At 38.1% G+C, this 144179-nt stretch overlaps 2 protein-coding genes and 1 pseudogene across 5 annotated transcripts; all 3 read left to right on the forward strand.

Annotated features, from left to right (window-relative positions):
- The first annotated feature begins 3912 nt into the window (after positions 1–3912).
- Positions 3913–4392, forward strand: LOC134362185 (adenylate kinase isoenzyme 6-like; annotated as a pseudogene).
- A 10818-nt stretch (positions 4393–15210) lies between these two features.
- ME2 (malic enzyme 2) lies at positions 15211–89525 on the forward strand. Of its 4 annotated transcripts, none has more exons than XM_063076799.1 (16): positions 15211–15269; positions 36945–37064; positions 45219–45352; positions 49014–49163; positions 51601–51676; positions 52928–53089; positions 53352–53455; positions 55679–55788; positions 55883–55980; positions 56304–56417; positions 61117–61231; positions 63008–63150; positions 69708–69810; positions 82997–83067; positions 83921–84019; positions 88717–89525. In XM_063076799.1, exons 2-16 carry the CDS (start codon positions 36957–36959, stop codon positions 88882–88884), a joined length of 1755 nt encoding a protein of 584 aa, XP_062932869.1. In that variant the 5' UTR covers positions 15211–15269; positions 36945–36956; the 3' UTR covers positions 88885–89525. The 4 variants fall into 4 exon arrangements, 3 of the variants coding, with proteins under 3 accessions (XP_062932869.1, XP_062932868.1, XP_062932870.1); XM_063076798.1 differs by lacking the exon at positions 15211–15269 and adding an exon at positions 15578–15751; XR_010021479.1 differs by lacking the exons at positions 15211–15269; positions 82997–83067 and adding an exon at positions 15578–15751 and having other exon boundaries at positions 88717–88805.
- A 22694-nt stretch (positions 89526–112219) lies between these two features.
- ELAC1 (elaC ribonuclease Z 1) lies at positions 112220–126979 on the forward strand. The gene is made up of 4 exons (XM_063077319.1): positions 112220–112292; positions 117873–118037; positions 124036–124503; positions 125951–126979. Exons 2-4 carry the CDS (start codon positions 117881–117883, stop codon positions 126415–126417), a joined length of 1092 nt encoding a protein of 363 aa, XP_062933389.1. The 5' UTR covers positions 112220–112292; positions 117873–117880; the 3' UTR covers positions 126418–126979.
- Positions 126980–144179: the final 17200 nt, after the last annotated feature.

Genomic DNA, 144179 nt, shown 5'->3' on the forward strand with positions numbered 1-144179 from the left:
ACTTCCAAATCCCTGATCTCTAACCTTGGCTGAGCACTTAGTACTCTTCAATTTTCTTCCTTGCACAGGGCCTCTCTCTCATTGCCTCCTGTTTCATGGAGAAACCCCTAAGATCTTTATGCATGCACTCCTGTCACCCTCCTGCCTGTAAATGTTGCAAGATCCACGTTCTTCCGTACTGCTTTTCATCCCATAACAGAAAAGCAGACGTCCCCTCTGCCCAAGGCCAGGCCCCTTCCTGCTCTGCCTCCCCCAGGACTCTGCTCCTTCACACCACTGTCTGGCATCTCTCTTCCTCCACTGGCTTCTTTCATTCAGCTTCTAAACATGCTCCCACCTCTCCTCCTTGACCTCCCTGGGCCCCCCAGTCCTCTTAGTCCCTGCCCAACTTCTCCTCCCTTGTTTATCCAAACTTCTCAAAAGACAATCAGCCTTGACTCCTCACCTACACTTGCTTCTCAACCTGCTGCAGCCTGGCTTTCACTTCCAATTAGCTTTTGAACTATGCCCCCAAGATGTTAAATGCCCTCCTAATTGATGCATCTGATTTTTATCTCCTGGACCTCTTTACTCCTTTTTAAATTTTTTAATTGTGGGAAAATACACATAATATAAAATTTACCACCTACATCATTTTTAAGTGTACAATTCAGTAGTATTGAGTACATTAACAATGTTGTGCAACCATCTTGCAAAACTGAAACACCGTACCCATTCCCCCCCCCCACTCCTTGCCCCTGTCAACCACCATTCTACTTTCTGCCTCTATCAGTTTGACTACTCTAGGGACTTCATATAAGTGGAATCATACAGTATTTTTGTTTTTGTGACTATCTATTTCACTTAGTATGATGTTCACAAGGTTCATCCATGTTGTGGCATTTGTCAGAATTTCCTTCCTTCTTAAGCTGAATAATATTTCGTTATATGGATAGACCATATTTTGTCTATTCATTTATTTACTAATGGACATTTGGGTTGCTTCCACCTGTTGGCTATTGTGAAGAATGCTGCTAGGAACATGGGTGTGCGAACATTTCTTCAAGACCCTTCTTTCTATTCTTTCGGATATATACCCAGAAGAGGTATTACTGGGTTATAATGTCTGCTCCATTTTTTAACATCCATCGTTTTCTCCTTCCTGAAGCCCTCTGCTACACTGTCTCCATGAGATCGAGTCCTCATTCTCACTCCCTGTTCTCTTGGTCTCCTTTTCACCCTTCCTCTTCTGTCTTCCTTGTAAGCTGTCCCTCTGCCTGCCCCAGAGGTGTGCATCAGTCAGGGTCCAATCAGAAAAACAGAAGCTGCCTCGAAAAGAGAAGGTATTCAATATGGGGAACTGACTATACAGACAACGGAAAGCTGAAAGAATACACAGGGTAGTATTGAGGTAGCCCAGATCAATAACTGCAGGAAGTCGTTCCCACCTTTAGAGCTGCAGAACAAAGAGGTGAGGGTCATCCCCACCTCTAAGTGGGGACTAGAAATTCTCAGAGAGCCCCTCCTCCTGTACACCTGGTGTTTGGACCCTTGGATTCATCAGGGTTCTCCAGAAAAACAGAACCAATAGGATATATAGATATAGATATAAATATATGAGGGGATTTATTGGCTCACACAATTATGGAGGCAGAGAAGTCCCACAATACACCATCTGCAAGCTGGAGAACCAGGAAAATGGGTGGTGTAATTCAGTCCAAGGCCAAAAGCCAGAGGGGGTGGCAGGGGTGGAGGTGGGGGCTGGTATACATCCCAGAGTCTGAAGGCCCAAGATTCAGTAGCTCCAGTGTCTGAGAGCAGAAGATGGATGTCTGAAGGCAAAGGAAGATGAATGTCCTGGCTCAAGGAGAGAGCAAATTTGCCCCCCTCTGCCTTTTTGTTCTATTCGGGCCCTCAACATATTGGATAATGCCCACCCACATTGGTGAGAGCAGATCTTTGTTACTGAGTCTACTGATTCAAATGTTAATCTCTTTCAGAAACATCCTCACAGACATCCCCAGGAATAATGTTTTACCAGCTATCTGGGCACCCCTTAGCTCAATCAAGTTGACACCTAAAATTAACCATCACAGCCCTCAACTGTGGTCTCAGCTGGTTGATGCTGATACCTAGGAGGAAGCACCTCAGCTGTTGCTGGGAGTGAATAACGAAGCTTGAGATTGGAGCTGTGGCCATCTTCAGTACTAGAGTGACAATGCCAGAGATTAGAAGCAGGAGGAAAGTCCATTCTGCCCACATCATGCCTCCCATCTTCTTTTAGTGGCTCTCATTGACAGTACCCACCATGAATCAAGCTTGCGAGGGAGATTAGGGAAAAACGGTTTGCAAACTTCAGCCATAGCCTCAAAGAGCAGAGTCTAGAAGGGTGGATTTGGAGCTTCAACACAATAGATAGATGAGCAGCTTTGGACTCTATCCTGGGTCCATTATTCTTCTCACTAAATTCATTTTTGGGAGTTGTCTCAGTTTTTTAGGAGTAAAATCTCATGATTCCAACCACTATCTATGTGACCATGGCATCCAAACGCCCCTGTCCAATGTAGACCTCTATACTGAACTCCAGACATGTTTCTGAACTTCAGATGCCTTTTTTCTCCAGTTGTCTGCTAGGAATTATCACCCCGATGGCCTTTTAAGCAGGCTACAAACTGGACTTGTCATCTTTCTGCTCAACCTGCCTCCACTCCTCTGTTCTCTGTCTCAGCAGGTGGCATCATCTATGCCAGTTAGCTAATCCAGAAGCCTGGGCATCCTCCTCAACTTCACTGCCTCCTTTGCCTCCCAAATATCTCTCCATTTCATCACTGCACCACTGTCTCAGTTCAGGCCCTCGTTTGGTTCTGCCTGTGGGTTAGGAGTTCGCATAACCCCCTAAATGTTCTGTTGGACTCTCTTCTTGCTCCTCTTAAATTCACACAGCTGCCCAAGTGATCAGTCCAAAATCCAAAAATAGTCATGCCACTTCTTCACTTAAAATCTTTCGGTAGCTCCCTATTGTCCTCTCATCTGGCCCTCACCTCTTCTCCAGCATCACCTCTTGCCTCCCTATCCTGTCCCCTGCTCCAGCAATTCTGAATTGCTTCAGCTAAACTGTCCTCACATGCTGTCCCCTCTGTCAGGAAAACCTTCCCTCCCCCAAATGCCCCTCAGCTAACCCTACTCATCTTTTAAAACTCAGATCAGATGCTCCCAGGAGATCTTCCCCAACACTCAGACAGAGGATACTAGAGTCATGAGGTGTGACAAGTGGCAAAAAACGCAGTGGTATCTCCAACCCTGCAGACACTAGTCTCCAGGATGTTTCTCAACATGGCCACAGCCCCAGCTGGGCTGGACTCTCTGATAGCACAGTCCTGCTGACTGACCACACACCGCTGCCCCCACCCATGCAACATCCCAGCACTTCCAGACCATTGTTCTCTACCTTCTTATGAAAGCAGCTTTTCCTACGAGGTTTTCTATCTACACTTCTCCCTCACCCCCACCATCCAATCACCAGACCCTATAGTTTCTCCTTCCTATGCATTTCTCAAATCCTCCACTTCTCCCCACTCTATTGCCCTCATCCAAGACCAAGCCCCACCCTTAGCTCTCATCTACAGGATTGCCACAGCTTAGTTCCTCATTGGCTCCTTCCCCCTCTCCAATCCATCATTCCCCTGTAGCCAGACTGATCTGTTCTTTTGTTTCTGTTTTGGGTGTTTTTTTTGGGGGGGGGGGTGGCAGCTGGCTGGTACAGGGATCAAACCCTGGACCTTGGCATCATTGGCACCATGCTCTAACCAACTGAGCTAACTGGCCAGCCCCAGACTGACCTTTTCTGAATGGAAACTTGATCTAGTCAACTACCCATTTGACTAGTGGGATGGCTAGTACACAGGGTACATCGGAGCCATTACACTGAAGACCATGTTGCTTCTGGGCATTCTGCTCACCTGTACACCAAGGGTTGGAAAAAACACACTAGGCAAATAACTTGAGTCAAGATCAGGACTGAAATACATTAATGTGGGTGACTTAGCTCGAGAAGGGCAGTTGTATGATGGCCATGATGAATAACACGATTGTTCCATTTTAGTAGTTGATGAGTTAGATAACCCAATGAGAGAAGGTGGAGTTATTATTGATTACCATGGTTATGATTTCTTCCCTGAACACTGGTTTCATATAGTTTTTATGCTGAAAACAGATAATAGTGTTTTATGCAAAAGACTTGAAACAAGGGGTTACAGTGAGAAGAAACTAAAAGATAATACTCAATATGAGATTTTTCAAGTTCTTTATGAAGAATCCATAGCATTCCACAAGGAAGAAACTGTGCATTGGCTCCCCAGCAATAAGCCAGAAGAGCTAGAAGATAATATAAATCAGATCTTGAAATGGATGTAACAATAGATCAAGTGGATCTTGACATATAAGACTGGACACTTTACGATCACTCTTGTTGATATTTCTCTGCCCACATGTTAGAAATTGTCCAAGTATCAGTAAAACTTTTTAAGTTAAAATTGTGTTGTGGGACTAGCAGGTGGATAGTGTAAAGGTTTATTCCTGGGTTTCTTTTTCTCCATGAGAAAGCTAAGTATTCTCAAATATAATGAATACAATATTATTAAGGATTGAAAGTAAAAGTGTCATTGTCTAATTGCTAAAGAATAAATAAAGCTGACCAAACGGGTGGATATCTTTTAAATTTGTTACAAAAGAAAATGCAGATGATCTCTTAAAATAAAACTAAAGATAAAGAAAAAATTGTAGGATGATTGGCCTCTGTTTTTAAGACAAAGACTAAATTATTTAACCACAAGGCCCTGCAAGTCACCCTCTGCAGCAGGAGGAGCTGGCAAAGGAGGGCTAGAGACTGGGAAGAGCACTGTGCCAGGGAAGCCACAGGAAGCATTTTGAGAAGGAAGGGACGATCAGTTGGACCAAATTTTGCTCATAGATTAAGGAAGTTGAGGACTGAGAAAAGGTTTGAATTTCACCAAAAAGGAGGGGCTTTTGCACACTTTTAATCAAGTCGTGGCAACAGAAGCCAAATTGTCTGAGATGCAGAAGGGACTGATTTCGTAGGCTGTAGGCTGTTTGTTGAAATGGCGAGGCAGTATTGGGCCGAGTCAAGCTCCCCCATTTGGATAGAGTGAAATGAGCTCCAGAATGTTCTCTTTCTCATATTTTCTTCTCACTTCTCCTTTCTGCCCTAATAAGTACAGAATGGGGGTAGTCATGAGGTCTGTGATCAGAGAACAGTTTAATTTCCCTTTTCTCACTGTCGGCATAATGCTTTTTGAATATTATTTTCACAGCTGTCTTGAAATAAAATTTCGTTCCTTTTCCAACCTTACACAAGGATTATTGTTGCTTCCCCTGCCTACTCAGAGACTGCAAATGAAATATGAAAATATAAACAAATAATTATTTACAAAAGAAGTTAAATCTATTTTTCTACCAAGAAAAAGTTTTAAACTGCTTTTAAAAATTCTCTGTGGAAGGTTTCCAAAATGCATTCTACAGCAAGTACTCTAATAGTATGCCAGTAATAAATTACTTCCTTGACATGTCTAACAACGAGTGCCCTGGCACAGGAGAGATGTGAACGAATTTCTGTTAAGGAGGAACAGAAGATAATTAAGACAGTTTCCTAAATTATAAACCTTGGAGGCTGGGAAATTTGCCCAATTTTCAATTTAAAAGCAACCTCTGCAATGTTAATCAGTCAAAACTACATTTGGGTTATAATTCACCCAATAACTGGAAAGCCCAGGTAACACTACCCCACGTTAGAGCTCAATAAATTGAATAGAGTTTACTGAAAGTCAGAAAAGACCTTTTGAAGAGAATGTTTCCACATAACCTTGAAATTGGAGATCTGACAAAAGAAATTGCTACAGGAAAGTTTTCCAGTATCACAAGTTGGACTCATAAATTGCTAACAGGTAAAACAGGGTTCTTAGCTGAATTTAGATAAAAACTGATATCCTAGATCAGTTGGTTAGAACGTGGTGTTATAACAACAAGGTCAAGGATTTTGATCCCTGCACCAGCTAGCCCGATGGGGGAAAAAAAAGGATAGCTTACTACAGAGTTCTTAACCACAGTTAGTGTATGACCTTAGACTGGGAAAAATATATTTATTTTTACTAATTTCTTACTGAAATTTAACATTTTCTTCAATGATGAATATAGGCAACAAACAAATAGGATATTAGGATTACCAGAAATTACAGATTTTTCGTATCACCTTACAGTTGTTGCAGATACTTTGAAATTTCATTATTATTTATTAGACCCATCATTAGATCTTTATTTAATGCATTATAAAGTAACACATATTATTATACCACAAATTTGAGGGTTAAAAATTATTTGGGTAACTTTATTTCATTGTAATTAGACTCTACAGTTACTCTAAATATTTTGTTTTATGCATTTAAGAAACCATTCTGAGGAGTCTGTAGGCTTAACCAGACTGCCAATGGTGTCCATCACACAAAAATGGTCAAAAAACCCTGATCTGGCACTTTATGAATAAAATTTATTGTTCATCACACTTAGTTGCAGGCACAAAGATGTGAACAACAGATTCTATTGCATCATTAGGTGGCCTTAATAAGTTGTAATCTAGAAATACTTTTTGCAAAGTAATGTTATTTAGGAATAATCATTTAGTCCATGTTTTTCTGTGCAATTTAAATATACTTTTGTTTCAAGTGTAAGGAAAGAAAGATATTCTACTTCCGTTTGGATGCCTGTTAGTCCAGAATGCTCCCAGTTAATTGCTGGGGCTGGTGCAGAGCTCAAGATGACCAAGTCCCAATGTAAACCATCGGAATTGAGTCAAACCTCCAGGGAAGTCCTGGGGTCCCCCAGACGTTCCTGAGGTAACCACTAGCCATAGGAAGAACATCTGGAACAATTCCCAGCACAGGATTACAGCTTGGTAAGGGAAGTAATTTGCTTCAGAAAGCATTTCAGAATATAAGCAAGTCTAAAGTCAAAAAGTATTGGGCAGGAAGGCACACCCGGTAAATTTCTTTTGTGGTTAGACCACATCTTCTTGATGTAAAATATATGAAATATTCAACATAACAATGTCAAACCTGTTTTTAGGGTTCTGATATCCCACATACCAAAGAACCCATCATGTGTTGCTTAATAGGAAAAGATATTGGGTAATAAATCTCAATTTATCCATTTTGGTGCCCTTAAATTACTAAATCATTTGTAGTTGCTCTCTTGGCCAGAGGAATCTTGAACACTTTATAGAAAAATGTCCCTGTACTGCCTCCAAGAGATAGAATCTCAGAGGTAGCTTTTCAAACTTACGTAGTCTAAGAAGATTGCAGGTTCTATTTAAAGACGTTTATGTAGAGTTATGTTCAATATACCAGGAACACTATTTGGATGATTAAAAATTCCTTGGTTTTTTTTCCCATACATCATCCAGAGACTTTGCATCCATCCTATTTGGTGCAAATTTTCTACCCGGTGCCTAGTTCATTACTACACATCCAGTGAATGAACAGTAAAATTGTACTGCTCATGGCTTAAGCATAATTCTCAGTATGGGAAGGAAACGAACAACTGCGTGTCTGGGTGCAGGAACATCTTGATGGTCAAGAAAGTATCATGGGCTTCTCATTCTCCCATATCTAGAAATAGAAATCTATTCACAGCAGTGTGAGTTCACAGAATCTAGAACTTCAAAGGTTCTCCATGCTTTGCAAATGTTAATGTGCATGAACCACCTGGGCATGTTGTTACAGCGCAGATTCTGATTCAGTGAATCTGGAGTACGTTTTTCTAACAAGCTCTCTGGTGATGCCAGGGCTGCTGTTCCTGGTGTCCTTTCCTAAGAACTTAGAGATAATGATGGGGCCAGGATGAGGATCTGGAATAAGTAATATCTATTAGCCTATGGCTCAGGAAGATTTTAGGGGAAGCCTGAGCAAGATTGAATCACTTTTATAAAAGAAAGAGGGTATTTCCACAATGCCATGATGCTAGTCAATTTTTGCTTGACTCCCACTAGGTTACCTTAATAAGTTTTAGGACAAAAATCAAGTATAGTACACTATGATCCATAAACAACAAAGTGTTATTTTTCCTTAAGGAATAAACATTCTATTATTGTTAATAAGCCTATAATGTTAACTTCTGTGTTCTTCACAGAAATTTCTAGGACTTACCTTAAAATATTTTGTTAAAGATGATACTGCTTAGTATGGTATCAGTTTACTCTTTAGACAGACTGAAAAGTTATATTTATTCTAATCACATAAAGAATTTTTAGTACTTTTTTAATGGTGGTGGTAATTGCCACCATTAGCACTTCCTTGTATTTTGGGAAAATGTTATTGTTTCTTAATTACAGTACTTACCTACACCAAATGCTTTTATGTCTCACTTCCAGACTAGACTGACAGGAGGTTTGTTTCTGCAGGGTCTAGCATTTGTGTTTACTTCCTCTTGTATTTTCAAAGTATTTGCATTTTTAATGATCCTAATTTACTACAGGGTAATTCCTAGTGGCACAGTAAACATTCATTCTTAGTATTTTCTATTATAAGGCAGATGGAGTTGTGTAAATCTAAAGACGCGATTAGCACAATCTATCTGCTTTTGTTACAGATAATGTGTCAACCTAAAAGTTATGATATTACTTATGTATACTCTCATTACAAAGAGAATGACCTTTCATAATTCTCTGAAACCTCAATAATATTGATTTTTCTCAAGGAGACACATTGTAGTGTTTGGATGAAATAAAGCTGCTCTATTTTCATGGCAAAATGCAAAATTTTTTAAAAGCAACTTTCTTTAATTTTGAGAAAAGCTGGCAAATATGTGCAGATCTTGAGATAACTGGCAAACATACTACTTTACATTCTGTCAAATGAGGAGTCTTACAGCCAGGTCCACACCAGCAGCTTGCACCGTTCATGCTTCTCCTACTTCACAGGTGAACAGTCCAAACTGAAGACAAAACACGAAATATCAGCCTCAACACCAAAGAGTACAGAACTCACACAAACTGATCCACATCCACACCTTCCTTTGTTTAGTGGCCAAACCCTACACCTATTTCCTCCTGGTTTCCCACTGATTTGGGCCTTGGTACCTTGTTTTACCTGATCCTGTCTTGTAATCCATTCTTTTTCCAAGAAGAGCGTATGTCTTCTTTCTGGGCTCAGCATTGTTTGTATTGTCTGCAAGGCTATTTTGGCAACTCTGACAAGGCCTAGTGAGCTACATTCTGGGAAACCAAGAACGTGCCAAGAATGTTCCCCTTCCTTTTTCTTGGAGGTTCCAGGGTAGGACATCGAAAAGAAAACCCATAAAGAAGACACTGGATCCACAACAGAGTACCAGGGGGCACTTACTCCAATGCAAAATGCAAACTGTCAATTTTATGTATTTACTGAAGTATATATAAAATTCCTGCAGTGAGGTGTGTAAAGTACATAAATATCAAGCATGATGAATTTTTACACATGTATACACCTGTGTAGCCATCACCCAGACTGAGATATAGAATGTTTTCAGCCCCCAGACATATCCTTATGTCTCTTTCAGCCAACCCCCCCTGAAAAGATAACCACTGTATTGACTTCTATCATCACAGACATTTTCTTAAAGGCTAAGTTCCTATAACTCATTATATCAGCATTTCTGTGCTCACAGCAACAAATAAAATGCCATAATGGTTGCTTCTCATTCACAATAAATTTAGCTTTTTAAGCATTATAGTAAGCACTACTTAAGTAATAAAGTATCTGCTTCAGCCCAGCAAAATTGAAATCAAGGACTTCACCTGCCTCTTCCTAATTTCTAGTATCATAAGAAGGGTTGTTCCTTTGATCATACAAATGAATGAAGCCTTTGGAGCCAGCTGGGCTCCAGAATTGAGAAACTTTTGGATTCAGGAAAACATTATAAAGGAGCAGATACTGTATGTGATATAACACCCACAGTGAGATCTGGGGCAGGGCCTCGTAAACACATTCGTATTTCTGAAGAGAAATATATGAATATTTACATTATGTTGGGGAAATAAAGACTACAGATAGCCTTATGACAATGTGTGTGTGTGTGTGTGTGTGTGTGTGTGTGTGTGTGTGTGTGTGTGTGTGTGTGTGTGTGTGTGTGTGTGTGTGTGTGTGTGTGTGTGGCTGGTCAGTACTCCTGTGCCCTTGGTGTTATAAGGCTGTGCTCTAACCAACTGAGTCAACCGGCCAGCCCTAAGGAACTTTTCTGCTTAAGTATCACTCTGATGACATGGTCTTCACAAAGTATCCTGAGGTAATTCAAGTTTAAGAAGTGATCGCTTTCTTTGAACTACCACAGCACTTTGAGCTTATTCGTCACATACTGCCTTTTTAAAAAATATTTTTATAATGAAATGTTCAATTAAACATAAAAATAGAAAATGTAGTATAATTAACTCCCACAAAGACGTTATCAAACCTTAACAATCCTATTTCATCTATCCTCATTTTTTTCCTAGAGCAAATACAAGACATCATAATCGTACCACTTACCTGTAAATATTTAAAAACATACTGCTTTTTACTATACTTATATGAGTGTATAGAGTAAGACCAACTTAGCACACGTAACTCCATTTTGATGTTTACAAGTTTAAAGTGTTTACCGGATAGTGCAATTGGGGAATAACCAAACATGCCTGCTTGCTTATGCAAATCAATGAAACAAACAACTTATGGCAAGAAAGATAAGCTACAACCTGCATATATAAAGAGGAACTGCTGGTGTCACAACACACAGCCAACTCTTGTTTGACTCATGGACCTCCACTCTTCTGTACCGATCCACCAAATCTACCTTCCAGACAGACCATGGATCGGCAGGCTAACTACCCCGCTCCCACAGACACTCAGCCTGAGCCCTTGAACATAAGAGGACTCCTCTGCAGACTCTGCCTAGCAAGATGTAAACTATCTGGACCTCCAGCCAAATGACTGGTTTGTTATCCCCTTCCATGGACTGCTGCCTAGCCTTCAATTGACTGAGTTTACTCCCTCTCATTTGCTTTCTTATTACTTGATTTTCCTTTGTTTGAAGTGTATTGATTCCTGTTTTTTGAGATGTCTGTGTGCTCTGCCACATTACTAGGTGAAATGCATAGTACTCAGTAAATAGTTTGCAGTGCACTATGAATTGAGTTCGTGTGATTCAATAAAGCTTGACATTGTGGAAAGACAACTGTGGTCACATCGAGTTAAACATAACCTCAATCCCATGCTCACAAACAGTAAGTAAATGTTTTGTCTCCATATTATAATGTAGACTCCTTGAGGGCAAATATTGTGTCTTTTTCATTCCTGTTTCCCAATCAGCTCTTCTCAGCAGGAAATTTCACACAGAAAAAAAATTACAGTCTGAAGATATCTCGATCAATGCATGGTATCAGACAGTGGTTCTTAAACTTGAGCATATATTCGAATCATGTGGAGGGCTTGTTAAAACGAAGATTACTGGGTCCCAACCCCAGAGTTTCTGACTCAGTTTCACCTGCCCAGATAAACCACATGTTCTTATTTAATCAAGAGTTCATCATATGGGAGGAGTTAAGAGGAATACAGAAAGAAATAATTTTTATAAATCCCTACTCTCACGGAGTTTATAACTATGTAAAATATAAATACATGAAACTATTAGGAAACATGGGTGTTGAAGTCCTGAATCAAAAGATTCTTATTTAATTTGTATAGGGTAGACATCGGTTTTTTTTAAGCTCGCAGATGATTCCAGTGTGCACTTACATACTGTTACACAAGGGCCCACTGAGGAGGTAAGATTAGAACTTGTAGGCTTGTAGGCTGGCTGGTTACTCAGTTGGTTAGTGCGTGGTGCTGATAACACCAAGCACCAAGGTTCAGGATTCAATCCCTGTATCAGCCAACCACACACACACACACACACACACACACAAATCACTCTCATAACTCAAGGACAAATTCTAATCTTGTTGTTGGCTGAAACAAGGATTGAACCCTGGACCTTGGCATTATCAGTACCATGCTCTAACCAACTGAGCTAACCAGACAACCCTAACCACTATATTTAACCCTGGAGTTAAAACCTTCAGTGTGATTCTTACTTGTAGAAAACAGCAGAAGGAAACTTTAGTAGATTTCAGGCATTATGTCTCTGTTAATAATTACTCATATTTTCCAATTATATGTCTTTTTTCCTACTCTTTCATTGTTCAGATCCCCAATATAATATATGTAATACGTTACTGAGTACCTGTTACATGAAAGGAACATGTTAGGTTGCTATGTTAACTTTTCCAGTATGCATGTGTGTGCATCAGAGAAGAGAAAGCCAGGCTCTCCTGTCCCCATGATTCCCTTAGAATGTAGGCTTTTATCCTCTTACTTGTCATCTTATGGCCCAATGATGGTGCCAACCCACCAAATGTTTCTGGCAAGTATAAGTGGGACGGAGCAAAAAAGCCAAAGGCACATGCCAATTGAGTCTGTTCTTTAAAAAAGCCTTTCTGGAAGCCCCACCCAGCAGCTTCCATGTGTGTTATTCTAGCAGGGTTCCCTTAGGCCAGCACTGAAATACAATGCAAGCCACAAATGAGAGCTACATATGTAATTTTAAATTTTCTGTAGCCACATTTAAAAAGTAAAAAGAAAGAGACAAAACTAACTTTAATCATATATTTCATTTGACCCAAAATATTCGAATATTTCTACATGTGATCAACATTTTAAAAATTGAGATATTTTACATTCTTTTTTCACACTGTCCTCAAATCCATTTCAAATGGATTTGTGCATTTCAATTTAAACGAGCCACATTCAAGTGCTCAATAGCCACATATCACCGTATTGGATGGGAAGCCTGTGATATTGTAACGTAAGAAGAAATATATACAGTCTTGGACCGCATAATGTTTCGGTCAACAGTGGAGCACAAATACTAGGGTGGTCCCATAAGATTATAATGGAGCTGAAAAATTCCTATTACCTAATGACATCTTAGCCATCGTAATGTCATAGGGCAACCCATTACTCATGTAGAAGCAAGAGGCTATGCCGTATGGCCCAGGTGTGTAATAGGCTATATCTAAGTTTGTGTAAGTGCACTTAATGATGTTCACACAACCATGAACTCACTTAACAATGTATTCCTGTTGTTAAGTGACGTGACTGTATTTGGTCTCTGCCCAGTGTCTGAGATAGAGCTCCTAAAAACCCTTATGGATAGGAAAGTGAGGAGAATCTTTTATTCTAATATTTGGTCTTCATCACCAGCTCCTGACACAGAATTCCCAAATCCCTTGGAATTTCTTGGGTGATAGGAGCATCTTTTGTTGTAACAAGACAACTCTTGGTGTCCTCTTGGATAGCCTGAGGACAGGGGCTGGTTGTCAAGGAAATCAACCATGTGATTAGAAGGGTGAAACTTGCAGCTCCATCCGACCCCCCCTCACCTCTAGCTGAAGGTTGAATTGATCACCAATGACCAATAATGTAATCAGTCATACCTATGTAACGAAGCCTCCATAAAACCCCAAAAGGATGTGGTTCGGAAAGCTTCCTGGTTGCTGAATGCATGGAGGTACCTGGCGGGTGGCGTGCCCAGACAGGGCATGGACGCTCCACACCTCTTCCCACATACCTTGCCTCATGCATCTCTTCCAGTTGGCTGTTCATCTGTATCCTTTACAACATCGTTTAAAATAAACCAGCGAACGTAAACCAAGTGTGAACCACCCTAGCAAATTAATCAAACTCACGGGAGGGGTGGTGGCAACCTGGCGCTTGCAATTGGTATCTAAACTGGGTGGGGGTGGGGGTGGTCTTGTGAAACTGAACCCTCAACCTGTGGGGTCTGTTGTTATCTCCAGGTAGAGTGTCAGAACTGAGTTAAATTACAGGATTCCCAGTTGGTGTGGAGAATTGGTTGTTGATGGGTAGAAACACACATATTTTGGTGACCAAAGGTGAAGTATTGTATTTTGAAGTAGAAAATCAGTTTGTTTTTTCATCTGAATGACTTTGACCAATAACCAGAAGGGACTAAGGAGAAGCAATCTGTAAGTCAGAGTAGAACAGCCAAACGGCAATGTCTACCTCCTTGACATTAGCAGATATTTCATTTAATAAGGAATGAATTGACCTCAATTTAATCAAAGTAAGTTTCATCCATGAAAACTCTCTACAATCCTTCAACGAGGGAATATTTTAATGTAGAACAAACTGTCATTTCAAAACAAAGAAATTCACCCCTATTAAGCAATCATTTATAAAGACACTTGTGGTTTTTGAAGTTTTCCTCATTTGTCTTGCTGCATCTTGAGAGTTTCTGGCAAGCAGGTTAGGTTAGGTCATGCTTATTTATAGCGTCTCTTTTACTGCAGAGGTTATGGAGTAGCCACACCTATGGGTTATCATAGAACTGCAGCATTCCCTCACGTGCTCCACTGTTCAATGCTCAGAGTGGCATGGTTGCTCCAGATTTTACGTAAATGTCAAAGAGTTTAGTTGGGAACAATGCACTTTTCTCTACTTCTGCTCAATTTTCTCTTTCCTACAAGTCCATCACTTTTAATTTTCTTATTCCACCTGCTTTGTCTTTTTGATTCTTTACCTTTTTAAAATTATTACCATACCTTGTTTTAAGAAAAAAGAAACTCAATTACAGTAAAGAATTTTTGATGATAATATTTTCTGAAATAAGAGTGAAGAAATATCCTCCAATATCATAACCCCGGCTTGGTACAGATGTAAGAAGGTCCCTGCTGCCTTCAAGGGCATGACCATTTAGTGTTCCAGTGCTTTTCTGAGAGAACATTAAACATCTATTTATAGTGATTGTGACGGCAGGGATGATTAGTAAATTCCCTGCGAGCCAATAACTGTGCCAGAGGCCGTGGAGAGTGGCAAAGAGTTTTGCAGAAGAGCGATTCCTATAGCTCAGAAACGTACAGCATCCCTAAAGTGCGGCAACCTCTATTTCCTGGGTCTTCCTTCTTCTTCCTTTCCATTCTCCAGGCCCGCATCCAGCTCTTAAATCTCTCCTCCTTTCTCCCTCTCTGTCCCCCCCCGCCAAGGGTCGCCCAAGATGGACCCAGGCGCCCAACTTCCTCTCCCCTCCGCGGCCTGGGAGAGCGGTACCCGCCGACGCCCCGGCTCCCGCCCGCGCCTGCGCAGAGCCTCTGCCCGGGCGAACCCGCTGCGAAGACCGCCGCCGCCCCAGGGACGGCGGTGGGCGCGGGGTCCGCGGTAAGTCAACCCCGGCTTCTTTCAGGGACCGGTGTATCTCCGAGCTCCCCCACCTCTGCACTCCCTTCTCACTTCCTCGGAATCGGTTCGCACGGCGCGCATCCGGCTTTAAGAAAGTAGCCTCAAGGGACCGGACGGAGGAAGGCGCTGCGGGCGGGAACCCGAGCGCCGGCCGCTAAGCCTGCAGGCGGAGCCCCACCCCTCCGCTGGCTTCCTGGCGCCGATTGGTCCGCGCGTCCGTCCGTCCCCACACGTGGGACCGCGCCGGCCGGCTCCCGGCTCCCGGTCCTCACTGCGCCGCTGTCTGGCTACCTCGGCGCTTGCTGGGCAGCCCCAGCCAGAACGAGCCGGAGGTGGCGCCGACTCCGGCAAGCCGGGAGGTGGGGCGGGCCGCGCGGCGCAGGAGCTGAGCATCGCCCGGGTGGGCGGCAGGGCCGCGGCCTCTGCATCGCAGCACCACCTGTCGCGGGGCGAGACGTCCGGTAAGGCTCGGCGCGGCGCGCAGCTGCGGGAGCCCCGGCACGGCGGGGCCCCGGCGGAGGCTGCGGGAGGCGAGCGGGCGCCGGCCTTCTCCGACCCGGCCACGGCGCCGAGCACGGCCACGCCGCCCGCCTCCGCCTGGCGGATGTGCGCTGGGTGAAGGGAAGGGGCCCGCGGAGTCCGCGGGACCGGTCAGGTCGTGGCGAGCCCTGGCTCCACCGGCCGCGGCTCTCCCCAGTGCACGATTTGGGGCCTCTGCTTCTCCGTTCTCCGCCCCCCCTTCACGTCCACGCGTGGGGGCCCCGTGGCCCCCGAAGCACGAGCATCTCTCTGTTTTTCCTCCCGCGCCCCTTAGAGACGGATTTTTGTGGCTCGAAACCTTTTTGGCAAGTGGATGTCTTTTCTAGCCGAGATGAGTTAGGCTGTGTGTGTGCGCGCCTCATTTTAAAAGAAAGAGTTGCTGCAGACTAGAAAGTTCCAGGATGGATATGGTTCTGCTCATTTCTAGGAAATGGTATCTGTGGCCTTGGATTGGCTTCACGACAGCCATCTCTGCGTGTGATGATAAATTTGTGGTCCTAGATTTGATTTTCTTTTTTGGTTCCAAAGGTAATTTAAGAAAATTTATGTTGCTTGTGGTGAAAAGCATGATCAAAATAACAAACCTCGACACAATTGCTTTATTACAAAACGTTTAATCGTCTCATATGTGGATTTACGTTCCTTATGCTTGGGGCAATCACTTCTAAGCAAAGCAATTAATGGCATTACAATAGTTAATAGTGTTTCAGTTGATGATGTGTTAACAGTAGGAGCACGTATTAATCGTTAGAGATGGGCCGGGCGCTGTTTTCTACATGGATTATCTCAAAATAACCCTTTGAGGTTGGTACTGTTATTATCCCCAGTTTACGAACGAGGAGACTAAGGTTTAGGGAAAGTTAGGTAACTTGCCCAAGGCCACAGTTTTTAAGTGACAAAGTCTGGATTCAATTTCAAACAGTCTAACTTTATACGGGTATACTTCAAAAAGTTCATGGAAAGATTCGTATTATTTTTCAATTCTATCTTTACACGAGCTTTTTAAAGTACCATCGTAGCCTCTCTTCCCCATAACGTGTATGCTCGTTAAGCATTGCTTATGTTATTGAACTAATTGCAGTGTTGTACTTATAAATTTTGATCTCTAGTTTCCAAACATTTTAGAAGTTAGAGAAGAGAGAAGCAGTCATTTTCCAAAAATAAGTAAATAAATAAATAAATAAATAAATAAATAAATAAATGTTTTCTGTGTAACTGCTATAATTACTTGATTATATACTGCCATGTTACGTGGTTTGCAGATATATAGAAAAAACGGTTTGTCTGTTTTCTAATATTAGACCTTTATGTAATCACCTTTTGAACACTGATTGGTAACCTATACCTGACTTTTTTATGGCAGTTATAATAACTTGAAAATTAGGCATAGAGGCCAGAAATGCTGATACAACCTTTATCATGTATTAATGGGAAATGTTGGGCTATGAAGAAGTTCTTCATTTTCTTGAAGATAACATAATCCTGCTTACTAGCTATTCCTGAGAAGAACCACATATGGGTTACACCCTTAGGCGTTTATGTATGTTTTTGTCTTTTGACATATATTTATGAAAACACGTAAAAAATTCATAAAGAAAAACTCATTTACCATTTAAGAATTTCTTTTGTAAATTCAAAACTCCTATGCTGAACATGCATGATTTGTATTTAATTTCATGTAAAAGTGTGTAAAACTGTGTTAAGTTTTATATTAGTTAAACTAAAATTCTAACTTATTTTGGTGAATTTCAAGCTAGCATTTTAAAATGCTAATAACACTAAAATCTATTTTTGTTTACTGAGGATTAATGTTAGAAGACAAAATTCGCATTAAATAAGAATTACGATTGATTTTATAAGAAGGTAACTATTTTATTGAAAGCTCACTATTTTCATTATATGAATGCATATTATACTTCCTTTGATTAGTATATGCAGATTTCAAAAGTAATACAAAAATTATATTGATTCTGTAGATATTGTTTAGGATGACATTTGATGATTCCTAGATGTCTATGCCATATGAATTCTCATTCTTGACCTGGAGATTTAATTTGACATATTTTAAATAAGTGCTAATCATGATTATTCTCCTGGCCTCTTAATATGAATTTCATCATTAAAAGATGTTGGTGGAGAAACCAGTGGGCATTTAGAAGGCACCTTCTGACAACCTTAGTGTTATCAGGGATTATCTCATTTCAGTCTTGAAACAGCCCTGTTTAGTATGTCTTGTTGTTTATCATCTCAATTTGAATGATGCAAAAACTGCAATTTAGAGAAGTTGTTTCTTTTTTAAAAAAAATTGTTTATTTAGTATTATTATTTTACATTCTCAGATGTATTGCAGAGAAGTTGGGAGGAGGGGGAGGGGGAAAGGGGAAGCAGGTGGGGGAGGAGGAGGAAGGATGGGGGCATGATTGAGGCCCATGGCACCACCCTCATTCCCACAGGGGAGCCCATGGGGCTTCCAGCAAAGACTCAGTCATGGCTGGGTTGGATGTGGAATTTGGAGGGAGAGTGGCCGAGGTCCTCGGCCACTCTCTACACTAATTGTGTAGTTATGTGGGTCCATGGGAATCCTGTTAGTGGTCTTGCTGGCCTGGGGGCCACCAGGCTCTTTTTTCCCCTGAAGCCTCCAAGCAACTTCATACAAAGGTCACAGCAGTGGCTTTTGCCAGCTCTCACTCCTTGTGCTCACCAGGGCCAGCTTTGAAGTGGTCAGGGCTATAAATGTGGATGGTCAGAGTGATTCTTTCTTTCTCTCATCTTGACTTTCCCTGCCTTCATGAACTCCATAGGTCTCTCCTCCTCTTCCCCTGAGTTCTAGCGGCCCCAGCTTGGCAGTTGTTGCTTTTTAATAGTAGTAAATCAGTTGATTGTGGGAGAGGGTGATGCTGTGTACCGTCTATTCTGCCATCTTGATTGAAAGTCGGGAAGTTGTTTCTTACTCGGGATCTCAGAGGTAGCAAATGGCAAAGCTAGGATTTAAGTCCAGGAAGTATGACTCCAGAGCTTGCCCTTTGACTATTCTGCTAGCCTGCCTAGGTGTGGGTTTTATTAGATAGACTTTTAAGTCAAGTAGTCAAGCTCTTGATGATGGTGATGATGATAAAGCTGTAAGGGATTAGAACTGTGTGTGTGTGTGTGTGTGTGTGTGTGTGTGTGTGTAATCATTACTACACAGAATTCTGCAAAAGAGTTTCTCCTGTCCTGTTTTATTGGTGAGAAAAGTGAGACTTCTAAGTTGTTGCCAGACTTTTGGACTTCACGGACAAGTTTTTTTTTAAAAGTGTGTATAAGGGGGCAATTGGTACCAGACATAAGATCACCGACTTTTAATTCTGTCAAGGTTAAGGACTTGCTTAAAAAGTGCTACAATCCACTGTTGAAGCCAATGCTCAGTTACCATTTTGCAAATCCTAGGGCCCTTAAGAATTATGCTAAATCTCCTCTGCCTGTGCTCTATAAATGGAAAAATAAAGCCTGGATGACAACACATCTGTTTATAGCATAGTTTACTGAATATTTAAGCCTATTGTTGAGACCTACTATTCAGAAAAAAAGATTCTTTTCAAAATATTATTGCTGATTGACAATGCACATGGCCACTGAAGAGCTCTGATGGAGATGTACAAGGAGATTAATGTTGTTTTCATGCCTGCTAGCACAACACTCATTCTGCAGCCTATGGATCAAGGAGTAATTTTGACTTTTAAGTCTTAATATTTAAGAAGTATATTTTTATAAGGCTGTAGCTTCCATAGACAGTGATTCTTCTGATGTATCTGGACATAGTAAATTGAAAACCTAGAAAAGATTCACCATTCTAAATGCCATTAAGAATATTTGTGATTGGTGGGAGGAGGTCAAAGTATCCACATGAACATGAGTTTGGAAGAAGTTGATTCCAACCTTCATGGATGACTTTGAGGGTTCAGGTCTTCAGTGGAGGAGTAACTGCAGATGTGGTAGAAATCGCAAGAGAACTAGAATTAGAATTGGATTCTGAAGATGTGCTGTAATCTCATGATAAAATTTGAATGGATGAGGAGTCCCTTCTCATGGATGAGCATAGAAAGTGGTTTCTTGAGATGGAATCTACTTGAGATGGTGAAGATGTTGTGAACATTGTTGAAAGACAACAGACATTTACAGTATTACATAAACTCAGTTGATAAAGCAGCAGCAGGGTTTGAGAGGATTGACTGATTGACTCCAATTAGGAAAGAAGTTCTACCGTGGGTAAAATGCTATGAAATGGCATCAGATGCAACAGAGAAGTCTTTCGTGAAAGGAAGAATCGGTCCATATAGCAAATTTCATTGTTGTCTTATTTTAAGAAATTGCCATAACCACCCCATTCTTCAGCAACCATAACCCTGATCAGTCAGCAGCCATCAATATCAAGGCAAGACCCTTCACCAGCAAAAAGATTAGGACTCAGTGAAGGCACAGATGATTGTTCGCAATTTTTAGCAATAAAGTGTTGTTTAATTAAACATTTATACTTTTTTTAGACATAATGCTATTGCACAATGGACTATAGTGTCAACATAACTTTCATATGCACTGGGAAACCAAAAAATTTGTGTGACTTGCTTCATTGCAATATTCACTTTATTGTAGTGGTCTGAAACTGAGCCCACAATATCCCCAAGGTATGCTTGTATTCAATAGATATTTAATTATTGTTAGATTTAGGTAATGAGGATAGTTTATAAACACATACAAGAAGTTATTTAAAAAAAAAAAAAAAAACCTTGGGAGCCCTAACCTTGTACCAGAGGACTTCAAAAAGTTCATGGAAAAATGTAAAGATATGAAAGATAAAAATTTAAAATATAAACTTTATTTCTCAATATAAGTTCAAGACACTTTTGTAAGCAATGATACCAGCCATTTAGTCCATCCCTAAAGAACTAAGGGTCCTGGGAATTTAACCATGTCAATACAGTCTCTTTTACATTGTTAACTGAAGAAAAATGGATGCCCTTTAAAGATTTTTTAAGATTAGGAAACAAAAAGAAGTCAGAAGGAGCCAAATCACAACTGTAAGGTAGATGCCTAGAAATTCATAATTTCCCATTGAAACTCATAAATTTGCCCTTGTTTGGTGAGAGGAATGAGCAGGAGCATTGTCGTGAGGGAGTACTTTCTCATGAAGCTTTTTCAGGCATTTTTCTGCTGAAGCTTTGGCTGACTTTCTCAAAACACTCATAATAAGCAGGTGTTATTGTTCCTTGGGCCTTGAGAAAGTCAACAAACAAAATGCTTTGAGCATCCTCCAAAAATTGTTGCAGTGACCTTTGCTCTTGACTGGTCTACTTTAGCTTTGACCGGACCACTTCTACTTTGACTGGACCACTTCCACCTCCTGGTAGCCATGACTTTGATTGTGCTTTGTTTTCAGGATTGTACTGGTAAAATCACGTTTCATCTTCTGTTACAGTTTTTCAAAGAAATGCTCCAGAATCTCAATCCCACTACTTTAAAATTTTCATTGAAAGCCCTGCTCTTGTCTATAGCTGATCTGGGCACAGGAGTTTTGGCATCCATCGAGTGGAAAGTTTGCTGAACTATAATTCCATCAGAATTGTGTAAGGTGAACCAGTTGAAATGTCTATGGTGTTGGCTGTTTCTGCTGTTAATCATTGGTCTTCCTCAATTAGGGCACAGACAAGATTAATTTTTTCCTTGCAAATTGACGTGGATAGTCTGTTGCTGTGGGCTTGATCTTCAATATCATCTCACCCCTCTTTAAACTGAGTTATCTATTTGTAAAGTGATTTGGGGGGCATTGTCCCCATAAACTTTTTGTAAACCATCAGTGATTTCACCACCATTCTTCCACCTAAGCTTCACTGTAAGTTTGACGTTTGTTCTAGCTTCAATTTCAGCAGAATTTATATTGCTCTGATACGGGCTCTTTTCAAACTGATGCCTTATTCTTCTTAGTGTTTCAAACTAGATCTTGTTCAAACGTGTTATAACAAGTTAATACAATCTCATTTTGGTGCAAGAGAATTTTGCAATCCAAACACAGTTTTTTTCATAGTACACATTTTCCATGAACTTTTTAAACAACCCTCATACGTCTGTCTTTGAATTTAATAACTGAGAACAGGGTGAGTTAGATCTTCCTCTTGATTTTGCCTGTGTTCATAGTTTAAAAAAAGAAAAATTGCAAAGGAGAGCTGTAGGACTTACTGATGATAAAACATTATTAAGAGAGTATTACATGGTGGTAATTTAATAAATGCTGCTGAATGTTTTTGAAAGTTGACTTAAAGAAAGCCAAATCTGGTAGTGTAAGTTTTATAGGGATTAAAAGGACTGGTGTAAACTTAGCAATACTAACTTTAGGTCTCGGCCCTGGCATATGGTAGGTGCTCAGTTGATCACTAAGTATGTAATTAAAACACAGGTTTGAAGTGAAGAATGAATCACATGTTGTAATTTCCCTTTCTTACTCTAAAAACACAAAAATGGTAAATAAAATTGAAACAAATACAGAGCCAAGTTTGAAAGCTTAAAAGGGAAAACCTCTACATGCGTAAATGAAGAACCTATAGCAGTGAGCTGGAGTTAAAGACAAATGTTCCACGGGTAGACAGGGAACAAATAAATTCTACTTGGGGTCTGAAGTATTTATTGCTTGCCAGGAGATGGAAACCAACTTCTCAGGCCCTGTTCAACAGTAGGAACCAAAATTAGACATACTTTGTGAATCTGAGAACTGGGAAAGCACTACCTTCTCTATAAATAGGGACTGGGAAGTCTCTGTCCTCACTGGGGATGAGAAGATAGTTAAGCTACCACACCCTACACCAAAAGTAGAATTCTAAGCGTTCAGCTCACTTGAATTTGGGTTTGGAATTCTACCCCTGAAGTACATAACCAAGTAGCACAGAAGCTAATATAGAAACTGGTTTTAGGCTGTAAACCCTCTTGACCTCATAAAGAGGCAAACTTAAAACTGCCTCCAAGTGTTCGTTTCTATAACACATGACATGAATGGACCACCATCAAAGATTGCTCCTATTTTTTTTAAAAAAAGAAGCTCACAGATAAAAATTATGCCATATCAAAAGGCATAGGTGACAACCTAGTACTTGCAGTTGGTGTCTGAAGTGGGGGCTGTCTTGTGGGACTGAACCCTTAACTTGTGGGATCTGACACTCTAAGTATTGAATTGAATTATAGGATACCCAGTTGGTATCTGCTGGGGAATTGTTTAATGTGTAGAGAAAAACCCATACACATCTTGTTGTAGAAGTGTGCTGTGTTGACAGTATAATAGAGAAACAGACTGTTTTCATAGAACTGGTGTCAAGTATTTTTGAGTAGAGAGAAAAAAACTTTTTTTCTTTACAAATAGATAATTTTATTCATTAGTATTTCTATAGGCAGTAGATCCATTAACTCAAAAAAAATTTTTTGTGTGTTTTCTTTAACATTTTTTAAAAAGCCTAGGGCAAAAAATTGGATACATTGGTTCCTTCTAGAGAAGGGAAGTTGGTAGCTGGCAGCAGGTAAAATGGAAACTTTTCACTGTTCTCTTTTGTATCTTCAGTTTTCAACATGTGACTAAATAATACGAACTCTTAAAAAGTAAATAAAACTTAAATCAGAAAAAAGTAGCCTCCATGATTTTAGGTTCTAAGTTTTGCTTTCCTCAAACAGTGAAGTTATGTATTTTTAAAAATACTCATTTATAGGTAATCTATAAATATATTCTTATTTTTAAAATAATGAATGATACCAAATTAGATTAAGTGATAGCTGAAAGTCACACTTAACTGAGCTTCTCTGTCTTCTCTCTGTCCCCATCTTTGCAGATCTTTGTGTATTCATTTACATATTAATTTGTAAATACTGTGGTTTTTTAAAAGCATAAGTGTAATCTTGCTATATATAACTTGCATTTTACTCTTTTTACTGCATAGTGTCTTAGGGAATCTTGCTGTGTTATTAGCTTATAGATTTCTCTGATTTCTCTCATTTTTTTCCCTCTCAAAGGAAATTATATTAGTATTGAATTTAAAGTATTAGCCTCTGGTTAGAATTGACTCATAAATAGTTCTAGGAGGGGAAAAAAATAAATGAATTAATTTAAAAATAACAGTATTTATGAAAACCATTGCAATTCTCATTCTTTTTAAATTGCTAATGGTATTCCATAATATGGATATAACAATTTATTTAACCTTTCCTTGTTTATGAGCACTATAGATTCTTTCCAATTTTTTATTACACATAATGCTAGTGTGAACATCTTACCTAGTCTTGTGCACATTTGTGAGCATTTCTCTAGGATACATACCCTAGAATTGGTACTGTTGGAGTGGGGGTTTATATGATCAAAATTTATAGACAGGGCCAAATTTCTCTCCAAAAGACTTATCAATTAATATTCTTATTAAAGGTTCTTGTTTTCTATACCCTCACCAATACCGGATATTAACTTTTGAAAGTTTTTTGGCAATTTGGGTAAAAACTAAAATTCCCTTGATGATTTGGAAGATTTCCATGGTTACTACTGAGGTTAATCATTTTAAGTTGTTTATTGTCCATGCGTATTTATTTATAATTTTTAATAATATTTATTTTATTTTATAATTTGTATTGCTATTGTAAATTGAATCTTTTATTCTTTTACATATCTTAATTTATTATTACTGATCTATAATATACCCCCGCCACCTTGCTGAAATCTTATTAGTTCCAGTGTTTTTTTCAATTGATTGTCTCAGATATTCTAGATAGATAATTATATCATCTGCACCTTCAGTTCTGTGGTGTTAATAGGCCAAAAAATGTGCATTTTTATTCTGAGAAAACAATTCAGTGGTCATGAAATGAAAATCAAATATAGTCAAAAATTACCCTTTAAATTCCCTTGAATTGCCCATTAAGTAGAATATACAATTCTCTACATTAATATTGATATATAGAATAATAATAGTGAAGACTGTATGTGTAAAGTGTAATTTTTTAGCACTTTGAATAAAAAACATCAAGATGGTAGCATAAATTAATTTGTAAAAAGGTAACAATAACCTAAACACCTTACCTTTCATCCTGGTTATTTTTGCTACTCTGTTACGACTGATGATAGAAACACAGCAATGAAAAATGGTAAGGGTTATGGTACAGCACCTGCACAATGAATGATAAGGCAATTCAGATGAATACAATACATAACTCTGATAATTCGTATTTCTGTTCCCCTGAAAACACTACAGGAAGTTGTTAGAGCTTGATGCTGTGCCAGGAGATGGTCAATAAGTAGTCTTGGGTGATAAAGGAAGTAATTTGCTTTTGTTTGACTGAAAAGGTTGTTTGTGTAGGATCATCTTCTGGTTACTCTTTCTTCTTCTTGTCTTTTGAGCAGCTCAAATATTTCTTAAGAGTCTCAGATCTCCTAAATGTGATTTTTGAGGTTTCATTCTATTGCTAGAAAGCATATTCAGAAATTAAATCATGTTTGAACAATAAAACTTACGAAAATTTTCTTTTTTTTTTTTTTTTAATTTTATTTTGTCGATATACATTGTGGCTGATTATTGCTCCCCATCACCAAAACCTCCCTCCCTTCTCCCTCCCCCTTTCCCCCCCAATAATGTCCTTTCTGTTTGCTTGTTGTATCAACTTCAAATAATTGTGGTTGTTATATCTTCTCCCCCCCCCGGGTTTTTGTGTGTGTGTGTGTGTGTGTGCATTTGTATATTAATTTTTAGCTCCCACCAATAAGTGAGAACATGTGGTATTTCTCTTTCTGTGCCTGACTTGTTTCACTTAATATAATTCTCTCAAGGTCCGTCCATGTTGTTGCAAATGGCAGTATTTCATTCGTTTTTATAGCTGAGTAGTATTCCATTGTGTAGATGTACCACATTTTCCGTATCCACTCATCTGATGATGGGCATTTGGGCTGGTTCCAACTCTTGGCTATTGTAAAGAGTGCTGCGATAAACATTGGGAAACAGGTATACCTTCGACTTGATGATTTCCATTCCTCTGGGTATATTCCCAACAGTGGGATAGCTGGGTCGTATGGTAGATCTATCTGCAATTGTTTGAGGAACCTCCATACCATTTTCCATAGAGGCTGCACCATTTTGCAGTCCCACCAACAATGTATGAGAGTTCCTTTTTCTCCGCAACCTTGCCAGCATTTATGGTTCAGGGTCTTTTGGATTTTAGCCATCCTAACTGGGGTTAGATGGTATCTCAATGTGGTTTTGATTTGCATTTCCCGGATGCTGAGTGATGTTGAGCATTTTTTCATATGTCTGTTGGCCATTTGGATATCTTCCTTAGAGAAATGCCTACTTAGCTCTTTTCCCCATTTTTTAATTGGGTTGCTTGTTTTTTTCTTGTAAAGTTGTTTGAGTTCCTTATATATTCTGGATATTAATCCTTTGTCAGATATATATTTTGCAAATATTTTCTCCCACTCTGTTGGTTGTCTTTTAACTCTTTTAATTGTTTCTTTTGCTGTGCAGAAGCTTTTTAGTTTGATATAATCCCATTTGTTTATTTTTCCTTTGGTTGCCCGTGCTTTTGGGGTCGTATTCATTAAGTCTGTGCCCAGTCCTATTTCCTGAAGTGTTTCTCCTATGTTTTCTTTAAGAAGTTTTATTGTTTCAGGGTGTATATTTAAATCCTTAATCCATTTTGAGTTGATTTTAGTATACGGTGAGAGGTATGGATCTAGTTTTATTCTCCTGCATATGGATATCCAGTTATCCCAGCACCATTTGCTGAAGAGGCAGTCCCTTCGCCAGTGAATAGGCTTGGTGCCTATGTCAAAGATCAACTGGCAGTAAGTGTGTGGGTTGATTTCTGGATTCTCTATTCTATTCCATTGGTCAGTGTGTCTGTTTTTATGCCAGTACCATACTGTTTTGGTTATTATAGCTTTGTAGTATAGCTTAAAGTCAGGTAGTGTTATGCCTCCAGCTTTACTTTTTTTGCTCAGCATTGCTTTGGCTATGCGTGGTCGTTTATTGTTCCATATAAATGTCTGAATAGTTTTTTCCATTTCTGAGAAAAATGTCTTTGGAATTTTGATGGGGATTGCATTGAATTTGTATATCACTTTGGGTAGTATGGACATTTTCACTATGTTGATTCTTCCAATCCAAGAGCATGGGATATCTTTCCATCTTCTTCTATCCTCTCTAATTTCTCTCAGCAGTGGTTTGTAGTTCTCATTATAGAGATTTTTCACCTCCTTGGTTAACTCAATTCCTAAGTATTTTATTTTTTTGGTGGCTATTGTAAATGGGCAGGCTTTCTTGATTTCTCTTTCTGCATGTTCACTATTGGAGAAAAGAAATGCTACTGATTTTTGTGTGTTGATTTTGTATCCTGCTACTGTGCTGAAATCATTTATCAATTCCAGCAGTTTTTTTGTAGAGGTTTTAGGCTGTTCGATATATAGGATCATGTCATCTGCAAACAGGAACAGTTTGACTTCATCTTTTCCCATCTGGATGCCCTTTATTTCCTTCTCTTCTCTGATTGCTCTGGCTAGTACTTCCAACACTATGTTGAATAGGAGTGGTGAGAGTGGGCATCCTTGTCTAGTTCCTGTTCTTAAAGGAAAAGCTTTCAGCTTTTCCCCATTCAGGATGATATTGGCTGTGGGTTTGGCATATATGGCTTTAATTATGTTGAGATACTTTCCCTCTATACCTAACTTGTAGAGGGTCTTTGTCATGAATGAGTGCTGAACTTTATCAAATGCTTTTTCAGCATCTATAGATATGCTCATATGGTCCTTGTGTTTGAGTTTATTAATATGGTGTATCACATTTATTGATTTGCGTATGTTGAACCAACCTTGCATCCCTGGGATGAATCCCACTTGATCGTGATGAATAATTTTTCATATGTGTTGCTGTATTCTGTTTGCTAGTATTTTAGTGAGGACTTTTGCATCTATATATTCATCAAGGATATTGGCCTGTAGTTTTCTTTTTCGGTTATATCTTTACCTGGTTTTGGTATCAGGATGATGTTTGCTTCATAGAATGAGTTTGGGAGATTTGTGTCCGTTTCAATCTTTTGGAATAGTTTGTAAAGAATCGGTGTCAATTCCTCTTTGAATGTTTGGTAAAATTCTGCTGTGAATCCATCTGGTCCTGGGTTTTTCTTTGTTGGGAGCCTTCTGATAACAGCTTCAATCTCCTTTATTGTTATTGGTCTGTTCAAATTTTCTACGTCTTCACGGTTCAGTTTTGGGAGCTTGTGTGTGTCCAGAAATTTATCCATTTCCTCCAGATTTTCAAATTTGTTGGCGTATAGATGTTTATAGTAGTCTCGAATGATTCCTTGTATTTCAGATGAATCAGTTGTAATATCGCCTTTTTCATTTCTAATTTTTGTTATTTGAGTCTTCTCTCTTCCTTTTTTTGTTAGCCATGCTTAATGGTTTGTCAATTTTATTTATCTTTTCAAAAAACCAACTTTTTGATTCATTGATCTTTTGAATTGTTTTTTGGTTTTCAATTTCATTCAGTTCTGCTCTGATCTTAATGATTTCTTTCCATCTGCTAACTTTAGGTTTGGATTGTTCTTGTATGTCTAGTTCTTTAAGGTGAAGTGTTAGGTTGTTCACTTGCCATCTTTCTATTCTTCTGAAGTGAGCGTTTAATGCAATAAATTTTCCCCTCAATACTGCTTTTGCAGTATCCCACAGGTTTTGGTATGATGTATCATTGTTTTCATTAGTTTCAATAAATTTTTTGATTTCCTGCTTGATTTCTTCTTGGACCCATATGTCATTAAGTAGAATGCAGTTCAATTTCCATGTGTTTGTATAGTTTCCAGAGTTTCGTTTGTTATTAATTTCTAGTTTTAATCCATTGTGGTCTGAGAAAATACATGGGATAATTCCAACTTTTTTGAATTTATTGAGACTTGATTTGTGACCTAATATGTGATCTATCCTGGAGAATGATCCATGTGCTGATGAGAAGAATGAATATTCTGAGGTTGTTGGATGGAATGTTCTGTAGATATCTGCCAATTCCAATTGGTCTAGAGTCTTGTTGAGATCTTGTGTTTCTCTACTGATTCTTTGCCTAGATGATCTGTCTAATATTGACAGTGGGGTGTTCAGGTCCCCTGCTATTATGGTATTAGTGTCTATTTCCTTCTTTAGGTCTAATAGAGTTTGTTTTATAAATCTGGCTGCTCCAACATTGGGTGCGTACATATTTATGATTGTTATGTCTTCTTGATGGATCAGTCCTTTTATCATTAAGTAGTGTCCCTCATTGTCTCATTGTCTCTTTTTATGGTTTTTAGTTTAAAGTCTATTTTGTCAGATATAAGAATAGCTACTCCAGCTCGTTTTTCTTTTCTGTTTGCATGGTAAATCTTTTTCCATCCTTTCATTCTTAGTCTGTGTGAATCTTTATGGGTGAGGTGGGTCTCTTGTAGGCAGCATATAGTTGGGTCCTGCTTCTTGATCCAGTCAGCCAGTCTGTGTCTTTTAGTTGGGGAATTTAAGCCTTTTACATTAAGAGTTGTTATTGAAAGGTGTTGATTTATTCCTAGCATTTTATTGGTTGTTTGGTTGTCTTAGGTGTCTTTTGTTCCTTGCTTTCTGATTTACTGTTTGTTTTCTGTGTTTGTTGGTTCCTTAGGTTGTAGATAGTGTTTTTGTTAGCTTGTTTTCTCTTCATGAATGCCATTTTTATTATACTAGCGAGTTTAGATTTTTCTTGGGTTTTTATGGCAGTGGTAGTTATTTTTCAGGAACCAAACCCAGTACTCCCTTGAGGATTTCTTGTAAGGGTGGTCGTGTGGTAGTGAACTCCCGCAGTTTTTGTTTGTCTGAGAAATATACTATTTGCCCCTCATTTCGGAAGGATAGCCTTGCAGGGTAGAGTATTCTTGGCTGGCAATCTTTGTCTTTTAGTATTTTGAAAATATCATCCCATTCCTTTCTAGCTTTTAGGGTTTGTGATGAAAAGTCTGATGTCAACCTGATTGGGGCTCCCTTATAGGTGATTTGACGCTTCTCTCTTGCAGCTTTTAAGATTCTCTCTTTGTCTCTGAGTTTTGCCAATTTGACTATGACATGTCTTGGAGAAGGTCTTTTTGGGTTGAATACATTTGGAGATCGTTGAGCTTCCTGGATCTGAAGATCTGTGATTTTTCCTTTACCTGGGAAGTTTTCTGCCACTATTTTGTTGAATATGTTTTCAATGGAATCTCCATTTTCCTCCCCTTCTGGAATACCCATGACTCGGATATTTGATCGCTTAAGGTTGTCTGATATCTCTCTCATATTTTCTTCAATGTCCCTGATTCTTTTTTCTTTCTTTTTGTCTGCTTGTGTTATTTCAAACAGCCCATCTTCAAGTTCAGAGGTTCTCTCTTCAACTTCGACAAGCCTGCTGGTTAAACTCTCCGTTGTGTTTTTTATTTCGCTGAATAACTTCTTCAGTTCAGCAAGTTCTGCAACATTTTTTTTCAGGACATTGATTTCCTTGTACATTTCCTCTTTCAGATCCTGTATACTTTTCCTCATTTCATCGTGATGTCCAGCTGTGTTTTCTTGTATCTCATTCAGTTTCCTTAGAATTATCACTCGAAATTCCTTGTCAGTTATTTCAAGGGCTTCTTGTTCTGTAGGATCTAGAGTTTGAGATTTATTAAGTTTTGGTGGTGTACTTTCTTGATTTTTTGTATTTCTGGTATCTTTTTTTTGGTGTTTATTCATTGTGGCAGGGGGTTTCACAGTCCACCGGTTTGAGACTAATGAATAACTAGGATGTTGCTGTGGTTGCCAATTTCGTGTGGCTCCCTCCGTGACTGGTCTGTTGGCCTCTAGTGCCTTGTGTGTGTGGTTGCCTCGGGTCTTGGGCTTCTCCGGGGAGCCACCTTTCTGGTCAGCTTGTACTCTGCTGGGCTGGTGGATCACGTACCACAGGGTGTGTGATCTCTGTTGAGCTTTCACTTCCTGTGCAGGACTTCTCCCTGTTCCGTGTGCTCTGGCCCAGGCTGTTAGATCGTGCAGTGGCGACCCCACTGGGTGTGTGGTTTCTGTCGAGTCTCCGCCTCCCTGGCCGCACGTCTCCCCACTCTGTGCGCACTGTGCTGGGCTGGGGCGTGTCTTCTGCACCCCTCGTCTATCCGCTGGGCCTTCAAGACCCTGCTTGGCACCGCCTCGCCCAGGAAGTCTACCAGGTTTCTGCTAGGCACAGACGACTGGTCTCTCTGGGTGCCTTTGTAGCACTATGTAGATCTTTCTCGGGTCCTGTTCACCTTTGTATCCCCCCAGTATAAACCGAGTCTAGCGCCCACCTGCAGCCTGGTCTCTGGCAGGTTCTAGCGGGCCTGGGAACTCTCCTACCACACTATTCCCAACCAGAAGTTCGTTAGGCTTTTTTCCAAACTGGTGGCCGCAGAGATGGTATCTGCCTCCCAGTAACAGGGAGTTTACCTGGGGCCAGAGTCCAGGGTGTGGTGGAGTGACAGTCGGCCCGCCCGTACTTCCTTGCCCTCCCGACACTGGCTGGGGACGCCGCCCGCCACCAGCCCCGCCAGAGAACCGCAGAGGGAGTGGGAGGGGAGGCCGGTCCGCAGGCTCCAGAAAGCCCCGCACCAGGCCAAGCAAGTGGGAAGGCTAAGTGATGGCCGAGCCGGGCGGGGCTGCCCGCACCTGGGAAAATGGAGGCAGCACCGGGGCGGTGAGTTACCTGGTGGTGCAGGCGGGAGCCAGGTGGGCATCCACCCCCCGAACAGAGCTGTGCCAGGGGCCACTCACAGTGCTGTGCCAGGTCGGGCACTCACTCTGTCTCTGGTTTGTTGCCTTCCCAGTTCTCGGCCGCTGCCGCTTCGGGCTGTTCAGTCACGGTGTGGCTCGGGTGCTCCCAGGAATCTTCTTTAATGCCGGCCTGAAACCTCGAATCCTGAATAGGGCAGCTGGCCGCCTTCAGCGCGGCCCCGGCCTCCGGGATCCTGGCTGCATCCACAGCAGCCCTGGCGCCGTGTTCCCTGATTTGAGACTCGCTTTTGCAGCTAAGAAACAGTTCTTTTCCTGCTCCACACTTCAAAGCTGTTGCCTGTAAATGAGGCAGCCTTTCCTGCCGGGGATAAAGTGGCGGTCACCCCCCACGACCGGCCAGCAGCAGCGGTCCTCCCTTAAGAGATGGCAAGAGAAAGGTCCACAAGTTTCCCGGCTGCCTGAGGCCCAGTGGCCACCTTTTCCACCTCAGCTACTCCGCGCCAGCCGCCGCAGCCGCCGCCATCTTGAAAAACCTCCTTACGAAAATTTTCAATTGCTTTTCCTCTTAGACATCATCTTGCTGTTCTTCCCATTTTCTTCTTTGTCAGTGTTTCTTTAAGGCCCACAATTAATTCTTAAATTTCTTCCTTGAAGCTGTGAGCAAAACCATCCCTTAGTATCTTGGCCTGACTACCTGTACAGTGCTTCTTACTTTTTGCGAAAGAGCAGGAAATCTTTCAAATCATTCTTCACACATTCTTTTCATTTTATTCCTTACCTGCTTTGAGTATTTAGAGCTTAATTGCATCCATGATTATTTAATAGGAGTGAAATATTCTTGGCAGCGTTGAAGGATCACATTTAGTATCAGGATCACTATCCACAGATGTATGTGTTGGTGAGACTCAGTGTCATGCAGATGGTCTTGAAACAGTAAATAATCACATCTTACTTCACAGGTTGGTGGATGGAAGTGGTATGGGAGGCAGAAAACAACTCCATGTGGTTATTCGCAAACTGGAGTGTTTCAGTGTCTGGAAATAAACGATCAGCATTTATTGATCATAGTCCTTACTGACCTCTGGATTGAAATATTTGTAGAACTAATCTAGCAATAATGCTACCACCAATCAAACCTCTCTCTCTCTCTCTCTCTGTGTGTGTGTGTGTGTAAAACAGGAGATTTTTCTTATTGCCTTTCAGGTCACAGGGATTTGTAGCCTTTTAGGGATTGGCAAAATTTTTCTGTAAAGGACCAGATAATAAATATTGTAGGCTTTGTGGGACATACGCATCTGTCAAATACTGTTTTTGTTTTTCTATTTTGTAACCTTATAAAAATGTAAAAGCCATTCTTAGCTCAAGGACCTTAGAAAAACAGGCCACAGCCTGTTGCTTTTTAGAAAAGCAAGCCCAGCTTTCAGTGCCCCACTACACTACCATAAAACAATATTGTTTTGCTCATAAAACAATACAGTCTTGAGAAACTTGGAAGTCAGTGGCTCATCTAATGATGAAATCTAAAGTATGGTGGGCATTTTTTCCCCCCTAGAAAAACCCTGTTGCTTCAATGTCTTAAAAACCTATTCCAAACATTAGGGGAAAATGACACTAGGAGAGGGGTGTATGGGAACTCTGTAATACCTTTGCAGCTTTTGTGTAAATGTAAAATTATTGGAAAATAAAAACTTACTTTAAAAATCTTGTTTTAGAAGATAGCTTTTTTTTTTCTTTCTGGGATTTTCTTTAGTTTGCCAAGCTAGATTTTTGTTTCATTTTTATGAATAAATGTAGCCTAACTACCAGTCTACACATTTTTGGCATTGATATAAACTTTTACATTCTCCTTTGATGGTGTTAAATTCCTACTTATCAGAGCCTGCTCCTCTTTGGTAGGAAGTTTGAAAAGAGAAGTGAAACCAAAATTCTTTTCTTGCAACATCAGTAGAACATAGCTAAAAGTCTTATCTTCCAGCCCTACATTTAATGCCATTTCAGTCTTTGCTGAGGTCTTAGGCAATTAGATTGCTACTCTAGCATTTGTTAGCATATATGATGCTACTGTTTGGATATTTGTCTTTTTAAAATTTAGTTTGAGATAATCTCAAAAAGGGTTGCATACATCATACCCCTTTGCCCCTTAATACTTCATTGTGTATATTCAGAACAAGGATATCTTATATATGGTTATCAAATTCAGAAAAATTTAAGTCATGATACTTTTATGTAATCTACAGTATATTTTTTAATTTTGTCAATTGTCCCAATAATGTTCTTTATAGCATTTTTCCCCCAATATTCAATCCAGTTCAGCATCAGGTTTTACATTTAATTATCATGTGTTTAGTTTTCTTTAAATTGCAGTAGTTCCTTAGTCTTTGTCTTTCTTGATGTTAATATATTTTTAAGAAAATGCATCAGTTATTTTGTAGTATGTGACTTTTGATTCTTGATGGAGCCAATGATTATATAGATTTCTTGTTTTTGCGATCATATTTTGGTACCACATTTATATGAAATATCCAGAATAGGTAAATCCATAAAGACAGAAAGCAAATTGGTGGTTGCCAGGTGCTGGGAAGGGGGAGTAGGGAGGAACTACCTAATGGGTATGGTGTTTCCTTCTGGGGTGATGAAAATATTTTGGAACTAGATGGAGGTGGAGGCTATACATTAAGAATTTTTTTTTTAAAAAAAGAATTTTTTAGATACTTCTGAATCGTTCACTTTGATTTATTTTTATTTGCATAAGATGGTTAATTTTATGTGAATTTCACTCAATAAAAATTATTTTTTAAAAACTTCTTACGTAAATGGTTTTGCTGTCTCCGCCCCCTTCCGCCCCCCATATACAGACTATAGATTTCTCAGGAAGTAGAAATTCCATTAAAAAAAACTTACTGCATGATAATAGCAATGATTTGTAAAGGTTAAGGAAATAAGTGGGCATTGCAAGTTCTGATTTTTGTTGGGAGAATTGATAAGCAGAAGAATCTATTATCACTAAATATTTAAGGCTTAATATATATAGTTTTCCATTTTGAAAATTTTCATATGTTTGTGATGGATGCAAAAGGACAGCGGTTACTTCATATGTGTTCTAGCCAATTTACATGATTTTCTAAACATTAAATAGCAGGTTTTCTAAGACAAAATTCTAGGACATTAATTTTATTTTATTTTATTTTATTTTTTTAAATTTTATTATGTCGATATACATTGTAGCTGATTATTGCTCCCCATCACCAAAACCTCCCTCCCTTCTCCCTCCCCCCCTCCCCCCCAACAATGTCCTTTCTGTTTGCTTGTTGTATCAACTTCAAATAATTGTGGTTGTTATATCTTCTTCCCCCCCCCCCGGTTTGTGTGTGTGTGTGTGTGTATGTGTGTGTGTGAATTTATATATTAATTTTTAGCTCCCTCCAATAAGTGAGAACATGTGGTATTTCTCTTTCTGTGCCTGACTTGTTTCACTTAATATAATTCTCTCAAGGTCCATCCATGTTGTTGCAAATGGCAGTATTTCATTCGTTTTTATAGCTGAGTAGTATTCCATTGTGTAGATGTACCACATTTTCCGTATCCACTCATCTGATGGTGGGCATTTGGGCTGGTTCCAACTCTTGGCTATTGTAAAGAGTGCTGCGATGAACATTGGGGAACAGGTATACCTTCGACTTGATGATTTCCATTCCTCTGGGTATATTCCCAACAGTGGGATGGCTGGGTCGTATGGTAGATCTATTTGCAATTGTTTAAGGAACCTCCATACCATTTTCCATAGAGGCTGCACCATTTTGCAGTCCCACCAACAATGTATGAGAGTTCCTTTTTCTCCGCAGCCTCGCCAGCATTTATCGTTCATAGTCTTTTGGATTTTAGCCATCCTAACTGGGGTTAGATGGTATCTCAATGTGGTTTTGATTTGCATTTCCCGGATGCTGAGTGATGTTGAGCATTCTCAAGCTAGACCTAGAATTTTAATGTACTATATTCAATGTTTAAAATTAATGTCATTTTTCTAGGACATTAATTTTAAACATTGAATATAGTACATTTAAAATTCTAGGTCTAGCTTGAGAATTTGGGTAGGTTCTCTTCCTCTGAATGTGGATGTTACAGTCTTTCCTATTAAGATGATCCTTGAACAATCAAGAGTTAGGGACACTGATCTTCTAGAAGTTGACTGCATATAACTTTTGACTTCCCCAAAACTACTGATGACCGGAAGCCTTACCGATAACGTAAACAGTCTAGCTGGAGACTTCAATCTACAGTACATACAAAGCAGTTAAGCTCTCTTATCATTTCTCAGCTTCTTGGGAGCACTTTTAGCCTCACTATGGCACTTCGTATGCGTCCCATGGTGTTGTTCAAGGTTTACAGTATTGCACTAAACACGATGAGAAGTACAAGAGAATTGCTAGAGGACACTTTTCACTGCAATACCCAATTTACTAGAGAGAAGAACACTCACACAAATGATTAGTGTCACACTGGATGCTTGCAGTACTTGAACTCACTGCAACAGCAACAGGAAGTGGCTATGAAATTACTACAGTAGTACGGTTTGTACTACAGTTAATTTTGTACAGTTATTATTTAATGTGCATATTTATCTTTTTCTCTACTGCAAATGATGCCATATACCATATGGTCTGTGTGTGTAAGTTTTGATAAATTTTAGCTTTTTATAATTTGTGTACATTTTGTGGTAGTTAATGACAAAATAGACTAGTAGTCTATTTTATACATTCATGACATACGTAACTTTTTCTTAATTTTTTCAATATTTCTAGGCTACGCAGTTCATCTGTGTTTTCAAATTGTTGCATATCTCCAAAACATTTTCCAATATGTTTATTGAAAAAAATCTGCATGTAAATGGACCCATGCAGTTCAAACACATGTTGTTCAAGGGTCAAATGTATTTACTTTTCCACCTTCAAGCTAAACTCCCATATTTATTAAATGGAATTCACTTGGCTTTTTACTAGATGTGACCTTCGTTCTTAACCTCTCGATTTGTTTCTCTCACAAGTGGGAGATTCATGCCTAGCCACACTTGTGTGGATTAGAAAGAGGTTAAAAGATTAGCACAGTCTGGCATGTAGTGGGTGTAGCAGTGATTATTATCCAAGAAGTTAAGAATGTTATCAGGAAAAGTAAGTCTTCACCTTCCCTTAATTGCATCCTTTACAACGGTTGCAGCCTGTGGAAACAGAAATGTGTTTTGAAAAAGAATTTTCACATGTGGAAAGATAAGCTTTCTAAAACTGCTTTTGAAAACTGGTACCTGATATACATGCAGTTCTATGATATGTTTCTCATCAGCGGTTTATTTGCTTCATTTTTCCCAGGTGAAAGGAAAGATGTTATCCAGGTTAAGAGCAGTTGCCAGGCCTGGCACTTCGGCACGTCGTCATTTGCACATAAAAGAAAAAGGCAAGCCACTTATGTTGAATCCAAGAACAAACAAGGTTAGTAACAATACCAACACGTTTCCTCTCTTCCTGGTAATGGTTTGATGTCTTTTAGACTGAAAAGGTATATTTTTGTATTTTGTAGCTTTATACTGGCTGTTCAGAGGTATTTGCTTTCTCTACGTGAACATTTCTCTCTTCTTCACTTGGCAAGAATCGTGGCTGCTTTATACCTCCTAAATTTCACACTTCGCAACTTCTACTGCCAGGAAAGGATTGACTTTGCATCCTAGTTATAGCTCAAAAAATTTTTTTTCCAAAAATGGCTCTCTGGCTAGCACTTTGGGCCAGATGTGGAATATTTAGGTTTACCCAGCTCAAATCAGGTACTCACCCTGGACCAATCATTTAGGCCCTTGGAGGGTAGAGTCAGAATTGTAAAATGAACCTTTATCTTAAAGTCTACCTCACTCCACCTCCACCCAGCTTTTTGAACACACGTAATTTTTCCCATGATTAGACTACTGCTTCCAAGGAGAGATACTCTTTTTATTATCACTCTTGGGACAGGAGTGATGGGCAGTATTGAGAACCAGTCATGACTTCATCCTTTATCTTATCTGGGTTCAGTGGTCAAGTCCCTCTCTATTTTTTAATGGCAATATTAAATAGTAAATAAACACAAATCTGGAATGAGATTTTTTTTTCAGGAAACTTGCAAGAGAGGATATGTTGAGTTTATTGCAATCTATGAAATTTACATTTTTGAGAAAGGTACGTTCAGATTAAAGGTATGACTTACTTTAAAAAGAACAGCCATCAAAATTTGGCCAACCCCATTTGTTTCTTGTTATCAGGGGAAATAATTAAGTGTATAATATGATACATTTTGAGGGGTTTCAGACCTGCAAAGAGAAATTTGACAAGGGTCACATAGAACACCTCATCTTGCATTCTTGCTACCTGGCACAGAACGAGAATTCTGCATGCAATAAATGAAGCTTAATGAAGGATATTCTAATCTCTTGTTTTTGCCTCACCTCCCGAAATCCTGCTTGCTCTTCAAGATGCAACTTATTTGAAATGGAGTTGTCCCATAGAGACTCCACACCACCATAGACTGGAGTAATTGCTCCCTGCTCTGAAACCCCACAGCAGTTTTTATCTTCTTAGTCCTGTTAAGGTCAGTAAATGTTAAGGGATGCCCCAGCCCTTACTGACCTTAACGGTCCTATGGCTAGTAGTCAGTATGTGTTGCTTTGTGCTTCTTTTCATGTTTTAAGCTGCTATTGAAATCATTGATAATATTCACGTTTTCATGAATTTATATGTTCTTGACTATATTTCAGGTTCCTTTTGGGCAGGGACTATTCACATATTTCTTTGTATCTTTAACAGTGCCATGGGTATAGTAAACATTTGATAAATACATTGGTTTTACTTTTTATCCTTATGGAAATAATTTATTTAAAATATAATCTAGGGACTTAGGGGTTATAAGAAATTTATAAAGCATTTTAATTGGCAAACCAATTTCAAAAAGGGTAGTCTAAAGGCATTACAGTACTTCTGTAGAGAAAATAAAATCTAATCCTTTGTCCTTATGAAATCTCTCAGGTTGGATAGCATCTATATGACTATCATTAAAAGACCGCTTCTGGAAATTCCTTAAGCATCAGGAAGAGTTCGTTGCTATTGTTTAAGAAAGAACATAGACGATAAAGTGGGTTTCTAGCAGAAAGAAAGGAAGAAAAAAAAAGAACAAACATAGACCAGTGTTTTCCAATTCACAGGTTATGGACACCTTTGGGACTTAGCATGTTAAGAAATCAAGTTTGTGCTTCAAACATTATAGACTGAATTATTAATTGTTCACGTATTTATTAATATTGTTTTTAAGACTATGTTGCTGCTGTGCTACAAGGCAGTACTAAATTCTGAATCTTTTAAAATATATGTCTGTAACTACTGTCTGCTTAAAGGTATACCTGTTAGGGTTATAAAACTTTTTAATATGGTAAAGTAAGCAATGTAAATTTTATAATCTTAACTGTTTTTAAAGTGTACAGTTCAGTGACAATTACATTCATTGTTGTGCAACCATGGCCACTTTCAAGTTCCAGAATGTTTCATTATCTCAAATGGAAACCTAGTACCGATTAAGCAGTCGTTCCTCATTTCCCCTCTACCCCCACCCACATCAACCACTAATATGCTTTCTGTCTCTGTGGATTTGCCTGTTCTGGTGTGGATATGAAATTACAAAAATTTTAAATGTTTTTTATGCTTTAAAGAGTTGGACATCATGCAAGGTATAAGCAGGAGTTTAGGTGCTAATTTTAGCTCTGCCATTTAGTAGCCATGAAACTTTAGCAAACCATTTAACGTCTCTAGGCCTCAGTTTTCTTATGTAAATAACATAGATAATAGCATTTCGAAACATTAAAAGGGCTGTGCAAGTATAAGATTGTATCTCTTGTTTTCTCTCCATGCTCATTTGGCTAACTTTTCTAATCATTTTCTGAAATTCAGCTCTGCATTCTTTCCTATAGGAAGTTTTTACTGACCCTTCTTCCCACTTCCCACCCTGGGTGAGTTACTCCCCTGTTTGTTCTTTCAGCATTCTTGTGCTGACCTCTGTTGTTACTACTTTTCATTTTGTATTGGAATTATCTAACTTCTCTGTTGAGGACAAGGACCCTGTCTTATTCTATATCTTCAACATCTTACCAGAGTACATGGTGGGTAGATGGATGGATGGATGAACAGATAGACAAAGTTTGAAGTGATTGGTGCTGCAGGTTTGGGCAGATAATTAAACACAAATTTTGTTTCCAGAGAAGTTAGGATGCAGTAGGAGTTTTATCATCTACTCTTGCAAAGTAAGAAGATAGGAAATAACCCTATTAACCTCTCTTCTCTCAGTGTGCTGACTTACATGTATATCCCAAAATTAAGGCTGTTGAGGCAGAAATAATTTTACAAAGGTTTATTGAGAACCAAATGTGAGCGTCAGCCCAGGAAACTCAAACCTGCAAGGTTGGGAAATGCTCCAAAGTCTATTTATAAGCTGAAAGATTTCATGGGAAAGTTTGGAAAAGGGAGGGGGACTCCCCATACTGGAGTTGTCCTGTTTTCACTGGTGGGTGAAATGCAAAAGTTAACAACCATTGGTTACAGATTCCAGCACATAAGCAAAAAATGTCTACGTGCGGGATGATGCTTTGGCTAATCTTAAAGATAAGTGGTAGTTTACTCGTAGTTAGTAAGCTATACCTTAATTATTACATCAACAATTTTAAGAACTTACACAGATTCTTTAAGAACAGGATATCTCACCCACGTCATGAAGTTGACCTTCAAGGCAATAGATATTTTTTGATAACTGCTTGTGTAGCTGAGTCAGCTACATGTTGTAAGGTGTTTCCTTATGAGTTTTTTGTGTTTTCCTTGAGCCCATTTCATCTTACAAAGTCTTAAAAAATTAAGTTATACACTTTTTTAAAAAGTAAGAATATTTAAATTATATTAACATTTTTTCAGTTGATGAGCGTATTTTATTTCAGATATATGTATTGTGTTATAGGATCTAACTCCTTTACCAAAGCAATATAAGCCAATTAGAACATCTGATTGGAATAATTGTGGATTTCTGATGAACAGATCTTACCACTTAATTACAATTTGACCTTTTTAGTGCTATTTCATCTCTCATAATATACTTTCAGAAATCCAAACAAGCATTTGAATTTTCTGGATTACCTTATACTAGTGAGGCATTGGCTACATAGTGCCTATCCATATTGAGGTTAAGGGGATGCATATTTTATAAACGGATTCTATCTTATGAAACGCTTGCCTTCTATCTCCCATTTCTTATCACAAACCCAAATCAGTATTAAAATGTCTGAAATGTTGTTATAGTCTCAGATTATTTCTATTACTCTCAGGATAAGTCTTGTATTAGCTTGTACAAGGCTTAAAGATTTAGATAAAATGTGCTTTAAAGTATAAAATGAGCTGGCCAGTTAGCTCAGTTGGTTAAAGCACGGTGTTGATAACACCAAGGTCCAGGGTTCAATCCCTATACTGGCTGTTACTGGACTAGTTAAGCCAGGTCCTTGGGACTCAGAGTCATAGAAATAAACACTGAACCCAACATACAGTGGAACAAGCAACATTTATTGAGAGAAAGCTCATGCACGAGGATGCCAACACAAAAAGGAAGTGTTGTTGCTCCCACGTGTTCAGCGGGAGAGGAAGGCAAAGGAGTGGGGTAAGGGGTTTGGGAAAGAGGGTGAGGTCTCAAGATTGAGGTCTTCATCAGTTGGGCACAAGGTGTTCTATCGTCAGTCTCTGCAGGTGGGGGCTGATGGTTATCCTCTTCTGCCGAGTCCTCATTGTTCCCTTGAGGCCTGTACAAGAATCCTCATAGAAGGGTGTTAAGAAACCTTGGGTAAAGATGTTTTTATGGGAAGGGATATACCGGTGTCTTTAGGGTTTATGTTTAACTGCTGGCCTCCCTGGTGTTTCCTGGAACAGAACTTGGTCTGTTGCCCCTGGGGTCTCTGATGCATTTCCAGCACATAGACTACTGCTGGGTTCTTGGTGTGGTCAACAGAATGGAGTCTCTCCTGTCAGCCCTATCCTTACTCCTGCCAGCCACCAAAAAGGAAGGAAAAGAAAAAATATATATATATACACACACACACATATATATGTATATATGTGTATATATATATGTATATATGTATATATGTATATACATATATAATGAGTATCAATAAGTAAATACTTTGCTGAATCAGAGAGATGAGAAAGTTTATAATAAATGAATTAGATATTCACTTTTAGTTGCAGATTTAAAGCTTTTAGAGATAGTTATATTTTGCACCTTAATAATGCTTCCATAGGAATGAGTTCTCAAACAGGAAACCTTGGGAGTATTCAGGCTGATGTTTATTATGATTGCAGGTATAAAACTGTTAAGCAGTTGTTTGATTACAACATGAGCTAACTCTGAACTATGTGCATAGCCTCCCACCCCCAACTTTTTTCACTTTCATTCCATTCTTCCTACTCTGTCTTGGCTGCCATAGCAAGAGAGAAGCCAACATTTTTATTGATTAAGTGATTTGAGTGTCAGAGGTGTAGGAGCCCTTCTGAAATAAAAAAACTAAAATTAAAATTAAAAATGTACCCTATTGATATCAGCCAGTAATTCTCAAATCCCTCCTGTCATCTAAATTTTTATTTTCCCAGTTCCTCCCATAATATTAGTGAACATCTCTCTTAAACCATATATTTTGTTCAAGACATAAAATTGTGAAGAGATTCTCTACTACAGATTCTAATTTATTTCAGTCAAATTTGAATATCCTAAGGGATTCCATTTAAAATAATGAACCATGGATTGCTAGAACTAAAAGGGCTGAATAAATAGTAAGTAGCTGTGTAAATCATTAACTTAATTGGAGAAGGAATTTTGAAGAAGAGAATTAACAATCCCTTTACTTTGTGGATTAGGAAATTTCAGCCCTAATATTTAAGGACTTGCTCAAGCTTTGTATCTGGAACTCTGGTTTTTTGGTTCATAGTTCTTTGAGGATTTTTATTTATTGTTTTTGTTTTAACTTCCCCAGGCTAGTTCTCTAATAGGTAAATTAATTCAAAATTTTATCTGATTCTTATTATTTACACAAATAATATTATGACTAATAAAAGAAAAAAGTTACATTCCTGTATGAATACCCCCATATATTATCTATTTTTATTTTGCCATTATCCTCTTAAAAGTATACTTTTAAGATTGTAGTATATAATTTTATAGGCCATTTTACCACTGGGAAAAGTATATTATAAATATGAGGGGTTTTCGAAAAGTTCATGGAAAGATTTGTATTATCCTTTAATTCTGTTTTTCCAGGAACTTTTTAAAGTACTCTTGTATATCTCTATAGTGCTCATAACTTTAATGATATGTAGCTGCATAATAGTTTAGCAGGTAGATTTGGAATCACAAAGGCTGATGAGAGCTCTGATAACCATTGCCTCAGGCAGCTGCCATGCTAAATAATTGCCTCTGATTGTTTTCAACAAGCTCCTCTGGGGGAAAGGATTGAGTGTACCCCAAGTAAGGTCAAATAAAGACAGCTTTGCAAGTGGGGTCTTCCAGGGAACCACAGACAGGTCAAATAATGATATTTCCCTGGGAATGGAGCTTCAAGAAAATCTCCAATCTCTTCTGCCTGCTCCAGTGGCTTCCAGGCTGGTGATTTCTAGTGATTCAGAGTGGTTGGTTTCCAAGGCTACCATGGAGCTGGAAAGGGGAGAATGGGATTAGGGCAAGTTAAAATGCCATGGAGCTTGCTGCTTACTGAAATGCAGCTGTTTTTCTAGAATAAGTGCTCCCTGATTGCTGAAAGCTTTTGGTTAATTTCCAGAATTTCAAATAAGTTAATTCTGATTATTTGGCCAGTGTTCTTGCTTTTATGGGAGAAAAATTTTCAGAAGTCCTTACTCCAGCATTTTCACTGACATCGCTTTGGTGCAAAAAATTTAACCCACAACTGAATACCAGAAATTGAAGAATATTTCCTTGTGACATAAATTAATTTTAAGTATTATTTTTTCCTTCTCCATTTCTTCACCCAGCCTCACTCCTTTCAGAGTGGAGTAGCCTCTGTTATGAGTTAGTTTATGTTCTTTCAGACTGTATTCTGTTGATTTCATTAATGTGTATATGAATCTGTGTATAACATGTTTGTTTTATGTAGGTTTCCTAAACAAATGGGTTAGCAGTGAATCTGCTTTGATTTGCAGCTTGCTTCCCCCCCCCCCTTTACTGTGTGTCTTGGAGATCTTTCTAAAACATACTTAGAGATATATGTTTAACTATTTCTTTGGTATTTAATAGTATGGATAACCATAGGATTCTTAACTGTTTCATAATTGGTGGACTTTTAGTTAGTTGGTAACTGTTACACTTCTTGCTGTGTAACAGAGTTGAAAAAAAGATTACTCAAAGCAACATGAATGCAATGAGAAGCCTGAAGGGACTGCACCTCAGTAGCTCCTCTGTTAGAAGGAGAAACTGGGTACAGCCCCAACTCAAAGTTAGCTTTTGTTTTTATTGTAAAGACAAGGAAGTTTCAAAAGAAAAATTAGTTGATTCAGTCATTTCAAAAGGACACAAAGACATGGGCAACATGACAAGTTTTCTATGGCTAAGTATAGCTTAAACAATAGAAACTAGTAACATCATTTAAATTAACAATGCAACATTCCAAAGTACAGTTTGTGAAAAGCTAAATTGATCAAACTGTGATCATTATCTAATCTAAAATATAACCTCTCTTTAAATGACTTAAGCAAGAGTTACATTCTTAGATAAAATCTAAGTATAATTGTCTCTAAAGTTTCCACCAATAAGCAGCTTGACCTTAGCAAACATTTTTTCACATTTTTCCCTACAGCAATTCTTTCAACATCTTTTAATGACAATCAGTGTGATAAATAATCAGAGTACATAATCCCATCCCTAAACAGTGGGTGGTTAGGGTTGATTAGATGGGCCATTGCTTGCTAGCTGTAAGCTTTTGCTTCCTAGCCAAGGACTTTTGTCCCATGCATGCATTACCTAAAAACCCAATCTAAAAATCAACTAAGAATCAACATATACTTGATTAGGATTGATTAGATGGGCTTTTGTCCCACTAGCTGTGGGCTCTTGCCCCCTAGCTAAGGACTTTTGTTTCATTAATTTTTTAGCTAAAGTGCCCTGTCTAAAAATCAAACGAGAATCAAGATTTTTAACCCTCTACAGGTAACAGCCAAGAGAACCAGAAATAATGCTGTAAATAATCTCTTTGTATGTGCCTCTTTATTCCATATACGAATATTTCTCTAAGATAGCTATCCAAAAACCAAATTGCTTGATTGAAGAATATATGCATTAAAAAAAATTTAAGAATACTTTAAAATTGTCTCCCAAAATCCTAAACTAGTTTACATTCCCAGCAATGGTATGGGACTCTCTTCCCACACCCTCACTAATATTGGATGTTATCAATCTTATAAAATTTTGAAAGTCTGGGCAAAAGTGGTATCTCACTGATTTTTAAAATTTGCATTTAAATTGTATTTTGGAAGACACTGCAATTGCTACCTCAGTAAGTAATAATTTTTAATTTTTTTATTTCTCCTCTTTAGGGAATGGCATTTACATTACAAGAACGACAAATGCTTGGGCTTCAAGGACTTCTACCTCCCAAAATAGAGACACAAGATATTCAAGCCTTACGATTCCATAGAAACTTGAAAAAACTGAATAGCCCTTTGGAAAAGTAAGTTGACTCGATGTTTAGCTTTTTATTGATTATTCTGATTAGAAAAATTGAGAATATTATTGTTATTGAGGCATGAGAAATATACAATTTCAGAAATGAAGATTGTGTTTTTGTCAGTCACCTTTTTTTTAATAATGATGTGTTTCCTTCACTTCAGTGAACACTTCACTTGTATTCACTATTGTAAAATTAGGAGAAATCAGAATTTATGCTTAAAATCAGAGCATTTCAGGTTTGAATGAAACATTAGAAGCAAAGGATACCATCTAATTCGCACCCATTTAATTCAGCAATTATTTTTGATCACCTACTTTGTGTGTGAAACTATACTAGGCACTGAGGATATAAAGTGGGTAATAGATAGGGTGACCGTATACTATATCATCTAATCCACAACACTTTGGGGACTGAAAAAGAGGTATAACTGTCTGTGGCGAACTAGGATGTATGGTCAACTGAGTAACGCATAGCCCTTCCTTCTAGGAGCTCATCAACAGATAGTTACACTGTGACTGTCACTGTGCTCTATAATACAGTGTGAAATTCAGTGAGTAAAAGGTGCATGCAGTGTATGTTCTGAAAGCATGGGAAAGGCACCTAGCCCAGTTTGGAGAATCAGATATAGCTTCCTGGAGGAAGTGATGCCTTAGCTTAATTTTAAATTGTATGTTGTAGGTAGCTGGCAAGGTGAAAAAGGACAAGGTATTCTGGGTAGAGGGATCAGTCCAAATACAGGACTAAGTATATCTGTTGGGTTTATTAAGTATAGGAATTTATTGGTCACTGGTGAGGGTGGTTTTTTGATGTGATGGGGCAAAAGGGAGACTGCAATAGATTGAAAATGAATGGGAAGGGAGGAAATGTAAACTACTCTCAAGAAGTCAGGTAAGAGGGGGAAGAAAGACATTGAACAGTAGGTAAAGCAGGACTTGGTTTAAGTATGTTTCAGGCTGGGAGAAAGTTGAATATGTTCACAGTTGTAAGGAATGAGCCCAGGAAAAAGATTGGTAGAGCAAGGTTTCAGAGAAAGGAAAAAGGCATAGGGTCAAGTGCAGAGGTAGAGAGGCTGGCATTGAACAAGAACAAAGAATAGCTCACTCTCTGAGGCAGGAGCAAAGAAGGTAAATATAGGGATCAGTAAGGATTAGTATGCAGGTGATAGAGCCGGGGCTGTGAGAGCTTCTCACACCTGATGCTCTTGATTTTTCTTTATGACGTAGAATATGAAGTTTGTGGTAAGATTTAGAAGGGCCAAGGCTGAATAGAGCTGGTGAGGAGAGCAATGTTTGGAAGAGCCATTTAGCTATGAGGGAAAGCTGAAGAAGGACAGGTTAAAGGGATGAGAGCAGGCCCTGAAGACCTAGTGGCATGATCTTGCGTGTACTGGCGCCATTTTGCACAATAAAATGTTATTTTTCCACAGAAAGAGTGAAATGTAACATTGATTCAGGTTTGGAGTTTGCTGGGCTGGCAAAGGTGCTACATGACATTAATTCATTTAGCTAGTACTCATTCATAGCTGCTATGTGCCAGGCATTGTTCTATGCTCTGGAGCTACAAAAATGAAAAAAACTCAGCCCTTCCTTTAATGGAGTTCACTGTCTGCTGGAAAATGCAGGCTCTAGGGAAGGGTAGTGTAGTGATAAAGATATGTGGGATTCCTAAATGGTAACCATGGCAGGAGATTTGCTCCGAGTGAGAGATTTGATCATGGGATCTGGAGTAGGGAACAAAGAGGAGCCAGAAAGAGCTAACTGAATGGGTTAGGACAAGTGATTAAGGACCTAGAGAAGGCTTGAAAAATGATAAAGTGAGAGCACTGTATGTATAGCTAGCCAAAATGTAGAGGGCTGGGACTAGAGAGTAGAATAAGGACATTCCGCATTTCTGAGCTGCAGCGTTTCTAAGTGAGGACAGCAACATCACTGTGAGTCATATAGAAGAGTGACTAAGGTGAAATGAAGGTGCAAGTGACAGCCTTAAGGAGGTCCAGGAATTGAAAACATCCCCGTGTCACATGGCTGATAGGTTGTCGGTGATTTCCTTAACATCCTGCTGTCTTTCACAGTCCGTCTGTTCCATCTTAACAGCCCCATGGTTTCTTTACTTTCCTATGCTGAGAAGAAATCTGCTTCTCTTTAATTTCTACCTTTTGATACCATTTCTGCCCCCTAGGAGCTATATAGAAATATAATCACTCTTCTAAATGGATCACTCTCATTTATTCACCAAATATTTGCATATCAGTTGTATGCCACGTACTAAGCTAGTTCCTAGAAATACGAGTATAGAAGTATATGAGGTGATATTCCCTAACTTGTGATATTGTCTAGGCTGGAGGGAAGCCATAAAGACAAAAAGTAGAGTGAGAGTGGCAGAAGAGGGAGCAGTGGGGTATCATGGGACCTGAAAACAGGAAAGTCTAGCATGTGCATGGGTATGTGGTGGGAGAGGGGAGTGGGCAGAAAAGGACCCCCAGAGAGCATTCCGCCTGAGCTGCATTTGGATGGCGTGAGTATAGGACTGTGCCTGGAGAGGGTATTACAGGCAAAGGGTGCATCATATGTAGCAACTCCAAGGTCAGGGTCGTGGTGTATTTGAGGCACTGAAGTCAGTCAGTATAGAGGAGATGAGCCTAGAAAGTAGGCAGAGGTCTTGTTAACTCTTTTAGGATCTTGAGTCTTATTTAACTGGCATTTGGAAGCCTTTTAAGGAGAGTAGAAATGATCACAGTTATGTTTTTAAGAGAAGAATGGATTGGAGCAGGGGAGGAAAATCATATGTATAAAGAAGGCTCTTGAGGGTAATCCAGGTGAGAAATGACAGTGGCTTGGACAGGGTGAGGGTGGAGGGAGGAAATGGAAATGGATATACTTGAAAGATACTTAGCAGGTGGACTCTCCAGGACCTGGTGACTTATTAGATTGGGGTAGGGGGAAGTAGGAGAGGAAGAAATCAAGAACAGGCTCATTTGGTGAGATGATAGCTGGAAAAGAAACAAGTTTGGGGGAAAGATACTGAGTCTGTTTTAGGCATTTCTTTTTGGATGATTACTGGTTTTCAAGCCAGTATTTCCCTGTTTGTTAAACATTATTTTTTAAGAGAAGTTATTTATGTATATATTTACGTGAATTGACTGTTGCCTCCTCTGTGCTCCATGTAGACCTTATAATGCTTATAACCCTACTGGATTATGAACTCCTTGAGGGCAGGGGTCACTTCTACATCCCTGCCGTTCAGAATAGTGCCTGGCAAATAGTGTTTAGTAAGCATTTGAGTGAATGCCACTTTATTTTGCATCCTTGTATACATGCCACTCATCTTGAAGATTAGTCCCTTAGGATGGAGGGCGTCGTGGTGATCTTTGCATTTCAATGCCTTGTGCAGAGCCTAACTCACAGTAAGGGGTCAGTAAACTTTAGCTGTTGTTTCTGTTGTTTTCTTCATCATCATCATCTACCATTTAAGTACATTTATATGAGTATTTTTGTATTTTTAGTCCTGGGTGTTAAATAGTGAAAATTTAAGGTTTTGTTTTCTGTTGGAGCATGGAGGTGGGGGGAGCTCAATTTTAGACATTTAGGTTTAATTTCCAAGAACCAAAACTTCTAATGTAATGCAAACTGACTTAAACATTATCTACTGTGCTTAATTTCAGATACATCTATACAATGGGAATACAAGAAAGGAATGAGAAATTGTTTTATAGAGTACTGCAAGATGATATCAAAAGTCTAATGCCAATTGTATATACACCAACAGTTGGTCTTGCCTGCTCCCAGTATGGACACATCTTTAGAAGACCTAAGTAGGGCTTATTTTTTTTAAAAAAAATATATATATAATGACTATTGTGTAAGAAAAATATCATTCCCTAAAATCTATTACATTTATATTTTACGTGTTGCAGTCTTATCCCAACCACATTTGCGACCTCTCAAATGTTTGATTTGTATTAGAAAGAATTAATAAAAACCCAACAAGTCCATATCTTTTTTTTATAGAAATAGCATCTAGAAAAAAAATTATTGTTTTGTATTTCTATTTAATTTAATAAATTTAAAGGTTAGGATAATGCTCTTTCTACAAAATTATTTATTTGACAGCTGGCCAGTACAGGGATCTGAACCCTTGACCTTGGTATTATCAATACCAGGTTCTAACCAACTGAACTAACTGGCCAGCCCTATTTCTACAAAATTTCTAACCTTCTTTAAATAATTATTGTGATTGTTAGAGGCATTATGTGCTTTTTGTACAAAAAAGTCTTAATTCTAGTGACAGATTCTCCAGAATTATCATTTAAGGTTTTTGGCAATCCGCCAAAGAAGGGAATTGGTTCTTTCTCATTTTTTGTCAGCTTTAATTTCTGTTGTTTGTTCTTTTTTATGAACATCCACGAATTTTAATATCAAACAGTTCTGGCACCTCCAAACATTTTAAGTGCGAAGAGTACTGGAATGAGTCGTCTCAAGGCCTTGAATGAGTCACATAATCCCTCAATGTATTTCTCAAGTGTAAAATAGGGATGGCAGTACCTACTCAAAGAGCTATTGAGAAGAGACTAATGTGATGGTTCTTTGTGAGCTTGTAAGCATTACATAAATGCTGTTTTTCCTTAATTTGAGTTTTTGTTTTGTTTTGTTTTTTGGTGGCTGGTACGGGAATCCAAAACCTTGACCCTAGTGTTACAAGGCCTCCCTCTAACCAACTGAGCCAACAGGACAGCCCTCCTCTAACCTTTGAATTTTCCTCAGTCCTTACATTTTTCCCGTGCTTAGCTAATACAAATGTAGAAATTCAAACAAGGTATGATAGCATTTATCTTCAATCTTCCCGCATCTAGTCTAGTGGCTCCCAAACTTTAATGTGCGTAAGAAACACCTGTAGGACTTACTAAAAATGTTGATCTTTGCAAACTTTCCTCTCCTTCCCATTCCCAAGATTCTGATGAAACAGAGAAAACTCTGGAGGTCTGCATTTTAGTGAACAGCCTCAGTGATTGTGTTGCTGGGATTCCCTGGAAGACATTGAGAAACAAACACTTTGTTCTGACTTCTTTGCTGCCATCAATTAATGTATCTTAAAACGTTTCTATGTATAACTTAGCTTTTCAGATTTCTTATAGTTTCTTATTAGAATAGTGGTTCTCAACCAGATTAAAGGATAGAGGAAAACTAAAAATACTTGTGCTTGTGTCCCACCCTCAGAGATTCTTTTTCAGTTCGTCCAGACTTGGGCACAGGTGTGGGTGTTTCATCAAAGCCCCCGGTGTCATTCTGATGTGCACCTGGAGTAGATAACTGGCATGAGACATAAAGAGCATGTTTTTGAGTTAGGGCAAATACTATATATCATTTATGCAGTGTACTGTGCAGTGGGTTTTTGTTTGTTCTGTTTTTTGCATAGAAGATGACCAGTGAATCTTGGTTGGTTGATTGATCTAAACTCTAATCCAATTAAATCTCTGGGGGTAGGACCCTGGCATTTTAAAAAGCTCATCAGATGATTCTGTTGTATAACCATGGCTGAATAACTGCTGAACTAGACTGATTTGAGCTACAATAGTAATGCTAAAGTTAAGATACCCATGAGAAAGTTGAATGTAAGAATAAGTTTGAAGGCAGTGGGGACCATCTCTGCCTAACCTGTTTTCTAGAACCTTTGTTTCTTTTTTCTCTATTTTTTCCTTCCCTCCTTCCCTTGCTTCCTTTCTTTTTTTAAAATCTGGATTAATGATCTCAATTAGATAACAGTATACTGTGTTTAAAATAACTTTAACTTCACTTTTTCCTAATGCTTCAAGTGTGTCATCTTTTACGTGGATTTACTGTAATTGTCTTCCCTCCCTTCCTGCTCCTTCTAATTTCAAATTTTCAGTTTCAGTGAGTTTTAACAGGTAGTTTAGTTGGCCTTATTATGCTGTCCTGCATTGGTGGTGTATATTTATATTGTTTTTTTACTGGAGGTGTACTGAGTTTATTTGAACATGAGATGTGGATACATTTTTTCTTGGGTGAAAGGATTACATCATTTGGTGCAGCTACTGTGTGAACACTGTAATTACAGTTTGAAGTAGTTGAAAATGTTTGAAAATAAACCAGTGTGACTTAGCTAAATCTGCTTGGAAATTATTAATCTTTTGATGTTTTATTAAAATATCTATATATTCCAATTATGAACAAAGTCTTGGAAACAAACGAAAAACTGTTGTGAAATGCAAAGGTGTTTTTGTTCTGTTGCAGGGGATTATTTATTTCAATCTCAGACAGAGGTCATGTTAGATCAATTGTGGATAACTGGCCAGAAAATCATGTTAAGGTACTATTAGCACAACCCTCCTTCTCACAATGTTTTCTCTTTCCTTGTAAGTTACCTCTAAATTTCCAACAACAGTTTTTCATTGTCCCTGTGATTTATTTTGCATGTATATACGTACAGATATAGTGTTTTGTGTCTGAAGTGGTGATAAGAGTAATAGTTATAAAATGGGTAACTGGTATAGAGTTTGACTCTGAAAAAGAAATTGGAGTTAGTACACAAGACCAGCCCTCTCAATGCCAGTGCCACTGGTGTCCCCTGCCTTCACATTCCTTTTCTAGTTTACTAATATTATTCTAAGTAGAGACAATATATAAAATGTCATAAAAACTTTCATTTTGGAGGGTATTGGAGAGGACTTGTTATGCCTCTTTTCTTTTAAATCTGGGTTAGATTTAGATCCTTAGCAAATATAAAACTCTTGAGAGTTTTAAATTTAGAAAATATAAACCTTGATCAATATGACTGCCTTTCATAAAATAAAATGTAATAACTTATTTCAAGATCTTTTGGTAGGCTTTTGTGTTTATTACAGCCAGTAATTTTATTTGCCTTATTATTACACGTTTTCCTTACCAAAATAAATATTGATAAATAATCATTAGTTTGAATAATCTTGAAAAAATTTGGTCAGATAATTAAACTCACATTATCAGCTTAAAACCTCATAGGTGGGTATTTTTTTTTGTTCTAGATCTTTTTCTCTTTTCCTGTTGCTAAGGTTTTTTTTTTTTGTGTGTGTGTACATTTTTCTACATTATTGTATTGGAGTACCATGCTGTTTTTTAAACTTTTATTTTTCTCTTGTGGTAATCTCTCCATCAGAAATGTGTTCACCTGTCCCATATTTAGTCTTTCTGAAGATAGTCAAGTTGGTCCTCCAGTCAGAAGCATTCTGTTTCTAAAACAAAAGTCAGAGATGTATCAAATCCAGCTAATTTTCTCTTTTTTGTGGGGAGAATGGGCAGCTGGCTGGAATGGGGATCCTAATCCTTCACCTTGGTGCTATCAACACCGCACTCTAACCAACTGAGCTAATTTCTCTTTTTAATATCATGTAATAGGCAGAAATCCTAGAATTATAAGTGAGCTTGGTTGGTTTACCTTGAAAGTTAGCCAAGAAACAATTTTATTTTTTAAAGCAACAGTAAATATCTATGAAGAGAATCAATCTTTTTTAAAATGCTTTTCTTTAGTGCCCCATTTTTGGCAACTTTTAATTTGCATTTTGTTGTTATTGTTGTTATGAAGGCTGTTGTGGTGACTGATGGAGAGAGAATTCTGGGTCTTGGAGATCTGGGTGTCTACGGAATGGGAATTCCAGTAGGAAAACTTTGTTTATATACAGCTTGTGCAGGAATACGGCCTGATAGATGCCTGCCTGTGTGTATTGACGTGGGAACTGATAATCCAGTGAGTAATAACCTTTTCTTCCTTTGATCTTCCAACCGTATTTTTTAAAATTTTGTTCATTAGATATTAGTCTTTTTTTAAGTTCCACTTTTAATATTTATACAAATAATAGTAAATTAAGCCTATTAAAAGTTTCTTGAAGAAGAGCAATATGGTTAAAAAATTATGTTAGTAATTTCTTATTTTGCAATTTCTGTTTTATGTGTTTAATCTGGTTATGTGATAAAAATGATTTTATTTTTGCATTTGGTTTCTTTTATAGGAACTCTTAAAAGATCCATTTTACATGGGCTTATATCAGAAACGAGATCGTTCACAACGTTATGATGACCTGATTGATGAGTTTATGAAAGCTATTACTGACAGGTATTAAAAAAAGTTTGAGTATATGAAAGCACCTTAATTAGGGAGTAGCAGGAAAAGAACCACAGTTCTGCTTTGTTTTCCTTTATCTCTTGTGAGATAAAATTTTTGAGAACTTTGGTTCTTTCCTGTCTGAGTAGATGTGCTGCATCGCTTTGCTTGAGTCACCTGACATGTGGAGGGAAGTCTGCACTCAGTGCTCAGTCCTTCTTTTAGCCCGTGACATCAGGCTCACTCCCACTATTCCACTGAAGCTCTCCTGCAGCTTCTGTGTTTTAAATTCTTGGACCATTAGGTCCTTCTCCCTCTCCACCTCTTTGTAACACCTGACCAGGTTTTCCCACGCTTTCGTCCTTGAAACTCTCTTCTCTTGACTGCTACAAGTCTTCTTTGTTACTTGGTCTTCCTCCCACCTTTCTCTTTCTTTTGTCATTTTCAGTGGTTCTTCTTGCTCTCTTTTATTATTGTGGATGACTATGTAGTCCCTCTCTCTTTGAGTCATGTAAACTGTGGCCTGTATGCAAGTGCCTCCTAAACACATGAAAACCCATCTCTTTAGTTCCACTGCTCCTTCGAGGCCTACATTTCTAATAACTGGAATTCTCTGGCTGGATATTCTTCTTGCTACTTCATGTTCATGTCCCAAACTGACTCTTCCCAAATGGACTGTCCTCTGTATTCTAGCCTCTATTATTGGCAGTAACATTCACCCTATTGCCATACCTTTGATCTTCGTGTTATCTTTGACTCTTCCTCCTTCTCCATTGATACCCCCCCATATAGTCAGGTGTTTCTCAAATCCAGTTGGTACTGTCACTTAAATGCCTCAGAAATCTATCTCTGCTTTTGCCTGCCACAGTCTTGCTCTCTCTTTATTTCTCTTCTGGATTTTTCTAATCCTTCTTCCAGTTTCTCTGTCCAGTTCATCTCCACCTTAACACCAGATTAATTTCTTTTAATGTGCACTTCTTTATGCATTCTTTTACTTGAAATCTCTCAGGGGTTTTCTGTTGCCATAGGTAAAGTCCAAAGTCCTTACCTTTATCACCTAACCCTACTTTACCATTTGAATTACTGGCACATAGAAGATACTCAAAAATTAATTCCTTTTCAGAGTCAAAGTCGACATATCTAAAGCTGAACTTTTCATCTTTGCAGAAATTGCCGTCTCTCCTTCTTCCTCTCACTTCCCTACCTTGGACGACCAAATAGTGTCTTCTAGTCATCCAGGTTGCCTTGGCATTTTAACGACTTCTCCAGTTGATCCTCATCATCAGTTTCTCTTTGTTTATTCTAATGTCTCATACTTGTCCCTTTCCCTTCATGTACCTTCTGCTTCAGATCTTTTGTACCCATGTCATACTAGTCTCCTAGCCGCTTCTCCTGCCTTTCTCATCTCTCCCATGTCAGTGTGTGCTGCACATCACTGGCAGGTTTATCCTTCCTAAAGGGAGTCTAACATGAATTCTTTTCTCTGCAGCCTTCGATAATTCTACATGGGATGCAGAAGAAAGTTTCTATTCTCTAATTTGGCATTCAAGATTCTCCCTTATTTGGCCCCAACTTACTTTAACCAACTTCTCCTTTATCCTTTAATGTAAACCCTGAAATATATAGCCAGACTAGTGAAAATTCAGGGTCACCAGAATACACCTTGCTTTTCTTTCCACCTCTTTATTTTTTGTTCTTTCAGGGTCCAAATAAAATCCCACCTGCTTTTCAGTCCTTCCCTTACTACCCCAACTCGCCTAGATGGTTGATATCTTCTTTTTCTCAGTGTCAGTGAACTCTTATAGCAATTATTTTTAATAGCTTATTTAATGTATACTTACCTATATTGCTGTATAACTGTTAATGTAATGAAAATATTCATATCAAATATACACTTTTTGAGCCTCAAAAATAAAGTTTCTCCCTTTTTAGGAAGTTGTTTACTGAGCTTATATGTGCCTTGCACCCTCCGAGGCACTTGGAAATAGTTTACACAGATTGATATCCCATAAGCCCGTTATGGTGCCACATTCTTTTGAAGCAGCCCATAAATATTTTTTGGAATGAATAGTAGATTTCTACTTTTGGGATGTAGTCTTTCACAGGCTCTGAAAATTTTCAGGTGGCCTAAATTGAACTAACAACATTATTTTCAAATGCTGTCATCAGGAATATTAGGAAAGCTGTTTAATAGTGGTATTTTCAATACAACTATTATGGGTTTCCTGTTTTTAGATATGGCCGGGACACACTTATTCAGTTTGAAGACTTTGGAAATCATAATGCATTCAGGTTCTTGAGAAAATATCGAGAAAAATATTGTACCTTCAATGATGATATTCAAGGTAAAGGAAAAAAAAAAAACTTTTTGATTCCTACTTTTTAAACATTTTTAATGTGCCCATTTTTTATCTTTAAAAATTTTTGTTTTCCTTATAGGGACAGCTGCAGTAGCTCTAGCAGGTCTTCTTGCAGCACAAAAAGTTATTAGTAAACCCATCTCAGAACACAAAATCTTATTTCTTGGAGCAGGAGAGGTATGTTTTTGTATGCTTTTTAGAATTTAAAACCAGCACTCTTTTAGAATTGGAAAGTGGGACAGAATGTTGATGTTTATAAAAGAACATAGTGAGCTTGTAATTTTCTTGAGAACAGAAGGTATGAATTCAAGACTTATGTTGAGAATAGGGGATTTAAAATATGTTTAGAGAGAATATCACAAAGAATCAACTTTTGTTTGATTTGTAAGGGAAGAATAAACCAAGTATTCCTCATAACACATGATCTTCATATACAAAGTAATTCAAGCATTGTGTCATACTCTAGTCTTTATTTTTTAAATTTATGTTTTATTGGACAGGCTGCTCTTGGAATTGCAAATCTTATAGTTATGTCTATGGTAGAAAATGGCCTTTCAGAAGAAGAGGCACAAAAGAAAATCTGGATGTTTGACAAGTACGGTTTATTAGTTAAGGTAAGATATTTAAAACTTGGAGAAGCAAAAGAGCATTGTTGTTATGATATTTTTAGTTGGACTTTAAAAATATTATCATTTCTTGACATCTTGTATTTTACTGGACTATCCATATGATACCAGTTGGGGGCCTTTTCACTATATTCTCAACAGAGATCCTCACTGTCTTTTTTAAAGACTTGCTTCCTATTTAAATCATAATCTCTATTTTGGCACCAGACTTACTCTTTCTTGCTTTTTTTTCTTGTTCCTAAGAGATCAAATAGCCATTGTACAAGTATGATTGTATTAGACCCTTCTAAAACTAGGTTTCTAATGAGAACTCAGAAATTCCTAATTACATTATTAACAGTACATCTGATATTGGAGCAGAAATTCATTAACCCTTTGCACATCATAATCCCCTATTGCAATCTAATAAAAATCTATGTAGTCTTTCCCCAGAAAGAAAGTATGTACTCCTGAAACTAATTCATGAACAATAAAGAACTTTTCTCTCAGATTAACTTATTACCCTTTCACCCTTCCTGCCTTTCTTTAGCATTAACTATCATTTTTATTAGCTTAAGAGTATATTTTATACTGTATAACACATTGAGATATAGGTAAACTGTTTTATAGCTGAACCTATCAGTATATAATGCTGTTGTATTTTCATATATACACATTATGGTATAATGGTATAGCAGTTACTTGCCATTTACATCTGTGGAGTAAGCTATCACAATGTACTTTGCTCCCATTCTGAAATCTTTTCTTCTTAATTAGTACCAGTATTCTAGTAGTGCAGAAAATAAAAGGAAAACTGAAATGTGTGAGCGAAAAACTTGAGTGCTTAAATTACACATAATTTAAAATAAAATAATAGTAATTTAAAATGTACCAGACATTGTGATAAGACTATATATGTGTTATTTCCTTTAATCCTCTCAAAACTCCTGTGAAGTTTTACAGATGAGGAAACTGAGGTTTATAAAGGAGTGCTGGAGGTAGGATTCAAACCAAGTAGCCTAACTGTGAGAACCTGTGCTCCGAATCATTAAACTGCATTGTCTCCCAAGGGAGCTGTAACTACCATATATGCCAGAATGTAAGACAAGGATTCTAAGACATCACGTTTTTAGAAGGCCATTGGGGAATGTATATTCCTAGAACACAATTAGTCTGATGCTGCTTTTTGCAGGTTGACTTTCATCAAATGTTTTGTGATTTTTGTGTGTGTGTGTCAAAATTTCCTTTTTTTTTATTGGTTATTAATATTCATGAGATACAAAGCTGATTGTCACCCCTTGTGCCCAAGATGTGAAGGCCAGATCCATACTGGCAGCATGTTCATTACTACAAATTGTAATTGTACCCATGTCCCCCACCCAGTTATCCCCACCTTCCCTCCCCATTTCCTTTTCCCCCCCGACTCCACTTTGTTCCCAAGGTATGTTCTCTCCCTTTGCAAGTCCAACGCACCACTGTGGTCTTTCTTTCCTTCCTTCTTTCTCTCTTAGCTCCCACTTATGAGTGAGTACATGTGGTACTTATCCCTCTGTGCTTTGCTTATTTCACTCAATATAAGTTTCTCCAAGCTCATCCATGTTGTTGCAAATGGAAGAATTTCATTCTTTTTTATGGCAGAGTAGTATTCCATGGTGTATATATACCACAGTTTCCTTATCTAGTCATCCATTGATGGACATTTAGGTTGGTTCCAAATATCTTGGCTATTGTAAACAGAGCAATGATGAACATGAGAGTGCAGGTATCCTTTGGACATGGTGATTTCCATTCCTCTGGGTATATACCCAGAAGTGGGATTGCTGGATCATGTGGAAGATCTATCTGTAATTGTTTGAGAAACCTCCATACTGTTTTCCATAGTGGTTGTACTAATTTACAGTCCCACCAACAGTACGGGAGTGTTCCCTTCTCTCTGCACCCTTGCCAGCATTTGTTATTTGCCATTTTTTTGATTATAGCCAGTCTAACTGGGGTGAGGTGGTATCTCAATGTGGTTTTAATTTGCCTTTCTCTGATGACTAGTGATGTTGAGCATTTTTTCATGTACCTCTTGGCCATTGGTATGTCTTCCTTTGAAAAATGTCTATTCAGCTCCTTTGCCCATTTTTTAATTGGGTTATTTGTTTTTTTACTGTGTAATTGCTTGAGTTCCTTGTATATTTATGGATGTTAATCCCTTGTCACATGCATAGTTAGCAAAAATTCTCTTCCACTCTGTAGGTTGTTGTTTCACTCTGTTGATTGTTTCCTTTGCTGTGTAGAATCTTTTTGGTTTGATATAGTCCCATTTGTTTATTTTTTCTTTTGTTGCTTGTGTTTTTGGGGTCATGTTCATAAAGTCTGTGCCTAGACCTAGTTCCTGAAGTGTTTCACCTATATTTTCCCTTAATGATTTTACAGTTTCAAGTCTTACACTTAAGTCTTTAATCCATTTTGAGTTTATTTTATTATATATAGTGAGAGGTGCATATCTAGTTTCATTCTTCTGCTTATGGATATCCAATTTTCCCAGCACCACTTATTGAAGAGGCAGTCTTTTCCTCAATGTAGATTTTTGTTGCCTTTGTCCAATGCCTGAGAGGTGATTTCTGGGTTCTCAATTCTGTTCCACTGGTCTGAGTGTCTATTTTTATGCCAGTACCATGCTGTTTTGGTTACAGTAGCTTTGTAGTATAATTTGAAGTCAGGTAGTGTTATGCCTCCAGCTTTATTTTTTTTTGCTCTGGATTGCTTTAGCTATTTGGGGTCTTTTGTTGTTCCATATGAAAGTTAAGATTGTTTTTTCCATTTCTCTGAAGAATGTCATTGGTATTTTGATGGGGATTGCATTGAATCTGTAGAGCGCTTTGGGCAGTATAGACATTTTCTCAATGTTAATTCTTCCATTCCAAAAGCATGGAATATCTTTCCATCTTTTTGTGTCATCTTTAATTTCTTTCAGAAGTGGTTTGTAGTTCTCATTGTAGGGGTCTTTCATCTCCTTGGTTAATTTGATCCATAGGTATTTTATTTTTTTCATGACAATTGTAAATGGGCTTTCTTTATTTCTCTTTCTGTTAGTTCATTATTTGAGTATATAAATGCAACTGAATTGGGGGCATTTATTTTGTATCCTGCAATGTTACTGAAGTTATGAACCAGCTGTAGGAGTTTTTTGATAGAGTCTTCAGAGACAGTTTGACTTCATCTTTTCCAGTCTGGATTCCCTTTATTTCTTTCTCTTGCCTGATTGCTCTGGTTAGTACCTCCAGTACTATGTTAAATAGAAGTGGTGCATCCTTATCTTGTTCCTGTTCTTAAGGGGAAAGCCCTCAGTTTTTCACCATTCAGAATATACTGGTGGTGGGCTTGTTGTAGATGGCTTTTATTGTGTTGAGATACTTTTCTTCTATACCTATTTTGTTGAGAGTCTGTGATTCTTTATCATATGGATAGGTTAGGTCTAGAATGAATATAGTATTGGTAGCTACAGTGAGTTTGCTTAGCACAAGTGAGAATCCCTGTTCATCTGCTGATTCAAAGTACATGTTTCTTTTAGGATGTACAGGGAGTTTGACCTTGGACTTTAGGCTTCCAATCTCTTCTGGGGACTCCAAACACTGCCCTTTATTTTGGGATTTTGAGAGTTTCCTGTTGAATCCCCATAAGGGAGAGCTTTGGTAATCCTAGGGTCAAGTATAAGAAGCCACTGTTCTGAGAACCAGACCTGTTGAGGCTGTATTTCAGTCCTTTAATTAACCTCCCAGCCAGCTGATGTTGGTGTGCTGCTTTTCCAGCCTCTGCTGGTTCTTATCAGGAGTGATTCTGGAGTTGAGATGGAAAAATTCACTTTTGCAAGGGAGATCTTCTCTTTTACCAAAATAAGAATATGAGTTTCTCCAGCCTGTTTGGTTTTTTCATTCAGTATGTTTTTGTCTGCTTTAAGTCAAGAAATTTTCTTCATTGTTTCAGCCTGTCAGTGATACTACCAAGGGTTTTATTTCTATGGTTTTGAACTGGGATTTAGAAAGGAAAGCATGTTTCTTCATTCAGCCATCTTGAACCAGAATTCCCTGTTCCTCTCGTTTCTGAACTCTTTGTAGTACAGGTTCATGATGTTTGGTGTGCAGTTTTGAAATGCTAAAAGCTCTGAAATCCCAAAGTTTTTTCTGAAATTCATTTGGTGACAAATCTGATTGACCTGAACTTATCTGGTAGCAAAACCTGACCAAAAGTAATGAAAGGCTATATTTGTAGTATTAATGTTTTGTTCGTGATGTAATTATTCATTAGTTTGTTCAGATGTAGGGTGCTCATTTGGGGGGAGGAGGTGTATTTGTAATATTTGATATATTACCATATTGCATTTCTAAAAGATGAAAAATTCTTAGTTCAAAAACTCATCTAGCCCTAATAAGGATTGTAGGCCTTTGTGCCATGTTGGATTTAGGAGGACTTCACAGAGTAAATGAATTTTTGACAAGGACTAAACATTTTCTGGATATAATGGGATTTGATTTATGTTTTATATTTGAGTTTATGGACACTGTGAAGATGGAATTGGAAGATACAATTTAAAGAGGAATGCAAAAGGAAATGAAAAGACATTTCTATTGTAGAAGCAATATGTAACTCATAATGATGTCTTTTCACTTAATTCTCAATATACAGTTACTGAAAAATACTGTACTTTATCTAAAAAATTCAGGGGCGGAAGGCTAAAATAGATAGTCATCAGGAACCATTCGCTCACTCAGCTCCAGAGAACATACCTGATACTTTTGAAGATGCAGTAAATATACTTAAGCCTTCAACTATAATTGGTAAGTAAAGTTATTGATAAATATATTACTTAACTGCATGTTGCCAGTCATAACTACCATGTAGGATTACTACCATACAGGATTACTACAAATGAATTGACAGTCTTATCTAGCTTTCAGCATATTTGATGTTTTCTGTGATAACTTTTTGGTTACCATGCATGAAAGTTCAGTTAACAGATGTTGCTTATACCATACTAGAAGCTAAGCAGTTGACCATGCTTTGATTTTAGAGTTGGTATGACTGTTGGGCTCAAAACCTAAAAAAGACCAAGGTCATCATTTGACAAGACTACACCAGGAAAATCTACGCAGAGTCAAAGATTTTCATTGGTAACAAAGCCAAAAAACTGTGTGTGTTTTGAGTCAGGCATTGCATGGCTAATATCAGACTATGCCAAAATGGCATTAAGTTCTCAGCAGAAAATGTAAATGTCTTTAAAAGAGGAGCTATTTAATTTCCTATATAGCTGTAAGATTTGAATCTATACTCTTTCTTGTAATTTTATCTATTTCATGTAGGAGCTGTATTTAATGTTACATAGTAAAACGAAGTCACAAACAGTTCCTGTGATCAAGAAAAGTATGTCTGTCTTAGCTTCTTCTTTGAATAGAACTCATAATTGTTTAGAGTGAGGCAAAATCTTAAAGGTGCTTTAGTACATTTTTCTGAAAACTCAATATGGAAACCTAAGAGTCTATCCATTGACTCTTCCTACCCCCAGAGGGTCAAGAAACAAAAGAAAAATATTTTAATGTAAGTATTCTTACTGGATGGGCTGGATAAATACTCAGCTGAGGTGTAACTTTGTCATCCCCCAAATTCCCACCACGTCCTCAGTATTCTTCCTTCATGCCATGCTTCCACAACACTGCATAATTCTATCACAGCACCTACTATATAGGCTTTCCGATTTTCTGTTTACTTTGTTGTTTCCTGTCACCTATAAGCTGCCTGCATTATACTCATTTTTAATATCCTAATGGCCTAGTAATGGTGTCTGGGACATTGTAGAGGCTTAATAAAAGGTTGTTACACTGAACTGAATCAGGAAAGTGGATTGTTTTAGTCAAGATGATTTTTTATCCCTTCTGAATTACTGTTTTGTAATGAGTACCACACAGTTTAGCAATTTAACATTTGAGATGCATTAACATTTGAGTTTTATCTTCTTTTTTTAAAAGTTTTTAATTGCGGTAAAATATATATACCATTAAGTTTGCCATCTTAATCATTTTTAAATGTATAGTTCAGTAGCATTAAGCACATTCACATCGTTGGGCAATCAATCACCAGACCTCTTTTCATTTGTGAGACTAAAACTCTTTACCCATTAAACAACAATTTCACATGCCCCTGGCCACCACCATTCCCCTTTCTTACTCCATGAAGTTGACTATTTAGGTACCTCATAAGTGGAATCCTACAGTATTTGTCTCTTTGTGACTTAGCCTATCTTCAGGGTTCATCCATGTTGTAGCAAGTTTTATTTTTTTAATTATAGTGATGGAGATAGTCTTATGTTCTTTATTTTAATTTTCCATAATTTACTATGTGTGTGGCAGACAACAAATATGTAATTGAAAACTCTCAGCATTTTTTCGCTTTTCTTTTCACATTTGAGATTGTGTTCTCATGGATTTTGCATTGCTGAGATGATGCTAACTTTGTAATGAGAGATTACCTATGCTTTTGTTATGGTAAACCTGCTGAAGAATGTTATTGATAAGAATTGCTTTATACCTGTAATGATGTTGCTTTTTTTCTCATTACAGGAGTTGCAGGTGCTGGCCGACTTTTTACTCCTGTTATAATCAAATCGATGGCCTCTATCAATGAAAGGCCTATAATATTTGCATTAAGTAATCCAACAGCAAAGGCTGAGTGCACGGCTGAAGAAGCATATACGCTTACAGAGGTATTACTAATAACCATATGAATTGATTATGTCTATTATTTTTCTTCAGCTTACTAGTTAATTATTCTTGCACAATTCTTTTAGTGGTTTCCATAAAAATTACAACACACATCCATAGGTGACCACAGTCAGATATAAATTATTGCTTGAATTAATTCTGGAAAGCAATTACCTTATAACTCCATAATGTTCTCATCCTTTTTGCACTATTGTTTTTGTCCATTTTAATTCTCTCTATATTTTAAACCCCAAAAAATCATTGTCGTTTTATACAAAAATGATTCATTTAGATTTTCCTACATTTTAGTTTTTTCTTCTGCCATTCCTTCCTTCCTGCATGTCTGTGCTTCTACATAGGATTATTTTCCTTCTACCAGAACTCCTTTCCATATGTGTGAGTTTGATGAATTCTCTTGATAATTTCTTTATTTTGGCTTCATTTAAAGGATATTTCTACTCTGCATAGAAGTAAAAGTTGGCAGTTCTTTATTTAGCACCTCGAAGATAGCGTTTTATGTTTTTTGACTTCTAATTTCCTTTTGATACATCATCATGTCTTAGGTTTTGAGCAATTTTACCACAGTGGACCTAGGTGTGGTTTTCTTTGGATTTATTCTATCTGGGGATTATAGTGCTCCAGAATCTGTGGCTTGATGTCTGTTGTGTTTTGGTTTGGTTTTTGTTTTTCTGTTTTGGAAAAATACGGCCAGTGTCTCTGCATTGGCCACGTTGTCTCTCTCCTCTTGTGGGGTTTCAGTTACACGGTCAGGATTTTTCACCATATATTGTATATCTCTTACACTATTATACTTTTTGCTCTCTGTGTTTCAGTCTGGCGATTTTTTTTGGACCTGTCTTCCACTTTGGAAATTATTTTATCAGTTGTGCTGATCTATTGATAGGTTTTTAATTTTAGTTATCATGTATTTTTTATTTGTAGAATTTCTATTTGATTCTAATTATAATTTATTAATTTAGTTACCGACTTAAAATCACATATTATAGAAATAATCAGTTTATAAATACTGCTTTCTTGCCCTCACATTTCATGAAACAATTTTTTTTACACTCTTCAAATGCGTCTTTACCATCAGTGTTTGTCTTTACTAAGGCCATTTTTTTGAGTCATCTGACAGCTATCTGGAACAAATTTTTACTTTCATCCACATTGTTTGAGATTTGGAGCTTTTGGATTCTTTGACACTGCTGTTACCTCCAGTTACAAAAACTTGCTTATATACCATTAGGACAGTTGCTTTTTTCCTCCTGTTCTGTAGGGATGTAGTTGTAATTGCCACAATGTAATCACCTTCTGTATTCTTGTTCTTATGACTGATCTTTAAAGTGGATCTAGGAAGTGATTTTTAAAAGTTTCTTATAGTAGTATCCAGCTGTTGTAATTGTTAGGTTGTACCCTTGAGAGTAAGTAATAAATCTGTGATAAATTTTTTTGCCTCCATTCCATTAAAAAAAAAAAAGGTTTTTATTACAGAAAATTTCAAACATTTATAAAAGTAGAATAGCTTACTCAGCTCCCATGTACCAATTCCTAGCTTCAAAAATAAATCAACTCATTGCTCATTTTCTTTCTTCTACATCCCACTGACCCCAGGTCATTTTGAAGGAGATCTCAGGTATCATATGATTTCATTATAAATATAGCATATCTCTCAAAAGTTAAGGATTCTTTTAAAAATGTAATCACAATAGTATTATACCTCATAATTTTAGTAATAATTTTTAAATACTTGTTTGATCCTTTTGTATAGCTTGCAATTTTCTGCTGAGATTTTCTATCTTGTCATTTAATTTCTTGAATATGAGTTATAATTTAAGTTTCTGATAGTAAATATCTCCTCTCTGTGAGTCCATTTTTAGTATCTGTCTGTTTTCCTCTTGTTTATCAGTTCTTATCTTTTTGTAAGCTTGGTTTTTGTTTCTTTTTTCTTTTTTTTTTAATTGAGTGCTGGATAGTGTGGATGAAGAATTGTAGCAATAACTTGAGGCTGTGGATGAACTTATCTTCCTGCAGAGGGGCTTTACTATTTCTGGTGGCTGTTAGGCTGGAGCAGATCACCATAATCCAATCAGGACGCAGTCCATGTGAGGCTCAGTCTATTTCCAATTAGCCCATTCTGATGTGCACCCCTTTGGGTATGAGTCAGAATCCCTGGGGTATTTACCAGCACCCCTCATCCATAGCGGTCCCTGAACTTCAATTTTTCTCTCTGTCATCATGAAAGCCCTCATAGCTCTGCTGCTCAGGGTCTCAGCCACAGCTTCTGCTTTTGAGATCAGCAGTCACATTGAGAGGAAAAGTTTCAAATGCTGGGCTCACATATCTTGCTTTCCTCTTCTTTTGCACCTTGGAGACCTCCCTCCCCCAACACCGGACTCACTATCTTGGTAGCAATCTGCTTCCTTAAAATTTTTTTACAACTTTTTTTTTTTCCTATTATAGCCAGAGGGAAAATTGGTTTGGAACAACCTAAGAGACCATTGCCAAAGCAGAACTCTCTCTCAGAACTTTCTAAACTTAATATTCATGCTCTTGATATATTTAGCATTTTTTTTCTCAGTGTTGAAAATCTTATGTTGACACAGATATTCTCTCACAACTCTGGCTTTTATATTGTCACTCTGTGTTTGTCAAAGTAGTCTTTTGACTGTTGGTTTCAAATGGATATAATAATGACTGAAACCTTTAATAATTATTGAAGACTTTTCTTTAAAAATAAAAAAATCAACATATAGAAATAAAAAAGAAAAGATCAGTCTCTTTAGTATATCTTCTTACCTTTTTTACCAAAATATGTTATAACTTTTAGCTTGATTTTTAGCACCCTGTTCATCAGGCTTTACTATTTAAAACAATGGTTATTGTCCAAAAGATTAAATGTTAGTCTTACACAATGACTATTTGGTAAATATATTCAGTGTGTCGTGGGCTTTGGCATTTCCAAAATATAAGAAATTTAAATGTTTTGAGCAGTACATCACCAGAAGATTGCTCAAACATTTAAGAATTTTACTTTTGAAATGAATTTTATTGTAATAATTGAATTGTACATTATTGGAATGAGTAAAAACTCCCTAAGGAGTCTAGTTTGATGTACTGTATTTCATCAGTTTTAAAATGCAAATTTATTCACTATTTTTATAACTTTGAAGTTGTGCTATTTCTCACAAAAATAAAAAAGCATTGTGTCATAGTTTAATTTTACATAAATTCTTCCTGAAACATTACATAAAAGAATAGCATACATTTTTGTATAGTTGCAGTCACCTCTCCAAGTTTCAGTCTCCTTTGGTTTTCAGCAGAGAGATGTCTTGGTGTTACTCTAACACCCTCTGCTGCTCAATGAGAAAAATACTTTTTTTAAAAGTCTTCATATTTTAATGGCCAGTTGCTCAAAAAGGCCAACTTGGACTTCAGAATGAGAATACTGTTAGCATAAAGATCTGGCCACAGTTACACTATAGATTGATTATGGCGGAGGTGGGAAGGGAAGATGGCCTGGAGAAGGTGAACTGCTGTAGAATCTTGCCATTGTAGAGGAGATTCCCGAGATCTTTCTAAATCTCAAAAATTACTGATTTCATGAGGATGTAACATTTTTCCTGTGAAGTGCCATAGTGTATAATCTACTTTGTAAGACTATTAAAGTTAATGGCACCACAAAAAATCTATTTTATTATGTACGTCAAACAAACTTTTTTTTGTCACAAGTAGACCTATGTGTAGAATAGGTAGAGAATTTTAATAGCTATCTGCACAATAAATAGAAAATTATATGAGGGTACTTCAAAAAGTTCATGGAAAGATTCATATTATCTTTCAATTCTATTTTTCTGTAAACTTTCTGAAGTATCCTCATATAGCTGTATGGAATTGTAGTTCCAAAAGGATCAGCTTGGGTCATCATTAGCGTGCTTAACTTGCTTCTATACTTATAATACTTACTGTACATTGTAGACCTTTAGATTGCTCAGAGTCAAATTCTTGAGTATTGAATCCACTAATGCCAAGGTTTTACTGTACTTTAAAGAATAATCATTCTTGTTATACGTATTAGGGTGTTCCTGTTGCTTATGACAGAAATACCCAAAACTGGGTATTTTGAAATCAGGGTGGAGGCTCCCAAGCCTTCACAGCTCTGCATTCTGCAAGACTGCAAACTTACAGTGCGTGGACACCACCAAGGCCCCCGGCTTGTATCTTTCGAAACCGCAGATCCAGCCACACTTAGGGCCAATTTAGCTACAGCTGGAGTAGCCAGGGTGCTGGCGCTGGAAGCAGCTTCCTGACATGGCCTTGGGAAGCGAGCCCATGGAGGGTGCCTGGAGCCCATTCCCCAAGACCATTCTGTCTCTCTAGGCCTCTGGGCCTGTGATGGAAGGGGCAGCCTTGAAGATCTCTTAATGCCTTCAAGGTCTTTTTTCGCTTCTCTTGATAATTCCTTTCTTTTGTAATAATTTCTTAGCAAAAGGTTGCTGGGCTACACCATTGGTTTCCTTTCTTGAAGACACCTTTTCACTCTTTACATGGCCAGGCTGAGTTTTTTTTCAGTTTTTCACTCTCTGCTTCCTTGTTACTTATAAATTCTGCCTTTACCTCATGTCTTTGCTGCTGTAACTCAGTGTAAGCTGTTCCAAGTAGCTGTGCAGTTTTCTGAATGCTTTGCTGCTTAGAAACTTCTTCTGGCAAATACCCTGAGTCAGCACCTTGAAGTTCCTCATTTCATAAAACTCTTGGGCATGAGCAGAATGCAGCCAAGTTCTTTGCAAGTTCATAGCAAGGGAGGATCTTTGCCCCAGTTTCCAATAAGCTCCTTCTCATTTCTATCTGAAACCTCCTTAGAATGGTCCTTATGATTCATACATCTATAAGCATTCTAGGCCCCACCATTTAACCAGTCTCTAAGATGTTCTCTACTCTCCTCACCAGCATCTAGGCTTTTCCTAGCCTGTTCCTCCAAATTTTTCCAGCCTCTGGCCAATACCCAGTTCTAAAGCCACTTCCACGTTTTCCAGTATTTGCTATAAGCAACACCCTACTTCTCTGGTACCAACTTTCTGTCTTAAACTCTTTCTGATGCTTGTAACATAAATACCTGGAACTGGGTAATTTATAAAGAAAATAAAATTTATTTCTTACGGTTTCAGAGGCTTGGAAGCCAAAAGTCCAGGGAACACATCTGATGAGAACCTTGTTGGTGGGTAGTGACTCTTCACAGCAAAGCAGGGTGTCACAAAGCAGATGGCAGAATCAGAGCGAGCTAATTCCTCACTTCTCCCTTTAAAGCCCTCAGAACCATGCCACTGACGACCATTAAATCATCAACATAGTCCATTTACTTGGGCATGGTCCTCACAATCTAATCACCTCATCAAGGCCCCACCTTTTAATTACCATGATAGGATGTCCCACCCTCTTAACACTGTACAGTGGGGATTAAGTTTCTAATACATGGACTGTGGGGGACACAATTACATCCACAGCAGTAAAATACACATTTACATTTTTAGATATGGGGAAAAGAAGATAAAGCAGTGTCTAAACACTTACATTAACTCCATCAAGTGTTCTGCTATTTTGGCAGCTTGTCCATCCTATTGTGTGGAGATTTTTCAGTTTTCTGTCAGTCATCTTTTAGCTTAACCCAAGTGGCTGTTTAAACATGATTAATTTAAGTTATTCCTTGAGTATTCCAAGAAAAGTCACCCTGTTTGAGCACTATTTTTTTCTTCTTGCTCTTTGTCTTTTTGAGAAGAGGGATTAGGGGAGAACTCGTGAGGGGGAGATGATATATAAAGGATCTTATTTTATAAATTAACTTTCTGACCCTTTTCAATTGCATGGGTATCTAATTCTCTTAGAAATACTGAATGTGCCAGTAATATGTACGAGTATATCTGCCATTAAAGAGCATAGTACTAAAGTTGGATGAGTACATCAAACTTGTAGACTTATCTTTCTTTAACAAAGCAACATGCCATTTTTTCCTGGAATGATAGTGTCGTTATACCATGTACCTGTTTTATCAACTGCCTCCTGGGGTATGTTATGGCATGATAGAAAGACTGTGGACTTTGGAGTTAGAAAAAGTCTGGATTCAAGTAACTGCTACAGTTTTGATATGTGACTTTTTACAAAGTACTTGAAAATAAAAAGAACCTGGTATAGAACCAAAAACAGCACATTTACAGTAAATGGTGGTGTGTCCCCCCTTCATTCACAGGTATTTACGTCAATCTTTATTATTTGGGATGGTATTTATTGGCCATATACATGTTACATTTTTTAAAGGAATTAGAAGTGCTTGGGTTTTTTATGTTTATTAATGGATATTTTTCAATTTTATTTGAGTATACACTGTGCGTAAAATGAGCCTCACTCTAATAAAAGGATTGAATGAAAGAATTATTTGGTGAGTTATGCCTTGTTTCCAGCATATATATCTACTTTATTACAGGATTTGACTTTGTATGAATTCATCTCTGTTTTCTCATTTCCAAAATGTAACAAGATTGAAGTCGTTTTATTCCATTGACAGGGAAGATGTCTGTTTGCCAGTGGCAGTCCTTTTGAGCCTGTGGAACTCAGAGATGGGCGAGTCTTTACGCCAGGTCAAGGAAATAATGTGTACATTTTTCCAGGTAAATGCCACTGTTATTTATGTTATAGAGCAATAGTTAATTACATAAAAGTACTTCATGAAATTCTTTGGAATTCAAGATTAAAATGAGCAACAGTTATTTACAGAGTTTTGGTATGAATGTACAGGGAAACTCAGGGAATTCAGCAAATCCAATTTGCCTTATTTTCCCTGAAAATGTATGTATGTATATTGCTAATTAAACTTGTTCTTATTATAGAAACAGTATAGTACATGGCTTATAAAAATGCAAAGGAACAGAATGGAATAAAATCATTTAGCCGTCTGCATCAACCTCGGGACTTCCTGAGGGTTATCCCACTTCTCAGATATAACCACCGTTGGATTTGCTTTGAGTTTTTCTGGTGGTTACCATCATGACTGACACACTTACCTCCCTTTATGCTGATTCTTCCAACTCAACTGTATTTATGAACTTCCACTGTGAAATACTAGCAGTAGTCACATGTACTATCTTCTTCTAATACCCTGCTTCCACTCTCTGCTGCTCTATTTGTCTTACTACTTTTAGTTTTCCTAAGCAGTTACCTTTATCTTTATATAACATACTTAAAGAGCTTTTGTTAGCAACTTAAGAGTTTTTATTAGCTTGCCACAGTGAAAAATGAAAAAAAGTCTGGTTTTCTGTCTCTTCTTATTCCATCTCTCAGTTTTGGTTGTTAATATTTCTACATTGTAGAGGGTTTTTTGACATTTACATGGTGTTCTGTTGTCTTCCATGCTTTGTCTACAGATTGATTCTGAATATTCAAAACCATGATTATGTAAATGTTATTCACCATGTAAACAAGAGTGAAATTTGATAAATATACTAGCGTATACAATTTTATATCACTAAGTTTCTGACACTCAAAATTTTCAAATGTCAAATATAATGGAACCCTCCTTTAATTTCGTGCCAATTTTCTTCATTTCTTCTTGATCCTACTCTGCAACAAACTATTTCTTGTATCCCATGTTGCTCTCTCTCCTACACATCTGTGCTATGCCGTTCCACTCTCTGTCTCATGTTTCTGGAATGCATCTTTGAATAAGTTTTTTTTCCTAAAGTATTGATGTAAATTTCCTGAGTTTTTACATATCTGAAAATGGGTTTTTTTCCCCTCTCACTTGATAGTTTGGCTTGGTAGAGATTTGTAGAGTCAAAATCATTCTCCTCTGACCTTTGAAGGCATTCCTTCATTCACTTTTAGTGGCCATTGTTGCTGATGAGACATCTAATGTCAGTGAGATTTTTATTCCTTTATGCATACTAGCTTTTTCTCTCTCAATCTTTACAATTCTCTCTTTAGATTTCTGAAAGGTTACTGGGATGCATCTAAGTTTGGGTTTGTTTCTATCATGCATGTCTGTGGATGAACTTTTTTCATTATAAAACATATATCTTCTTTTCAAAGGATTTTTGTTTTTGTTTTTGTTTTTGTTTTTGTTTTCATTTTCATTTCTTTCCTTCCATTACCTTGGGGTTTTTTCTTATGAAACTTGTGTTAAACCATGGTTGAATCCCTTTAATGTCCTTTACTTGTATATTTTATTTCACATTTTCACCTCTCTCTTCGTTTTGTATTATGGGGGATTTCTGTGGTATTTCCTCATTCATCTATATCTGTTGTTTTTCAGCACTTTTAGCGTATGTTTTGTTTTGAGCTTTTTTTTCTTTTTGTTATTCTTAAACATATATGGAAGTAGAAATAATACTTGAATGAAGTCCCATGTTCCAGTCTCCCACCTTTCAGCAGTTATCAACATGTAACCAATGTTATTGAATCTATATTCCCTCCCACCAACCCACCTTCACTGGGTTATTTTAAAGCAAATCAAAGATATCATATAATTTCATTCATGACTACTTTAGTGTGTATCTCTAAAAAATTAAGTATTTGTATTTTTTAAAACATAACCATAATACTGGTATCACACCAGAGGAAATTAACAATAATTGCTTAATACCATGTGTCATCAATTCATTAATTTCAGCAATTTATTTTTTATTCCCAATACTTTTTTTTTGTTGTTCTAAAATTCTTCTTTTTTAATAGTTGCTTTAAAAAAAAGTTGCAGTATTCTCTCAACTTTCTCTGGAGAATTATTAAAATTCTTTTAAATATTTCTTCCTTCATGCTATTTTTTGCCATAAACTTTTGGTGATCTTCAGTTGTCCATTCATGTTAAGGAAAGACTGTGTTGAGTAAAATAGGGATTTGGCATGAATTTCTTTTGCACTTGTGTCTTCTTTCCCTGAAAGCTGACAACAGACTCTAAGATACGACAAGTAGACTTAGAGCATATGTAGGCTGGCATCAGGCAAGCATGTTATATCTGTTGTCAAAGTAAAGAAGGTATTTATTTATTCAGCCTGTGAATATCCTAGTGCTTTTGTATATTGACTTTCCTCTTTTTTCCCTCACATAGTTGTGGTTGTCTCTTGAGACCTAGCGTCTATAATAGCAACTCTCCCATCATCAATAATTTCTTTCTAAAACTTGATAATATTCAAAATGAATCTATTCTGTCCAATATTATTTCTGTGGCATAAAGGCATGGCAGAGAATACTTTTCTGCTGATATTAACAAATCAATTTTTTATATCATATTTGACTGTTAAGGAATTTGGCAGTTGATTTCTTTTATGCAACACCTCCAAGTCCTAGCTTTATTAGTAATAGTTAATAGCTCTATTAAGATAGACATAAAAAATGACCTGGTAGTGGAGGTAAAAAATGGGCCTAAAAACAAGGATTGGCTGAAAGTCTGTTTATAAAGCAATTAAAAACTTGAGGTTCTGATAATGTTTGGATTACCAAGTCCAGCAACTATAACAAAGAGAAAAAAAAAAAACCTTAAGAGGTTATTGACTCTAATAAAATATTGGGGAATAATTCTGGATCAAGATTAGGGAGAGAACTAGAGCTCAGAGAGATGAGCCAGCATTTAAAGCCAGTTTTTCACTGGAAGCATTCACTGATCAGGAAAGAAGTGGCTGAGAAGTAAAGCTGTGCTTTTCATGGGGGAAGGACAAGGTTGGTGCCTTATCCCAGTCTGACACTTGCCAAACATAGGATTTTGTTGAACTGCCTCCCATTCTGGGCTGAAACCATAAAGGGCTGTACCTTGGAATGGGGGGATAGTTTGCAGCAGCAACAGATGATCTAGAAAACCTCAAGCCATTGTTCTGGACTGCCTGTGCCCACGAGTGCCCAGCAGAAGCAAACAAAAATCTTCTCTGAAATAGGATAACACTATCCTAGTCTTCAAATTACTTTTAAAAATAAATTTTCACATTCAACCCCAGTAAAAAAAAAAAAAAAAGATAATGAGGCACATAAAGACACATAACAACACAAGCCAAAACCAGCAGAAACAAGAAAAACAGACACACTGAAACTCTAGACATATGTGCAGTTAAAGAAATATGTTTATTATGTTTATAAAGATAAAAGCCAAGCTTGAAAATTTCAGCTGAGTACCACTAGATTCTAGAATTAAAAAATACAATGATCTCAATTAAGAACTGAGCAAATGAGGCTTACAGCAGATTATACCGAAGTAAGTTTATTAACTGAAAGATGTTTCAGAAGAAACAATCCAAATGAAACAGAGACACCAAGGGAAAAAAAAAAGAGGAAGATACAGAGAAATAAGTAAGAGATACACCTTTAATTGATATATCTTTCATTGAAGTCCTAGCAGAAAATGAGAGTGGGAATGAAGCGGAGGCGACATGTACGTCTTGTGACTGAGAATTTCTTGGAACTGATGAAGGACAATCAGTATTCAGGCAGTTCACTGAAACATATGCAGAATAAATAAAGAGAAATCCACATTTAGGAATATCATTGTGCAGCTTCAGAACATCACAACAAAGAGAAGACTATGAAAGCCACCCTAGCAAAAAGATTTCTTTCAAAGGAGCCAGCTGTTAGACTGACAACTGACCCCTCAACAACAATAAGATGCCAAAAGGCACTGGAATGATCTATTTAAGTTGTTTATAAGAAGGACTCACCAACCTAGAATTCATCACACAGTGAAAATATCTTCCAAGAATTAAGGCAAATTCATTCTCTGAGCTTGTAAGAAAATAAAATAAAAACAATAAAGGCGAAATGAAGACATTTTCAGAAAAACAAAACACAGGATTCGTCGCCTGTAGATCTGTATGAAAGGAAAGGAGATTTTGTCCCATGTTGAAGAGGAACATAATTCCAGATAGAAATTCAGAGATGTAGGAAGGAATGAAGAGCAAAGAAAGTTATGAAAAGGTGGATAAAACAAAATGAATGTTGTTTATATCGAGCAAAACAATAATGACATGGAATTTTGAAAAATACAAGGGCACTTCAAAAAGTTCATGGAAAGATTTGTGTTATCTTTTAATTCCATTTTTCCATGAACTTTTTGTAGTACCCTTGTACATAGAAACAAAATTAAAATGCACAACAATAAGGCTTATCGTTTAAGTAGAGATAAACTGTTATGAGGGACTTGCATTGTCTGGCAGGAAGGTAAATTGAAAGTTAATGTGGAATTTTGATAAGTTAAGGATGCATGTTATAAATTTTAGGCTAACCACTAGAACACTAGAAAAACTTCCTGTTTTTGGTAAGGGGATAATAGCGAATGAAATGAAATGATAAAAAAAATCTAAAAGGCAAGAAAAAAGAGGAAATGCAATATGAATAGGCAAGACAAATATAAGACAATAAATTTAGTCCCAAACATTTAAATAACTGTATTAAATGTGGATGGACCAAGTGCTCTACTTTAAAAAAGATGGCTGGAGGCTGGATTAAAATAAGAACACTATTGGGCCTGCCCTGTGGCACACTCGGGAGAGTGCAGCGCTTGGGAGCGCAGTGGCGCTCCCGCCGCGGGTTCGGATCCTATGTAGGAATGGCCGGTGCGCTCACTGGCTGAGCGCGGTGTGGGCGACACCAAGCCAAGGGTTGTAATCCCCTTACCGGTCACAAGAAAAAAAAAAATTAAAAAAATAAGGACACTATTAACCACAAAATCCTCTCATCCCTGGATAATCGGGTGACCAACCTTCCCCACCATGCCCAAAGATAGTTGGGATATCTTTGAATAGAGAAAATCAGAGAATTTCTAGACTGGGACACATCAGGCGTAGTTGAGGACAGAGGCGCCAGAAAATAGGAAGATTAAAAGCCAGGTCACTTTATAGTGATGCTCAGAGTGGGGAAGCCCCACCCTCCTGCTCATCACTACCAATAATTTCAGTTTTAGTTCTTAGCCCTTAAGTATGAGAAACACTCAAAGATTAGTAGTCATCTAAGGAATGTCTTTTACATGAAAGATTAATTTTATGAAAGAGACCAAAGCAGACAAACAGAAAAAGGCATCTTGGGGGAAAAAACAAGGATTACAGGAAGAGAAGGAAATTTAAAAGAAAAAAAGCTATCAATATCCTCATGAAGACAAAATATTATATCCTGAAAACAAGACAGAATTTTATTTCTTAAAAAATTAGAAAATAGATCTCTGCAGCCACCTGTTCAGAAAAACGCCTAACCAATTTCTGGTTGGGAACAGTGTGGTAGGAGAGTTCCCAAGTCTGCTTGAACCTGCCGGATAGCTGGCTGCAGGCGGGCGCTAGACTCGGACCATACAGGGGGGATACAAAGGTGAACAAGTCCCAAGAAAGATCTACACAGTGCTACAAAGGCACCCAGAGCGACCGGTCATCTGTGCCTAGCAGAAACCTGGTAGACTTCCTGGGTGAGGCAGTGCCGAGCAGGGTCTTGAAGGTCCAGCTGATAGACGAGGGTTACAGAAGACACATCCCAGCCCAGCACGCACAGAGTGGGGAGACGTGCGGCCAGGGAGGCGGAGACTCGACAGAAACCACACACCCTGTGGGGTCGCCACTGCACAATCCAACAGCCTGGGCCAGAGCACATGGAACAGGGAGAAGTCCTGCACGGGAAGTGAAAGCTCAACAGAGATCACACACCCTGTGGTACGTGATCCAGCAGCCCAGCAGGGTCCAAGCTGACCAGAAGGGTGGCTCCCCGGAGAGGCCCAAGACCCGAGGCAACCACACACACAAGGCACTAGAGGCCAACTGAGCAGTCACGGAGGTAGCCATACCAAATTGGCAGCCACAGCAACATCTTAGTTGGTCAATAGTCTCAAACCGGTGGACTGTGAAACCCCCTGCCACAATGAATAAACATCAAAAAAAAAGATACCAGAAATACAAAAAATCAAGAAAGTACACCACCAAAAGTTAATAAATCTCAAACTCTAGAGCCTATAGAACAAGAAGCCCTTGAAACGACTGACAAGGAATTTCAAGTGATAATTCTAAGGAAACTGAATGAGATACAAGAAAACTCAGCTAGACATCATGAGGAAATGAGGAAAAGTATACAGGATCTGAAAGAGGAAATGTACAAGGAAATCAATGTCCTGAAAAAAAATGTAGCAGAACTTGCTGAACTGAAGAAGTTATTCAGCGAAATAAAAAACACAACGGAGAATTTAACCAGCAGGCTTGTCGGAGTTGAAGAGAGAACCTCTGAACTTGAAGGTGGGCTGTTTGAAATAACACAGGCAGACAAAAAGAAAGAAAAAAGAATCAAAGACATTGAAGAAAATCAGAGAGAGATATCAGACAACTTTAAACGCTCAAATATCTGAGTCATGGGTATTCCAGAAGGGGAGGAAGATGGAGATTCCATTGAAAACATATTCAACAAAATAGTGGCAGAAAACTTCCCAGGTATAGGAAAAATCACAGATCTTCAGATCCAGGAAGCTCAACGATCACCAAACGTATTCAACCCAAAAAGGCCTTCTCCAAGACATGTTATACTCAAGTTGGCAAAACTCAGAGACAAAGAGAGAATCCTAAAAGCTGCAAGAGAGAAGCGTCAAATCCCCTATAAGGGTGCCCCAATCAGGCTAACATCAGACTTTTCATCACAAACCCTAAAAGCTAGAAAGGAATGGGATGATATTTTCAAAATACTAAAAGACAAAGATTGCCAGCCAAGAATACTCTACCCTGCAAGGCTATCCTTCCGAAATGAAGGGCAAATAGTATATTTCTCAGACAAACAAAAACTGCGGGAGTTCACTACCACACGACCACACTTACAAGAAATCCTCAAGAAAGTACTGGGTTTGGTTCCTGAAAAATAACTACCACTGCCATAAAAACCCAAGAAAAATCAAAACCCACTAGTATAATAAAAATGGCATTCATGAAGAGAAAACAAGCAAACAAAAACGCTATCTACAACCTAAGGAACCAACAAACACAGAAACCAAACAGTAAATCAAAAAGCAAGGAACAAAAGATACCTAAGACAACCAAACAACCAATAAAATGCTAGGAATAAATCAACACCTTTCAATAACAACTCTTAATGTAAAAGGCTTAAATTCCCCAATCAAAAGACACAGACTGGCTGACTGGATCAAAAAGGAGGACCCAACTATATGCTGCCTACAAGAGACCCACCTCACCCATAAAGATTCACATAGACTAAGAGTGAAAGGATGAAAAAAGATTTACCATGCAAACAGAAAAGAAAAACGAGCTGGAGTAGCTATTCTTATATTTGACAAAATAGACTTTAAACTAAAAACCATAAGAAGAGACAATGAGGGACACTACTTAATGATAAAAGGATTGATCCATCAAGAAGACATAACAATCATAAATATGTACGCACCCAATGTTGGAGCAGCCAGATTTATAAAACAAACTCTATTAGACCTAAAGAAGGAAATAGACACTAATACCATAATAGCAGGGGACCTGAACACCCCATTGTCAATATTAGACAGATCATCTAGGCAAAGAATCAGTAGAGAAACACAAGATCTCAACAAGACTCTAGACCAATTGGAATTGGCAGATATCTACAGAACATTCCATCCAACAACCTCAGAATATTCATTCTTCTCATCAGCACATGGATCATTCTCCAGGATAGGTCACATATTAGGTCCCAAATCAAGTCTCAATAAATTCAAAAAAATTGGAATTATCCCATGTATTTTCTCAGACCACAATGGATTAACACTAGAAATTAATAACAAACGAAACTCTGGAAACTATACAAACACATGGAAATTAAACAGCATTCTACTTAATGACATATGGGTCCAAGAAGAAATCAAGAAGGAAATCAAAAAATTTATTGAAACTAATGAAAACAATGATACATCATACCAAAACCTGTGGGATACTGCAAAAGCAGTATTAAGGGGGAAATTTATTGCTCACTTCAGAAGAAATTAAATGCTCACTTCAGAAGAATGGAAAGATGGCAAGTGAACAACCTAACACTTCACCTTAAAGAACTAGAAAAACAAGAACAATCCAAACCTAAAGTTAGCATACGGAAAGAAATCATTAAGATCCGAGCAGAACTGAATGAAATTGAAAACCAAAAAACAATTCAAAAGATCAATGAATCAAAAAGTTGGTTTCTTGAAAAGATAAATAAAATTGACAAACCATTAGCATGGCTAACAAAAAAAAGAAGAGAGAAGACTCAAATAACAAAAATTAGAAATGAAAAAGGTGATATTACAACTGATTCATCTGAAATACAAGGAATCATTCGAGACTACTATAAACAACTATACGCCAACAAATTTGAAAATCTGGAGAAAATGGATAAATTTCTGGACACACACCAGCTCCCAAAACTGAACCATGAAGATGTAGAAAATTTGAACAGACCAACAACAATAAAGGAGATTGAAGCTATTATCAGAAGGCTCCCAACAAAGAAAAGCCCAGGACCAGATGGATTCACAGCAGAATTTTACCAAACATTCAAAGAGGAATTGACACCGATTCTTTACAAACTATTCCAAAAGATTGAAACGGACGCAAATCTCCCAAACTCATTCTATGAAGCAAACATCATCCTGATACCAAAACCAGGTAAAGATATAACCAAAAAAGAAAACTACAGGCCGATATCCTTGATGAATATAGATGCAAAAATCCTCACTAAAATACTAGCAAACAGAATACAGCAACACATACGTCAAATTATTCACCACGACCAAGTGGGATTCATCCCAGGGATGCAAGGTTGGTTCAACATACGCAAATCAATAAATGTGATACACCATATCAATAAACTCAAACACAAGGACCATATGATCATATCTATAGATGCTGAAAAAGCATTTGATAAAGTTCAGCACTCATTCATGACAAAGACCCTCTATAAGTTAGGTATAGAGGGAAAGTATCTCAACATAATTAAAGCCATATATGACATACCCACTGCCAATATCATCCTGAATGGGCAAAAGCTGGAAGCTTTTCCTTTAAGAACAGGAACTAGACAAGGATGCCCACTCTCACCACTCCTATTCAACATAGTGTTGGAAGTACTAGCCAGAGCAATCAGAGAAGAGAAGGAAATAAAGGGCATCCAGATTGGAAAAGATGAAGTCAAACTGTCCCTGTTTGCAGATGACATGATCCTATATATCAAACAGCCTAAAACCTCTACAAAAAAACTCTTGAAATTGATAAATGACTTCAGCACAGTAGCAGGATACAAAATCAACACACAAAAATCAGTAGCATTTCTTTTCTCCAATAGTGAACATGCAGAAAGAGAAATCAAGAAAGCCTGCCCATTTACAATAGCCACCAAAAAATAAAATACTTAGGAATTGAGTTAACCAAGGAGGTGAAAAATCTCTATAATGAGAACTACAAACCACTGCTGAGAGAAATTAGAGAGGATACAAGAAGATGGAAAGATATCCCATGCTCTTGGATTGGAAGAATCAACATAGTGAAAATGTCCATACTACCCAAAGTGATATACAAATTCAATGCAATCCCCATCAAAATTCCAAAGACATTTTTCTCAGAAATGGAAAGAACTATCCAGACATTTATATGGAACAATAAAAGAACATGCATAGCCAAAGCAATGCTGAGCAAAAAAAATAAAGCTGGAAGCATAACACTACCTGACTTTAAGCTATACTACAAAGCTATAATAACCAAAACAGTATGGTACTGGCATAAAAACAGACACACTGACCAATGGAATAGAATAGAGAATCCAGAAATCAACCCACACACTTACTGCCAGTTGATCTTTGACATAGGCACCAAGCCTATTCACTGGGGAAGGGACTGCCTCTTCAGCAAATGGTGCTGGGATAACTGGATATCGATATGCAGGAGAATGAAACTAGATCCATACCTCTCACCATATACTAAAATCAACTCAAAATGGATTAAGGATTTAAATATACACCCTGAAACAATAAAACTTCTTAAAGAAAACATAGGAGAAACCCTTCAGGTAATAGGACTGGGCACAGACTTCATGAATACGACCCCAAAAGCACAGGCAACCAAAGGAAAAATAAACAAATGGGATTATATCAAACTAAAAAGCTTCTGCACAGCAAAAGAAACAATTAAAAGAGTTAAAAGACAACCAACAGAGTGGGAGAAAATATTTGCAAAATATACATCTGACAAAGGATTAATATCCAGAATATATAAGGAACTCAAACAACTTTACAAGAAGAAAACAAGCAACCCAATTAAAAAATGGGCAGAAGAGCTAAATAGGCATTTCTCTAAGGAAGATATACAAATGGCCAACAGACATATGAAAAAATGCTCAACATCACTCACCACCCGGGAAATGCAAATCAAAACCACACTGAGATACCATCTAACCCCAGTTAGGATGGCTAAAATCCAAAAGACCCTGAACGATAAATGCTGGCGAGGTTGCGGAGAAAAAGGAACTCTGATACATTGTTGGTGGGACTGCAAAATGGTGCAGCCTCTATGGAAAATGGTATGGAGGTTCCTCAAACAATTGCAGATAGATCTACCATATGACCCAGCTATCCCACTGTTGGGAATATACCCAGAGGAATGGAAATCATCAAGTCGAAGGTATACCTGTTCCCCAATATTCATCGCAGCACTCTTTACAATAGCCAAGAGTTGGAACCAGCCCAAATGTCCATCATCAGATGAGTGGATACGGAAAATGTGGTACATCTACACAATGGAATACTACTCAGCTATAAAAACGAATGAAATACTGCCATTTGCAACAACATGGATGGACCTTGAGAGAATTATATTAAGTGAAACAAGTCAGGCACAGAAAGAGAAATACCACATGTTCTCACTTATTGGTGGGAGCTAAAAATTAATATATAAACTCACACACACACACACACACAAAAAAAAAAAAAAACGGAGTGGGGGGGAAGAAGATATAACAACCACAATTATTTGAAGTTGATACGACAAGCAAACAGAAAGGTCATTGTTGGGGGGGAGGGGGGAGGGAGGAGGGAGGGAGGTTTTGGTGATGGGGAGCAATAATCAGCTACAATGTATATCGGCAAAATAGAAATTTTAAAAAAATAAAATAAAATAAAATAAAAGTAAAAGAATAGAAGAAAAAAATTAGAAAATAAAACAAGCTCTTGAAAATAAAAGTGTGACAGTAGAAAGATTAGAAGAAAAAGTTGAAGTCACCTATAAATAGAACAAAGGACAGAAGATGGAAAATAAAATTAGAGGTCTAGTCTAGAAAGTACAATATCAGAAAATAAAAATTTTACGTAGTGAGAACAGAAAAATGGAGGGAAACAAATTATCAAAGATTTTACAAATATTTCCCAAAACTGAAAGACTCACATTTTCAGATAGTAAGGCCCACCCACTGAGTGCCAAACATGATAGATGCAAATAACACACATTAAGACACAACATAGGGCTGGCCTGTGGCTCACTTGGGAGAGTGTGGTGCTGACAACACCAAGGCCACAGGTTCGGATCCCTATATAGGGATGGCCAGTTAGCTCACTTGGGAGAGCGTGGTGCTGACAACCCCAAGTCAAGGGTTAAGATCCCATTACCGATCATCTTTAAAAAAAAAAAAAAAAGACAACATTATGCAATTGAAGAACATTAGGTACAAAAATAAAGATTCTACACACTTCCAGTGGTTAAGCAAAAAGATAGTCACCTAGAAAGGATCTGGAATCAGATTGACACTGGACTTCTCACCAATGCTAGAAGCTAAAAGGTATTCGAATAATACCTCACAATTCTGAAGGAAAATTGTTTCCAAACTAGAATTCGAAACCCAAAAGTGGAAAGAAGTAGACAAACATTTTCAGAAATGCAAGACTTCAAAAAATGTATCTCCCATGCATTGTTTTGTAGAAAAGCATAGGAAAATATACTTTACCAAAAATATGGAATAACAAAAAACAAGGAAAAAGTAGGATTTTGGAAATGGACTCAACTTAAAAAGAAGCAAAAAGAGTCCCCATGATGATAAGGGAGTTTTTCAGGATGACAGCTCCGTATCTGGAATGGAAGACAACCAGACCAGATTGGAGCTCACTCATACATGAGGTAGCTGAAACTGAAGACAGTTTAGACAATTGAGTGAGAGTTTCAGGATGAGATAATGTTAAGTACTGAAAAATCAAAGAGAAAAAGGACAATAATAAATTATGAAGAAGAGAAAAAGTGCTCATGATATATTGTTAGTAAATGGTTCGGCTGTGACTAGTATTTATGAAGTCATAATGATATAAACAGTGAATATTGATTGAATCAAAATTATGCTCTTACTGTACCAGAAAGAAGGCAGAAGGCTGGAACTATGAAGGAGAGCTAAATACTTATTTCCCACTAGAAGGAGTCAGTGATCTCTAAAACTCAAAAATCAGAAGCAAGTTCTTTAAGAGTGAGAGACATAGCATTAAAATAATCAGCTAAAAGAATTGGAAGTGGTTGCCTCTGAAGAGCAAAAAGTGAAGTAGTTAGAGGTGGGCTGGGAACTGGTGTCTTTTGTAACAAATGTTGATGAATTGTATGCATTTATAATTTTGATAAACGTAAAAACTAAATTGAGAAAAGCCATTTGATATTTCTGAAATTATTTCTTTATTGAATAAGAATTACAACAGTTAACAAAGATCATTTAACTTGATTTTAACCCAGATTTCTGTTTTTTTCTTGGCTGCTTTTTGGTTTTGGTGGGGGTGGTTTGGAATGGGGGGGCTACCATCTATTTGCTTGAATATAGGAATTTGGCTCCTTTAATAATTTGAAAAGTGACCTTACTAAATAAACAATTTAAAATGTATTCTAGGTGTGGCTTTAGCTGTTATTCTCTGTAATACCCGGCATATTAGTGACAGTGTTTTCCTAGAAGCTGCAAAGGTAAATGTTTTGGATATTGTTTGTTTATTATATAAAGGATGAATTATAAAGATGAATGGATCTTAAAATTAAAAGCAGAGACAGAATGGATTGAATCTGCCTTATTAATGAAAAGAAAGTTACCCATCCATTACTTTTTTGATTTGCCTCTCTACTTTTGCATTAAATTAATTTTTTTAAGTCATGACTTCTCAAATGTTTGATTCTCAGCTGTGAATACTTTCATATTTATAACACTTAGACTGTACTTGCATTTTATATATCCAAAGTTAACATAATATGACAGCATAAATAAAATATAATTTTGTGTATATTTGTGATGGACAAGTACTGGTATTATTTGGAGTGCAGGCCCATTGGAGCTCCAGACTTTGCAATTGAGTTCTGAAGAACTCACATTAATACAAATATTAATGTCTATTTTCATAGTAGCTGTTGTAATTATGCCAAGCCCTGTTAAAAGTAGAACATATCAATAAATCTTTAAATGTGGTTATTTTTGTATTGTTTAGTGGTGAACAGTTTTAATTTTTTTTGTGTGTGTGTGTGTGACCGGTAAGGGGATCGTAACCCTAGGCTTGGTGTTGCCCACCGGCCATCCCTACATAGGATCCAAACCCACGGCCTCGGCGCTACCAGCGCTGCTGCGCTCCCAGCACCACACTCTCCCGAGTGAGTCACGGGGTCGGCCCAGGACAGTTTTAATTTTTGTAGTGGTTTAAGTGTATTCCTGCAAGAAATAAGAGAATTATTGTTACCTGTGTTATTCTTTTTCCCCAACACTTCTTCCATTTTACTAGGTCCCTATTCTGTTACTTAAACAAACAAAAGTAAAATGTGTTTCTCTCTTCAGGCACTGACAAGTCAATTGACAGATAAAGAACTATCCCAAGGGAGACTTTACCCACCTCTTGCTAATATTCAGGAAGTTTCTGTTAACATTGCTATTAAAGTAAGTAATAATTTATACCTCTTCACATAAATTCTAATGGTGTTTTCTTATACAAGTAATACAAGTTCATTAGAGATAAATTTGAAACATTTAGAAGAGTGCAAAGAAATTTTAGGTCATTTGTATTCTTATTACCAGAGCACAACATACATTACTATATTGTGTATATTGCCTTCTAGTGTTTTTTCCTTGTAAACACACACACATGCATGTAACACCTGTGCCTATTTTTATAATTGGTTTCTCACTGTACTTTTCCCACTTAGTATATTATAAGCCTTTCCATGTAAGTCAGTTATTCTCATGTGTGAGCATTAATGCTGCGTGGTATTCTCTTTGTTATTATATCATAATTTACTTGAATATAGGAATTTAGCTCCTTTAATAATTTGAAAAGTCACCATTTCTCTATTTTTGGACATTTGTTTTTATTTTCTTATTGTTGGAAATAATGCTGTAGATAAATCTTTATAGATAAATCTTTATGTGCATTCATGATGCTTTTTCTTTAAGATAAATCCTAATCATAACAAAAGGTATTAATTAACATGCTTAAGGCTTCTGATACATATTGCCAAATATCAGAATAAAAGCACTGATTTACATCGCACCAGTTAGGTATGAGTCTATCTTTCCCCACACTTTTGCCAATACTTAGAATTATTATTTTTTAAATCATTTTTTTTTTTTTTTTTTGTGGCTGGCCAGTGTGGGAATCTAAACTCCTTACCTTGGTGTTACAGCAGTGCTCTCTAACCAACTAAGCTAACCGGCCAGCCTGTTTTTTAAAATCTTACATATTGTATTTAGTAGGTAAAAATTGTATTTCATTATTTTATTATTATTGGGACTGAAGAACTTTTTGTGTGTTTATTCAGCAACTGTATTTTTTCTGTGAACTGCCTGTTCATTATCTTTGCTCATTTTTATATTAGGATATTTGTCTTTCAACTTTCTAGTATTGATTTATAAGGATTCTTTATATATTAAGGGTAGTGATCATCGTCTTTGTTATAGTACAGAATTTTCTTGTTTGTCATTTAACTTTATAGAATTGTTTCATATGCCTTTTTTTATAGTTTTTTATGGAATTATCTGTTTTCTTTATTTCGTGGATTCTTACCTCACCTTTTACGAATATTAACACTGTCTCCCACTTCAAAATCATAAATATCTACTTGCATTTTCTAACAATATAAAACTTAGATCCTCTAAGATTTATTTGAATGTATGATGTGAGACAGGGAAACATTTTTTCTTGAGTAGTTAACCATGTGCCTCAGCACCATTTGTTGACAAATGGATCTGTTATTTCAGGGTTGGTTAAGAATTGAATTTGTTACTGGGATATCTGTTCCTGACTGAGATTTTCTTAAACATCAGGATTAGATGTGGAATTCATCAACCACCTGTTCAACTTGACCAGTTTTTGTCTACTGTTTGGCACTGTTTTAATTATTATGGTGTATAATGTGTGTTAATATTTGGTACTTTATGTTTCCTATATTTATGCTTTTTCAGTATTTTCTGATCTCTTCTAAACTGTTTATTCTTTTGAATTAAAAAAAAAAATCCCTTCAACTTTGAAACTATGTTACATTTATAAATGAGATTGGTGAAACTGAGTCTTCCCCAGTCACTATCTCTCCACTTACAAAGATGTATTTAAAAAGTCTTTCAAGTGGCTGGCCAGTTAGCTCAGTTGGTTAGATAGAGTGCAGCCTCATAACAATGAGGTCATGGGTTCAGATCCCCGTACTGGCCAGCCACAAAAAAACGTCTTTCAATATAATTTTATTGTTTTCTTCATCTGAATATGGCATTTTTACTTCCTTCTCTAATACTTTAAATTAATTATTATAAAGAATATTATATATTCTCTATTATTCTATATTTTCTCACTGATCATATAGGAAAGGTATTAATTTTTAGGAATTTACTTGATAACCAGTTTCTTTATTGTACAATCTTAATTCTTCTGTTTCTCAGTTCTTTTGGAATTGTTGAGTCATCTGCAAGTAATTCTTTTTCTTTTTTAATATATAGTTCTTTTTTTCCTATCTTACCGTAAATTAGCAGGAACTACAGAGCATTTTTAAGCAATTAGGTTGATATGGGCATTCTTGTATTTTAATATTAAGTGTGATGCTAGCTTTTGGTTGAAATAAGTATTTTCTGTCTTTTTTTAAAGAAGTAGGCTTGTGTACCTAGTTTACTGAGATTTTCTTAAACATCAGGATTAGATGTGGAGTTTACCAACCACATGTTCAACTTGTATACAAATGATCATAACATTTTTCCCTTTTGACTATTAATATTGTTGCATTATTTTGATGCTAATTACCTAAGCAAAGATTGGGATTTGGTAAAGGATGAAATCTTTAGGGAATTACAATAACCAGTCCAGTTGAGCTGTAGTATAAGATATAGGTGAAAAATGGCTTGAGAGAAGTTTTGAAAGTTATATTAAAGCCAGCTTGTACAAACACAAATGCTGGACTAAGGAGCCTGAGTACCTTAATACTGCAAAACAAGTGAGGATTTTAGAGCCCAGAAGTAGGATGAAGAATTCAGCTAAAAAATTTATAGAATGATATTACAGGTAGGGTAGATTTTTGAAGATATCAGTCAGTTAAGAGATTACTGATGTGTCCAAATGAAAGGTAATATATGAGGTCATAGAAGGAGACCAGTGTTTGGGATTAGTACAGGAGGTTACGTCCAGGATGTCATCTCCTCTCCCTTCCCTGGAGGAGGCAGGGGTACAGAGTTTGCTGCTTCTCCAGGGAAATAAGGCTTCCCTTTTTAAGAACAAAGGAGAAAAGTGTCAGGAGAGTAGGCAAGGCTTTGTGTCTGTCCCCACTCCAACCCACAACCACTGATCACCTTTCAGCCCTATAGGCAGGGCTGCATATGCACTCCTCTTATAGCCACCAGTTACCTCCTGCATGCCTACATTGCCAAGAGGACCTCTCTCCAATCTCATGCCTCGCCCCTAATCTTTTTTGTGGGTACCACTGGAGGCCTGTGGGAATGAGATTGCCAGAGAGGGAGAATCACCCTTGTGTCTGGACTTATGGCGATTCGGACTAAAACACTTAGTTCAATTTACCTTTGGCAGTTCTTTAAAGTTTTAGCTGACTTTGTTTCACCTACATGTGTGGTGGCCAGTGCCTCGTCTTCCCTCCTGTGCTGTGCCACAGGTGAGAGTTTGTGTGTCCCATTTTTCCCTGGAGAGTCTTATCCCTCTTTGGTATTCAGGTTACTTGGTTATCTTGCATTCTTAGATCTCTGGGCTTAAGAAAAGTTTTTAGTTTATTCAGCTTTTGTTGTTATGATGGGATTGATGTTCTTTGCAGCTTTTTCTACAATTTAAGCAGAAGTGAAAATGTCTCTCCATTTATATTTAAGTGAAAGTCACTAAAAATTTAGGGTGGGAGCCTAGTGTGTATGAGAACAGGGTTTGTCACATGGACCGGTGATTCTCAGAATGGAAAATGTGTCAGAATTACCTGATAGCTTGTTAAAACAGAGTTCTGGGCTGGCTGGTTAGCTTGGTTAGGGTGTGGTATTATAACAACAAGGTCAAGGGTTCCAGCCAGCTGCCAGAAAACAAAACCAAAAAAGTCCTTGGCCTTGCTACCACAGTCTTTGGTAGTATGGGACTCTGTCAGTCTGGGATGGAACCCAAGCATTTGCATTTGCTACCAGTTCCCTGGTGATAATGATGCTCTTGGTCCCAGGACTGTGAGTAGCATTAACATGGAGGTCTGCATTCCACATTGAGTTAGCTGGGAGCTAACAGCTTCCTGGATATCCCATCAGAATCTCCCAAATCATGTAACTGAGGAATTATCTAGATGAGGAAAAAGGAGGTTTCAAGCAGAGGGACTTACATGTACAAAGATTCAGAGGTGAAAGAATGTGGGGTTTGCATAGTACTGAAAAAAGCCCCATGTGTCTAGAATATGGACATAAAAAGAAGTCTAAAGTGAAAATGAAAAGGAGGAGGGAGAGGGATCTTTGTCACCACATTAAGAAATCTGGAATTCATTCTGAGGGCAGTGGGGAGCCATTGAAGAGCTGAGTCAGGCTTACGTATTTTAAGATAGCATGGCTCTGACTCCAGCTATAATTGTGGATTTGCTTATTCCTTGTTCCAGCCCTAACTTTACTTGACCTTACAGTTCTAGTGTCGAACCCCTGATTTAAAATAATTTTTGTGTCTCTTAATCCAAATTCTAGAGCAAAAACATCTGGTCAACGTTGGGTTAGGTTTTCATCCCTGTCAAATCAGGAAGTAGAGTCTCCTACACAACCTGGAGCACTAAGCCCACCTTTCAGCAGGGCTGTGGGGGAATAACATGGACTGGCCAGGTTACTCAAGTATATGTCTCCTGGACTGCCACACAGTAGAACTTAAATTTGTTGGAGTGAAGTATTAGGGAAATGCTAATCGTTCTTTTAGGGGTGGGGAGAGGGTGACTAAAGTATTGTGAGATTACTGGTGATTTTTATTTTATCTTTTAAACTTTCCATAGTTTTCCAGTGTTGTGAAATGAGTGAAAGTAATGTTATTTTTTATTTTGAAAAAAGGAAAATGCTGTTCTTCTTAATTCATTTCCCTATGTTGTAATAGTACTTTCTCTAATAGGTTAATACCTGGAACCTACACAGTAATCTTATTTATTTTTCAGGTTGCAGAATATCTATATGCTAATAAGATGGCTTTCCGATACCCAGAACCTGAAGACAAGGCCAAATATATTAAAGAAAGAATATGGCGAAGTGACTATGATTGCATGCTGCCAGATGTGTACGAATGGCCAGAATCTGTATCAAGCCCTCCCCTGATAACAGAATAGAAGCACTCCCACTGATAAATACTCTCCATGCTTCAGGGACTCCTTTTTTAAGACAAAAAGAGATGATGTCCTCAGATTTATAGTGTTTGCTTTGTTTTATTCTCCTCCATCACTTTGTTTGACTTATTTTTTTCCCATGAATCTACACATCTGTTGGGGATAGATGTGTTGACTGTGTTGCAAATGCCCACCAGTACTCTGCAATCAAATAACCATAATACTGTGATTGTAATTTGTAGCCCATACCACATCCAAGAGATGTTAACAATGTATTTGTGAATGTTTTCACTTAATTTGTACTCTTATTTGCACTTGCCGAAGTGCTATTTGCTATTTACTACTATATTATAGGTAATAATTTTCTCTCACCCAATTCTTTTAGGGCTTACTAAAATAGAAATTTACTTTTGTATCTGTTTCATTTTACTGTCGTGCTCAGAAATTGCTTTATAGTAGACATGCCTAGGGAAATATGAAAATTTTACCCTATTTATTTTCTATAACTAAATCAAGGCTTAACTGCAACATGAGAATACTGGGAATTACTGCCTTTGCACAAATAAAACAGTCACTGTTTTCAACAGTGTATAAAAATCATAGAGTAACTTTTTTATTTAATAAAAGTTACATCTTAAATTTAATTGCTTCAGTTATGCTATCTTATTGCCCAATTAGAAATTTAGGTTTGCTTATTATGAAAAACACATTTTCGTTTTCTTTACTTCCAGATGATTCTAGGAGGGGTTGTATAAGATACCTAACACCTATATTATGACTATTGTCATGTGACTTTCTTAAAATAAATGTCATGCCTCACATCTCAATGAGTTGTATCTAGCTGGAGAGGCTATGCCTTTATTCCAACAGTGACACTCTCTGTTACTTGAGATAATTCTGGAATGTTCTAATGATCCATCCCTTTGAATATCATTAGTAGTAACAACTTTTTTTCCACTGAAGGATTTCATTTTTTTAAACTATCAAAATTAATTTATAGCTAAGTGGAGGATGAATAAGGTAGGTGTTCAGACCCGGAAATGCCATTTTTAATCCCAGTAAAATGGGTAATAGTTGGCTGAGACCAGTTTTTTTGTGTGGCTTGGATATTGGAAAGTTCTAAAGAAAATTCAAATGCATTTTGAGAAATAGTAGTGTTGGCATATAGGAGGGAACTTCAAAAAGTTCATGGAAAGATTCATATTATCTTTCAATTCAATTTTTCCATGAACTTTTTGAAGTACCCTCGTATCTGCCTACCATGTTTGCTTTGAGGGAACAAAATTTTTAAATGTTCGTTCTAGAGTAGTAACAGCAAATTTTTTGTAGATACATATTAGCATGCATCTTATTTAGTATTTCTCTGTAGGAAAAGAAGGGCTTCATTTTTTGTTCCTCTTTCCTTCTGCCTATAAAGATTGACTCAATTTTGAATATATTTTAAAAATGCTTGAAATGGCATTGCCATTCAGATTATGGGAAAATGTAGTTGGTTAATTCGTTTAACAGATGAGTAAAGTCAGAAGTCTGTTTCATAAAATAAGAAACTAGGTCACAGTTTGTTTCTTTTAATTAAAGATGAAAGGTTTATGTTTTTCATGTTACCTTTGTCAAAACAAAATTGCTTCTAAAAATATTCTGTGTGAAATTTTGATTGTAGGTTAACATTACAAGTATAGGAATTCCAAGCCCTTTTGTTTTGTTGCTTTAAAATTAATTTTACTAAGATGTTTGCTTATTAAATATGTCTGGTACAGTCTTCATGAAAATTATTCAGTCTTTTAAGGAAAAAATATAGGCTAAATGGCATGTAGCCTGCTTAAATAAGAGAAAAACTTTGTATTTCTTTATTTTTTTTAAAGCTAGCTATTTTCATTATGTTATTTACCAGCCAGTATTTTAACATGTATCAATAATTGGATGTAAATTGATTTTTTAAAATATTTAAGCTAAGAATGCAGGCCAGAACTATTAGCATTGAGGTGATAGGAGGGGGGAGCCAGAATGGCCTCAAGTTGGAAAAGGAACTAAAACATTTGGACCTTCCATGGGAACCTTTACCTAGCAGAAGGTAATTATTTTGAAAAATAGCAATGGAGAGTCATTCTTTTGAATAGAGGAGAAATTCTGTGGTTTAGTTTTGTCAGTAATGATTTAGCAGGAAAAAGTGAGAACACGTGTTTTCTGCTCTGCCACCACCTGTAGTGTAAAATAAATGGTATAACTAGCAAGGGTAAGGTTTATTAACAATAATGAGAAAAGTTTTAGTTCAAGAGTTTGGTTAAAATATTTTTAAAGGATGGATTCTTAACCAGGAGGTCGCCTCAGAGTCACTGTGGAGCTTCTTTAGAATGCAGATGTCTCTGTTCCCCCTCCCTGGAGGTCCAGGGGGCCTGGACCACCAGGGACAGAGCTCTGGCAGGTGTCTTTTTGGCAGATCCCCAGATGATTATGACAAACATGCTTCCCCTACCCTCACAATCACTGCCTTAAAGGGGATGTCAGAATCGTCTGGCGCTGATGTAGGGCTCTGGGGTGGGGTCTGAGATCCTTTCTGACAGGCTGCCAGGTGACGCCCACATTGCTGGTCCATCGAACATGCTTCGAGGCATTGCGCCAGAGCACTGCAGGTGTGTGCAGTTTAAGTTTAATGCTTAGACACTGAATACTTCAGTTTATATGCAAAAGATCAACTGAAATTGTGTTATTAAACAGAATAGATTTAATCTGGTTTTGTTATGTTTGGTTTTTACAGGATGTTTATAAGAACAAAAACTAATACGAGGGGTCTTCAAAAAGTTTATGGAAAGATTCGTATTATCTTTTAATTTTATTTCTCCACAAGCTTTTTGAAGTACCCTCATATAGGACTTTTAAACAGATTTTTCTGAAAGTACATAAAAACTAGAATACTGTTTAATTCTAAATATAGATTTGTAGTGTACTTATTAAGTAAAGTTTAACAACCAATTTTCATTTTGTAAAAGCTAAATAATTTGATAGCTAAATGAACATTTGTTTCTTTTTTTATAATTAGTTCTTCTGTGACATGACCTGTCTTATCTTTTGACTCTTATTTCTCTATCAACCTCTGGAGAAGTGGGATTTTACATATTTGTAAGAGTTGCTAATGAATTAAGATCAAAACATGGTCATTGTTAAGGAGTGTGGAGCATTTTTTACTGCTCTCAGGTAACAGAAAGCCCAAAGGGGACTGTGGGAGAGAAAGCCTTGCCTTGGAAAAAATACTTCATCTAAATGCTCTGTAGCTTTATTCTCAAGCCCATTTACTGTCCCTAAAGGGTAACTTTTTCATACTCTTGAATAGTTCCAGAGTTCTGTTGAATTCACCAAAATGCAATCAGCTCTGTTGAGCATGTGTAATACTTGGGAACATTAACATAAATGTCAAAGCTCTTTACTGGGGTTCCATTTAAAGGGAAGTCCCAAAGAATGAAATAGCACCACTATCATATTTTCATCCAAGACAAGACCACACGTATGTTCAGGTGCAGGTACATTGCTGACTATAGGAAATGGAACAGATTCAATATCTACTTTGACTCTCAACTGATTTGTGACTTGCTCTTGGTGTATCTAAATATTGAAATGAAACCCTTTGCAGATAAGCTAAATTTATGTACTTAGTATTTAAAATATTCAAGATAATTTGATTTCAGAAGACCCTCATCAGAAATCAGGAAAAGATTTTTCAATGTAAGCTCAAACATAATAAATTTAGGTGGGCCTAATTAGGACATGACTCTTACTTTACTTCATAATTCCCTTAATCAGCCAGGAATTACTTAGGTAAACTAGTGATTATTTTCCTTTCTTGGATGAGGGAAATTATGCCTGTCAAAAAGAAGAGTAAATATGGAAATGTGTTCATAGTTCAGTTTTGAAAAGTGGACACATTGAGTCAATGTCTTGAATGCTTCATATCTTTCAGTAAACAGCGACTAGCCAACAAACTAATTCTTTTCATATGGGTATTTAATCTTGTTTTTTACAAGTAAAAACTTACGGGGACTGGCTGTATGGCTCAGTTTGTTAGAGCATGGTGCTGAGAACACCAAGATCCAGGGTTCGATCCCTGTACTGGCCATCTGTCAAAAAAAAAAAGTAAAAACCTATTTGCTGCTTTGCTATTTGGGTAATTATTCCTACATTCAGCACACTTTTTTGTTGTTGTTGTTCATTTTAAGACTAAGGGAAATTTGGAGTATGTATTCTCAGTTTTCAGGATGCTTTTATGTTCTAGAAAATTTATTTTCTCTCCTGATTTTAAGGGTATACTCTAGCAAATCATTGATTCCTACATAGGCATTGAATTATCATCAACATATTGAGTATATACAGTTGGTGAGTAAGGACAAACTAAATTTTATGCACAGAGTGCCTACTCTGCCAAGCATTATTCTAAGCATCTTACGTATTTAATCCTCACTGTCACCCTCAGTTTCTGTGCCTGTTTGCCAGACAAGGACAGAGGCACAGAGAGAGAGGTTAAATGACTTCCAGAGGTCTCAGGGTGAGTGGCAGGGGCTGGGCTCTTAGCTCAGACCCATCTCAGAAGGAAGAAAAGCCTTTGTGAAGGTGATTGAATCTGGATCTTAAATACCTTCAAGAGTTGTTATTTCAGATGAAAATACTTCACCTATTCTTATAATATTAGTCTTAAGTTCTTTTAATACATTTTACCAGTTCATTTGATTTTTACTTTGTTCCCATTTACAATTCAAATACAATATAAATCTTTTTTATTTGTTAGTCTTCAGCATATTAAGTATTGGATGTAAACAATACAAATTTGGTTTTGGATTTAAGTTATACAAAAGATTCTCAGTAGCCAGTTCACTAACATCTTTTGATTTAGTAATCTTCACAGAACCACCAACTGCTATCACTTCTGTGCAAATCAGTTTCATTAACACTTACATATCATAATATTCACTTTGTGAAGCCACCCATGTCAATGTGCACTTAAATTGTACGGTATATTTTAAATGATTTTTTTGTATTATATGCATGTATGTCTTCCATTGAAAGGTGAGAACAATTAGAAAGTAGTAATATAAAACGTATGTGTGGAATAAGGAATTTCTTTTTTTGTTGTTTTTGTTGGAATAAGGAATTCCTGAAGAGACCTATTTTAGCTAAGTATTTGACAAAGTTTCCACCTAATGTTTTATTATACTTTGCCTAATGGTCTTTAAAATTAACTGAAGTTAAAACTGTATTTTTGCAATTGAAATTTTTTGTGTTCCCTTTGATAACATCCCTAGCATTAATTCTTGACTTCAAGGAAGCCTCTCGTTGCAAAGCATTGCTTAGACTTTCTCACCTTTGTGTTTAAGATAAAATGATGGAATGAATATGTCTTGTAGTAATTGCCTACAGGAATACTAGTTTAAGCAGAATGCCTTGTGTAGAGTATATTATACCAGTTTGACTTACAGATGGTCCCAAAAGTCAGATGGTTCCAAGTCTAAAAACTTCATAATTATGTGAATTATTTTTTCTCTTGTGATATATTGATTGTAATGGAATGTGTGTTCTTATATTTTCTCAGTAAAAATTTCCTCTGCATAAAAAGTGCCTTATTTGTTTGTTTGTAAAGGCTTGCGGACACTTTTAAAACTTGATATTATGGGCCGAGCCCGTGGCGCACTCGGGAGAGTGCGGCGCTGGGAGCGCGGCGACGCTCCCGCCGCGGGTTCGGATCCTATATAGGACTGACCGGTGCACTCACTGGCTGAGTGCCGGTCACGAAAAAGACAAAAAAAAAAAAAAAACTTGGTATTATGGTAAACCTTAAAACACACACACACACGAGGGTACTTCGGAATGTGAATCTTTCAATGAGCATTTTGAAGACCCTCATATACTCCAGAATACTTGGTCCCTTGGGAATGTATTGATAGACTTAAAATCACGTGAAATACCAGTTGTGCTCCTCTTTTCATTTCCTAGTTCAGCTTCCCACTCTATTTTTCTCTTTATTTAATTTTAATTAATTTTAATTAACAATAAAGGAAATATTTCTCATCTCCGCCGCCCACCCCTAACCCAGCACATACAAGCTAAGACCCTCACATTAAAATACTAGATCAGGAAAGTTGATTTTGTGACCAATTGGAGAAATGATGTACTAGTGCTTACTTGAAGCCAACCACTGTTCTAAGTACGTAATATATATTTACTTATTTAAACTTCACAACACCCTTATAAGGTATAGGTACTAGTATTCTCCCTGTTTTACAGATGTAGATTCTAAGGCTCAGGGGCATTAAGGTCGTATAGCTACTAAAGTGGCACTGCCAAGTTCAAACTTCTCACATTATGATTTGACAGAACCCCAATCCTGCCTAAACCAGACCTTCCGCCTACTCTGAGCTACAGCCCATGCAGCAGAATGGCTACAGAAAATCAGTTGTCTATCTCACTTGGTCGTTCTAATCACTAAGGTCAAGAAACCCTTTCTACTGTTTGGCATTTCCCCAGCCAGTGACTCTCTGATATCTTCCCTGCTGACAAATCTCCGACATCCTCCTCCATCCTTACACTCAGCAAATAGCCTTGCTTCCTGCTTCACAGAGAAATGGAACAATCAGAAGAGAATGTCCTCAAGCTCCCTCTCCCCCCCAGCACCCCAGGTACCTTGAGAAAGTGGAAAGCAGCAGCCCCTGACATCCCAGAACTGGCCTTGATGTTGCTAAGAGCTGACCTGGAACGCAGCTCGGCCTCGGTGTTCTCCTGCTAAGTGTAAACCATTTCCCAGAACAACATCAGATAAGGGAGGCCATTATGACCATGATGGATCTAGATAAAAACAGGACCACTCTGTAACCATGTCTGTACACAGACAAAAACATGGCCACTGTCCAAACCACAGAATTGACCAGCCTCCCCCACCCCACCCCTGCCCTCTCATGGCTACTATGATAGACTACTGACTACCTATTGCAGTTTTAACCTCACTCTAGTCTGCACTCCCTATGGATAAGATTTATTGAGATAACCAATCTTAGAATTGTCTCTGCTTCCTGATAACACCCAATCCAGAGGGAACCACTACTTCTGTGGAGCCTCTGCAAAACCACCCAACCACAGCCCACATCCTGTAACAGGTTTTCTAACACCCTCTTACAGAGATGTCCCAAATTTCCCCATGGTGTGTGTTCTCCTTTACTGCAATGAGTAATAAACCCAACTTGGTCAATTCCAGGTGTGCTCCTGATGGTCTTTGGCTGGAGGGTGTTGACAACCTGCATCTGCACCCACATGCCTAGGAACCAGCCCCCCTACTTCCTCTCACAACTCAAGGGCTTAGCTCCATCAATTCTCTCTTTTCTATGCCATCAATATTCCCTCCTCACGATCACTGGCATCAGCATGTAAATATGCTATTATTTCTCTCATTCTTAAGTCAGGGTGTGGGGACTCTTCAGTCATCTCCCCCTCCAGCTATTGCCCAAGTCAGTATTCTTCAAGCCAAAACTCCTCCAAAGATGCTTTATTCTCCCTCTACACTTCCTGACCCCAATTCCTCTCCTTCCACTCTTAAACCCACTCTAATCAGCCCTTCATACCCATCCTCCACTGAGACCTAAAAGTTGCCAAATTCAAAGGTCAAATTTTGATTTTACTAGACCCACAGCATCATTTGACACAGTTCATCACTCTCTCCTCTTTTTGTAATTACTAGGTTTTTGTTGTTGTTGTTTACTTGGTACGTGTAATTTCAAACTTACAGAAAAGTTCCAAGAATAATACAAGGAACTCCCAAATGCCTTTACCCAGATTCACTGACTGCTTACATCTTGCTCTCTTTGTTTCATAATTCATTCTCTCTCTCCCTCTTTCTTACTCTATATTCATAAACATTTTTCTGAATAATTTGAGAGTAAGTTGCAGACATGATGCCCCTCTACCCCTAAGTACTTCTGTGTGCATATCCTAAGATCAAGGATATTGTCTTATGTAACCACAGTACCATTCATTATTATAGTCAGAAAACAACATTAATGCAATACTGTAATCTACTCTAAAATCACTACTCTCCACTCTAGTTATTTCTTCCCTCGTAAACAAATAATTTGTGGGGAGATGTTTTGAGACCATGTGAATAACACTCTTCCCTATCAAACTTTCACCAACTAAGTCTTAGCATCTATTAATGATTTTCTAACTATCATTTCTTCTACATTTATCAGTTGGCATTCTATCATAAGGAAGAGCTTTTCCTTCTCTCCATTACTCTATTCATTTATTTATATCGGCAGGGACTCGTAGATTCTTATTTTATTCAATGAATTATTATTCACTGCTATCATTTATTGTGATGTTTAGATGCTCTGAGATTTGGCCAGTGGGAGTCCCTTAGACCTAGCTTCTGGCTCCTTTAATTAAATAACAGGTCCCACAATTATTTAGTGTTTTCTTATTTTCTGATATAGCAAGATGATCCAAGCTCATCTTTCCCCAATTCTGGGATCAGTCATTTTCCTGAGGATCCCTCCTCCTTTTAAAATCCTTCCATCCCTGAGCCTCCAGGTCAACCCTATGCCATCTTCCTCTCTCACTGGCTGCTTTTCCTGATGCCTTCTTCCTGAACCCTCCTCCTCTAACACTGGAATGCCCTGGGGATCAGTTCTGGGATCCTGTTTCTATTTACACTCACACTCTTGTGATCTCCTGATTTTTAAACTATTTAATATGCTGATGATTCCTAAATGAATAGATCCAGTCTGGACCTTACCCTGAATTCCAGGCTTACATAACCTATTACCTGCCTCAGCATCTCCATTTGGATATTTAATAGACATCTGAAAGTTAACACATCTAAAAGTGAGCTCCTGTTATTGCTGCCCCAGGCTTGCTCTTTCCACTCTCCCCATTTTACATCAGTTCTCAGGTCAGAAGCCTTGGAGCTGCCCTTGACTCCATATCTTTCTCTCACACTTCACATCAAACCCATCAGCGATCCTTGGTGGCTCTATCTTCAAATATATTCAGAATCTGAAGGCCCTGCCTGACCTCCCACCACCACCACCACCTCCGACTTCTCTGACCTCATCTCCTGTTCTCCTGGGTCTCTCGCTCCATCTCAGCTACACTTGCCTTGAGCACACCAGGCAAAAACACAGTCAGCGTCTTTGCACTTGCTGCATCCTCTGCCAGGAACACTCTATCTCTGCAGCTTGCTTCTTCACTTCCTTCAGGTGTTTGCCCAACTGCCACTTTTCAGAGAGGTTTTCTCTGACTCACACATTTAAAAATTGCAGCCCCAACTTATCAGCACACTCTGTCACTCTTCCCTACTTATTTTTCTCCACAGCACTTATCATGGTCTGATGTAGTATGTATTTTACTTTTTTCGCTTATTTGTCTCTCCCCAGTAGAATATAAACTCCATGAAGATAAGGCTTTTTGCCTGTTTTCTTCATTTTTATATCCCTAGCACCTAGAACAGTGCCAGCTCACTCTTTGTTAAAAGAATGCATTCTTTGGGGATTCGTGAATCCTCAGGGAGTCCACGGAGCCCCTGAAATAATATATGATACTGTGCTTGTGCCTCTTGTAGGGAGAGGGTCCATCATCTTTATCAAATTTTCTAAAGGCCCTTTATTTGCCCAAGATAGGTTAAGAACACCATTATTAAACTAGTCCATCATGCTGCTTTATTGGAAGGGTTGGACTGGTGAAATACAGATCCCCAAATCATGAGCTGAATAAACCTCTTATCTTTATAAATGACCCCGGTTTCAGGTTTTCTGTTATAGCAACACAAAAATGGACTAAGACAGCCCGTTTCTCCACATCCTGGCCAGCATTTTTATTTTTTGTCTTGTTAATAATAGCCATTCTAACCAGAGTGAGATGCTATCTCATTGTGATTTGAACTTGCATTTCCCTGATGATTAGTGATTTTGAGCATTTTTTCATGTGCTTATTGGTCATTTGTATGTCTTCTTTTGAGAAATGTCTGTTCGGGTCCTTTGTCCATTTTTTAACTGGGTTACTTGATTTTTTGCTGCTGAGTTATTTGAGTTCCTTATATATTCTGGATATTAGCCCCTTGTCTGATGTGTAGTTTAAGAACACTTTCTCCCATGCTGTAGGTTGTCTCTTCACCTTGCTGACAGTGTCCTTTGCTGTGCAGAAGATTTTAGTTGGATGTAGTCCCATTTATGTATTTTTGCTTTAGTTGCCTGTGCCATTGTAGTCTTGCTCAAAAAAGTGCTGCCCACTCTCATTTCATGTAGCATTTCCCCTATGTATTCTTCTAGTGATTTCATAGTTTCAGGTCTTAAATTTAGGTCTTTGATCCATTTTGAGTTGATTGTTGTGTATGGTGAGAGACAGGGGTCTAGTTTCAATCTTCTGCACGTGGACATCCAGTTTTCCCAGCACCATTTGGTAGAGGCTGTCCATTCTCCATTGCATCGTTTTGGGCCCCTTTGTCAAAAATCAGTTGGCTGTTTGATTAGTCTGTTTCTGTTGCTTATAATGAAATATCTGGAACTAGGTGGTAATTTACAAAGAAACAATATTTATTGCTTATAGTTTCAGAGGCTGGGAAGTCCAAAGTCCAGGGAACACATCTGGTGGTCTTGTTGGTGGTGACAATGAGACAGGGGTCTCACATGACAGAATGGCAGAGCAGAGAAAGAGAGGGAGGGGAGGTACCAGGTCCTTTAAACAACCAGCTCTTGCAGTTACTAATAGAGTGAGAACTCACTACCCCACCCCCAGGGAGGGCATTAATCTATTAATGAGGGATCATGCTCCCTGCATCACCCAAATAGCTCCCAACACTGCCACATTGGGGATGAGATTTTGACATGAGTTTTGGGGTACAACATATCCAAACTCTATCAACTGCATATGTGTGGGTTTATTTCAGGGCTCTCTATTCTGCTCCATTGGTCAAATTGTCTGTTTTTATGCCAGTACCACGCTATTTTGGTTACTATACCTTTATAGTATATTTTGAAGTCGGGAAGTATGATGCCTCCAACTTTGTTCTCTTTGATCAAGATTGCTTTAGCTATAGGAGGTCTTTTGTGGTTCCACACAAATTTTAAGGTCATTTTTTTCTATTTCTGTGAAGAATGTCATTGCTATTTTGATAGGGGTTGCATTGAATATGTAGACTGCTTTGGATAATATTGGACATTTTGATGATGTTAATTTATCCAACCCATGAACATGGGATATCTTTCCATTTATTTGTGTCTTCCTCAATTTTTTTCACCCATGTTTTATAGTTTTCATTGTAGAAGTCTTTCATCTCCTTAGTTAAATTTACTCCTAGATTGGATCCCTGTGCTGGCTAGTAAATTAATTAATTTATTCCTAGGTTTTTGTTTTTGTTTTTTGGTAGATATTGTGAATGGGATTACTTTCTTGATTTCTTCTTTGGCTATTTTGTTATTGGCATATAGAAAGGCTATTGATTTTTGTGTGTTGATTTTGTATCCTGCCACTATACTGAATTAATTTATTAGCTCTAGCAGTTTCTTTGTGGGTCTTTAGGGTTTTCTATGGATAGGATCATGTCACCTGCAAATAGTTTGACTTCCCCCTTTCCGATTTGAATGCCTTTTATTGCTTTCTCTTGCCTTATTGTGCTGGCTAGAACTTACAGTACTATGTGGAATAAGAGTTGGGAAAGTGGGCATCCTTTTCTTGTTCTAGATCTTAGAGGAAAAACCTCTAATTTTTGTACATCCAGTAGGATATTAGCTATGGGTTTGTCATATATGGCTTTCATTGTATTGAGGTACATTTCTTCTATACATAATTGGTTAAGTGTTTTTTTTATCATGAAGCGGTATTGGATTTTATCAAATGCTTTTTCTGTGTCCATTAAAATGATCATTTGGGTTTTCTCCCCCTCATTCTGTTGATATGATGTATCACATTTATAGATTTGCGTATGTTGAACCATCCTTGTACCCCTGGGATGAATCCCACTTGATCAAGGTATATGAGATTTTGAATGTGTTGCTGGATTCTGTTTGCTAGTATTTTGTTGAGGATCCTTACATCTGTGTTCATTAGGGATATTGGCCTGTAGTTTTCTTTTTTTGTTGTGTCTTTTTCTGATTTTGGTATGAGAGTAATGCTGTCCTTGTAGAATGAATTTGAAAGTATTCCCTCCTCTTCAATTTTTTGGAAGAGTTTGAAAATAATCGGTATTAGTTCCTCTTTAAATGTTTGGTAGAATTCAGCAATGAAGCCATTTGATCGTGAGGTTTTCTTTGTTGGAAGCCTTTTTATTACTGCTTCGATATCATTCCTCATTATTAGTCTATTTAGGTTTAGGTTTTCTAGTTCTTCATGATTCAGCTTTGGTAAGTTGTATGTGTCTAGGAATTTACTCATTTCTTCTAGGTTTTCTGGTTTTTTCACATATAGTTGTTTACAGTAGTCTCTTATGTCCTTTGTATTTCTGCGGTATCAGTTGTAATTTTCCTTTTCCATTTATTTATTTGAGGCTTCTTTCTTTTCTTTGTTAATCTAGCTAAAGGTTTATCGATTTTGACTATCTTTTCAAAAAACGAACTGTTTGTTTCATCCATCTTTTGTATTGTTCTTTTAATTTCTAATTCATTTATTTCTATACTGATCTTTATTATTTCCTCTCATTCTACTGATTTTGGGTTTGGTTTGTTCTTGTTTTTCCAGCTACTGAGGTGTAACATTAGGTTATTTATTTAGAGTCTTTTTTTTTTGATGTAGGCATTTATTGCTATAAATTTCCCTCTTAGAACTGTTTTCACTATATCCCATAAGCTCTAGTATGTTATGTTTTTATTTTCATTTGTCTCTTGGAAACTTTTAATTTCCTTCTTGATTTCTTCTCTGACCCATTTGTTGTTTAGAAACACATGGCTTAATTTCCATGTATTCATATGTTTTCTAGTGTCCCTTTTGTTTTTAACTTCTAGTTTTATTTCATTGTGGTCAAACAAGGTTGTCAATATGATTTCAATTTTTAAAAATTTGTTGAGACTTGTTTTGTGTCCTAACATATTGTCTATTCTAGAGAATGTTCCATGTGCTGCTGAAAAGAACGTGTATTCTGCAGCTGTTGGATGAAACGTTCTATAAATGTCCATTATATCAAGTCAGCCTATAGTAGAAATTAATCCTGATGTTTCTTGGTTAATTTTCTGTATGGATGATCTATCCTTTGCTGAAAGTGGGGTATAAAGTCCCCAACTATTACTATGTTGGAGTCTCTCTCTCCCTTAGTTCCAATAGCAATTATTTTATATAACTGGGTGCTATGGGTCTGGGTGGGTATATATTTAGAATTGTTGAAATTGTTTCATTTATCATTAGATAATGACCTTCCTTATCTTTTTTTTTTTACTTTCCTCGGTTTGAAGTCTATTTTATCTGATATAAGTATAGCTACTCTTGCTTTTTTTTCAGCTTCCATCCGCACAAAATATCCTTTTCTATCCCTCCACTTTCAGCTAGTATGGGTCTTTATTGGTTAAGTGAGTTTCTTATAGGCAGCATATTGTTGGTGCTTGTTTTATAATCCATTCAGCCACTCTGTGTCTTTTAATTGGGACATTTAATTCATTTACATTTAAGGTTATTATTGATATATACGGACTTGTCACGGCTATTTTGCTCTTTTTTTCCTGGTTGTTTTGTAGATCCTTTTCCCCCATTTTTCCAGTCTTACCTTCCAGTCTTCCTTTGTGATTGAGTTGTTTTCTCTAGCCTTATATTTTGATTTCTTGCTGTTTATTTTTAATATGTCTCTTCTAAGTTTTTGTGTTACAGTTACCATGAGGCTTACAAAAACATGTTATAGTTATAACAGATTATTTTAGACTAATGGCAACTTAAGTTTAAGTATCTAAAAAAAAAAGAAAAAAACCAAAGCCAACTCTACATTTTGGTGTCATTCCCCACACTTTTTAATACTTTTTTTCCCCAAGTTTCATCTTTTAATATTGCCAGTCTCTTATTTGGTTGTTGTATATGTTATTGTCTTATTAGGTTAGTCCTTTAGACTTTATACTAAAGATATGAGTGGTTTATTCACTACCCTTACAACATCAGAGTATTCTGAGGTTGTCTACGTATTTACTTTACTAATGAGGTGTGTACTTTCAGATGTTTTCTTGCTACTCTTCAGTGTCATTTTCTTTCAGATTGAAGAGCTCTCCTTAGCGCTTCTTGTAAGGGAAGTCTAGTGCTGATGAATTCCCTCAGTTTTTGTTTGTCTGGGAAAGACTTTATTTTTCACTTCATATTTGAAGGTTAGTTTTGCTGGATAGAGAATTCTTGACTGACAGTCTTTTGCCTTCAGCACTCTGAACAAATCATCCCGTTCTCTTCTGGCCTGTAGGGTTTCTACTGAGAAATCCACTGAGAGATGTACTGGGGCTCCATTGAATGTTATGTGTTTCTATTCTTTTGCTGTTTTCAGTATTCTCTCTTCCTCTCTGGCTTTCAATAATTTGATTATGATGTGTCTTGGGATGTTCTTTTTTGGATTGAATTTGATTGGCAACCTCTGATCCTGTATCTGGGTACTGTCATCTTTCTCTAAATTTGGGAATGTTTCAGTCTTTATTTCCTTGAATATACTTTCTAATCTCTTCCTTTTTCATCTCCTTTGGGTATGCCAATTATGCAGAGGTTATTTTGCTTGAGAGAGTCCATATTTGCTGTATTTCCATTTCATTTTTTCTTATTCTTTTTTTTCCACTCCTCTGATTGTATAATTTTGGGTGTTTTGTCTTTGAGCTCACTGATTCTTTCCTCTGTTTGATTAAGTCTGCCATTGGAGCTTTCCATCAAGTTTTTCAATTCAGATAATGTATTCTTTGTTTCTGGAATTTCTTTTTATTTTTTAATTGATTCTATGCCTTTATAAAATTTCTCGTTCTGTTCCTGATTTTTAACCAGATATCATTTAATTTTCTATTTGCATTTTCTTGTAACTCCCTGAACATTCTTAAGAGGGTTATTCTGAATTCTCTGTCAGACATTTCACAGATCTGCTGTTCTGCTGCATCCTTTGCTGGTACTATATTTGTTTCCTTGCGAGGAGGTATATTTCTCTTTTCTTTCTTGATCTTTGCATCTTTATGTTGATGCCTGGGCATTTAAGGAGACTGCTGCCTCTTCTTTGGTTGTGTTAGACCTTCACTGTTTAATATCAGAGCTTTGCCTCTCTGCTGTGTTTTTTTTTTTTTTTCCCCCATTCTGTGGTGGATTAATAGTGATGGAGTTTGTATGTGTTGTCCCCTCCAAAACTCATGTGGAAATTTGATCTGCATTGTGGCAGTGTTGGAAACTGATTGAGTCATGGGGGTGGATCCCTCAGGAGTGGATTAATGCTCTCCCTGGGGGAGGGGGAGTTAATGAGTGAGTTCTTGCTGGATTAGTTCCCGTGAGAGCTCATTGCTTAAAAAGACCCTGGCACCTTCTCTCTCTCTCTCTTGCTTCCTGTCGCCATGTGATCTGCTTGTACCCACTGGCTGCCTACCACTTTCTGCCATGAGTAGAAGCAACCTAAGGTCCATGCCAGATGCAGCTGTCCCAGAATCATAAGCCAAATAAACCTCTCTTCTTTATAAGTTGCCCAGTCTCAGGTATTTCTGTTATAGCAACACAAAACGGACTAAAACAAATAGGTACCACCACCACTTAGATACTGCACTGAAACTAATATGCTGCCCTCTGGTTAATTCCAAAGTTGGGGGAACTTCCTGTAGGGGACCAGAACTTAGCTCTGTGCTTGAGCTAAATTGCTGCTTTGCTGCTGATTCTCTGGCAAAGTCTTTTCATGTGGATCATTAATCATTTCCAGGTCTGGGCTGTGTGGAAATTCTGGCCCAGGACTGACCCTTTTCTGCAAATTGCTTCCCCTGCAGTTCTATCACCCTGACTGATATCCACGGAGACCACCTGCCCACATTGCACCCAGTGTTCCTCTGGTGGGCCAGCCTTTCCCCTGCACTCCAACTTCTTCCCATGGAGCAGGCCTGTATGCATTCGTCGTGATAACTTATCAGTCTCTAGGTGGCTCCTTTGTCAAATTGGCTGAACCCACTTGCTTGTATGTGGGCCCAGGGGAATCCTACCAGTGTTCTTGATGACCTGTGGGCTGGTGTGGTAGGTGCTGAAGTCTTCCTGTCCTTTGCAGTCTTCAAGCAGGTTTACCTGAAGCAGGCTGACTCAGAAATGGCCAGGGCTCAGAACAGTAGGCGCCATCCCTGCACCCTCTCACCCTGGCCTCTTGCAACTTCACAAACTCTTCGGGTCTTTCTTCCTCTTTGCCTAGCTCCAGGTTGGTGATATTTGCTCTTCAATAGCTGTAAATTGGCTGCTCGTGGAGGAAAGAGACACAAAAAATCACCCATTCTTCCATCTTGATGATGTCACCCTCTTGCAAAAATTTCTAAAAATTTGGCAATTGACTCTTGTAAGCCTGTACAAGGTAGATCCAGCACACTACAGGACATATCCCAGCAGGTATGTACAATGAAAATACTGTGTTTTAAAGTTACTTAAGAATTATTTTTCAGCAGGTCCAAGTGCAGTGGTGTTTATAACTAATTGATCACAACCAGTTACAGATTTCTTTGTTCCTTCTCCACAACCACTACTTCATTTGACTAGCCAAAATAATAATAATAATAATTTTTTTAATGTTATTATGGCACCAAATTCATATACAATTAGGCTCCTCTCTGTTTGTTTTCCATTTTTATGTAGTGCTTTTTTTTTCTTTTTTAATTGTTTTTTAATTATGTAATTCGCTTTCATGGATTTCAAAGTCAAAATTATATTCAGAAAAGTCTCTTGTGGGAGTTCCTAGGGCACCACCTCATTATTCTGGAAAATGATAAACGAAAGGAAAAAAATGAAGCATAGAATTTGTCCTGCCTTTCCTCTATAAATTCTGTTTCAGGGTAGCCAAATAGTCAATGAAAGTCAAATTTTTTAGAAAGAAGAAATTCAGCTAGTAAATGCATAAGGAATGATAGAATTAAAACATCACTATTGTGTCATCCCTAATGAAATAATGGGTCCAAGAAAGGATTATCAATGGATATATGAATATTACATATAAACAAGGATGCATTAGTTTGGTGGGAACTTCATAATCATTGGATCAGGATGACAAAACCTGAACCTACTGATCAACCTTGACATCATTAACAAGTGCACAGTCAGACATTAGTAAGTATGCAATGCAACCTATGAAGTATTCTTCCCCCTCCCCGCAAGAGAATCCTAATTTAATCAAGCATCTGGAATCTTACTACTAATTTATAGTAAATATAAGAGATAGAGGAATAAATTAAATGACACCACAAAGAAGCAATTGGTGAAATCCAGAATTGTAGATATTCTACAGGACAAATGACTTGGGTCCTTTGACAAAAAATAGTGCAGCAGGGGGGGGAGGGGAAGAGGGAGAAAGGTGAATTGTTAATGATTAAAAGAGACTTAAGGAAGATATCAAAGGGCTGGCCAGTATAGCTCAGTTGGTTAGAACATGGTGCTATACATGAAGGTCAAGTGTTTGGATCCCTCTGTTGGCCAGCCACAAAAAAAAAAAGAAAAGAAAAGAAAAAAATCAACCAAATTCATTAAAGAAAAGAAAAGAAAAAAATCAACCAAATTCATTGTGTAAACTTTGTTTGGATGCTGATTTGAACAAACCAACTAGAAGAAGACATTTTTGAGGCATTCGGAGAAATCTGAATATGTATCAGATATTGTGCTAGACTAGTTTATATGGCAGATTTGATAATGGCATTATGGTTATATTTTTTAAATGTCCTTGTAGTGGATTGAATTATGTCCCCCCAAAACTCAGCAAAGCTTAAACTGTCTCCCAAGTTTTACTTAGAAGAAACTTAGCCCCCACTGTGACTGTTAAGAGGGTGGGAAATCCTATTATGGTAATTGAAAGGTGGAACTTTGAAGAGGTGATTGGATTGTAGGACTGTGCAGTACTGAATGGATTAAAAATGGTGGTCAGGGGCGTGGTTCTGAGGGCCTTAAAAGAAGAGGAGAGTCTGCTTTTTGCTCTCTCTACATTCTCTGCTTTACCATCTTGCAATGTAAGACCCCTGGGTCACTGTTGCCACCACCAGATGGACTTTGGACTTTCCAGCCCCAGAAACTATAAGCAATAAATTTTGTTTACTTTATAAATCATCCAGTTCCAAGTATTTTGTTATAAGCAATCAAAATGGACTAATACAGTCCTACATCAAATTATTAAAATTGGTATGTTCATAATTGTACTAAAAAAAAATCTCATTGGTTAGCCTTGGGTTGCCAACTCATGATGAAAACTGATTTGGCCGATTGCTTCCTTGTAACGTCATTTAATTTATTCCTCTATTTCTTGTATTGATTATAAAGTATTATTCTTGTTTTTCCTGTTGAAGGAAAATAATCAAATAGCTAATGAAGGAAAGATTCTTCTCTATAGAATTCCAGCTAATAAATTCAGAAGGAACAATGGAATTATATAATCATCATTTTACAACCCCAAATGGAATAATGGATTATGACAATGATCAACACTGGTTATTAAAACTTTTTGGTGAAGCTAATGAGAAACTTCATAATGGATGGGTCATGCTAACAATACCTGAACCCATTAGTCATTTCCAACATTCCTAAAATGTTAAAACATTCCTGAATCTTAGGAATCAATTCCTAAGATTATGGGACTCTTCATATGATGCAATAGGAAGTTCTCAGGATCACCTATGAAGAAGACTTGCCAAAAAATAGATCCTGAATCAGAACAAGCCTCTAGATCTAACTCCCATGTTATAGGAAACAAAGGGGAGAGAGGAACATGTTAAATGTGGTACCATGGAGATGCAATCAGCTAAGTCAGAATTTGGGAAATGCTAGAGTACAAATGGCCCAATTTCTGCCACAAATAAATGGCAAGAAAAAAGGGGAGAGAGAATAAACTATTAAAGATTAAAAGAGAATTAAGAGACATATACAAATGCAATGTGTAAACTTTTTGGGATCCTGATTCAAACAAACCCACTACTTAGGAACAATTAGGGAAATTTGAACATTGAGCAATTATTAGATGATGTTAATAAATGGATGTTATGAAAAATTAGATTATATTAAGAAATTATTGCTAACTTTTCCAGGTGGATGATAATATTGTAGTTATGTTTTTTTTTTAAAGATTTAAAAAAAAATTTTTAGACATATTTGTGGGGTACATTGTGTTGTTTCAATACATGTATATATGTACAGTGATTCATTTAGGGTAGATAGCACACCTATTATCTAAATATTTATCTTTTCTTTGTGGTGATTATGTTCAAGATGCTCTTTTCTAGCTATTTAGAAATATACAATGTAATGTTATTAGCTCTAGTCAGCCTAGAACACCAGACCTTATTTTTCCTATCTACCTGCAACTTTGTACTCATTAAACTACTTCTTCCCCTGCCTGCCCCTCCTCTCTTTCCTTCCCAGACACTGGTAACCATTAGTCTACTCTAAAAAGAGATCATTTAAAAAAATTTTTTTGATTTTATATTTTGATTTCCTGATTTGAACAAATAAGCTTCAAAAAGTTATGAGACGATCAGAAAAATTTGAACAATGACTGGCTATTTGATAATATTAAATAATTATTTTCTTCTTTTTAGGATATGATAATGATATTATGGCTGTATTCTTAAAGTCCTTATCTTTTATATTTACATACTGAACTGCACACCATCATTATATAGTGATAAGATTTTTTAAAAGGGTCCTTCAATGCTTATAGAAGTATTTATGGATAAAAGGATATTGTGACTGGAATTTACTCCAAAATACCCCAGGGTTTTGTTGTTGTTGTTGTTGACTTTGCGGGGGAGGGGGTTATAGGTAAAACAAGATGGACCAGATGTTGCTAACTGTTGAAACTGAGTGATGATCATACATAAAGATTCATTAAATATCTTCCCGACTTTTGTGTATGTTTGAAATTTCCCAGAATATAAAATTTTAAAAATAAGTAGTTCTATCCACTATTCTCCAAGTATAATAACCTCTGAGAAGAGGAATGTCAGGAAGCTTTGATGGATGGGTAGGAACGAGCCCTGGACAGGTCTATGGAGGGTACTGCTCAGGGGGACGCCTAGATGAGTTGTGACAAAACGAAGCTATAGAATAATATGTGTCTTGTAGGGGAGTTTTAAACTTTCACTCTACTCTCTGAAGGTTTGATCATTTGAGTCTCTGGAATAAACTGACAGTGGACAGATTAACAGGAGAGAAGGCATACAAATTTATTATGTGCGTATTCACAGGAGCCTCACAATATACGGCTTGAGGAAAGGCCAGATAACTGAAGTTTTTACAGCATCCTGAGGCATCAGAAAGGAATATGGGCCTGAGACTTCTGGGCGACAGGGAGATGGTGACACAAGTTATGGGAGGGTGAGGGAAGGAAATGCATGTGGGAACAAAGGTTGCCTTGTTTTACAGATAAACTCTCTCGGGTAATCTCAGAAGAATAACTGACAGCATGTGACAAAGTCCAGTTTCCTCTATTGTGATATGAGTCAATTCTAGCTCTATCTTTAGGCAGATAAGGGGGCCTCAGAGAAACCTGGGCTAGCACCCACTGTTCACTAATGTAGATTTCATTTACAGGTGTAAGTTTCTTATACAAAAATTTGGCTTTTCAGAACTATTCGAGTGTCTGCAGTTTCTCTGAATGGCCATCTAAAAATATGACAAAGTGTATTTGGGGGTGGCATGTTTTAGTCTCCCACAGTCCTTCTTGAGCAACTTTTAGCTAGGCAAATGTCAGAATAAATAAAGTTCAACTTCCGGTGTTTAATACTTTGCTAAATCATAACCCACTTGACCAAGTCCACTTCATTTTTCTACTAATACAATATTACACCAAGTCTCACCCTCTTACAAGACCCAGCTCAAGTCCTACCTCTTCCTCAATAACCTCTTGGCCAGTAATCTTCCTTTTCCTGTGTTCTTACCACTCCTTTTGCTTTCTCATTTATTCCCTCATATTATCAGTTGATTGTTTCCTGATACATTTTTGCCCAGCAGGAATGTAGGCTCCTTAAAACCAGGGGCCATGACATATTTTAAAAATTCTCTCAGCATCAAAAATAATACTATCCACAAAGTCAGAGTGTTACTGAACCAAGGGGGGTCTGTCATCCACTGCACCAAATGACTAAAAAGTCTCTCACCCAAAGTTCGCAGTGAGAAAGAACAGCGTTTATTTGAGTGGCCAAAGAGATCTAGGCAGCTAAAGAAGTTTGAAAACCCATATTCCCTGAGAATTTAAACTCACAGATACATAATTATATGGCAGGAATTTGGTAGGGGGTCTCAGGAATGGTGTGAGTGTCTGATTGGTCAGTGGTGAGGTAAGCATAATTATTTCTGGCACCTTGACTAACATCCCCCTTGACTCCTCCAGGTCTAGTGGGTACGAGCTTCACAGCAAGCTTGTGGTTGATAGTAGACAACCCAAGATTATCCTTATTGATATTAACTTAAGCCATTTACTGAGAAACAAATACCTGGTGGCCCTGAGATCATGTTTAGCCTTAGTGATGTATATGTTGAACAATTTTTTGGGTGACTGGTGGGTAAGGGGTGTATAGGCCCATTTCTGCTGCTGAAAACAAAGTACCTGGAACTGGGTGCTTTATAAAGAAAAATGAAATTTATTGCTTACAGTTTCTGAGGCTGGGAAGTCCAAAGTCTGTATGATGGTGGCAACAGTGACCCAGGAGTCTCACATTGCAAGACAGTGGAAGCAGAGAGAGCAGAGAGAGAGCGAGAGACAGACTCTCTTCTTTTAAAGCCCTCAGAATCATGCCCATGACCACCATTATTAATCCATTCACTACTGCATGGTCCTACAATCTAATCACCTCTTCAAGGCTCCACCTTTCAATTACCATAATAGGATTTCCCACCCTCTTAACAAGTCACAGTGGGGGCCAAGTTTCTAATACATAAAACTTGGGGGACACAATTCAAGCTTCAGTGAGTTTTGGGGGGACATAATTCAATCCATTACCAAGGGATCCGAACCCTTGACCTTGGTGTTATAACACCATGCTCTAACCAACTGAGCTAACCAGCCAGCCCCATGTTTAACAATTCTTATTCTTATCATTAACCAAATTTTTGCGTTACACCCAGGTATTCAGCTCTCATTGCTCCATTAAGCAGATTTTTCTGTAGCTACTCTCTGCCGCCCGGCCTAGGCCTGCTGTAGCTGGAGTTATAGGGATAGCTAAGGGGGAATATCGGGGTGTGTCCCTTTTCAGGAGCTCAATTAACACCTGAATAAATAAGATTTTTAAAGAGTCCCCAAAGTAGACCTTAATGGGGTTTGAGCAAACAAGGGGGAGGGTGGGGGGGACAAGGTTCGTGATCCCTCTCTCGATAGTTTCAAAAAACCCCACAGACTACTCAAAGAAACCCCACTCCTATTCCTATTATGAAGCCGCTGCTTACTTTGACCAGCTCACTATATTAAGCACGAAATCAGTACGTCCGGCACTACATAGGAGCTTGGAGTACTGTTCTTAAAGTCGGAATTTAAACTGAATGGGTTTTTTACCCTGTGGTTTATAATCACCACGTGCCGTTCTGTACACAACAGCCTTGGGCTTTTCGCTCCGGCTACTTAAGAGAACCGTCTGCAAGATTTTTGATTAGTTAGGCACAATCACCTTCAGGTTTTAAGCAAACATTCCAGTGTATTTTTGGAATAGGAAAATGGGGTACGGGTGGAGGCTCAGCAAGGTACATGATCAGGCTGATGTGAGCTCTGATTGAAACGCACCGTGTTTTCCTCGTAGGACACCACTTTCAGGTTTAGTGGTTGACAGTTGAGTCATCCCAACCAATGATTAAAAAATACACGAACGTAAGTGTGAGCAAATCATCAGTAGGAACCCTCTTGTTTGAAAACCCCTACACGGGAAGCAGAAGAAAATAAAAACAGAGGAGTACGTAAATGTTTTCACTTTGGGTCACCAAAGGGCAGGGTTGACACTGCCCGCCTGGAAACTAAAAAGTGCGGGTCCTCAACCCGGCAGCCATTAGTCCCTTGGGAAGCCTTCTCACACTCAGCGAACTGGGAAGGAGAAGCGCACCCAGGGGCGTCTTCCTCCCGACCCACCGGGAGCCAGGAAGGGCGCTCCGAACTGGGCCCGTGTGGGCGCCACCGAGCGCGGACCTCCCGCGCGTCCTAGAGCGGCCGAGTGGGACCGGCCTGCGGCGCACTTCCGCCCGCGCGTGTCACCGCCCCGCAGCCTGCTGGGCCTCGGTGTGGGACTGCGTGTCCCTCGGCTCCTGCCGCGGGCCTCGGGGAGAGGGTGAGTGGGGCACGGCGCGCCGGAGGGGGGCGGGCGCGCTTCCTCGGGACTCGCTGGCTCGATCCGGCGCGGAGGACCCAAGCCCGGGGAGCGCCCCGGAGCCAGGACACACTTGGCCCACCGCCCCGGGCCGCAGCCGCGGCCGCCCGGCCCTGCCGCCGCCGCCCACCTGGCCTTTTGCGAGACCGACACCGTCTCGTAGGGGAGCCTGGGCTCGCTGGAGGCCGGAGAGCTGGCCTCTGTCCCTGGCTCTGCTTGGACACTCACTCTCTCTCTCCGGGCTACGGTTCTTTCAGCTCTAAAATGGAGGATGGCGGTGTCAGCCCTACCTGCACCACAGTGATTGCAGGGTTGACACTGCCCGCCTGGAAACTAAAAAGTGCGGCTTCTCAACCCGGCAGCCATTAGAGTCACTTGGGAAGCCTTCTATATGCGGAGGCCCCGTCTTACCAGGTGACTGGTCTGCAACCAGGACCGAGAACCAGGGGCCCAGTGTCAAATGATATTACTGTGATCACGACCGGAATATACACTTCGTGGAAGGTGGACCATAGTCTTGAGAAAGCAAGCAGCTGTTTTTGTCCAAGAAGACAGGGACCTAATCCGGTTTGCTCACTTTTAATTCCTAGTGCCTTGAATAGGCATGTCACAAAACATGCGCCATTGATTAAATAAATAAATTTATAATTATCTCCCGACCTAGTGGAAGGGCTTTTATTATTTAGTTTGTTTTAAAACTTATTATGGAAACTTTTAAACATGTACAAAATAGAATAGTGTATTGAACTCCAACTCATGAGCAATCTTTGTTGCATCTGTTACCGTCACCCTCATTGTATTATTTTAAAGCAAGTCTGAAATGAACCATTCCATCCGTTAAACACTTATGTTTATAAAACACAATAACTCCTTTTTAAAATATAAAGCTGTTAGCAGTCTAATTAGCATTATATATTATCGCCTACGATCCAGTCACCGTTTACATTTCCCCGACTGCCGCCTCCCGCCCCCCTTATCAGTTTGTCCAAATCAGAATCCAGAGAAGCTACACATGTTGTTTGGTTGATGTCTCAAATCTCTTTTAATCCCTTTATCTCCTCCCTCTTTATTTTTTTCTTTGTATTTTATTTGTTGAAGAAACCAAGTCGTTTGTCCTGTAAAGTTTTGTACATCCTGGATTTTGCTTCTTCTATTCCTGTGGAGTCATTTAATAAACTGATAATTAGATCTACAGTCTTTTTCAGGTTCCACTTTTTAGCAAGAAAACTTCATGGGCGGGTTACTGTGTGTTTCATATTGCATCACATCAGGAGTCAAATAAGATCTTGTCTCTCTTTGTGGGCCTTTTATGTACAAATTGCACCACAGGGTCACCGAATAATTGCTCAGGAAATTGTAGAGGATGCCAGTTAGTAACTGCAGAAGGAATGAGAGAATATCACCTTTTGGCAAGCCCTAATGAAACAATGTATCCTGGCAATGATTACTAATGGCAGTTAACATCAGAAAAAGAGAAAGCCAGACAATGTGTGCCTCCTGATAGAAGTACCGCATACCATTTACTAAGTATTCTTGGAGTAATAGGAGGTGGAGTGGGGAGTGTAGATGAAACAAGATTGCCCATGGGTTGATAATTGTTGAAACTCAGTGATGGGTACGTGGCAATGCATTCTACTAATCTCTGTACTTCCGTTTGTGTTTGATGTTTTTAATAATAAAACGTCTTTTTAAGAGGTTGAGTAATTGACTAGTGAGTTCGGGTCAGTTTAACCCATGGATTATAGTTCTGTGTTGGCCTTTCATTAAGTGGTTCTCAAATATGACTCCGTGTTAGAGTCACAGAGGAAGGTTTTTTGTTTGTTTGTTTGTTTCTCCTAACCCAAAACACACTTGTCTCACTCACAGAATCTCCTGTCTTATTGTTCTGGGATGAAACCCAATAATTGATAATGTTGCAAAAGCTGTCCAGGTAATTCTAAGATGCTCCCAGGGTTATGTACCACTGGTATAGATCCATTATTTGTTAGGGATTGCAAGTTGATTCTATTCTATTATTCTTTTTGCATTTTATTAGCTTTTTAAAAATTTAACTTTCTGCTTCTGTTTACTCTTACTTTTCTTGCAAACTGCAATCCAATAGGGAAGCCTCTGCAAATTAAGCTACTTCATTATCAGAGGAAGGCTTGATCTTGGGGGTGAACATGTGTAGTAACACATGGAAGGGACATGAGCAATAACCTCAAGGCTTGTGCATTGGGTGGAGATGTACCGCCTTGTGTATGAGGAGTGTCTGGGGCAAGAGGGTGGGGAGCTGACTGTTTCCCAAAGTGGAAAGGAAAACCAGGTGATGTGTAGTTAGAAAAGCATGTTTGACTTTATGACATTTTTAAAAAGTCATCAATAAATTAAAATTAAATAAAAAGTGCTGCTCATTGCAACCAAAAACAATACAAAGATTTAAAAGAAAAGTTAATAATCCCTCCATACCCTTCTATTATTTTAACCACCCCTGAGATAACCAGTATTAGTGTGGTGTGTATCCTTCCACACCAGACTTTCTGTCTTGTATAATAAATGTGGGGGTTTGGGGCATTGTTGTTATAGAATTGAGATGATATCATAGCCATCTGTAACTTTTCTCATTGTCATTCCTCCAGGATAATAGTTACAGATCTGACACTTTATTAGCTGCAGAATAAATAGTTAATAGAATAAATAATAGTACGAATGTAGAAAGAAATATTCAGCCATTTCCCTATTGACAAATACTCAGATTGCTTCCATATTTTAGCCTCCTTAAAAGCACCACAGTAAACATTATTGTACATAGATCTTTTATTTCTGTAGGGTAGATTCCCCAAAATGGGATTGCAGGCTTAAAGTGTATTGTTATCAACAGCATTGTATCAGCAAGTGTATCATTATTAATGGTACAGTTTGAGCATCCCTAATCCAAAATCCAAAATGCTCCAAAATCCAAAACTTTTTGAGTGCCGGCGTGATGCCTAAAGGAGATGCTCTTTGAAGCATTTCGGATTTTCAAATTAGGGGTGCTCAACTGGTATGTATTCTGCAAATATTCCAAAATCCCAAAAAAATCTGGGACATTCTGGTCCTAAGCATTTTGTATAAAGGATATTCAACCTGTGATATATATTGCTGAGTTATTCTTCCAAAGCATAATAGCAGTTGACACCTCCACCACCAGTAGCTTATGACAGTACCCATTTACACGTTTCCCTTCCTCCTGGTTAGCACTGGCTAGCATTGCTTCATTGATATTTGCCTGCTGTTGTGTGGTGGAAAATGGTGTCTCTTTGTTTCCTTAATTTGCATTTCCACTGACTACATGGAGACAGCACTTTTCATGCTCATGGGCTGTTTGGATTTCTTCTGTGATACCTGCATATATCATTTGCCTGTTTTTCCATTGCATCAATATTTTTGGTTTTTTAAATGCATTTACATAAACTTTTTTTTAGGGGCATTAATCCTTTGTCATGAGGGGTGCAAACAATTTTCTCCAGGTGTTATTTTCCTTTTTTTTTTTTTGGCAGCTGGTTTGGGGATCTGAACTCTTTAGCTTGGTATTAGGACACCATGCTCTAACCAACTAAGCTAACTGGCCAGCCTCCACGTGTTTTTTGTCCTTTATGAGTCTTTTGATATGCAAAAGTTTTTATGTAGTGAAATGTCTCTTTTTTTAATTAATGGGTTTCCTCTTGCCAAGAAGGTCTTTCCCATCTCCAAAGTTATATACATAGTCTCCTAATTTTTTTGAGCACATTTTATTGGATTTTTTATATTTAAGTTTCTAACCCACGTGGAATGTATTTTCTATACAATGCAAGGTGAAAATCTTGCTTTGCTTTTTTCTGAAAGAACAGGCAATTATGTCAGTGACATTCATTAAATAAACCACCTTTTTTTTTTTAATCTTTGTTTTATATTGATTCCCATACATACTTGGTTTATTTCTGGACTTTCCCTTCCCTTTCACCTCTATTTTTGTGCCAGTATTCTGTTTTAATTACATCTGATTAATGTAATAAATATTAATATCTGGAAAGACAAGTCACTACTCACTACTTTTTATAATTTTCTTGCCCATTCTCAGACATTTATTTTTTTCTTCCATGTGATCTTGGGTTGTTTTTATTCCAAGATAAATCCCACTGGAAATCTGCTAGAATTTGCTAGAATTAATATATCTATATTAATTTTGGAAAGACAGACATTTCTGTGATATCAAGTCTTCCTATCAAGGAACATAATGTGTCTCCATTTGTTTCAATATATAGGGTAGTGTTTCTTTCCTGCTAACTCTATTTCTGGTGATTTTATAAGGTTTTTTTTTTTTTCTCGTGAATGGGACTTTTTTTTCCCATTTCTATTTTTATCAGGTTATTGCTAGGACTGAGAAAAGCTATTGCGCTTTTAGATTTTTACCTTATATCTGGCTCTCATTACTTTTTAAAAAAATTATAATAGTTTTAAAAAAGTTATTTAGGTTTTTCTCCCTGTCATCAATGTCAATTATCTGTAATTGGTTATGTATAACTGTCAGCTCATTGTCATTTATTTTATTTAGTACACATCTCCCATCACAGAAGTATATCAGAGATAGCAGATGTGCCCAGAAATAGTGAAAGGTATAGTGCCAGGAAATGGCAGAAATCTACATACTCAACAGGTTACTTCTGATCACTTAAAATAGCAGAGTCCCTAGTCCTAACCAGTCATGGGCCCTGTCGTTTAGGAGAGTGAGACATTCGCTCAGCATTACTGTTGGAGTATTATAGAGCATGACTATTGTTTCTGATCATTCAGAGACAGGGCTGACATATGGGCACCAGATGCCCCATTTGATGAGCATAGTTAAATCCCATCTCTTGCCCAGAACCTCAACTAGAGTTGTTTAGTGTTTATTAGAAGTACTTAAAAAAATTTATTGAGTGGAAAATACAGAGAGTTCCCATATACCTCTCACCTATCGCTCGCCTCAGTTTCCCCTACATTAACATTTTGCATTAGTGTGGTATATTTGTTACAGTTGATGAGCCAATACTGATACACTGTTATTGACTAAAGTTTACATTAGGGTTCATTCACTCCTTGTATTGTTCATTCTGTGTACAATTGACCAATGTATAATGACACGCGTCTGTCCTTACAGTATCATACAGAATAGTTTCACTGCCCTAAAAATCCCGTGTTCCACGTATTCATCCTTCCCTCCCTCCCCCCATATCACTGGCAAACACTGATCTTTTAACTGTTTCCATAGTTTTGCCTTTTTTAAAAATGTCATATAGTTGGAATTCAACTATAGTTTTTAATTAACTAGGTTTAACTGGTTTTTTGTGTGTGCATGTGAAAAGTCATACAAGCTTTGGTAACTTGTAATTTTAGCCCATTAAGAGTTATTAAAATCTTACTTTGGATTTGTGTGAAGAACTATTAGAGAACAGGAATCCAGACTGTTCTGAATAACCAAAAACTAAATAACAGTAAATCTCACAGGAATGTGTTCTTGGTGCAGTGATATGAAATAATCCCCAGGTGATCTTTCTGTTGCAGGGTGGAAGATGTCTATGGATGTGACATTTCTGGGGACGGGCGCAGCATACCCATCCCCAACCCGGGGTGCCTCTGCTGTGGTCCTTCGGTGTGAGGGCGAGTGCTGGCTCTTTGACTGTGGGGAGGGAACACAGACACAGCTTATGAAAAGCCAACTTAAAGCAGGTTAGTGTGCATTCAGCTGTCTCAGTGAGATGATCTTTTGTTCTTCATTTTCTTGGCTCTCCTTGGGCCTTTTGTTTGGAAACGGCTCTGACAGTTGCATCCCACTTCAGTGCTAGAGCCCTGGAAAGCCTTGGAAGGCCCTTGGGCATTCAGCCATGCCCACTAAACTTTATTATTATTTGCTTTTCATTCATCCTGTAGATGTTGAGAGCAAGGATTTATGTAGGCCTGGGGGTGGAGAATGGAATGGGCTACATCAGGCATGTTTGATGGACACTGCCCTAGTAGGGGATCAGTATACATACTTATTTCCACCAGGAGATAGTTGTCATGAGAGGATGCAAAGGACAGTAGATGTTCAGAGGAGGGAAATGCTCTTTTCTACTTGGGATTATCAGGTTAGGCATCCTAGAAAATTTGACCCGTGAGTTGTTGGAGGAGGAGGAATTCCCTGGGCTGGGGAGAAGAAGGGCATTCCAGCCAGAGGGAATGGAGTGAGCAAAGGCCAGCACCTGGAGACTGAGTCGTCCATTGGTGAAAAGCCTCAGCCCAGATTCAGGCAGACCTGGAGTCTAGTCCCAGCTGTGTCTCAGGCTTGCGACCTTAGCAAATCAGCAAACTGAAATGTTACTTTCCTCATCTTGAAAATGGGGATAAAAACTCTACTAAGAAGGGGTGTTATGGGAATTATAACATGTGGTTTCTTCCTTCTCCGTGTGTTTGTCTCCTCATCAGTTAAATTTTAGGTCAAATGCCATCTCCTCAGAGGCTTTTCCTGAGCATTCTGGGTTAAGAAGTTCCTTCCTCAGCCCAGTCCTTCTATTATTTTGTCCTATTTTTATTGACTTCTAAGCATCATCAGTATCTGGAATTATGTTATTTAAATAGTTTATTTCTGTGTCCTCTATCTCCCTGTACTATAAAGTACAATGATCACTTATGTACCTAGTAGATACTTAGTAAATTCTGTTCAGTTAGTGAATTATGAAGACATTCAGCAGTTTAGTACAGTGCCTCTCACTTATTAGGTCTTGATGAATAACAGTTATTGAAGTTATTATTTCTACAACTCATCACAATACATAGCACTTGATGACTGAAGGAAAGATAATTCTAGTGTCCAAGGATCTCTTGACCTAGTAATGGAAACTGACATACAAACAGACTGTCATTAATCATGGATGATAAGTGGAATAATGGAGGTGTTTTATAAGTACTTTTGGAACATAAAGGAGGGGGACGCTAACTGTGCCTCTGTGTTCAGAGAAGGCATCCCAGAGATGGTAATATCTGAGCTAGGATCTAAAAGACAAATAGAAGTTTCTCTGGGGAGAGAAGTGAGGATGGACATTCAAGGAACAGACAACAAAGTGAGCAACAAGTAAGGGAATTTCCAGGAAAGAAATGGCCTATGGGGAATATTGAGTACTTGGCTAGGCTAGATGGGAGCTAAGAATGCTGAAAAGGCAAGTGAGGTCAGACTATTAAGTCCTCTGCGGCATGGTAAGTATTTGGACCTTATTATTCTGCTGGCAATAAGAGATCATTAAATGTTTTTAAGTAGGGGTATCATGTGATCTGACTTGTGTTTTAGGACAGTTTTCTGATGGCAAATGTATCGGGAGAGAGAATAACATCAGAGAGATCAGTTTCAAGGCAGTTGCATTCATTTGAAATAGAGAGAGAGAGAGAGAGACTAATAGAGAGAAGGGGAATGTTGAAGCAGGAAGTAGTGATTGGAATGGAAATAAGAAACTCAATTTAAGAGGGACTCGTAGAGCCAACAGGAGATGAAGGTGATGGCTGACTGAATGCCTACAGTATGAGGAAGGGAAGAATTTTTACAAGTTATTGATGGTGATGTCCTAGACCTAGATAGGGAGCCAGGAAAAGACCTGTTGGAAGAAGGAGCTAATGCATATTGTTTGGGACATGTGGCCTTAGATGTACATAGGTCAACTCTAATTACATACTGTCTTGTGTTGAAACCCTGAGGTAAATCAGATACTAGACTTTATTCCTCTTGGTTCACACAGGGATTCATTTCATGAGAGCCCTTAGGGTAGGCACAGGCCAGAGTGAAGGCTGTGATAGTTAACATTTTAGAGAGTGGGGGTTGAGGGGGCAGGGTGGATTAAAATAGAAAGAAGAAACTGTTAAGTGTGGGTACCAGAGGTTTGGGTGTGGCAGTGTCTTGACTTTTTATTTAATACAGTGGTCTACCCTTACCCACGGGTGATATGTTTCGAGACCTCCAGTGGATGCCTGAAACTGCGGGAAGGACTGAACCCAATTGCTGTCAATCTGAACACATTTCTGTTTATGTCTTCCACCCACAAATTTAATGCTTTTTTCATCTTGACTAGGTACTTATCATGCACTGTGGCCTTAACTTTCGCAGTTTGAGGTGCAATAGCAAAACTAGCATGAATTTCTTTTTCTTCACAATTTCACAGCTGGAAGATTTGTTCTTACCATAGATCTTAGCAACCTCAGTATATGACTTTTTTATTTCCTTATTAAGTTAAGAACTTTCACATTTTCACTTAAAGGAAGCACTTTACGGCTTCTCTTTGGCATATGCAAATTGCCAGTATTGCTACTCTTATGCTCTGGAGCCATAACTAAGGAAAATAAGAGTTACTTGAACACAAGCACTGGGATACCATGACAGTCGATCTGATAATTGAGACAGCTTCTAAGCAACTAACAGGCGGGTAGTGTACACAGCATGGATGTGCTGGACAAAGGGATGATTCATGTTCCAGGCAAGACTTCATCATGCTACTCAGAATGGCACACAATTTAAAATTTATGAATTATTTATTATTGGAATTTTCTATTTAATATTTTTGGACCACGGTTGACTGTGGGTAACTGAAGCCATGGAAAGCAAAACTACAGATAAGGTGTGACTACGGTACCTGTGTCAGTTATCTAATGCTGCATAACAGATTACAGGTTTAGTGACTTATTTCCATTTATTATCTCATAGTTCCTGTGGGTCAGGGAGTTGGGACCTGGCTTAGCCAGGTTCTCTGCTTCAGATTCTCTCAAGGCTACAGTCCAGGTGTTAGCTAGGGTTACAGTCTCATCAGAGGCTCAACTGGGGAAGATTCTGCTTCTAAGCTCACTTGGGTTGTTGGCAGAATCCTTACAGTCATAGGACAGGCTGCCCTGAGCTCCTAGAGGCCTCCTGCAGTTCTTTGCCATGTGGGTTTCTGCTTCATGGTAGCTTGTTTCCTCACTGCCAGCAAGGGAGAAAGTGACTCTGGAACAAGTCTGCTAGCAAGATGGAGTCTTATAAACCTTAATGTAATCATATTGTATCCCTGTGCTGCCTTCTAGTGGTTAGAAGCAAGTCACGATTCCCACCCCCACTCAAGGGAAGGGGATTATAAGACGTGAACACCAGGAGGTGGGGACCATGGGGTCCACTGCAATACTCTTCTCCAATATTTTGTATTTTATAGCTCCTTAATATATGCTTTATATAACAGTTGGCAAAGCTAAGCCTGGCAAAAGACAAAAACAAAAAAGCCCAATGGAACCTTTAGTTTACTACATTTTTATTGGCTTTTAAAAAAAAATTCCTAGCTTTAGAGAGGAAGGTAGGATGGTAATCCCGAAGCATTATCTATGACTCTCTAGTACTTCAAATGTCCTCACTCTCAAACTAGAATGCAGCACCACCCTCAATACATCCAGGTTTCTCTTGACAAGCGATTATGGCCCTATCATTATTTGATTTGTTGAAACCCTTTCACTTGTAGTACCTCCTGGGGTAATGTTTTATGATTTTCACAAGGAAGTTTTTCCTGTTTATCTCAACATACTTCTTTCAAGCTTCCATGGTCCTAATATGCATCTGATTAACAAGTACAGGTTTGCCATCTCCATTTCTTTCATAGTTTTTTTTTTTCTTTTTTTCTTTTTTAAGGCTAGTCAAGTGAAGCAGTGGAGAAGGAACAAAGAAATCTGGAACTGGTTGTGATCAATTAATTATAAACACCACTGTCTTTTATAGTTTTAAAGAGCAAGCTTAAGCCTTCTTTTTCCCCCTCAAAAATGATTATAAAATTATTATTAAAAATATTACAAAAGCATAATTTTAAAAATGATCATAAAATGTATGTATGCTCATTTACAAGTTTAAACAAAACAGAAAAATATAAGTAAGAAAAGCCCAAGTCCCCCTCTCATATGTAAGTTTTTTGTACATACAGACATGGTAATGGTATGGGTGTGTAAATGTATATGTGTGTGTATACTTTTGTATAAATGGAATCGTACTATACTTGGAATAATGTGCTTCTTTCCAACTGAACAATTTATATGAACAATATGTTGCAGACATTTTCTGTGGCAGTAACTATATGCATCATCATTTTCAGAGGATGCTTAGGATTCCACTCCTCTGTGGATGAAACTCTCCCCCAACTCCCTTGTTCTTAAGTGAAAAGGAACTCATGCATTTTTCTTTCTTCACTTGGTAGCTTCCTCATACCTTTGATAATTGTGGTTGTCTTTCCTTCTCCCTCTGAAATCAAGTTTCTTGGAAAATGGGATGTTTGTCTTCCCTGAAACTGTGATAACCATGGGAAGCATTTTTTTACTTAACTTAATTTGCCTTGCTTGCTTTGGATTCACAGGTTGTTTTGGTGTTCAGTTTTGGTGTTGTTTTGGGGTAGATAAGGACAGGGCCCAGAAAGTCTGACACTGGCAGAAGCCAACATGAAATCTGGCCTCAGTGGCTGCTGTAGTTCTTTTGTACACAGAGTCCTCAGGTCACATGTGTAGGTGGCTTGGCAGCCTGGGGGGTGGGGGGAAATGAAAGGATTTTAGAAGTAAAAAAACAGCAAAAATGAGGACTAAAAAGAGAAAAGAAAAAGGAACATATTGAGGAAACTTCTAGAGTGCCTCTTGGGGGTTATCAAAGTCCAAAATCAGGCTCTGCCACTGGGATCTGGGCTTGGGGAGTAATTCTGGGAAGACTCACTTGGCGAATACTTGATGGCATAGGATGAGTCACATTACAGTAACCTATTCCTGTTCTTTTATGGTATCAATAAACTGTTCTTGTACTTTTATGGTAGCAAATGTTTAAAATAGGTGGGCCTTGAGCTAGCACCAAAAGCCTCTGTTAAACTGGAAATGTGTTAGTTGTGATTGTTAACTTTTACAATGCCATGCGGTGCATCTCAGAAAATGCTGATGTGGCATCCTGCCACATACCAGCAGTAAATTTGGTTTATCATTGGCTCAATCAAATTATAACCTAAGCTGATATGCATGGAAAAAGTTGTTAGTTCAGGCTGAAAGGAAGAGATGGGTCCAAGTACCCTTACATAATACCATAGGGGATCTGCCCTCCAATCTGCATTCTGGCATCTACTGTCCCCCTCCTCCCCTCTCAGTGCCTCACCCCTTTCCTCCCTTCCTCTCTCTCCCTCTCCTACCCTTTCAACCTTACCCAGACAGGCAGGCCCTGACTTGGTTGGTTAATCCCTGTCCAGTGTAGAGAGTCCTTAAAAGGCAGTTTTAGGTTCAGGCACTGGTCCAATCAATTGGAGCCAGTGGAACATTTTGTTTTGCTGGAACTACATGTTTGCTATTCTCAGAGGGAGCAGTAGGGGGCAGTGTAACTGCCAGATGCTTTTGACACTTGAGACCTATCTAGATAAGTGAATTATTTTGGTACATGTGAATATTTCATTTTTTTTTTAAGTGAGAGGGTAGGTAGGAAAATACTCTGAAAACTCTAAAACTATGTAATTTGAAGATGTTTTACAAAAAAATGATATTATTAAAACCATCCAGTGAAATAAAGCCTGTCTTAGCTGCTTCTATAATCATGTAGCAAAATGTAAATGAATAAGTTTATAGTGGTGAGAACTTCTAAATTCAATTTACTACTTTTTATGTAAGTTGTTAGGCTTATTTCAAGTAGCTTTATAGGGTTTTTATGTCTGAAAAATTTCTCTGTCTCAATCAAAAGGGAGAATTACCAAGATCTTCATCACACATCTTCATGGAGATCATTTCTTTGGCCTTCCTGGCCTCCTCTGCACAATCAGCCTACAGAGTGGCTCCGTGGTCTCCAAACAGCCTATTGAAATCTATGGCCCTATAGGGCTTCGGGACTATATCTGGCGAACCATGGAACTTTCTCACACAGAGTTGGTTTTCCCTTACGTGGTCCATGAGCTGGTGCCTACAGCAGATCAATGTCCTGCAGAAGAACTAAAAGAATTTTCACATATGAATAGAGCAGACAACCCTCCCAAAGAGGGACAAGGAAGAACTATCCTATTAGACTCAGAAGAAAACTCATACCTTCTGGTTGATGATGAACAGTTTGTGGTAAAAGCATTTCGCCTCTTTCACAGAATTCCCTCCTTTGGATTTTCAGTTGTGGAAAAGAAACGCCCAGGTAAACTCAATGCGCAGAAACTAAAAGACCTCGGTAAGTGGTTTTTTTTTTTTCTCTTCTCATCAAGGTGTTGTAAACTGTAGCTGTTAGAAGTATCATAGTAACTTTCCTTTCCTGTATCCCTGGCTTAAAATGTCATTTTCTCCACTTACTTCCTTTGCTCAAAGTTTGCTTATGAAGGGAAATCCTTGGGGCCACAAGATGCTATTCAAAGCAAAAACCAGGTATATATTTGACTCCTTTTCTATTTGGCTCACAGTATGCACATTCTTAGTCTGTCTTCAGCTTACACTGCCTTGATTGGCAAGGTGGTTTGGGTGGTGGTGGTGGTGGCGATTTTAGGTCCAGGCTTTTTTTAAAAGAAAAATGTCTTCTAATTACTTTCAGGATTTCTTTCTCTATCTATTTTGCCTACTCATTCAACCTTGATTAAATTAATTTGGTGTTCAGAGCACCGTGCCTTAGCCAGTTTTATAGTTTTATAACAAGGTTCATCACAGGTAAAAGCAAACACACAAAGATGGGTGCGTGGCCCATCTAAGGCTTCACACCTCCTCCATGCTAGGCCATTGTGCACAAGGGGGTATTTAGCATTTCTTGCAAAGTAGAGCCCAGGTCCATTATACCTCCAGCATTACCACCGTCCTTGGCATGGCATAGCAGCAACTGTAAAAAGCCTGGTGGTGTTTTTTGTACGTTTATTTCTTTATGCAGTCTCTTCCCCAACCAAAACAAAATGCTAGATGATGAGGAAAAGTGACTTAGGCCAGAGGTATTTTTATTACCTAAAAGCCTGTGGAAATACTATTATATTTGGAAACTCTGAACATGATCTGTGTTGGAATTGGTTATAACATTATACTTGTTTGTAAGTATTGTCCAGAGTGATAATCAGTTGTTATTCTAGATTAATATAAGATTTAAACCCAGTTTAGTAAACATGAAATCGCCCCTGTCTACTGAGAAAATTGATCATGTATGATTGCCTGAAATGCTCCTCGATCTTGTGATCCAAACAATCCTCTCTAACAATTTTGAATTAAGTTAGTCAGTTTGTAGGTACCTATCTTGACTAGGCATTGATTATATGATTATTTAAATGTACTCTTTAATTTTACCCAAAGATGAGCTTATTAAATTTAGCACTCTTAGAAACTGTTATTCCCACATACATCAGTGACTCAAGGTTGTTATCTGGACTTTTATTTATAAGGACTTAGAAGGACTTAGGAGCTTAAAATTCATCTGGCACATATGCATGGGAAATGTTTTAAGTACTAAGGCATTGCTAATAACAATCAACGCTAAACTTTTAAAAATGTATAAATATTCTAGTTTTCTATAAGTAGTAAAACATAACAATTATGAACAGAATTGGATGCCTTTTCCATTTGCTATTTGCTATACTGTTAAAACAGACTCTTTTTAAATGTCATAAATTCCATTCCCATGATGTAATGTTACCTGCATTCATCATTAGGTGTTCCGCCAGGTCCTGCCTATGGGAAGCTGAAAAATGGAATTTCTGTTGTTCTGGAAAATGGGGTTACAATTTCTCCCCAAGATGTCTTAAAAAAGCCTATTGTTGGAAGAAAAATCTGCATATTGGGTGATTGTTCTGGGATTGTGGGTGATGGAGGAGTGAAGCTGTGCTTTGAAGCAGACCTGTTGATCCATGAAGCGACCCTGGATGATGCCCAGATGGACAAAGCAAAGGAGCATGGCCATAGCACGCCACAGATGGCAGCAACGTTTGCAAAGTTGTGCCATGCAAAGAGGCTGGTTCTGACTCACTTCAGTCAAAGGTACAAACCAGTTGCCTTGGCCAGAGAAGGAGAAACAGATGGCACTGCAGAACTAAAAAAGCAAGCTGAATCAGTGTTAGATCTCCAAGAAGTGACTCTAGCAGAAGATTTTATGGTAATTGGCATTCCGATCAAGAAATGAAACCAGTGTTCCTGAATGCATATCGACTTGTCTGTGACTATGTTACTGAACCTACAGTCCAGTTTTATGTTTTTTGTTTTTGGTCTGAAATTATTTGGGCCCTGAGAATCCTAAAAAGGATAGACCTGCATTGCTAAACTGACTCAGTAGTGAGAGGGAGCAAGCTTTTTGATAATAAATCATTTTTAAAAGAAAAAAGCCCAGCATCCTTCTTAAAGTCCAAATTTGACAAAATGATAGACAATTCAGGTATACTTCTCCTTTTGTGGCTACTGCCACAAATATATGCCAGTATTCCATGCAATCCTGGGCTTAGCTTCTGCCCATCTTTATTGCTGTTGTTGGCACAGTACACAGGGCTTGGCCCTCTTGGCTAAAAATGGTATTTTTGGCAGTTTGTATTGAATCTGTTCTTGTTATTAACAGAATAGAGAGAAATGTAATGAGACATGGGACATGCAGGATTGGTGATAGCATGACAATAGCTTTGCTGAAATACTGAATGCAGGGTTGGGCTGGGTGTTGATCTTAGTATTTTATTGAACTTTCTGGTTTGCTCTTAACCTGTGGTTTTCAGCTGGGGTGGTCCTGTTCCCCTAGAAGGAGTTTTGAAATTGTGGGTATATTTTCATGTCACAATGACTGTGGTGGTGGGGAGCGGGGGTAGGAATGGTGGTACTACTGGTATTTAGTCAATAGGGGTCAGGGATGCTAGATGTCGTACTACATTTGGGCCAGTCCTGTACAATAAAGAATTATCTCACCACTAAATGCAAATTGCGCTTGCTGAAATACACAGCAAGTTAAAAAACTTATGCCCCCAGTGTGAATACACTTTACCAACATTAGTGACATAATGAGTTGGATTACTAGGTGAGTAAAAATCCTACAACAAATTCTAAAGAGTGAATATGCTGGCATTAGAATGTCATATGAAATGTTATTTGAAAGAAATGAGCCATCAAGTGAAGCTTATAAATCTGGAGATAAAAAATGCTATCTGTTAAATTGAGGTTTAACTTATATGTCCCTATTAATAATTCTTTGAGCACAATTTTATAAATGTTCTCTGTAGCTTTTCCTTCTGAGCTATCTTTCACCTCCCTTCTGTCTGCAGTGGGCTCTCTTGATTCACTTTCCCTAAATGTTTCTCAAAATGTGTTCCTTGGAAAGCTAGTCTTGAGTGCTGATTCATTCAAAAGAGCTCCCTAATCAATCTATTTGGGAAGTGCTTTATGCTGTGTGTCCCTCTTGGAGTGATCTAATGCCCATCAGAGTATTATAAACAGTGTTGCTCTGAATGATCATAAACCAGCCTCTGGTGCCAGAAAGACCTGATTTCAGAGTCCCATTTAGTATCTTATGGTGGTAACTCTGTGTGATCTGGAGCAGGTTACTTACTCTCTTCGAGCTTCTTCAGCTTTCTCATTTCTAAAATGGGAAAAATATAAGACTTGCTTCATAGGATTGTGAGGATTAAACAAGAAATTGCATATAAGGAGTACAGCATATTGCTTAATGCTGTTGAGAAATTCTGCAGTACAGAGGCCTGTCAACTCTGTTTAACCCCTTTCTCAGTCCTGTCTCACCAAATACTATCTATCAATATCTCAAGAACTTAGAGAATTTTACCATACACATATTTAGAAACATTGGCGTAGTGGATAGTTTTACATTCCTTTGCATTCTGGGGCTTCTCTGATCAAAATTTTTGACTCCTGGCTGGTCATGGAGACTCCAAAGTAGTGATGATCACGGTAGGTTTGGTTACTTAATATCTCAGTCATCCTGATACAGTCTCTAGAATGATCTGCCTCTGTCTGACTCTAGACTGTCTGGCCCCAAACTGCCAAAGTTTGACCAGGCTTAAAGTGTGTCTTGGTTTCTGAGATCAATTTAAAGGAGCATTAATGAGACACCTGCTATGTGGTCAAACCTGTACAAGAGGGAATGGCTAGGAGTAGTATCTACACTGTATGGAGTCCTATGTCCTAGTCACCTCTTCATTCTTAGAAATGCCTACCTGTAGTCAGCACTCAGAAATGTTCTTTGAATGAAAGAAAGCCTTGATATCACGAGTGTGCAAACTTTGGGACATATTTCTCTGTCTAGCCAATTTTATTACCATGCTTGTCAAAAAAATTTAAGCCACCTGGTTGGCGGTGCCATATTCATTGAGGACCAAGTAAGTGCCAAGCTTTATTGTATTGGGAGAACATAAAAGAATAAACAACAACAAAAACAAAAGAACAAAATTCCAGCCTTAAGCTTGTGGTCTAGTGGTAGAGACAGATAAGTAAACAAAAGTAAGTATGTTGTTCCTTCAAATTCTCCTCATCTTGTGGCCTGACACTCAGTTTTGCTGTTCTTGAGCATTACTTGAGCTGTGCCCTTAGAATCAGGCTCTATAAATATATGTGGGCTAAGCCCTCAGAGTCTGTGGGAACTTGGAAACGAATTGATATGTTGAATCCAGTCTAGGGTATCAGTCCATGGTGAGAATTCTTTCTAGACCCTCTTGTGGCCTAGAATTTGTTTTTAATGATAAGAACATTCTAAGAATTTGCTGAGCTAGAATTAAGAATGTAGCTTATATTGGATTTCAAAACCTGTAATTTACTCATGGTTATATGACTCTAAGAGGGGAGAAGGGATTATAACATGTATTTTGCCCCTAACTTACTTGATCACTGAATCTTCTTTTTGCCAGGGAACATCTTGGAACATTGAGAAACACTATTCCTTATGGCTCTCAAAACTATTATATTTGTATTTTTTACCGGCACAATTTATTGAAGTAATGATTTCCCCGTGTACACATAATAGAGTGCTTTGTTTGACCTAAACTGGCTTTTTTTTTTTTTTTTTTTTTTTTTGGTGACCAGCTGGTCCAGCGAGCTGAACCTTTGACCTTGGTGTTCTCAGCACCATGCTCTCCCGAGTGAGCTAACCGGCCATCCCCTAAACTGACCTTCAGTTGTCAAGAATACATAGATACCTGCTTATTTTTTTAGATTTTTTTAGATTTTTAAAGAAATGCCCTTTCCAGCTCTCAAAAGTGGTTTAGGCTATAACATCCCATGACATTAAATGTTCTCTGAAAGCATGAATTTAATAATTTTATATTATTCCATTCTATAGATGTAGTATCATTTGTACGTTTTCCTATTTGGGGCATTGACATTGTTTTGTTATAAATAATACTATCATGAATATTCTTGTGCATAAATCTTTGTATCCCTGAGTATTTCCTTCCTTGAATTTGATTTCTGTGAGTGTCAAACATCTGATTCATCTGATTATTTTTTTAGACTCTGGGTAGGAATCGCCACTTGTTTTCATGCTAATTTACACTCTTAGCAGCAGCATAGGAGTGGCCTGTTTTTGCTGCTCCATCAATAGATGATATATATGGAATATCGTCTATTCCATATCTAAGTATATGGAATACTTTTTACTTAAAGAGGTAAAAATCCTTCCTGCTTCAGTGGCAGATGTACAGTGAAGGTACCTTTGTCCTCACAAAGGTATAAATTTATAGTGAAATGTACTGGTTCTGTCCTTACTGATTGATGGATTTTTCAGGTAATGAATGAGTCAGTACTTCTCTTATAAGGAAAACCTAAAAAGGAAATGCTGGTAATGCTTTGAATGTTCTCTTTTGGCACGATAAGAATAGAGTTGGGGGGTGGGGGGGGGTAACAGTGCAAAATTCTTTTCTTCCATAGTAGGAAGTATACAATGTCTAAAACTGAAAAATAAATAGCACTTTAAGCATATTACGATTTTAAAAAGCAGGGAGAGGTGGGGAGGGAATACCGGATGAATAGTTTAGAGTGGAGGAAGGGGTCCTTAGTGGAAGGGCAAGGGGTGTGAGGAGAGATGGTTAGGGGACTTCTATTTTTTATAAGCCTGCCTAATAGTATAGTACTATTTGATATTTTTAACTATTTTTGTGTGTGTATTCATTTAGTTCAAAATTATGTTAAAAACACACAGATAAGTTGCTGCTCTAAGTAATCATATCAATTGTTTGTCTCCAATTGGGTACTGCAGGTAGTTGACAATTCCTCTCAAGCCTTTGTAATATTCCAATCCATTCTCCATACTGCAAAGTGATTCTTTTTTTTTTTTCTTTTCAGAATGCAAATCTGAGCCTCACACTCTTCCTGCATGAAACTTTTTAATGGTCTTGCCTTACCTGCCTTTCCAACCTAATCTTACTCCAAGGTATTACCCATTTTCGCAGTCCCAGGCACATGAACCTTCTTTCAGTCCTTTGTCAGGGCTTTTTGTGATCACAAAGGCTTGCATGGCTTGCTCCCTCAGCTTGGAATGCTCTTTCTCTGTTTCCCAGGTTAACCCTCTCTGGCCCATCAGATCACAGCTCTGCAGTGGCAGCCTCATGGAAACCTTCCTTGACCTCCCTGCTAGGTGGCATATTAGTTTCATAGCACCTGCATTACCCCTTCCTTAATTAAGTGCTTGTCACTTAATATTTTCACTTTGCTTCTGTGAGAATTTGATGTTTTTTCCCACTAGCATTGTAAGTTTCAGAAGAGCAGAGCTGTATCTGATTTTGTTTCCCTTTGTGCCTAGCTCAGTGCCTGGAACATATTAGACACTCAATAAATAGTGTTAACTGGCTCAATTTTTCTTGCCATCCTGTTATTCTATTAATGTATATTCCCTTATTCTCCTAGGGATTGTTCTTGGTTAATATTAAAAACAGTCAAAATGCCCACCCCTAATCTCTGAACTAAAACTGAGGAGAAGGAGAATGGTTGCCTGTGACTTTAATAGCTTGAATCCTTTTTATAAAGACTAATTTTAAAGTGTTAGCTTGTTGTTCTAAGATATGCCATCAGAAACCTAGAGCCAGGGAAAGTATTGGAAAAAAAGATTTTCTCTGCCTGAGAAATTGGGATGTTGGCTTTTGCTATGTACAGATATAGGGTACTGATGGAGTTTGGATGTATTGTCTCCTCCAAAACTCATTTGGAAATTTGATCCCCAATGTGGCAGTGTTGGAAACTGACTGAGTCATGAGGTTGGATCCCTCATGAATGGATTAATGCTCTCCCTGGGGGAGGGGTGATTAATGAGTGAGTTCTCACTCTATTAGTTCCTGTGAGAGCTGGTTGTTTAAAAGACCCTGGTATCTCCTCTCTCTCCCTCTCTCTTGCTTCCTCTCGCCACGTGGTCTGCTTGTACCCACCAGCTGCCTGCCACTTTCTGCCATGAGTAGAAACAGCCGGAGGCCTGTGCCAGATGCACCTGTCCCAGAATCATAAGCCAAATAAACCTCTGTTCTTTATAAATTACCCAGTCTCAGGTAGTTCTATTATAGCAATACAAAATGGACTAATACAGAAAATTGGTACCGAAGAATTGTGGATGCAGCTTTGGAACTGGGTAATGGGCAAAGGTTGGAGGAATTTGGAGGACTTAGAAGACAAAAAGATGAGAGAATGTTTGGAATGTCTTAGAGATTGGTTAAATGGTTGTGACCAGAATGCTGATAGAAATGTGCACAGTAAAGACCATGTGGATGATGAGGTCTTGGACAGAAATGAGGAACTTATTGGGAATTGGACAAAAGATCACCTTTGCTATACCATAGCAAGGAAATTGGCTGCATTGTGTCTGTGCCCTTGAACTTTGTGGAAGGTGGGACTTAACAGTTGTGAACCAGAATGTTTGGCAGAAGTCTGGAAGGGTGCCCATCCCATCAAAGACCTCTGGCCTAGAAGGACTGAGTTGTCCCGGAGGACAGACCTGGGGTGCAACTGCCCTCGGAAATCAGCTCCCAGCATCCCAGCTGCTTTCGCTGGAGCAGCCCCAAGTGTGGTTCATGCAGCAGCTCTGGAGAGTAGAAACCTGAAACCTCGGTGGCATCCAAGTTGCGTAAAGTCTGCAGGCCGGCAGGACATGAGAGCAGTGGAGGTGTGGCAGCCTCCACCCAGATTCCAGAGGATGTATGGAAAAGCCTGGGGGCCCGGGCAGAGACCTGCTGCAGGGGTGGAGCCACCGCAGAGGCCATCTACTAGAGCAGTGCTGAGCAGAAGAGTGGGATCAGAGCTCCACAGAGAGCCCCCACCAGGGAAATGTCTAGTAAAGCCAAGGCAGTGGGGCTGCTGCCAGGACCCCAGAACTGGAGGGTCAGTGGTAATGTGCAATGCAGGCCCGGAAAAGCTGCAGGCACCAGTGCAGCCCACTGGGCTGCACCTGGCAGAGCTGTGGGAGTGAGGCTGCCTAATGCTTTGGGGGCACAGATGACCCATTATGTCCAAAATGTAGGACTTGGAGTCAAAGAAGGTTATTTTGGAACTTTAAGATTAATTGTCTGTCCTGCTGGGTTTCGGATTTGTTTGGAGCCTGTTTCTCCTCTCTTCTGGTCTATTCCTCCCTTTTGGAATGGGAACGTGTACCCAATGTCTGCTTCACCATTTTATCTTGGAAGTAGATAAATTTGTTTTTTTTGCAGGTTCACAGCTGAAAGGACTTTTGCTTTTGGTCTCAGATGAGACTTTGGACTTTGGCCTTTCAAGTTGGTGCTGGAACAAGCTAAGACTTTTGGGACTGTTGGGATGGAATGATTGTATTTTGTATGTGAGAGGGGCATGGGTTTTGGGGGGCCAAGGGTGGAATGATGGAGTTTGGATGTATTGTCTCCTCCAAAACTCATGTGAAAATTTAATCCCCAATGTGGCAGTGTTGGAAACTGATTGAGTCAGGGAGGTGGATTCATATAAATGGATTAATCCTCTCCCTGGGGGAGGGGGGATTAATGAGTGAGAGCTTGCTCTGTTAGTTCCCACAAGAGCTGGTTGTTTAAAGGACCCTGGTATCTCCTCTCTCTGCTTCTCTCTTGCTTCCTCGTTGTGTGATCTGCTTGTACCCACTAGCTGCCTGCCGCTTTCTGTCATGAGTAGAAGCAGCCTGAGGCCCGTGCCAGATGCAGCTGTCCCCAGAATCATAAGCCAAATAAACCTCTGTTCTTTATAAATTACCCCGTCTCAGGTATTTCTGTTATTGCAACACAAATGGACTAATACAGGTACAAAGGTAAGAAAAAAGGAGGGAAGAAGGTTGAGCCCCATACAGGGTAGAACAATAGCGGGAAAACCTGAGGAACACAAATTCAATTTTATCGTGGCTGCCTTGCTCTGTTCCTCCCAAACTTTCTTTGAAATCTGCTAGACACACATGATTTGAGGACCCCTCCCTAAGCTTGCACACCACCAAACCAGAACAAGTTCTGAATCCCATGACTGGGTTGACCAGGGGGAAAAGAGACAGCCGGAGTGAGAAGGTGAGACAATCCCAAAACTAATCCAATTCACAGGAGCTGGAGTCAGAGGTGAGTGACCATGAGAACCTAAGTCTCCAGAAATTTTCAGAAAATTATGAGGAGAGCATTGAACTTTACATAACTGGTAGAATGGGGGTGGGGGATTTGAGCCAATTTCATGAATATCTTAAAGGGCAGGGTAACTCCAACTGACATCTGGACACATATTTGTGTCCTTGACAGACATATTCCAAAGGTTAAAAAGCTGTCATACCCAGGATAATAAGGAAGTGGCAGAGGAGGGGTGCCTAAGTTTATCCAAAATAAAAAATATTTCTTCCCCTAAATAAAGCTAGCTGAGAAACACTGCTGCTCAGATGTCAGCATGCTAATTATAATGCTAATTATACACTCAGCAGACATGACAGGTACAAAGTTAAAATCACCCACGAAAAAGTAAAAGGGGAAAGGTGAGGGATCAAGTTTTCCATAGAAATTCCACATAAATCAAGTTTTCTATGTAAGTTCCCCTTTAACTGCCAGAAATTGTTCAGGCAGCTTCACGTAGAGCTAAGCAACATTTAGTTCAGTGCCACCAAATGAAACCAAGGTTGTTTGGTCTAGATTGTTTTCTGCATTGTTGTGGCTTCCAGAGATCATAGGCTTGTCTGAATGAGACCACAACCATATCTCTTTCACACATTCTGGACTGGAGATGACCTTGTAGGAGTACTCATGTCTGGGTCAGCAACCCAAATGCTGATTCTAACTGGCTTACAAAGGGCTTTGCCGTGGAATAGATTTTCATACAGCTAGCAGATACTAAAACACGATGGATTTCTTTCTCCACATGCCTATGCTGGGAAGCAGTATAGCCTAGTGCAGTGGTCTTCAAGCTAGGGTATTTTTACCCCTGGGGAAATGCAAACGCTTTTCTAAGGGTACACAGGCATGCTTTTATATGAAATATTTCCTAAAATTTATCTTCCTGAGAACTAGTGTAGTCAAAAGTGTCTTACTGGTATGATTGTGCAATGGTCTAGGCCAAAAAACTTCTGGGATTCCAAATATTGGTATTGATGTTGAAAAAAATGAATGATTAGGTAACAAATTCTTTCACAAGTTAGGTAGTTTCCAGTTTGTTGTTTTGAACAAAATTGAAGGAAGATCTAATCTTTCCAATGATAGATTTTAAAACAGCTTTATGAGATATAATTCACAAACCATACAATTTGATGGGTTTTCATGTATTCACACAGTTGTGCAACCATTACCACTATCAATTTTAGAATATTTTTTATTATCCCTAAAGAAACCTCATACTCTTTGGCAGTCAGTCACTCCCACTCCCCCGCAATCTGCCAAACCCCCTAGCCCTTGGTAACCATTAATCTGCTTTCTGTCTCTATAGATTTGCCTATTCTGGACATTTCATATACAGGAAATCATAATATTTGGTCCTTTGTAACATATGGCTTTTTTCATTTAGCATAATGTTTTCAAAATGTATCTATGTTGTATCAGTATTTTATCCCTTTCTATGGCCAAATAATATGAGTATTCTGTTGTATGGCTATAACACATTTTATTTATCCATTAATCAGTTAATCCAATGATCATTAAAAATATTTTCTACAAAATACCTATATCAGGAATGAAAAAGGAGATATTGCTACAGATCTTATAAACAATATGATAAGTGAGGACACTATAAATAATTCTAATTTCAGATAAAATTACTAAAACAACTTTCTTAACAAACACAATTTGGGGCTGGCCAGTTGGTTAGAGAATGGTGTTGATAACACCAAGGTCCCTGTTACCAGCCAGCCACCAAAAGTAAAAAAAAATTTTTAAAATACACGACCCCCCCACACACAATCTGCCAGAACTGACACAAGAAAAAAATTAGGACTATTCGGATTTTCTGTGTATTAAAGAAATTGAATTTGTGATTAAAAACCTTACCAAAAAAAAAAAAAAAAAAAAAAAATCTCCAGGCCCAGATTAGTGAATCATTCTAAACAGTTAAGAAAGAAATACACATTTCTTCCATAAACACTTCCAGAAAGTAGAAAAAGAGGGAAATTTCCCAACTCATTTTATGAGGTCAGCATAACCTTGATGCCAAAACTTAAGGACATTAAAAGAAAGGAAAATTACATGTTAATCTCTCTCATAAAACCCTAAAGAAAATAATTAGCTGGTTGAATCTAGTGACATATAAAAAGAATAAGACATTTTCACTGTAGAGTTAATTCCAGGAATGCAAGGTTTGTTTAGCATTTGAAAAGCAATGTTATTCACCACATTAACAAAATAAATGGGAAAAAGGTGGTAAGATGATCTCCATAGGTACAAAACATTTTTTGATAAAATTGAATATTCATTTATGATAACAACTCTTAACATATTAAGAATAGGATGGAATACTCTTAATCTGATAAATAATATCTGCAAAAAATTACAGTAAATATTATGCTTCGTAATAAAATATGGACAGCTTTCCCTCTGGGATGAGAAACATAGGATGTTCACTCAGTAGCACTTCTATACTATATTGCTTTGAAGGTCTTATAAGGGTATGAGAATTAGGAAGAAATAAAACTGTCACTGTAAGCAGGTGATATGATTATGCTCATAGAAAATCCAAAATAATAAGCAGATAAACTGTTAGGATTAATAAGTGAATTTAGCAAGGTTGCTGAATTCTCAGTCAATTTTATTCCTATATCCCAACAAAAAACAAATTGAAATTTTTTAAATGATACCATTTTCAGGAGCATCAAAACAATCAAAAACCAAGGAATAAATCAAATCAAAGACATGCAAAAAGCCTCTCCACTGAAGACTACAAAACATTGAGATACATTAAAGAAAACTCAAATTGATGGAAAGGTGTACAGTACCATGTTAATAAATTTGAAAGATTTAGTAATGGAAAGATGCCATTTATCCCTAAATTCATCTGTAGTTTCAATGCAATTCAATCAAAATCTCAGCAGGTTTTTATGTGGATATGTATATAAGGGAATTGAGAAGCTGTTTCTAAAGTTTATATGGGCATGCAAAGGAACAAGAATAGCCAGGACAATCTTGATAGAAGAACAAAATTAGAAGACTTACACTACTAAGTATCCAGACTTATTGTAAACTGCAATCACTGCAATGTAATATTGTTCCAAGGACAAATAGACCAATGGAGTAGAATAGAGTCCAGAAAACCTCCCCACATGTATATTGTCACTTTATGAAAAATATGAAATGTCTGTGCAATGGGGAAAGGATTGCCTTTTCAGAAAATGAAGGGTCAATTGGATAACATAATGAAAAATAATTACTTTTATTCTTACCTTAAACAATATGCAAAAGTCAATTCCCAGTGGATTTTACATATGAATGTGAAGATAACATAGAATAGCTTCTTGATTGGGGTAGGCAAAAATTTCTAAAACAGAACACAAACACTAAAAATAAAGGAAAAGATGGCTGAATTAGACATTAAAATTAGGAACTTCTAAAGAGATACTGTCAATAGAGTGAAAAAGTAAGACACAGAGTGGTAGAGCATATTTTTAAGGGTGGGGTTTTTTTGGGGTTTTTTTTTGGCAGCTGGCAGATATGGGGATCCAAACCCATGACCTTGGCGTTTTAAGGCAGTGCTCTAACCAACTGAATTAACTGGCCAGCTGGTAGAGGATATTTATAAATACCTGTAGCCGATAAAGGATTTGGATCTAGAATTCTGTAGTACTTATCTATTACTGCACAACAAATTACCCCAAAACATAGTGACCTCATAGTCTTGGTAGGTCAGACATCTGGGCACAACTTAGCTGGGTGCTTCTGGCTTGAGATCTCTCATGAGGTTGTAATTAAGCTGCCAGCTGGGGCTGTGGGCTCATCTGAAAACTCAGCTTAGGGGGTCTTTCAAGCTTTCTTATTTAGTTATTTGTAGACCTCGGTCCCTTGCCACATGGGCCTCTCCACAGGGCTGCCTCATGACATGGCATCTGGTTTCCCCCAGGTCAAGCAGTCCATGAGAAAATGAGCACCCAGCACAGAAGCCATAGTCTTTTTATAAAATGTAACCTTGAAAGTGACATCGCATTACTTCTGTTATATTCTGTTCATTAGAAGTGAATCAGTAAGTTCAATCCACACTCAAGGGAAAGGGATTACACAAGGTAATGAACACCAGGAGGCAGGGTTATTGGGGAGCCATATTAGAGGCTGCCTACCACAAGGATTCATAAAGAACTTTTAAAAGTCTTGATCTAGGTACGGGTTATATAGGTGTGTTTTCTGTGTGAAAGAGCATTAAGCTGTTCAGTTGCGATTTGGGTGCTTTTCTGTATATAGGTCATACACCAATGAAGACTTAGGAACATTTGTGATAGAAAAAATTCCAGACAAAATTCTAAAGATTCTTATCTTCTGGTTATTCAGTCAAGCACTCATCTAGGTACTGCTGTGAATGGATTTTGCAGATATAATTAAAGGCCCAAGTCGGTTGACTTAAAATTATCCAGATAGTCCTAACTTAGTCAGGAGAGTCCTTTAAAAGCAGAAAATTATTTCTGGCTGTTAGTAGGAGAGTAAGTCAGATTTGAAGCATGAGCAGGATTTGACTATTCATTGCTAGCTCTGAAGATGGAGGGGGCCACATTCAAGGACCTATGAGTGGCCTCTAGGAGCTGAGAGTGGTGCCCAGCCAACAACCAGCTAGAAAACAGGGACCTCAGTCTTACAACTGCAAGGAACTTAATTTTGCCAACAATCCAAATGAAATGCCTTCTTCTCAGGGCCTCCAGATAAGAACCCAGCTCATCTAAAACTTTAATTTTGGACTTGTGAGACTGTAAGCAGAACACTCACTTCTGATCTACAGAATAGTGAGATAATAAATGGGCATTGTTGGAAGTCACTAGTTGTGTGGTAATTTGTTATGCAGCAATAGAAAACTAATGCAATAACTAATGTTTAGCACAACTTGGGCATAGTTGAATGAACTGGGTAGCATTATTAGAAAATTATTTTCATCCCCATCTACTTATTTATAGAACAAGATTTTCAGTGCTCATGTCTATAAAAATGAAAACTAGAGATTGTATGGATGTTGAACCTGATCTTGTTTTAGCAATAAATAATATTTACCAATGCATATAGAACTAATTGTTAAAAAAAGACATCTATTTCATTTAAGAAATGCATTTCCAATAAAATTTAATGTTTTATATTTGTGATTTGTAACTAGGCTATTTTGATCAGTTATGACTAATTAGAATTTTAATGGTAGGTCAATCCAGAAGAAACTTTTTAACCCCTGACCCTTGAGGTCACAAGAAATTTTTTAAAATTCCATATATACATATTTTCTTGCAGAGAAATATGATAGGGTGATCAATGAAAGATGTTCAAGCATAAGAGGAAGTAAGGGGAAGTAGAATGGAAAAACTAAGGAGAAAAAGGAATGATGAAAAGTTTCTCTTTTTAAACATGAGCTTGTTTATGTATTGCTCAAATGAATGATGGTGTGTTTCAAATTGCTGTGGTGTTTAGAGTCCATTGGTTGGTTAAAAAGAGGGATATAACAGTTTTATTCTGAAATGCCACTATTTACAATATGCAGGAAATTGCAACTTTTGCAACAACTATGATTTATGATGAAAAATATAGACTGTCACCTTTAAGATGTGGTCTACATTTTTGAAATTCTTTTAGAGGGTATATGAGTAAAAAAGTTTGAGGGCCACTGGTATAATAGATGAGAGCACAGACTGAAACAAGGTTACAGTGAGGTGTTGGATAAATTACTTCATCTCTCTATGCATCAACTTCCTCATCTGTAAATCTAGGATGGTAATAGTATTCTTATGAATAAACTGTTAGGAAGATAAAATGATTTAACACATGTAAAACACTTTGAACAGAAAGTGGTATATACAGATCTAGACATTATCATTATTCAACCTCAAATTGGAGCCTGGGGTGTTCCCTCAGCACTCAGATGAGTTTTTAACTCCCATGGTGTTTTGGAAACTGCCCTCAGAGTGTTTCAGCAGTCCAGAGGGTGGGACAGGAAGTGCATACAACCCCCCAGCTTGGGAAGGTAAGGCCAGGGCACATGGTTTTTGACTTATGCTAAAGCCACTAGCCCCATGTAGCTATTGAGCACTTGAAATGTGGCTAGTCCAAACCAAGATGTGCTGTAAGTGGAAAAAAGTCATTGGATGTCAAAGACAGTATGAAAAAAAGAATGTAAAATAGTTCAATCATTTTTTTACATTGATTATATGCTGAAATGATATTTTGGACATACTCATATTAGGTTAAATAAAATACATTATTAAAATTGATTCTGCCTGTCTCTTTTTGTGATTTTTAATGTGGCTACTAGAAAACTTAAAATTACATGGGGCTCACATTGTCTTTCAACTGGACAGTGCTGCTTTAGACCATCTTTCTCAAAGCCAGTAGTCAGCAGGGTCCTTTAAACATGGGGGGAAGGGAGGGAACGGAGAGACCTTGCTAAGAAAAAGAGAACAAGTCACGAATATGAAATTAGGTACAGAACTGAATATTAATTTAGAGTGTGAAAATAAATCACAACAATTTACTGTACCCTTGGAAATTCAGGTCCCTTTCTTCTGATATCACTTTAGGCAATTTACCAGACATGCGTACATAGAAATGGTTCCAGATTGCAGCCTAGCTCCCCTGCCCCATCTAGAACTCTCCATAACCCCAGCAGTTCCCCTCACAAACAGCAGGCCAGCCTGAGGGAGCCCCCAAAGCTCCAACCTCACTGCTGTCACCTCCCTACTCTTCCTGCCTCCTTGCTCTTCTTCACACTACGTTTGGGCCCACCTTACGGCTTTTCTACTTGCTCTTTCCTGTGCTTGAAATGTTCTATCCCTAGCTATCCACAGAACTCGCCCCCCTCATCTCCTTCAGGTCTTTGCTCAAATGCCACCTCATCAGAGTAGCCTGGCCTGACCTCCCTATGAAAAGCAGCACCCCCTTCTCACACTTCCTACCTTTTTACCCTACTTTGTCTCCATAACACTTACCACCAGCTGACATAATGTGTATTTACACATTTGTTTTTTTATTACCCATCTCCCTCCTTTAGAATGGAAAATTCAGGAGGACAGGGACCTTGTTTTGTTTCTGCTAGGTATACCCAGCACCTAGAACAAGGCCTGGTTTTGAGAGACACTCAAAAACTATTGTTTGAATGAATGAATGAATATAAATTCAATGACAGGGAAGCCCTGTTAGTTTTCAATATGGAGTCAATTCTTCAAGGAAATAATTCATTCCATACCCTCTGCTCATATCCTCAATCACCATTATTAAGGACCTACTAGGGGTATGGTGGCTATTGTCTTTTACATGGTTCCATGGCATCATTTCCCCTAATCCCATACTCCACTTCTGTTTGACAGGCAATTCCCAGCCCCCAGGGATAAGCACACACTTTAGGCATGGCCAGTCGCTCCAGAAGAATTGATCAGAGAGATGAGTTTACAACCTAAGCTTGGCTAATCCCTGACTTCATCAAGATCATTCTCCCTGGAGCTGGGAGAGAGGAAGTAACCTCTTGATTTGTGTCACATCATTCAGCTGGAAGGCCATGAGTTGAGGGCTCTGAGGAATATGTTTTTCTTAAGCAGAGAAAGAGAAGAACTGAAAGAAAGGGAGTTCTAGCAGCATGGAGCTCTGGGTCTAATTTCCAGAACTCCTCTGCTTCCCATGGCTCTTGCTATCTCTTCAACCCACAGGCTCTTCCAGCATCCTTCCAACACATTTCTTTCTGCTTTAACAAATGCCAGTTGAGTTCCTGTCACTCGCAAGTAAAACTGTTCACTAATATGATGCACCAGGTGCTGAGCTGGTCACTGAGGATGCAATGACAACCTGGACACTATCCTTGCCCTCGAGGAGCTTACAGCCTCCTGGGAGAGAACAGGAGGGAGGGAGGAAGAATGACTATAGCAGCACAGTATAAACGTGATAGGCATGGGACTCAGATCAGAGGTCGGGCACATCTCTCACAACACAGGTCAGCTTCTTTAAGTTGTTGTGATGTTTTTACACTTAAAGCAACTGAAGTATCCAAAACAATATTGTCCACGATCAAATCAGTACATACTAACTGAGCACCTACTACGTGCAAGGTTCACCATAAGTCTATGTTAGGATGCTCTACCGGTCTGTGCTCTATGGGTCAGTTAGGATGTATGCATCCTAACTGGGGTAGGTTGCACTTTAAAAAAATGACAAAGAATATATGGTAAGTATGAAATGAAATCACAGGACATTCTCTTCCGTCCTATCTTTGTCTTTCTGGAAGAGCAGTTTAGCATTGTGATTAGGAACATGGGCTGTGGAATCCCAACTCTGTTACTAATCATATGATCTTAGGCTAAGTTATTTAATTTCTGTGAGACTTAATGTTTTCTTTTATAAACTGGATAGTGTAACAACATCTATTTTACAGAGTCGTTGGAAAGATTAAATGAGTCGATACGAGTAAAACACTTAGAATAGTGCCCAACACATAATAAGTCCTCGATAAGTGTTAGCAAACAACATTATGTCTAAATTATATAAATTATAAATTCCTCAAAAGCAGGAGCCCTTGCATTAATTTGTAGCTCTGCTAACATGTGCAGAGCACTCAAGATGTTTCTACTTGCTTGGCTCAGCAGTATTAATTTATTAGCAGATGCAGGCATTGTCTTGCTTGCTGGTTTCTCCATCTGCTCTAAATAAAGACAGTTGTGGGGGTGGAGGAGGAGATCTCTGGTCGAAATTCATTGGTTTTTGTTTTGTTCAAAGACTGTAATCCAGAGAGAGTTTGGAAGCATCTGCTGAAGACCATTTTTAGACATGTTTTGCAGAAATTTGTAGCATCTACTTAGATGATTATGTGCATCCATTCTATAGATCTTTAACCATTTGCATATAGTAGTATCCTAACTGATGTTCCGAATTTGATAGTACTCTGTACTTGGGCTTGCATAATTCCTAACTCATGATGCATGGATATTAAATAAATTTGTTTATAAGAAGCAATTCACTTTTTCAGTCTTGGTAAGTAAAATAGTCACAATCTCACAGTCCCAGGTTTGAATAAGGATGTCTAGGTCTAGGGCATCATAATTATACCTTACATTTGTATAGTGCATAATGATACTTTACATTTCTATACCTTGTTTAATTCTTACAACCACTCAGTGAGTTAAGCAGGCAGGGGAGTATTATGAATTCCAACTTACAGATGAAGAAACTAGAACCAAGAGATGTGAACTGACTTGCCTTAGTTTACTAAATGGTAATAACTGGTAGAGCCAAGACTATACTCAGGTTTCCTGATTGCTAGCCCAGTGCCCTTTCCCTTTTATTGGCAGAAGGAAATGTTAGGAATTCCCATTTTCTTCCACCAAGTTTCTAAGCCTGACTCTACGAAGGACCTGATAGTACGTGCTGATGGTGGTCTTTTGTGAATCTTCAGCAGAGTCTGTTTCTTCTATCGTCAGTCATGCTTTGTAAATGCTATCGGTCCATTCCCCTGGTAATGAGGAGTTACACCAGACAGATGTTACAGATGACAGTGTTTAACTGCATCTGCTAGAGCTGGGAAACTTTGGAATTGAAAGACTGGAAAGAATCATCAATGAAGTAACTTGAATGATGAGGGAGAATATTCTAGACAACACTCAATCTCTTTACTCCTTACTTCAAGCTAAAGATGCCTATAAAACCCCACTTCATGTAGCAGCATAAGATATTTTGTAGACAGTACTTTGAACAAAAACATATGACTTTTGCAGAGTTTGTTTTCATTGGAAGAGACCCACCACGCCACAATTTCTTGTCATTGAATAGATGGGAGGGAGCAGGAATCAGAAGAAAGGAATCAGCCTGAACATACAGTTGCTGGGGACTGACTCCATGTGGTTGGGGCAGGAAGTGTTTATACCGTAAAGGGGTTAGTGTGAGTGGTAGAGAGAGAATGACAGAAATCTCTATACAATTTGTATATAAATTCTGATCAGACTAGTGTAAACTGGCCTAGACAAGTATGAAGCAATCAATGTTGGACATAGAAATGGGTAAAGAGAAAGCCAGACAATGTAAAGAATCCATTCCCCAGCCATTCCAGATAACACCCCATATGATAGTTAGGAGTCTTTCTATTACAAGAGACTGAAAACCAGTTCAATGAGCTTGAAAAACAACAGGATTTATTGTTTTCTCATAGGTCAAAAGAAGGGGGATGGTACCAGCATCAGATGCGACTGGATCCAGAGGCTCAAAGGATATTAGGGTTTTCCCTCTCTCTCCTTCTAACTTTCAACTCTGCTTCCCTCTGTTTATTATCTTCCTTCCTACTGCAGATGCAGTTCCTCCAGCTAGTCAGAGAAGATGGCTAACAGCCATGGCAGGCTGATGCTCC

This window comes from Cynocephalus volans, chromosome 13 (assembly GCF_027409185.1).
Source record: "Cynocephalus volans isolate mCynVol1 chromosome 13, mCynVol1.pri, whole genome shotgun sequence".
Classification (NCBI taxonomy): domain Eukaryota; kingdom Metazoa; phylum Chordata; class Mammalia; order Dermoptera; family Cynocephalidae; genus Cynocephalus; species Cynocephalus volans.

Excerpts from the sequence above, each read along its gene's own strand:
- ME2 (XM_063076799.1), top strand. The coding sequence starts at position 36,957 with ATGTTATCCAGGTTAAGAGCAGTTGCCAGGCCTGGCACTTCGGCACGT. Across the intron at positions 53,456-55,678 it reads ATGAAAGCTATTACTGACAG|ATATGGCCGGGACACACTTA; the intron begins GTATTAAAAAAA and ends TCCTGTTTTTAG. Across the intron at positions 61,232-63,007 it reads TAAGCCTTCAACTATAATTG|GAGTTGCAGGTGCTGGCCGA; the intron begins GTAAGTAAAGTT and ends TTCTCATTACAG.
- ELAC1 (XM_063077319.1), top strand. The coding sequence starts at position 117,881 with ATGTCTATGGATGTGACATTTCTGGGGACGGGCGCAGCATACCCATCC. Across the intron at positions 118,038-124,035 it reads GAAAAGCCAACTTAAAGCAG|GGAGAATTACCAAGATCTTC; the intron begins GTTAGTGTGCAT and ends CTCAATCAAAAG. Across the intron at positions 124,504-125,950 it reads GCAGAAACTAAAAGACCTCG|GTGTTCCGCCAGGTCCTGCC; the intron begins GTAAGTGGTTTT and ends ATTCATCATTAG.